The sequence below is a fragment of the Hirundo rustica genome, chromosome 2 (assembly GCF_015227805.2).
Source record: "Hirundo rustica isolate bHirRus1 chromosome 2, bHirRus1.pri.v3, whole genome shotgun sequence".
Taxonomy (NCBI): Eukaryota; Metazoa; Chordata; class Aves; order Passeriformes; family Hirundinidae; genus Hirundo; species Hirundo rustica.
This window is the reverse complement of record NC_053451.1, coordinates 44,774,361-44,909,922: the sequence shown is the minus strand read 5'-3', so window position 1 is coordinate 44,909,922 and position 135,562 is coordinate 44,774,361. Positions and strand designations below refer to the sequence as shown.

The window sequence follows — 135,562 nt, the reverse complement described above, 5'->3', positions numbered from 1 at the left end:
CATGGAACTTGCTTATGTTTAACTGTTTTCAGCTACTGGCAAAGAATGAAAACTTCTTCCTACAGGTAGTTCCAGCCTCTCCCCTCACCAGGATTTTATTCCTCTTTGATGTTGCAGACAGAGCCCTTCATCCAGCATTTGGCTAGTGAGATGGTCTTTCGGCCACTAGTGGTCAATTGAATTTTTCAAGCTCTGCTTTCCAGGCTAGGAAGCCTAATTTTCACAAGTAAAAAATGAAATTCTGTCTATTAGTGTCGAAGTGCAATTTATCAGCTGTCTTTATGTACGCATCAGACATGAATAACCCCAAAGAGGAAAGTTAAAGGGTTAAATATGAAGTGTAGAGTGGTCACCCAGCAGTTATTTTCCCTTCTGTATGGAACACTGTGTTATCTCTGCTGCTCAGAGATAGGCAGGAGTGACACAGTGAAGTGGGCCCAGGAAGCAAAATCAGCTGCATGTCCCTTTCTCCTGCAAGCTCAGCTGCCCTGTTTAAAGGAAGACTGCAAAGCACAGGACACCAAGCCAGAAAAGCACATTCTGAGTACCAAAAATCCTACTGATATTGTTGACTTGACTGAACATTTTCCTGTATGTCTGAGTTCATGTCCTATGGTGAGGAGTTGCAAACCATTGGCATTTGTTAGCCCAAGGTTTCTGAAGGTTACTGCTCTGGCTGGATTAACCTTTTCTAAAGATGACCTCCTGCCAAGACTAGATTCACACTGCAGGCAAGCTTTGGTGCTCACTGCCCTTCTTATGAAGTAAGTGTAGTACCTTTCTTTCATACTTTCCTCCAAAATGATTCCCTAGTCTTTCAGTGCTTTGTGCTCAGCGTTAATCCAATGGCTATGAAACCTCACTTCTCTTAGCAATGCCTTTGTGTTAACTTTGAGGAAGTCCTGTCACTGCCCAGAACCTCCCTTACCCCATCTGCAAAAGGGACCCATGACATTCCTCTGCCCTCTGTAGATGGGAAGATTTATGTTGCACAGAGATGCTTGCAGTCATGGGAAAGGATGTTGAACTATTAAAAATGGACTATGGTGTGATCGGGATACACAAAGCAATCACACGGAGACAAGAGATTTCGCAGGGCAGAGGGTTCCTCCGAGCGAGCCCAAGGCTGAGCCAAGCCCAGAGCTCCTCTGCCTGTTTATTTCTTACTTTTTATACATTTGTAGGTCTGGCTGTAGATTGGCTTTTGGAGTTTTCACCCCTCAGCCAAATGGCCAAACCAGCTGTCAGTTAAAATTGTTTTCAGGTTAGAAATATGCAAACAAAGGACAGAGAATGAAAAACAAAGGATTTTTTAATATTACATGTGTGGGAAAAGGTAGAAACTGCTCCTAATATTGTACAGTAGCTAAAAGGTCTGACTCCATTTTATGAACAATCGAAAGGCTTTAAAAAACTCAGAAAAACCAGGGTGACACTATGGTAATTAGTATAAACTTTCTTTTATATGCAAATGTACAATAACATTTCAAATTAAGCAAATGCAATTTCGCAAATTAAATATGATGGGCGAAATACAAGTCCTGCAGAAAACAGCCTATGAAAAAATACTTATTTCTAATCATAACACTGCTGATTCTGTATATCACTCCATCCCCTACTACAGCTCTAAAAATGTCTGCCATGTGTCTATAGCTTCACTAACTAGCTGAAGACATCTTGAACTGTGCCTTATCATTCCATGACAATTAACATAGTCGTCTTTCATATGAATTATGTGTCAACAAGTCCCTAAGACATAAGCCAAGGTAATTTTAGAGAGAAGGCCCAAACTGAGGAAGAATTTGAAAACCTACTATGAGCAATGGATGTTCAATGTAACAAAGAAAGCGCCAAAATGTGCCTGAGGGGGACAGTGCCACATGGCAACAAAGGAGCTGAAAGGCAAACTTGTGCTTCTCCAGGCTCCTTTTGTCCATCCTGAGAAGGAAAGTCAGTGTGTTACTGGTTATCTGTGTTGGCTGTTGCTTCATGCACCAGAAAACAGCAAGAAACTTCTCAAATTTTGAAAGACTGCATTTTGTGGGATCTGTCAAGAAGGGAGGTCTTGTTTTTGAGGAATCCCTATGTCTGGCATAAAATCCAAGCACAATGGTTTCATGAAACTGGGACAACTAACACAGGCAAAAGGAGCTTATGGACACATCTCAGGGGGTTACTGCTGAAAATATATTCCAAGTTCAAGAAAACTATTTTTCTAAAGTTTAATTGATTTTTCATTCTTAGCCTGTCTTTTAGATTCTATTAACACTGCCCCAGAATCTTTCAGTGGGAAATATCTTCTTATGGTTGGTTTCAGAAAGCAGTTGCAGATGGTCATCTGTTTTTGGAGGATCTCAGAAAGTGGACAATAAGGGCTTTGGAGTAGTCTTGGACAAGATGGCACTTGGGGACTGGCACCTCTGGGCTGTGGAGGTGACCCTGTCTAGCCTGCAGCAACCGAAATGGTGCCCAGCTGTTCATCTCCCCAGTCCTGTGCAGATGTTGACAACTCGTTGTCGGTGCTAGCGGTGAGGTCAAGCACTGAAAGTACAATGACTCTCAGTCCTTCACTTATTCTCTGACATGCTGGCACTTGAGGAGAACTACTCTGAACTGGTGTGGATGGAAGAGGATGCTTCCCGTCTGTGGAAGAAGACTTCAGCATCATCAAATTGCTGTTCCCAGCAGACAGCAATTTTGACAGAACACTAGAGGGAAAATGATTAACACAAAGAGAGAGCTGAAATGCTTTTGTATCTTGTTAGGGAGGTATTTTGGCTTTGGATTTAGATGGTAAAATATGTTTCTTTTGAAGCTGTGCTACATAGAGGAGATTGGAGATGATTTGTCCCAGAACAAACCAGCAGTAGATGCTGCAGAGATCTGACTGGTGTGCTGCAGCTACAGCCTGATGTTAAACTAGAACACCAAGAGAGGCTGAGGGATGCAAGGATGAATAATGCAAAGACCAAGAGTTGCAAAGACACCAAAAAGATGCAACGAGGAGAGATGTAAAGACAGAACAAGCAGACAAGTTGGATACTAGCACAGGAGGTTTGGAGGTTATGTTGTGGCTACTGCCCAGAAAAGAAGCTATTTCTTTCAGCTTTATTGAGGAGAAAATTAAAAAAAAAAAAAAAATCAAATGAGGGAAGAAGTAGGATGTTGTACCATTTTATCATTTTCATACCTAAATCTCATTTAACACTATTGTGTTTACTGCACTGGCCTCAGGCATGTTGCAAAATAAATGTCTAAAACTGCTAGAGACAAAGCAAACAACATCATTTGGGCAATTAGCACAGGCTGTCCTGGCATTTGGCACTATTTTACTTAAACATCAACACCACAATCTTTTTGTTCATAGTCTGTACACAGGATGTCTGCTGTCAGGAAGATACTTTAAGATGGAACAAGTTATTGCTGTCTTAGAAAAAATAAGTGATGAACAGAAGAAAACTACAATCCACAACTGTTTTCTGAGAAAATAAATCTAGTCCCCTTTTTCTAAACTGTTGGTTTATTTCAACGTCTCAGAGTGGGTTTTTTTGTTGTTGTGTTTGTTTGTTTTGTTTGTTTTGTTTGTTTTGTTTGGTTGGTTGTTGTTTATTTGTTTTTGTTGGTTTTTTTTTAATACACTCTATAGTGACAATCCCCAAAAAAGTCCCTAAATTAATTTTTGCTTGCAGAAGCACATGGGGCCACACACAGCTGTTGTAAGATTTCTGTGCCTCCATCCTGCCCCAGCCTGAGTGGCAGCATGTTAGAACCAATTCAGCAACCCCCACTCAGAAAAGGTTACCCTGTGGTCAGAAGAGAGAGTCAGAATATTGCAAACAGGCAACTGAGTCTCCAGCCCTGCCATGATCAACATATTTTCAACTTAATAATCTATGAAGATTTTGCAAAAGATCCATCCTTTCAGAGACTTTATTATCAATACCACCTGCTTTGCCAAGAAGAAGAAGAAGAAAAAAAAATTAATTTGCTAGTAGTATTTGAGCTTCGATTTGTATGAGCTGGAAAAAACCAGATAATTTCAGGAAGAATCCATTTAGTGTGAAATGACTCAACATGGCAAAAATGTGCAAGATGCTGATTCTCTTTTTACAATCTGTCTGCATGTTCTGTGTGTGTTTGAAAATCCAGGTATTTTTAAGATCTTTCTAAAATTATAACGTCCCCCACTTCCCCTCAGATGCTTCCTTTAGGAAGTTTCAAAATGGGATACAACCATGAAGAAAGCATATATTGTGTGTTCACCAACACTGTCCCATTAGCACATGTTGAACAGGGTTAGCAGACATTGGTGAATTATCTTTAAGACTGAAAATATCTTTCCAGTTTGATCCAGAAATCTTAAAGGCATTCTCACATTTCTGCAGGACTGGGATCAAACTGAAAAATTATATGCCAAAAGAATAAAACTGCTTTTAAAATAGAGCCAAAAGATATGTTTCCACATGCTTGATTTCTCTTATTGTTTCTCATGCTTTTATGTGTATTCCCATTGCCAAGAAAATAAAGAGTTATTCTGAATTTCAGAAGAACCTACCTGCTGGAGACCTGAACAAACTTTCCTCTGCTGGGAAAAGTAATTATTCTCTCTAGTTCTGGTCCTCTTTGGATTTTCCATGTACACAAAGCATATCTGTTTTTCATCTTTTCACACCATGATACAATCATGAGTCTATCTGATATTTAAGGTTTTGTATGTCTATGGTCCCATATGGGCTGCTAGGCTCCTACTTTTCTCGGAAAATGGCAAGGAACAATAATAGCCTCTTTCCTGGGAATTTTGTGTGCTTTACTCCTGCTTCTCCAGCAAGCTGATCACATCTGCTATGACTTCTGAAGGGCTCACTCAGAAGCCCAAAAATAGTTGACAGTAAAGAGCAGTTCATCAAGTACAGAGACAGAGGATGACTGGACTGGGGAATGGCAAGTATCTTTCTAAAGGCCCGGCTACAATAGACAAAGCTGCTTCAGGGCACAAACATATGGAATTCTACCCCCCAGGTCCCGTGTCTTACTCCCACAGCCCATATTCCTGTGTGAAGGGAGGAACACGTCCCATCCACCGCCGGTTGTACTGCACATCTGGTCCATCCCATTCAAGCAGGCTCATCCAGTAGCCAGTGGGGAGACAGTGGTATTTCCAGGTAGTGGTTTACTCCTCAGTCCTCTGACTCCCCAGTGCATCACAAACTCTTTATTTCTTCTGTCTTTTTGTCTGGCAAGTTCTTTCCTAACCTAGGGCATATCAAGGGTTTCCCAGAGCTGGTCAGCCATGGGCTGGAAGCTCACCCAGCTCCCAATCAAGGGTATAGGACCTCAGTATCCTTTAGGAGAAATAGGAGCAATCCTTTTCTAAATTAATATTTGTCAAATAAATAATTCACTTTTCTGGCTCATTTGTTTGCTTGTTGTCATGCAGCGATTTCGGTTTCAGCACTTTGCCTTAGCAATGAGGCTCCACAGGCATCCTTCCTGTTTAAACGCTTCAAACTGCTTTTGTTAATCACTGTTTTGCAGAGGTCAGAGGTTTAAAAGACACTGATACCATGTAATATCCCCACCCAACATCAGCTGAATAGAGCTGCCAAGAGCAAGCCAGCTGGATGTGAAGGCCATGGTCACTGTAAGGACATTATGTGGTGGTACCTACAGAGCAGTAAGTGCTTTTCTCTGAGAAGCCTGTGTTGAGGGAAAAAGGGGCCAACTGCTGAATGATCAAGACAGCCCTTTTTAGTTCCCCCTGGAGTATCTGGGTTTGTAAACTTCTGCTCATGTGGAAAACATAATTCTTGCTCTTGAGGAGGTAATGAGGATAAATCACCAGGTGTCCTCCGACATTTCCCTTCCTCCAGCTTCAGAGGGCAACACCTTGCCCTGGGCATTAATTCTCCAGAGCTTTGCAGGAAGAAAACATTGCGTGCTGATTACCCAAAGAAGAACGAACTGTTGCTCCACTGTAAATTAACTTTGAGTTTTTCGGGGAATTTTTTTTTTGTCCTTGACTGATCTTCCCTTTAAGGCCTTTCCGATTTTGTGTTTTCAAACACAAAGAAATTTCCATGTTGACCATTTAGATGGGGCACTGTATTGCAGTGTTCTAGCAGTATTGTCTTTACTTCAGCAGTAAATCATCTAACTCCAGGATATGGGAAACTGTGGACGTGATTTCTGGTAAGACACAGTAGTATTCTTTTCTTGTTGACCTTAATTTCCCTTTCCTTCTAGTACAGCTGTGTGAAAATGTTTCTGATCTGAAGCCACCTTCTGAACTCCTGTTGCTGTCATCACTATAAAGGAGGCAGAAATCAACGAAGCAGAGAAAGTACTGTGAGCACGGCTATCAGCGGCCGCATTCTTCATTCCACCCATGCTTTTTGCAGGCTTGTCCCTCAAGCACAGAATGTTGCACCGTGCTCTTGCCAGGTATTCATGAAACAATGGTAGAAAGGGGTCTCCATCAAGAAAAAGCCTGCATGAATAAGGCAAATGATACATAGCTGACATGTGAATCATACTTCCTGGCTGCAGAGCTACAGATTTTCTGATGTGTGGCCAGGTCTGTGTCCATCTTCTCTGTAATTCCTGGTTCACCATAGACATCCTGTCTACATTTTCCTGTCTCCAGGGAAGACAGTGGTTCTCTTGGATTTGAGTGATTTCATGTGCTACTTGATTTAATGATTTCCCCTCTGAATTCTAGCTCACATGAATGTTAATTAGTTGCAAACTTTGTAAATATACTCTTAAAAGTATTTGATTGTAGTTAGCATAAAAGACATCAAGAATTTCGGGGAAATTTTCCGTATATAATCAACAAAAGAATGGTTTTATGGTTGTGGAACTAGAGAAGGGCTCAGACACGGGTTTAGGCTCCAGCTTTGCTGCTGGCTCCCTGTCCAACCTGAGCTGAGTAATTCACTGTCTTTCACTGCAGAATTACAGCTTTTTTCTTTCCTTTTCACTCTCTTGTTTTGTTCTGATTCCTCATATTAGAAAAGCCTCAACTTCATAATTCTCTTAATGTGCATTTGTAAAGCTTGAATGTGAGAGGACGCTGAGGTGCAGCTGTGTTACTCATAATCTCTTTGTCAGTCTTATGCTTCACTTGACAAGAAAGACAGTGCTGCTGAACACCCAGTTATACTCTGGTTTGATTTGGGATTTGGTTTATCTTTAGCTCTTCAACAAGAGTTGGCAGAAGCACGTAAGCAAGAAAAAGGAAAACTTTTTCTGAGGATGTCTGCCCCCCTTGTCTGCTGCAACAAAAAGATCATAGCTTCAAGGGGAAGTTGTGTTTGACCATTTGACAAACTACTATGATGAGATGAGAGGCTTGTTAGGAGGGGCATGGAGCAGTGGATGTTGGCTACCTAGACTTCAGTGGGGTTTTCAACACCGTCTGGGTCTGCAGACAGTGAGGTGGATTGAAAATTGCCTGAACTGCTCTGGCTGGACCCAGAGGATGGTGACCAGAGGAAGAAAATCTAGTTGGAGGCAAATAACTAGTGGTGTGACTGGTGGTGTAACCCAGAGGACAACAGCAGGGCGTATCTTAACATTTCCATGAATGATCTGGATGGTGGAGCAGAGTGTACTCTCAGGTTTGCAGATTACACCAAACTGGGAGAAGTGGCTGATAAACCACTGGTTTTTCTGCCATCTAGGGGAACTTTGACAGGCTGGAGAAATAGGGCAGCAAGAACCTCATGAGGTTCAACCAGAAGAAGTGCCAAGTACTGCACCTGGTAAGGGACAACCCCAGGTACCAACATACACTTGGGACCAGACAGCTGGGAAGCAGTTTGGGAGAAAAGACCTGGGAATGCTGGTAGACACCAGGTTGAACGTGAGCCAGCAGTGGGCCCTCTCAGCAGGGAAACCTGATGTTATCCTGGGCTGCCTTGGGTAGAGCACTGTCAGCAGGTCACAGGAGATGGTCCTTTCCCTCCACTCAGTCCTAGTGAGGCCACACCTGGAGTGCTGAGTCCAGTGCTGGGCGCCCCAGCACAAGAGAGACATGGAGCTACTGGAGAGAGTCCAGCAAGGGGCCACAAAGTCGATGAAGGGATGGAAGCATTTCTTCTGGGAGGGAAGTCTGAGAGAGCTGGGACTGCTCAGCCTGGAGAAGGCTCTGAGGGGTTTTCTCAATATATAGAAATACCATAAGGGGAAGTACAAAGCAGATGGAGTGAGAGTCTTCCCAGGGACAAAAGAGGTAACAGGCACAAACTGAGACACAGAAGATTTTCTCCGAACATTGGGAAACCCTTTTTTTACTGTGAGGGTGATTGAACACTGACGCAGGCTGCTGAGAGGGGTTATGAGATTTCCATCATGTGGAGATTTGCAACAGTCACCTGGGCATGGTTTTGGGCAATCAGCTCTGGGTGGCCTTGCTGGAGAAAGAGGATGAACCAGGTGGTTTACGGAGGTCATTTCAAACCTTTCTGTGATTCTGTGAAAAGCTGTGAAACAATTTCTGACAATGCTTGTATCATCTATCAGCAAAGACCCTATAAAAACAAAGCCAGACAATAGTAAGCAGATTTTTCTTTCAAAAACCAAAAATGTAGTCACGTGCAAGAAAGGGTTAGTGCAAGAATGACGACATGTTCTTATTTATGAACCTGAAGCTCTGGAGATGGAAGAAACTCTTGCACTTTGTCACTGCAGTGTTGTTCCCCACTCTACCATGGTACATGACTTCCAAACTTAAATCTCCTGGTTCATATACTTCTAAATCATTTCTTAAAAAACCATTTTACAGCACAAGTCACAAAGATTTTTTTGCCACTTTTTGTCTTAATCAATGCACTTTAAACCTGTGAAACCAATAATATCCTGGTGCTGAGGTTCCAGTGGTACACAGGGTGATGGGAGGCCAGTCTTGGGAACAATCAGTAGCTTTATAGCAACATTCAGTTGAATTCTGATTATTTGGGAGCAGGATGAGGACATGAGCAGTGCAGACTCCTGCTCCAGAAAGCTGAGGAATCAGGGCTGTATAGTGCAGAGGGGAGGCATGACAGTATGGTTTGGGATGGCAGAAAGTAGAGGAAATTATAGCAATGCTTTCGTGCTTCCAAACATTTTGAAAGGCCATCCAGAGAGATTCTGCCCCCAGTTTTATTATCAAAGAAATTTACCTGGCCGTTGGGTATTTGAGTTAAATGAGTGCTTCCCACTGACACTCCCGCTATCCCCTGCCAGGAGCTACTGACCTTTCCTAGTCCTATGAATTAAACTAAGTAAGAAATGAACTGAATTAGTCATGTAAAGCAGGATATATGATCTGTGATCTGAAGCAAAAGATCTGGGGTGGCTGGGCAAACTGGCCTCCACTTGCGTAACCATGTTGCCATCATTTCTGAGTGATGATAAGGTCCTTAATGCCTCACCGTGTTCTCTTCAGGTACAAATCTTTTTGACTATCTTGAACACCAGAAATATTTTGTAGTATATACACTGAGAATACTGGATGGGCAGGTGAAGGTATGTCAAAATTGAAAGTATTTTCAGAATTTTCCTTTGACATTTTGACATGAAACAAAGTGTGTTACTTAAGAACTTTATATTTAAATAACCATTAGAAATAATTTTAGAACATAACTGCAGTTAACTTTTGTATTTATATTTTTTTTAAATTGACTTTTAAAATTTTTTTTAGCATAATAACCAAGTTTAGTTTTCACTTGAGCTCAGAGATGCAGGTGGATACTGACTGCATATCCCCTTTCCAGGAGATAAATCTTCATGTCCTGAAAAGACTCTTGTTCTAACCAAAACCATCTAGAAATACTTGCACTTACTTTAACTTCAGTTTTTCCTAGTTATCTAAAAAGACCACACTGTACTTGCTTAAACAAAACATTGAAAAATGCAGTTGTCATCCATTCTATTCCTCCTGCAGCTGAACACTTTGTTGTTTTATAATAAATGGTGACATTAGTTCATATCATGTGATTAAAAAGGATTCATCACACATTAGAGCCCATAATCGCAGCCTATAGTCTCATTTTAACATTTCTCACTGGCATATCCTACTTGACCCTGCTTACTGCAGCACTTCTATTATGCTGTCTAAAAGGACAAGAGGACCGAACAGAAACAAAAATGCAGGGGTGAACATTGCTTTCACACTCACAGCTATGTGTTCATTACTGTTATAGCTCTCACTGAATAGAAGAAATCTGGAGTCTGGCCAATGCTGCACGATAGAAATCTCCATCTTCTAAAAAAAATGCCCTGATGTGTTTAAAATATAGTGACCAGCTAAACCAATGAGCAAGAACTTTCTTTCACAGAACTACAGGACAACACTGAAGACAACCTGATTTAACACAGTATCAGCTTCATGCTTTATGCACTATCACTGTTTAGTAGTGTTCATCTTTTTTTTCTTGGCACACCGGTAAAGCATGATGAGGATAAATATCAAAAGGTTGGAGGTTACTGATTAGATCTTTCTGTCTGGGTTTGTAATGCAGCATTGTAATGCAAAGGTAATGCAGCCTTGATGCACTGCTTAGGAAACAAATCAAGATATAATAAAGCAAAAATATACCTTGGTGGGTCAATTTTGTTACAGACATGTTGATATCATGCTGATAACAACATGAAAATAGTTTTCATGTCTTTATTGAGTGATATGAACAACTCAACCAGATTTTTCTTGGTTTAGCTCTTTCTTTTTGCTATCTTTCAAGAGATCTGCGTATCAAACCAAGGTGAAAATAAAAGGTAGCGAGGTGCTCTCTGAAGCTGAGAAAACACTTTAGCTAGAGCTGAACCACGGGCAGGTTTGTGCCAAGGGCTCCTGGAGAGGGCAGAGGGGCAGAAAGGCTGCTGCTGGTACTGCAGGGCAGGCAGCTCTCCCTGCTGTGGGACAGGGAAGGAGGGTTTCACCTCCAGCCCACAGGACTGGTGTCACAGCCTGTTTGCCTTGTGTTGCACCAAGAGCTTCCAGGTGGAAATACAGTGAAGAAGCCCAAGCTCAAAAGAGATCCCAGCCTGAGGTTTAACTTGGACGTTCCTGCTTCTCTGCTACTTTCCCTTAGTTGTCACTATTTGTCGTGTCCACACTGCTTTGCAATGGGCTCTGCCACCCACCTCTCCATGGTAAACCTGCTTGAAATGGGGCTGGCTTGGGCCACTGTGGGCACTGTTTTCCTGGTGCCTCAGGGCTGGGGATTTTGTCTTGATTTTTTTTTTATTTAGCGTATTTAGAATAGCCTTACAGCAGCAGGTCCAAATGAAAGGCTGAGAACATGATGTGGCACAGTGGTGGGGCAGCAAACATCCCCCAGACCTCATACTCTGCTTCTGGGCATCCATCTGCATCTTTCTGAGCTACACCTCTGGCTCAGTCAATTTAACTCATCTTCTGAACCAAATCTTCTCCAGCTTTGCTGAAATTCAGGTGCTCAGTGATGGCCAGTGTCTACCCAATGGCATTTCCCCTTCCTGAGGGAAAAAAAAAATCCCAATGAATCTGAATCACAGCATCTCAGTTTCTTCAATTTAAAACCCTACTCCAGAGCCTATTGCTCCTCTCTCAGTTGCTCATATTTTCTTCTGTGTTGAAGAGACAGTCTGTCCTAGTGGCCTCTTTTTCCTCTTGGAAAGTGACCTCGTGGCAAAAGCAAGGCAGACTCGGGCTTCCTCCAAATTTCTCATGGCCCTCAAAAAATGTTGTGTACAAACTCCCTTGCACAGAAAAATCCCATGAGACATTCCACAGTCAAAAGTTTTTACATCTCGCATGGAGGACATTGCTCAGGTTTCCAAATTTTAACAGACAAAACCTTCTCTGCTCATTTTGCAGAGACTTCTTATGCTGCCAGGGACTTTTTTTCACATTGTTTAACATATTTTTCATCATCTCTTCTAAAGTTCATTTTTCAGGACTGCCTTAATAGTGGATGTCTTTTAATCTTCCAGCTTGGCTGATGATATGCTGCCTTCGCATAGTTTTCTCTCTTTCATCTCAGTTCTCCTCCTACCTGGATCCAGTCCCTTTGGCTGGTCAGCTGCTGTCCCGTTTTGCTCACATCTGGGCCATGGAGCATTCATAGGGTATGTGAATAGGGTCTGGTGTGGGAATCAGGGTGCCTATTCCTGCACCTATCAGAGGTTCCCTTCCCATGGGAAAGGAACCTGCCCACCAAACCCAGATCCTTTTGCTGGCTACCACGGAGATCTGCTGTTTCTTTCACAATCCATCCCCCACTGGTGCTATTTTACCACTGAACTGGCATTTATTCAGCAAAAGAAATAGTTAAATAGTTAAATTATCATTTCCAGCACTTACAGAGAGGTACTTTCTGTGCTATCCAACCTCCTCATACTCTGCAGCAGCCAGGTGACTAAGGGGCATTTTGTTACTTTGGTTTTCTGGTTTTGATTTTGTTTGCTCACAGCCACACAGGAAAGCCACAGTGCAGCCAGCTCAGGAAACTCAAGCTCATAGGAGCTACCAACACAGAAATAATCCTCTAACAACCCTCCATGATAGTGGTACCAAACAAGTTATATTTCTTTAAAAAGGGGATTTCTCTGTTTCTGTGCAGCAGTGGGGGAAGATGTCGGAAAACTCTTTTAACTTTAGCACAAAAATATTTGATCCCTATATCCGTGGTTAATGCTTATTTTTGCACCATATTGTGTTTAGTACAAATGCCAGAGATTGATGTGGCTTTGCATCAACTCCCTACCTCTGTGACTAATAAGTCCTGTGCCAGTCAGAGCTTCCTTATTTACCTATATCAGTGATTAATATGTACTGGTGGATGACTTAGTTTTGAAAACAAGGACAGTGTGCCAAAGCAAAAAAATTATTAGAAAAGTGCAACATGAGCTGACCACATATTTGAGATACTTTTAAGGAGAAAAGATTCATTAGAAGATCTGGAACCATGAAAAGAAAATTTAGGGAATGGATGTTCCCAAAGAACCGCCAAAGACCTTCAAGAGACCCCTACTCGTATCCAAATAAGTCCACAGATATAATTAGCATATATGGATGTATTCTGGAAATGCAATGCATATGTAATAGAAATGTAGAGAATATGTATTGGTTCCACGGGTATAATCTGGTCTGTTAGGCTGCTGGGTGTGCACGTTAGGTGGAGTGATCCCCATGCACCCAGCGGTCTCCAAGGGGACTTGGTCTCTCAACACCTCTCCTTCCATGCTGAGGGATTCAGTGATGAAATCATTGCTGCTTGTTTCAGTCCTCCTCCGCACCAGGTACCCACACACCCTGTGGCTGGCTGCAGGCCTCCTGCAGTGCTCTGTGGCTTTGCTTCATTTCTCTCTTGTCTGTCAAGTTAGAAAGAAAAACGTGCAGTGTAAAATTCCCACCCTCTCCGACTGCTGTTTAATCGTATATTTTTGTTTGAATTTATCTGGTTAACACTGCCTTTGTCTTGCCCTGCTTTGTTGTAGTACATTGATGTGCCTGGAAACCAGCAGCACTGAAAATAAAGTTCAGAAAAGTAACAGAGTTGAAATTAGATAATTATTGTCCCCATTTTTCTTAAATGAAGTTGATATTTTTTCTTAAAATCTTTTGCTTGCTAACAGCGCTATGCAATTATTGTATCTCATTTCGCTTTAATATGAAACTCTCTGGGACCTGCATTGTCCGTGTTCCTGAGTTTTCAGAGAGTTAACAAAAATGTGGTTACACCAAGCTTTCATTGTGTGTGGTGTCAGGGATGCGCTGTGGGCTTTGTCGGGCGCTGGCCGCGCTCGCGCCCACGTGACCGTCTCAGACACCTCACACAAAGGCAGAAAAAGGCCACTGGTGTCTTGTCAGCAATGCCAAATTTGTCAAAAAAAAAAAAAAAAAAAAAAAAAAAAAAAAGAAAGAGGAAAAAACTTCAAACTATTGTTGTCTGTTGGAAGAGCATATATTTTACTAAAAGCTCTGAAATATCATTTGTCTTTTAACACTTTTTTGCCCCAGTAAGAAACATGCAATTCCTGCACTGTGGTCTGCCTTCCCTCATGCATCACCAGCTAATTTGGCTGGCACTGCCACTGAGATTCTTTTACAGCACTCGGAACACCGAACAACTAAAAATTAGGATGAAAGTTTCTGCAAATGATGGGGTAGCATTATGTAAGCCACCTGCCCGCTGACATTCATTGTTTCTTCTGTGAAAGTGACAGACAAACTTCTAACTCAAGACATATGGAAGTCAAGCCTGGCAGAGACTACAGCAGTATAGAGTGTTAATGTTCCCTTTTACAGGGAAAAAACCTGATTTAATTCTTACTGTAACTGAGAAACAGAATCACTATAATATTCCTGCAGATCTAAGCACAAAGCTCATGGAAGCCATTGTCGCTGCTCTCCTTTCCTGCAGCCACCACCGGGTCAGGACTTCTCAGCAGCAGGTGATGCAGCTTAAAAAGGCTGAAAAACAGGCAGCATTTTTGCATTTAAGAAATACTGCTTGGCATTGGGGAAAAATATAATTACTACAAACTAAGCAAAATGCTTAGTTTGAAAATAGGATCTTTCGTTAAAAGAAAAAAGTTGATTTGTCTCAGGTGTGTTATACATACTCAGAATTCAGTAACAATTGTGATTCCAGTGGGAGAAACTGCTTAGAATCATAGAATCATGGAATAGTTTGGTTACTCAGAGCCCCACTTAACCTGACCATGAATCTTTTCAGCAATGGGCTATCCACCACCTCTGTGGCTAACCTATTCCAGTGTTTCACCACCTTCATTGTAAAAAATGTCTTTCTTATATCTAGTCTGAATCTACTCTCTCTTAAATTAAAAACATTACCCTTGGCCTATCACTACAGGCCCTGCTAAAATTTTTTTTCCCCATCTTTCTAATAAGCCCCCTTACAGTCTCTTTAAGAGCCTTCGCTTTTCCAGGCTGAACATCATCAGCTCTCTGAGTCTTTCCTCAAAGGAGAAGTGGTCCAGCCTTGAGCATCTTTGTAGTTCTCCTCTGGGCTTGTTTCAACAGGTCCATGCCTTTCCTAAGCTAAGGACCCCAGAGATGGATGCAAACCCAGTTGCTCGTGGGCTGAGAATGATGCATGAAAAGATTGGTTTTCTGTGCCTGATCTCCCTGCTATACCTAAGAAAGGTTTCTCTCAATAGTTGAAATACTGTCTTGATGAAAACTTTGGGTTTTCTTGAATTGAACCCCATTACCAGGTACCTTGCTGGACATGCTGGGTGAAGTCCTCCCTTTGACCCTGGCAATTCTTCACCTTTCTTAACCACACAGAGAGAAATGACAGGACCTTTTATAGAGTGTAAACCAGGACTTGCTATAGTCATGGTCTCAGTTTCCAGAGCCAGTAAAGCTGTTTCAAAGGCCTTCACTCCTGTGTTGGTTATCATCCTGAAACAGGAAATTTGGATCTATTGATTCCTCTAGCAACAATTCAGCAGCGACTGTCATGAACTAGAAATGATAAATTCTCATCTTCAAAACCTTTTCAAAGAAAAAGTAACCCCAGCCCTTAAAGGTTTCCTAGAACTCTCCCTGGTACCTGCGTTTTCTGCAAGATACAGTTTGGGAAGTTGAATGCTGATTCTGCTGTGGAAGTTGAGAATCACTCAAAAACAGGTTGCAGCAGAGCTTCCAGAGCTGCATTCAAATGAGTCAGCTCATGCCATTATTCCCTGTCCCTCCCATGCACTCCTAGGGTCTGCCAGGATCACCAGAGTTAGGGGAGCTGGCAGGGTTCTGCCAGAGGCATGAAGATCACAAGTTCTCAGGCATGACTGGTGCAGCTGCTTTACCCCTTGAGACTGGGACACTTCCAGCAGGACATGGGAATTATTCTGTTCGTGAGAAGCAACAGGAGCAGCCAAACACTAGAGCAAACACTGAATGGGCTGGTGTTTCCAAGGACAGGCACATCTGGCAGCAGCACCTCAGCCTGCAGGCTCCTCCACCAGGCCAAGTGCAGCCCCCATTAGTGGCAGTGAGGACAACAGCACCGAGAAATCTTCTTCCTCCTGATAATTTTCACCTCAGAAGACGACAGCAGCGAGACACAAGTCCCCCTTAACTCAAGAACCTCCTTCCTTATGCTGGTAACAACTGTGCCTTTGGGAAGGCAGAGCACAAAACTCATAGATGGTGGTGTTTCCCCAAGGCTCTTTTTGCTCACCTGCTTCTCCCTGCCCTGCAGAAATCTGTCCCAGGATGCTGCTGAAGGAGTAGAAGGAGTAGAAGGAGGCAAAATACTTGCAACAAACAAACAAACAAACAAGACGTGTCACTTTCTTGCATTTAAAAAAAAAAAAATCTCTATAGTATTTCTGTGATGGTGCAAATTCTGATGCAAAAATACATCCACCCTTACACAGGAGACTTAGCAGTGTTCCTCCTCTCCCATCCCAATGGATTTCTGCACAGTAACAAAATACTGTGAAGGAGGCATTGTTCTTCTAGTTGATTTTTATTTATTTTGCTCAACAGTTTGTTCTAACATCCCTTGCTATTCACTTCCTCCCTACTGAGCTCAACAAGTACAAATTGTTCAGCCTTGCACCCAGAAAATCCTTTTCACACCTTTGCAGTGCTCAGGTCCTTAGTAAGTTCAATAACTGCGGCACTAAATCTGGTCCCTTGTTACAACTGACTGCAGAGCCACCAAGGAATTTCAGAAGCACAGAATATTCTGAGTTGGAAGGGATCCATAAGGATCATCGAGTCCAGTGAAAGGCCCATACAGAAACCAAACACATGACCTCAGCATTAGCACCATTCTCTAACCAACGGAGCTAATCCCTGGTATTTTACAGGATTCTCTCGTTCTGGCAACACATGGAGACTTAACTCACCATTGGACTGTGGTTCTAGAGATGTGAGGAGTTGCCTTGAACCTCCTCCCCCCTTACTTTGCGGGACTCTCCAGCTGAAACTCAAAAAGAAACCATTGCAGCTTGACGAGACACCAATGGCAGAGATGAGAATGTTCTCCCTTGAGGGTGAGGACACTTTTTAAAAATACACCAAAACACATGTAGGACACCACCTCTGGGGATGAGGTGGAATTGTACTAGAAGAAACACTTTCTGCCTGAAGGTCCTCAGAGATGACTGCTTCAGCAGGAGCTGCCCAAGATACAGGAACATGTATATGAGCAAGTCTATCCATTGCTAAAGGTGCCTGGGCTCCTACCCTCCAACCAACCTGAACTGCACGGACACACTGGTAGAGAATTCGAAGGACTTTTCAGTTCTGTCAGCTGACATTAGGGCTAAAGACTGCTCTTCCTCCTGTTCTCTTTCAAACTTGTCTTTTCTTATTTATTATGTTTTACAGCTTGCACCTTGAATTCCTGTTGGTTACTGATACAGCCAAAAATCATCAGAGGGGAAAATAAAGAAACAAAAAAAGCTTTATTTCTTAAGTTAACAGAAATCAGGTTGTAAAGGTTCCTGTATTTATTCTTTTTATTACCACAATAGAATTGTTACATACTAATGTGGATGTCACATATAGGGCTGGAGAAAAGACAAACAAAATATTTCACGATGTAATGAGGAGGGAAGATTTTTGGAATTAGTTTTTTAGAGGTTCCAAGGCTTATGATTTTGCAACGATGGTGAGTCCCTTTCTTTGTCTTAGTGACACAGCTCTATCCTGAAATGAAAAGCTCTCTCTTCACTTCCAAGTAGGGTATTAAAAAAAACCATTAAAGGCTAGAAATTCAAATACTACACATAATGCCTTGTAAAATGCATGCTGAAAGCAGAAATAACCTTCATGACAAGAAGTAATCTTCACGACTTAGCTAATATACTAAGAAATGAAGTAATTTTTCGTATTTTAAACCGGTAAAGCACTTATAGTGTTTTTGCACAAATGAAATGTCAGTGGTTCAAATTACACACATGACAAGGGTGTTCCCATTCCTTTGCCTAAAAGGACACAGAGGTTTCATGTCTTATGAACCAGAATTTCAGTATAAAAACAAAATAGAGTAGGCACTCACAAGTACCTAAGCACATCGTACATCACACAACAAATGCTTTGAACACTTCCCTCTTCTGTGACTGTGAACCAGGAACAATTATTTCAATCAATACAAACCAACAAATACATACATAAAGGAAGAAGATGCTAATAACCCTAACTCTCCTTGTACTGGGCAGAAGACCCATCCTTGAGGAGTTCTTCAGAGAGAAACCATAGCGGCCTGCTCCTGCTTGGGGGAAGACCTAGCCACCAAAACATTTACTCTTTTTTAAATATACAAACTGAAACGCAGGAACATGCATAACTCAAAGAAGGAGCAAGTTTAGCATTAAGTTTCGTTCTTTCCAGACCTCTCAAGTCCAAACTACTGCCTCTCCTGCTTGGCATCCATGGGCTTTGCCTTCCAAAGCTTTCACCTCCTGCACGGCTGTAGGCACCCAGTGACAGAGGGACTCGTGTCTTCAGTATCTGCACTTCTGTCAAACTCTCAGTAATTTGGGCCAAGGCAGGCAATATACAGTAAAGATTTAAACCTGGGGAACAGTTCAGCTCTCACGTCAGGAAGGAAAACAGCAACTTTGCTGCTGCACTGACATTGCCCCCTGGCCCAAGGCAAGGTGGCAGCCAGAAATGGCCCTCACGACGTGCCACACGCCACCGCTCCAGGAAGTGCTACATTTCAGAGAAAGCAAAACTCAGATCATGTTCATGTCTCATTTGTCACCCTGGTTTTTCTGAGTTTTTTAAAGCCTTTTGATTGTTCATAAAATGGAGTCAGACCTTTTAGCTACTGCACAATATTAGGTGCAGTTCCTACCTTTTTCCTACATATATAACATAAACAGATCCTTTGTTTTTCATTCTCTGTCCTTTGTTTGCATATTTCTAACCTGAAAACAATTGTAACTGACAGCTGGTTTGGCCATTGGGCTGGGAGGTGAAAACTCCAGAAACCAATCCACAGCCAGACCCACAAATGTATAAAAAGTAAGAAATAAACAGGCAGAGGGGCTCTGGGCTTGGCTCAGCCTTGGGCTCGCTCGGAGGAACGCCTCTGCCCTGCAAAAATCTCTCGTCTCCGTGTGATTGCTTTGCGTATCCCGATCACACTCATTCATACTCACATTGCTGGAATTTGAAAAAGTAGTTGAGCAAGAAATCTAAGTTGAGTTTGATCTATTAACTTTCTTTTTCTATTTGTTTTTTGTGAACATCTGCAGAAATTGCTCTGCTCAGAAGTGTTTCCAGGACTGGCACTGACACTTGTTTGCCCGCGTAAAACCATGCTTCATGAGGGGAGCAGCCGTCTGGGCACTCATGCCGTAGCTCTTCCTAGCTATGACAAACAAGAGGGCTACTTTATGGCTCCTTGCCAGTAGCCACCTCTCACATCCTTCTGCCAGCAACAGAGGAAATGGCTGGTGGTGTCCTTGAAGGATTTTTCCAAGAACTCTGTTATCTTCAGAGATTTTCTTCTTTTCATTTCACAAACCAAGCAAAACAAAACAAAACCAACCACAAATAAAAGTTGCGGAGTGGGGGGGAAAACGCACTGGAGATAGAAAAACACATAATGAAACAACCAGCAGAAGTTCTGCAATACTTCACCAGTACCTGGGACACAATACAGAGTTAACTGCATCCTTCCCTACCCAAATTATGCACTTGAGAATGTGTCATGCATGACTGCTGTATCAGCAGCTTTTTTCCATAAAGATAACCAGCTCTTGGGTGAGGAATCAGTTTTCCAGATATATGTATTTGGAAACACCACCACACCAATTTCCTGAAAACAAAACTCACCAGACTGAACCCTTTTAAATACGTACCTCTTTTCCACGTTCACCACACATACAGGAACTGCTGGCTGAAAAGCTTTGGGCTGGGCTATGCGGGAAGTTGTAACAGGCGTCAGAAGCTCAGAAGGCCTCATCAGAGAGTCCATATTAAACCTGCACCTTTTAAACTCTGCTAGCTGTTCAAAGTGGACACAGTTGAGCTTTTCTGCCCTGTTCCCCTGCGTCACAGACACAAACACCAGCCTGAGTTTCAGAGCACGTGCCCCATCACAGCTGGTCCCAGGCGCTGTGGCTTGTGCGCTGAGGCTTTTGGGTTTCAGCGCTTCAAACTCAAAAGCTGCCAGAGGGAAGATTTATTTCTCACCTGAGAAATGGGAAATTGCCACCCATAACCGAGCCCCTGGGGACAGCAGGCCACACTCACAACCCTCACGAGACACACATTAGGTTTAGCTCTAACCCTACGCAAAAGGTAGCTCAAATGTCAATGTTTCCAAAACATCATTAACCTTTGGCATTATAATCAGAGACTCGTTTCACTTATGATGGCCAAACACCCTCTTTTACATCTCAGTAACCTGAACTCCCACTCCCCACTTACTCTGCAACATACTCAGTCCTGCACATAACGTGTATTATATAATGCACAACATGGGTGCAATGAACTGAAGAGTGGATGTTTTAAAAAAAATGGAAATTAAAATATTTAACTGCCGTTCTGAACCGTAACAGACAAAATGGGAAAGTGGAACAGAAAAAAGCCCTCCTATATAATAAAAAAGGCCAGCAAAAATGGGTATGGGAAGAGCTCCTACCACTACTCATCTCACACACCGCCTCCTTGTGAGACTGCAAGGTTTATGGACCACCTCTCCTGTTTTCTCCACCTATATATACAGTCTCTCATGGGAGAGTCATAGATACTAAGGGAACAAGTTTTGCTGCACTGTAGAGTCCCCCTGTGAGCACTTTAAAGGCAATTAGTATTGTATACAGTGAAATTATTTCACAACCACAGTCTTTTGTTCAATAAAAATCAACTGTTGCAATTTATGCTTAGTTCCCCAATTAAAAAAGCTGCATTATTCTCATTCACCGAACACAGTCACAGATAAAAAAGATGACTAACAAAATACATTTATTTTCTCAAAATTGCACGAGTTTTTCACTTTTTCTCACACTGAACTATATTTTCTATGTAATTTTCTTACCGCTGCTGTTTAGCTTTCTTAGTGTCTTAAGGCCACTACTTCACCTGGGAATTGCTCAAAACTTGATCTGACAGCAAGGAGATGAAGAACACGTGTTGGCACGACCGGAGAAGTTAAGACAACCCCAACAGAACTGGCATGCAGGGCTGTGTGTGGACAGAGTTGTGTAGTCCCCACTACACCACTCTGTCCTCTGACCTAATCTCTAATCTCTGACCTGAGATTGTATTTCTCAGGTAATTTCTGCCAGAGCTCACAGGGATGCCCTCAACAGCCAGGGTGCCACTACACACCCTCTTAATGTGGAAAGTGAAGGCAGGCTTCTTAGACACATCACTACCTGAAAGCTGTGTGCCTGTGCAGAGCAGAGCATATTTTGTCCTGCACAGCATATAATTCCTTGACATCAACCTTAATTCTACTCCAGCTGCTGACAGTTCTGCCAAAGGGAAAAAAAGCAAAACGATTTACCCTGAACTCCTAATTATCATAAAATTGCATATCTTTATTTTTTCAGAACTAAGGTATTTTATTGCATTTCGCATCACCATTCAAATTTAGGAATAAAATGCATACATTGAACCATGATGCAGACTTGACTGCAATATCTCTGCAGTTTACAACGTTCAATCTGAACACATGAACCACTCGAAAAACATTATTGCTGATGATGGAATAGCTCCATCTTCTGGAATAAGTTATTTTCTTGACAACCATCTTTGTATTTCCAACATGGATCTATATGTAAAAATGTCTGCTTCTTGGATATTTTTACTGATGGCAGATGAATCTTGGGTAGAAAACTGAAAGAATTTACAACAATATTGTGGTTTCTGATAAAATTTAAGAAGCATTATTTCCTTCTGGTGCTGAAAATGCCTACAGATTGTTCAACATGCCATAATAAAGACTGACCTTACTACTTAAGAAACAGTTGTAATCCGATTTTGAGAACAAGAATTTAAAACTCTTGAACTCTTGCTTCAGACAAAACACTCAATACATATATTTAACTTTCAGTTTCACATTAAAGGTTTGCAGTTTTACAAAAGTGTGTTTGTGATGAAACACTCTTATAATCAGGGAGGAATTGAAGCATCTGCTGAAGTCCCCAAAGTCTGAACTATAGAGAAGGGGCTGCAAGTGATCCTTAGTGCTATTTATCGAAACACTTAAAAGTTATGTTTAAACAAAATATCTAAAATTTCATTTTTCACAGGTAATTAGCAATGATCCCCATATATAAATTTAACTTATGGTGAAGTTGGGTGTTTAAAAAAGCTGGAGAGACCAGAACAAAACAACACTGCAATTCCTGATTTCATCCCTTCTATGTATAATGGGCATATTCTATAGCTGCTGTTTGAAAAAAACAAGTGTCAATCAACTAAGTTTTTAAATATTCACTTGCAAAGGCAAAGGTGCATTGAAGCTGTTGGTGATCTACTCACTGGTGCTGTGTTGTATTTCTTGACTTCACAGGAAGGGTAATGCCACCAAAAAGAAATGAAAAATTAAACATGTACATTTCCATCTCCATTTGAAATAGTGGTATATCTAAAATCAATACATACTCACAGACACACCAGAACAGCAGAAATTTCAATAAACTTGTTTAACAAAACAAAGCAACTGAAGCTTTATTTATCTATATAGAAAGATGCATCCTTATGTGCATTCTTTAAAGCTAAGGAAAATGAAAAAGCCATGCAGCCCTTGCAAGAAATAAATCCTCAGGTGGTAGTATATATACATAGAAAACTTCTCCTTTAGTAGATGATTCCTCTCAACAGATAATTAATGCCATTTAGGAGAGACTTAAGCTTACGAGTACTTTATAGTAGAATATTCTACTACATTTTTTTTCAGTACAAAACCATTGCTTGAACCACCATATTGTTTGCATCAGTTAAATAAGAGCAAGTAACAAAACTTGAGCAGTTAAACACGTATCTGGAAATCAGACTACTTAAGTAAAGTAAGCACAAGGAAAGGATTTAGAGCAAATGAAAGGATTTTTCTTCAAGAAAAATTATCTTTCAACTCGTTGCAACTTCACATCTCATATGGCTTTTGAATGGAGGCATTAGTTAAAAGAATATTCCCACCCATAGTCAAGTATTGACTGTATTTAAATACAGCAATGCAAGGACAAACAGAAGTTAAAAATTTAGCATACCATATTACTTCACGTAATATGGCCTAGAACCCCTTTCCATAAGGCTACAAAGGACAAATTTACATTAATATGAGGTACTGGCATTAATGATTGCAAAAGTAAAGATGAAAAAAGGATTTTACAGCATTGTCATCAGACATCTCTTTTTTTTCATTTTCTTTTTTTTTCCTTTTTTCTGTTTTAGTGGTTTTTTTGGTTTTTTTTTTTTGAGAGGCTTTTGGTTTTAATTTTCTTTTTTACAAAATACGTGTCTTGATGACCACATGCTCTAAGCTTATATTCCTTTATTTTTACATATATATTTTATTTGTAGGGGCAATTGAGAGAGAGTCACAAATAACAAAAGGACACTAATGTTTTAATAAGGGCAACAAAAAATGTTTTCACCAGAATAGATTCACATTACAGTACACCAATATCGACAGCATTCTCTTTTGTCTATTTTTGGTACATAAGATGGAATCTCTCTACATAACCTTATAAGGCTTCAGTAACTAAAAAGTAAAAAACCTATTAGTTTACAATTCATTTAAAAATTCTGAAAGACACAGCAAGTTCTAAACTTTAGTAGTGCTACCCATACACAAGCATCCGGTTTAAGAAGCCATTAAAAGAGCCTCCTCCAAAGGAGCTTCCAACAGCAGAGTTGTGCAACATGGATGTATCTTACTACAAGGGGAAAAAAAATTACACATGGCACATTCTCATTCATATTTCGCAATGTAAAAAGTTACAAACATACCTAATCAAATAAATAATAAAAAAAAAAGAATCTGAAATGTGTTTGTTATGTATCCTAAAACCACTATGCAGAATAATGGAGACTTTCACTCACGAACTATTTACACGGTAATACCCGGGTGAGGGTACACACTGCTACAAAACTCATAAAACGAAGGGTAAACTCGAAATGTTTTCCATAGTAAAGGTCTAGCAGCATGACTATATCTAATGCTGTTCGTCGCCTCGACAGTTTTTGGGAGTTTGTTTTAATCTATGTCTTCATCCAGTTCATAATTGTCTTTATCGTAAATGTCTTTTACTAAAAGCACCCGTACGAGCATGTTTTCCAAGGTGTTGCGGTCCAGTGAAGTGGCAGTGTACCAGATGGGGCTCTCGGCGGACACGGAGCACTCCGGCTGCAGGTAGAACATGTCTGTCCTCTGATTCAGATTCTGGGGGCTGCAAGGAGGGAAACATGAGGGGTTAGAAACACAGCCTCACAGCACGAAACAGAACTCGCACTAACAAAATTCTAACTTGTACCTAGGCAAGCTATCAAAAAAAACCCCAAACCAACCAAACTGAAAAGAATAATGTGGAGAAATGCGGTCTTGTTGATAGAAGGAGCCGTGCCAGGTCTGGCCCAAACCCAGCCAGACCCAGATCCTCAAGAGTCTCAAATACCTGGGACTCAGCAAGCAGGCAAGAGACCACAGACTCCTCAAAAACCTGCAGATCCTGGTCTTGCTAAACCAGAAAGTACTTTCCATGATTTGCAAAGAGGCCCAACACTAATTGTAACACCAATTACATCAGTAATTGCTCACACAATTGTTGGCTGACGTGGCTCCCTCCGAATGTAGAGCCTCGAGTTCCCTTGAAAAGTCAAGGATGGTAGTTCTGAGATGCACAAAAATGTAAGCAGCTAAAATCCCTCCTCCTCCTATTTCATTTAAAAGGTTGCTTGTTATAAATCTTAATCCCTTAACTCCTTACCCACTGTATTAAGGAGTTAGATGCAGCTCAGAAACATCCTCTAAGACACTAGAGAAGACTCCTTTCAGGAAATTCTAGCAGTTCATCCATTAGGAAAGTCTTAGGAGAGAATTTTCAATTCTGGATGAGCAAGCAATCACTCAAGCTCCCCCCTTCATAAATACTGCAAACTTCAGGAGCCAACTCTATTTCATGTTTCTTCAGTAAAAAAGGAGAATTTTTACCAGCTCACCTTCCCAAATTGGTTGATAAGATTTCAGATGTTGCTCTTCACCTGCTGGGGTGATTGTTGGATTGTTTTGCTCTCATGTAAATCAGATTAAGAGTCAGATAAGAAGCAAAATATGGCTGTTTAAAATAGTCTAATAATTTAAGTATTTTAACTTCCTCCCTACTTTCTTGAGACAACAGCATTTTTATAGGAACAAGCAATCACAGAATCAATTAGGTTGGAAAAGACCTCTGGGATCATCAAGTCTGATCTGTGGCCCAACACTGCCATGTCAGCCAGACCACGGCACTGAGTGCCAAGTCCAGTCTTTCCTTAAACACCCCCAGGGATGGTTACTCCACCACCTCTGTGGGCAGCTCACTCCAATGTCTAATCATCCTTCCTGTGGAGAAATTCCTCCTAAGGCCCAATCTAAACTCCCCATGTGCATTTTGAGATCATAATGAGACAATAATACAGTGTTTCATAGCTGTGAATGAAAGCATACTGAAATTTCAGCTACAGCTGTCTGCTGGTTGCCAAGTATATTTCAAACAGCTGGTATTACCTATTACCTAATTTTACAATAGTTTTTACAGTGTTAAGTATTCCATTAAAATTGTTTCAACAAAATTAGAAGTAGAATCGGGAGGAACTGCCTGCTGCTTCAGTTAACAACGGCGACCAACATCTGCAGGACAGCATGGCTTGAAACCACATCCTAACTGATGCTCCAAATGGGTTTAAGAGCATTCTTTTCCCCAAAGCAGAGATGTTCCTCCTAAAGAAAAAAAAAATTACGTGGTCTCTCCCCCAATAACTGTGTAACTCAGTCCAAAAATCCAACGGCGACTTTTTAATGACAAATCCTTTGCAAATCATGGAAGTAGAGAAAGTGAAGGCAAAATCCCCCTGCAACAACCAGGATCAACTGAGCTTATGAGAAACAGGTGGTTGCATTAACAGGCCATGAGCTACTCTTTACTAGTTTCTCTCTGTAACACCACATGCTCGTGCTTCTGCTGTGTGTGAGCTCTTTCTTCACCTTTAGCACTACGATGCTGCTTCCTACACGTTGAGTCTCATGCTTAATTTATTGTGTTGTCTAGACAAGGTGATTTTATTTCTTTGGTATCACTTGCCCACATTTCCCTTAGCGTTACACAAAGTCTACATTAAAATCAGTCACATGAATGGCTTTTACAATTAAAGAAAAGTACTTGCCCAGGAATCTTGTTTTCAAGCTTCCAAAACACTTAGCTAGTAAATTAATTTTCTTAAGAGCTGCCTAAGCTTTTTTTTTAATGTAATAATTTCTGCTTCCTTCCTTCCTGCGCAATGAGTTGTGGAGATTGGAAGGAAATGAGATATTTCTAAATACTGGGTTACCGCCAGTAGCAGTTTTCCTACTACAAAGTATTTTAAACGTGCTTCCACACTGGGCTCCTCAAAAGCATCTAATTTCAGGTGCCTGATAACTTACAATGAAGCAAACCCGCTGTCTTAATCCAATTCTTAGTGAAGAGATGGGGACCTCACAAGCATAACCCTCAGTAGCAAAACTCACCAGATCCCTTGCTGGCAATTCTCTGCAGGGATACTTTGTATTCCCAGGTAAGAAAACTGAAATGTATTATCATTCCCAGATGGAGCCCTTGACAATTAACACTGAAGTACTCCACTGCTCCCACACTTTATGCACATCTTGTCCAGATACAGAACTGAACATTTCAATACTTTCATTCAGGTATTTTCCAGAAGATTTCAATCCATTCCCTTTGCTTGAGCACATTTCATGTTGCATCAGAACAGCTCCTTTCTGGACCTGGTTTACTCTAGACCCTGTCTGTATTACCATGGATCACACTTACCTTTTGGACAGATAGCACTCAAACATTTTCACAGGGCATCTAGCCGGATCAGATGTGTTTTCAATTTGTTCAAATACTGGCACATCATCCTCATGTTTTCTTTTTCCAGTAGCAATTTTATCTTTAAGAAGAAAATCGACAACATCTAAGCTATAACTTGAAGTTATTTTACATCTTTCAGTAAAATTCCCCATAAGCAGCCCACCAAGTACCACAGGGCGATCACCACAACTGAGCAAATCTGCAAACTGGAAATGCCACCCACAGCCACAGCAATGTCACAGCACTTCACTTGGAGACCAGTGGGCTCAGATGAACTCAGAGACCCTGCAGTCCCCATGGGCCACACACTCCAGTTAGAGTTCTGGGAGCTGAGAGCTGCTAGACTTTGTATGCAAAGGCAGAGCTCTTTCTCCTGGCCAGCTGCCCAGATGTCCCCCCTCAGTGCCTTGTGGATGCTCCTGCAATACTTATCCTGAACTGCCATAGTACCTTCATTATCAGCTCTGCACAGGGAAGACACTTGGTATCGAAGACAAGCTTTGCTTTCCATTGTTAGAGGATTTTTCTTCCACTGTCTAAAAACAGTGCCAAAAGAAAGTCTTAAGTGCTGCTCCACTGTTTTCAGGCCAAAATATTTAGTGTTGAAGTAGAACAGGGTATTCAAAAGAGCAACAGGTGAATGCGATCCTAGCTGCTTAATCCTCCAAAGGTAATCTTCTTCAACTCGAGAGAATATTGATCCTTGGAAAAAAAAAAATGGTAGAGAAAATGCAATGGATTAACCCATGAATTGTCAAGGTGCAAAACCAAACCAAAACAAAACAATCAAGTTTTTTTACTGTGAAATGTAACAAAATGATCATGACAGACACATTTCTGTTTAGTTACAACAGCACTGCTGACATGCAGCTCTCTCATGCAATTTCACAGAAATTAATGTTCAGTGGAGTAACCTTAATTCCGTCATAAAAGGCACATTTCATTTTATTCTGCTCAGGTTAAGGCCTCCAAACATTGTACCTTCTTCTTATTACTAATGGGTATCTCACTTGGAAAGCACTGCATTACAGGATACAGGAAGGGCCCGATACAGAGGCTCTCTGGGTTGTACAGAGAGAAACCGATATTGAGAAGAGAAAGCAAAGGGTCTGGAAAGGACAAGTCCTCACTCAAAAGAGGATTGTGAGAAAGATGAAAGAACAGCTGATTCTGCAGTTCAGCAACAACATTGAGCTGCTGGGAAAAAATTTGCTTTCTCCATGAATTGATGATCCTTCTGAGCAGAAGACTCTCAGCAAAGAGTCCTCATAATCCAGGTGAGAAATTCTAAAATACATCACTTGTTAGCCCTATCTACATATAGTGCAGTGCCTGCCTGCCTGCTTCCATCTGGGAAAAAAAATGGGGTAAAAAATAAGTTCAGCTCAGGTAAAAACTACAGGTCAAAGAGCTTTTTAAAAATTTTCTCTCCTAAAGTCAATTTTAACGGTCAGTGGCAAAAACAACTCTTGTAGCATGGATTACCCAGAAACAAGACCAATAAAAACAGGTACAGTTTTAAATTCAATCTTAGAAGACAAGACATCTGTGTAATTCTTCATCAGCTTCTATTGCAATGCATAACACACACACACACACACACACATATATATATATATATATATATATGCATGCGTAAGAATACATAACTATTAAGAGATGAAAAACATAAACGACCAAAAAGAAAATTACCATCTGGAAGTATGCTTGGTTGCCAACTTCGAAGGATTTTATTTAATTCCTGTTCAAATGTCTGGTAGATTGGATCAATAAATATGTTGTCTTTTCGATTACTTCTATACAAATACTACAGAAAAGAGAGAGACACAGTATTTACAATTCCAGATTAGAACAACTCCTGTGCTATAGAGCTCTTTTTTTGGTAACTGTGAAAGCATTGTGCTGAAAAACAGTATCTAAAAATAAAGCTATGCCATTTTTCCAGTATCTAACAGGTAACAGTTACTTTCAATACAACTCTATGTTGGAAATCTCTAACTGGATATGAATCACAGTTTAATTAAAACGAACATTTTTCTCTAAGATCTGTGTGCAACACTGTAGCAGTGAACAGGGAGTCATTAAAAAAGCCTCAAACCACAAACAAAATTTACCTCTTCCTTCACCTAGGCCTTCAAAATAAAAGCCAGAACCAACCCACACTTAGCAAGAGCCTGCCCTTTTAAATGTGAACTCCAGACTGTGACAAAACCATCTTCAAGAGAAAAGCGTGGAACAAACCGGCACCCATGTATCTGCAGTGATAATACAGAGCAGTGCAAGGAGGAGAGAGGATGGTGCAAGGCACTGGCCTGCTCTGCAATCTAATTATCTTACCCCTCTTGACCTTACCGACAGAAATTCTTTCCAACCTTTACCAAGAATTAATGGCTGAGGACTACAATTTGACATTAGCCCCTCTGGAGACATTTCTAAGAAAGGGAGGATTGGCTCCTTGAATTTTCCACTTCAGCACTAACAATAGAAGTGACAGAGAAAAAATGCCTTTGCTTCTGGAAACAGCATCTATTTCTGTACCCACGCTTGAAATCACATTAAACACAACACTTATTTATAACAGGTGATCACGGTTCAGGACATCCCGGCTTCCTTATCTCTGCACTTCATTTTTTAATAAGGGAAAAGGAATGAATACACTTCCTACAGGTTTTCAAAAACATTTTCATTTAGATAACTATTTTATATGATAAGTTTAACTAATTACTCAAAGCACAATATTCCCCCACATGTGCTTGTTTCTACACAGACCAGTTTTGATTTTACAAAGCAATTCTAAGCCAGATAACAGAGCTTACTATAAGCCTCATGGCATTTGCCCCTCCATTCCCTGGCACATTTTCCCACCGTGTATTTTTCTCTGGTTTGCATTAAACACTCACACTGAATGCTGGCAGTGAAAGTGAAGACTGAAAACTGGTGCACAACCAATCCACACACAAGCCTGTGAGAACTCAACTAAAAATACTTTTTCTTCCTGGTTCACAGTCAGTGTTGACTAAACCCTGGCATCCCCAGCAGAAGTCTGAAGCTCTCTGGACCACCAGCACGGCAGAGTCTAGAGAAAGATGACCCTGGGGAGCAGGGCAGACTCCAACCTATCACCCAAACCTGCAAACCTTCATTCCCAAACCACAGTGCTGTACCAGCCTTTCAGGGGCAGGGTGAGCACCAGCCATTCCCACCCGAGGTGAGCAGGACTGCAACTGCAGTGCACGGGAAGGAGCTGGATGTGCCCCTGAATCCCGCAGAGGAGGAGAACAGGCTGAATCGCTGTCTGCAGCCATTCTGTTTGTCTGACCTTCAAACAACTGCCAAACTCTATCAGCCTGCCCAAACAATCCCATTACCAAACATACAAAAAACAAGAAAAAAAAAAAAAACAACCCCAAACCAAATCCCAATAATTCCAATCCCAAAGAATGAAAACCATGATGCAACAAAGGAGCACTGCAGGCTAACACCTTCCTCTAGATGAACCCTCTCCACTAGATGCCTGCCTGATCATGCAGCAGCCTTTATTTCTATGATATCCTTCGGGACCATTACTTCAGAATTATCAAACCATAACTGAACCACTTCTGTCTGAAAGCAGAACAATTTCACCTGCAAATGAACCTGAACTGAAACTGCACCATCTGACTCAGGGACCAGTTTCCTGGAACAGATTTTATAGTGCTTCCTTTAAGAAAAGGTCATTTTACAAAATTAAAAACAAACAAACAAGAAAACAACCAACTTAGGACTTGACAACTCCTGGGCTCAAACCACATTCTATCCATGAGGAAAACCTCCAAACTGAGCGTGTACTTAGCCACAAAAAGTGAGTGCAGTAATGCTGGTGGAAGGGGAATATACTTTCTTTCTTACCAGCCCACATTCTAATAGTTCCTACGTTCTCTTCCTTTAAAGAGAAACTTACTCTAAGACAGCAAAATATGAATGATCTTTGGCCTTGCTTTAAATGGCATAATTTAATCTCCTCTGAGCCCCTTCCAAGTTCAACAAAGCCAACACCTTCTATGCAGTAGCAGACAATTTATTCTCTTTCAGGGTTGAGGTTGTCAGATGCAAAGGACTAAGCAAATTCTAAAAGGCCATGGAGTTTTATTGTACACTGGGACAACTACATTGCATTTAGTGCACCGCTAGCTTGCTTAAACATGTTTCTTCAGAGGGGTGGTACACCCCCAAATATTTGCCAGTAGCACACAGATGATGGCTGCAGCCCTTGGCAGCTCATGTTTCTGTCCCCCACTTTCTGTCTGCCTTTGTGAAATGGAAACCCATCAGAACACAGCACATCTTCCTACAGCCTGGCCAACAAATCAGGGCTGTTCACATTGCCTGAATTAAATACTGGACACTGAGTCTAAGCAGTGAAATTACAGTAACATAACCACATGTTGCTCCACTAACTCCAGCATGTGTCTGTGTCTTAGGCCTCATGATAACTGTGGTTCTGAAGAGCTGAAAAAACAGTATTTTATACATAACTAGCTTACATGACTGACAAAATAGACTACGTCAAAGGTACAAAGAGAAAGATAAAAACAGTATTATTAGAGTTCCATTTTTACAAAAACATACTTCCCTCTGTGTACTGTTGATCTGTTTAACAGGAATATTTTCAATTCAACAGAAAGGTACAGAGAGACAGTGTATCATGCAAGTGCAGAAGCAGAAAGCTAGCTCAATTTGCAACACGCCTTGTAGCAATATTGACTAAAAAAACCACTGACTAAAATCAATGTTTGCTTCTCAACTTTCAACAGTGAGGCAAAGGCAGCAACTAACTCTTTATTTTTGCATACTCGCAACACAGGAAAATTACTATTTTACTATTTAAAAATATTTCAATTCAAAAATCTATTAATTGATACACATCCTCTGCCTCAAGTATGGAACAGTTTAAGTAAAACTGGAAACCCTGTGAGGAGCTTTCTTCCCACACCATACACACTTTTTTTTGTCATTTAACTTGAGTAAAATTTTCTGTGCTCTCAGCTCTGAACACTGTTTATTTTACCTATGTTTTGCCTTGTGTAGCAAAAATTAAGGCAGCTCTCCCTGCTTAAAAGATGAGCTGTGGAACAGCTTCTCTGACTAGCTAGTGATAGGTTATTGCCTTCATATATATTACATCTAACCTGACTCCTTCCTATCTTAACTGGGCATAAAGCAGTCAATATAGCAGAATTTCCTGCGCTCTATATTGCCTGTCCAGTCTGCAGTACTCAGTAAATTACACCCTCCCCAAAAGACATTTAATTTAGGTTGCTTCCTCTGTGTGCTAAGGAACCAAATTAGTAAAACGCTTAGAGATCATGCCTTGATCCATTCTGTTTTTACATTGGACATCTTCAGCAAACAAAATGGAGCACAGCATTTGAAAAGACTACGTAGTTGTTGATTGGGTTAATTATTTGCTTTAACCCAGCAAGAAGCTCAGAAGTATTACAATATACCAATTTGTGTTTGAGTTTTCAGGATGGGTCTGCAGACTCATTTCCTACACAGACAGCTTTCTACAATGTGACTACACAGCAGCCTGATCACAGCCATGTACTAAGGGTAGCTCCTAGCCAGTAAATCCATGTTATCTCCACTCTTCCACTGAAATGGGTTACAGTCAAATCAGCAGCTCCATTTCCCATCTCTACATCCTCTACTAACCTCCTGAATTCCAAGACACAGATAATAGATGCTGTCAGGTGCATAGTTCTCTCCATTAGGCCTTCGAATTTCATTGACAAAATGTGTCAACCCATAGTTTAACTCAGCTGAAGTATGTGATAATAGATCTTCCTTTAATTTCACAGACTTTACTGTAAAACAGAGAAGAAATGCTACATTATACAACAGAATTGTCACGCAGTGAAGGTGGGATGGGGTATTTTTTGACTGGAAACCGAGAAACTGTTGAAGTCTTCTCCATTAACCAATGAATGAGACTAAAATGTAAGAGACTAAGCAGTTAGAATGTTAGGTCTGCATTAAAACAATCAAGGCACCCACAGTAAAGTCCAGTTAACCAAATGCAGTAGCACCTGCTAACAAATACACTGTCATGCGCAGCTCAGGATAACGCAGAGGCAACCCAAGATGCTGAAGTGAAGCCAGCGGTGTAGAGGGGCACCTTCAGGGAAAAGGGCAGTTTCCAAAGATCCAAGAGAACAACAGAAAGGTGCTGAGATGCATGTGGGAGCTGAAGAGCAGCCGGAGTAGCAGCAATTCCCCTTTGCCCTCACAGAGCAAATGTGTACGGAGAGGAGAGCTGCAGAAAGAGCATGGCTCCTGGGGATTGAAGGCCACCATGTGCCAGAGTTCCACAGCCAGGAATGCCAGCCTCAGAGGAAGATCTTAAAGGACAAAGACTAGGAGGATGTCCCTCCCTTGACATTTGGAAGCCAAGAAATGGTGTGAACTCTAAAGCGAGTTAGAATATGAGGAAAAATAGGATTCAAACAAATAATCAAAATGGTCACAGAAAATCAGAATAGCCAAGAAGGTGCTGTCCTAGCTTTCACGAGAAGTGTGAGACCCAGCATTCTGAACCAAACGGAAAAAAATAGAAAAAAAGATTTTGGCAACCCCGTGGCAAAATAATCTCAGTCATGCTGGGAACATTAAGGACAGGAGAAAAATTCTATCAAAAATTACAGCTGAGAATCACACAAGTACAGCAATTTTCCCTGCCGGGTCAGATTCTGGATGCCGGATTTTTGGCAATACTTACTTGATTTCAGTTCCTCCAGCTCTGGAAGCTCCTCGTCTAGACAGCGAGACTTTACCCAGTGCTTCCACGCGTTCACCCCGTAGGCGTATTTGAACGGGAAGCTGCACTCGGAGTTCTCCGAGCTGTCGTCGTGCGACTGGTACTCCGATACGGCTTTCCTCTTCACGCCCTGCCACGGCAACACACGGCTTAATGCCACCAGCGGGGACACAGAACCTGGCACAGCCAGCTGCAGGCCACAGAGCACACAGAACCTCGCAGAAGATGTGACAAATCTGTTGTCACAGGCTCGACTTGCGGGCTCAAAGGAGCCCACCAATGGAAAAGCCAGCCCTGGTTCCAGATTAAAGCGTGCCCAGCAGCGGAAATGTGGATAACATCCAGCGGATAACAGCAAAAGCTCAGACTCCAGATTTGATGCTAGAAAGACCCATTTATTATTGGAAAGCTTTAGTAGTAGCTGGCTGCTTCTTTTAAAGCCGCAGCATCTACCGCAGTTATTGGAAAAAGAACATTTCAGCTTTGCGCCAGGGGTAGGAAACTATTTCTTGGTAGTGTCCTGCTAAATAAAAGACTATGCTTAATTTGTATCCAATGTCTGAACTATGACCGACTAAAAATAAAACCTGGGAAGTTACAAGCAATTAAAATGTTTTTTAAACTCTTTTATAAGGAAATGCTACGGCTCTCATTATAAACCACGGTGATGCCAATGTTTTCCATCTTACTATCAAATTAAACTAAGACACATTTGTTCAGAGTAGAAGGTAAAAATAGCATTGCTAAGAACACAGTAGGTATATATACAGTGGCACATTTCATCAACAGTTCTGCCACTGTGAAGCAAAAACAGGACCAGAATTTACAAATCACATTCCTATCAAATCCAACAGTCCTCTGCAACAGACCTACTGCTGAAATAATTTTATTATTTGAAATTTATCAATTTATGTAATAAAGATAGGATATTAGGTATGAGTAGACAGTAACATGCTGTAAATCAGTATGAGAACTAGAAAAAAAAAAACAACAAAAAACAAACCAGGTATTTTTTCCTACCATAAATTATAAATTTTGTGCTTTCCTTGATATTTTTAATAGCATGAAAAAATTACCTTCTTTTTGGATCGAGGCCTAGGCTGCTCCTCATATTCTTCACCAAAAACAGGAGGTAACAAAAACTCGTTTTCTGTATCAAGCTCCTCAGTTGCTGAAAATACATAAGCAGAAGCTTATTTCTAAATGTCTTTCAAATAATGCTGCTTTGCAAAAAAACCCAATTAACTACACTGGTGTGCCTTAACATAAGGTGTCCACAAGGCACACAAATAAACACTGGATTTTGGTAAGAGGAAAGAAACCTCTCTTTATATTCAAACTAAGGCAAAGCTGTCAAATAGTAAGACAAAGCTGTCAAATAGTTTATTTGTAAGTAAGTTTCAGAGGACCAATGCTCAACATTTCAAGTATCATCTTAAGTTGCTAAGGCATAATTCCTTACTGTAGACTCTTACATAATGTTTTCTGCCCAGGCTGTCTTTGGTATTAAAAATCATCAGATACGGTGAGAATGAGCAGCTATGGCTGGAAAAAATAGAAATTAACGTAGTACATGCAGCTTTGTTCACGTATTTAGATTATTTCTATTCAGGTTTTGTTATTTCTTATAGCACATTACACTTGGCTAAAAACATTAAGATCAGAAGGCAAACTCCTTCAGCGAAACTGGTTTTAGTCTGTATTTATGCAAGTGGTGGAGGTCCAGCTCATGATGGATAAGTTTGGTAAGCAGATGTATGGCAGTACATCAAAATACTGTTTATTTAACACTTCAGGGGTATTATTGAGGATTCTATTTCAGGCAACATTGAGGAATGAGACATCCGAATGGATTCAATGTTGCAAGCCCCACCTTTATTTATTTTATGGAAGATGGTTCATCCCTCCTTTAGCCATCAAAGAATGTTTTCACTCAAAACTGAATGCTCTTCCGATAACCTGATTTCACCGCCTTATTTCCCACAACAGCTTTCCAGCTGGTGCAGATGAAATAGCACTTACATGCAGAGATTTCAGAACTCTGCACCAGACTCCAAAGCAGTCCTTCTCCTGATACCACAAAGAATCTTATCTCAGAAGCACTTCAGTGTAATCAAGGCCTCTTGCAGACTGCTGCTACCTACTACTCCAACTTGCTTACTTCTTTTCTTCTATGGTTTTTCTAACTCATGGACTCAGCTTCTCTTATAAAGAGGGTTAAAAAGTGTGCACCTGACTAGCAAATGTCCCAAGATTGATGTCAGGCTAACCCCTAGGCTTTGTCTTTAAATTAGGCATACAGCAAACTGGGCATCTACTGCAGGTATCTACCACACAGCACAAAGAAGCCTGTCAGCCCCTACAGAACCTGCCCAGGTGAGGTATGAGAGTCATGTGTCCAAGAGAAGTTATGGAACACGGACAGTAACTACGGCCAGCAGCTCTCTTGGGTTTTGGATTCACTGGGGTACGGTGTAAGGGAACAGACACAGTTCCCTGCATTCTGTAGAGTGGTAGAAACTGGACTATACAGCATCAAGAGTTCCTTTCAAGAAAGGTCTCAAAGCAGCGACTTTTTCCTGTGAATTCAAATAACGCTACCGTTTCAAATGCAGACACGGACATTACCAAGATATTGAAAGGTAACACAAGGGCTGTGCAGCATGCCAGCTTGCAAATTTCTAACAAACCTGAGTGGGAAGTTGACCCTTTGGCAATTTCTTCTCTAAACCATGAAAATACCTGCTGATTGAAGAATTCATTCATTGCTGTCCATGACAAATACCATCTGAGTACTTGAGCCTTCAAAACAACTTTCCTAAATGCATGTTCAAAACAACTGCTGCAGCCAAGTTCTTTGCAAATGGTTAACTTCCCTTTTTCTTTGCATTGTTTCAATTACTGTATTTAGAAAGATGGAAGAACTAATTCAGAAGTCCCCCAGCTTACAAAGGCATGGCAAAGTTTTACCTAACCATCAGTCAGGTGCATCCTGCAATCAAATAAAGCTCCTCTGAAAGGATGACTAAACAAGCTACAACGGCTGCCCACAGTGTGACAGTATCTATTAAAATCACAGAAGAATTACCTCTTGGAAAGTCTATTTCAATATCAAGGTCTGGCTCATATGGAACATCAGGCAAGCTTGTCCGTGAGTCTGAATTTAGGGGATTTGAGTCAACCATCACACCTGTTTAAAAGAAAAGGAAAAAATCTCATTATTTTAACCAAGACATGGATTAGCCAAATGGTGCAGATCTCTAACTTTAGAATCTGAGTTGTTCTAAAACTGATTGTTCTGCTCATTACCATCCTGTGTTTTCTTGTTCTTGGGAGCTGAGATTTACTTCTCCAGCCTGATTTCACTTAAACACAAAAGATACTTACTAGCCCATTGTTCTTCTCCATGAAGGTGAGTCAGCAAAGCACACAAATAGAAAACCAAATACGGGTGAACCTGGATGATATCAACCAATCCCAGAACTCAAACAAACTTGACAAACCTAACTATTTTCCCACCTGATCGTGTCGCGACAGAACAGACTTTCAAGTCTACTTTTCTAGGATCTGTTTCTCAAATAAGGCATGCAGGAAAGGAGAAACAAAGCTTGAATTCTCTCCAATTTCTGGCAAACACTGATTGCTCCAAATTCAGTCCTCTGTAAGCAAGCAAGCTGTGACCCCATACATCTGCTCATTTAGCTAGCTGTACTTCACAAAAGAGAGCAAGAAACTGAAAATGACAACCTTGCAGTGCTACTAGAAATGTGCAATTTTAGAAGAATGGCAATAGGGTGGAATACAGTAAGCCTCCTGGGCAGCTACACTGGCCTCTATATAATGAGGCACAAAGTGTAAGTTTATGTAATTTGTCAACAACTTTCAGATCTCTGTTGGAAGAGCTTGGTAAAAAACGTCAAAATTTCATGTGAGTGAAGGCGAATTTTCCTGGAAAGACACAGAAGAGACTTGAGGATTTGGGCAAGCAGAGCCAGGAAAGAAGAGCAAAGAGACATGGGCACTGAGAAACTAAAACTACTTTAAGGTCAACCAAGTACCACACAGCCACTTGCTTACTCCCCTCACGCCTGGTGGAGAAGAGACTCGGACCTCAAAGCACAATGCAACCTAATATAAGACCTCAATGACAGCACTGTTGTATTCAAACTTTCCCTAAAATAAAAAAAAACAAACTCAATCCTTCTTTTCACACACATCCCCCAGCACTCCAAACTCATCAGGAAACTCACTGGTTGCATCAGAGGCTTCAGCTTTTCCAACATGCTCAGGTACCACCCCTGACAAGTTCAGTAGCTCAGCTTCCAGAGGATCTGAGGGCACTTTTCCCCTCAGCTCTTCAATTGCTGCCAGGATTTTCTCAGTGCTATCCAGAGTAGTGGGCAAAAAAACTGGAACTGGCACCTGTGCAGACAGGGAGGCAGAGATAATTAGAAAAGAAAAAATGCCACAACAACGCAACCAACAACCAAAAGCAATTTCTGTTCTCTTCTTCTGAATGACAGAGTTGATACAGATTAGAAACAAGTCACTTTAATGTGAGCTAACAAAAAATGCTGACAGGTTAAAGACCCAATATGAAGAAGCTATGAACAGAAGGGAAAGCAGGAAAGGACATAGGAAAAAAAAAAAAAAAAAAAGACAAAATATGCCTGGTCAAAGAAAGAACAGAAGGGTCTTTGGAACATCCAACCTGTCTGATTATAACCTCAGATTAACAACAATTTCTCCTGACTAACAGTTTGGACAAATCAGCATCTTGTTTCTTCCTGCTGTTTATCCCCCACTCTGCCATCCTTTCCCAACACAACCTTTTCAGCTTCTTTATTACAAAAACAAATCTCGCTGTTAAAGGCTTATTCAGCATATTCAGCAAAAGCAGAGCTATCACTCAGAACTGTTCCTAAAAAGCTCAGCAGCACAAGATTTTCACACTGGAAGCAGGCAGACAGGTCCTAAAGAAGACCTCGGCAATCAAGTGCCGCTGTTGGATTCTAATGCTTTTTCAATAAACAGTCCTGCAGCACCCTGTAACCCTTTAGATGGACCAGAAGGAGAACAACCAGCAACACAAGGTGGTCCCACACATGCATGCCAATCTTAAAATGAATGGATGCCAATCTTAAAATGAAGCTGAAGTCTCACTTACAGGAACAGGAACCATGGTAGGAACAGGAACATTTTGACTATACATGTTCATAGGCACCGGAACGTAGACTGGTACAGGAATAGGCACTGGGACATACTCTTTTTTCAACTCATCTTCTATTAAAAGAAAAAGGAAAAAGGCAAATACTGCCAGGTATTTAAATATATTTTACACCTGCCATTTAGTGGGCGAAAAAAAATCAGAATGTTTGCAATATGTAAGACAGTAATAGGAAAAAGCTGCAACGAAGAAATCAGTTTTATTACGGTTCAGGAATTACCTGTCTGACAAGATTTTGTCTGCATATGAGGTTTACAGTAGGTGGCTTTTGTCATTGTCAAAGGCTTGCAGAGAACTGCCTTGTTCTTCATTTCTCTGTTGGGTGTTGGAGAAGGTGGTGGAGCCGAGCCCTGCAGACAAGCAAATAAGAGAAGGTGCTCTTGCACCAACACTGATTCCAACACAAAGTTCTTGACTCAATGTATCAGCTGATACTTTTCATCAATGAGATAATGAACAGATAGCTCACAGAGCACAACACAACAGCACCAACTACTATTTTATAACTGCAAACTGTTCTACGTTCTAGTACTGAGCTGCCACTGCCAGGATCATCAGCAGTTGTACTTTACTCAGGGCTAGCACTTCTGGCTCATTTTCCTTTTTTATTTTTTTTTTAATTGAAGCTACTTTGAACATTTTATGTTCAAGTGAAAGCATCATTTAAGCCATTTTATAACAAATAAAATAATTTTAGCTGTCAAAAGAGTTCATCATGAGCAGCAGAAACAAAAACTTTAGGCTCAAGATTGAACCTTCTTGAATTATGCCATAGTTCAAAGATCACTTAAAAAAAAAAAGCACTTCTGAATGAAAATTCTCTAAATGCTTTTTTAGTAGCTAAAGCATGAACTTCGTGCTCCCTCTGCTGGCTCTAAAACAGTGACAACAGATGCCAGGGAACATCCCAGAATGTTCAAACCGCGTCCTTAAAGTCAAGAGGTAAAAAACTCCTCTTGTTCCAGACATGGTTTTTGTACCCTAGAACCTCTTTGAGAACCTGATTTGAGAAACAAACTCTCAGTTCTATTTGGTCCTATGTAAGAAGACTAGCCCCATATGTCCTTTTAGATATGGAAGGAAAGCCCAGTCCCAAGAACAGCTCTACCAGGTGTACACTCCCTAAAATGCACAAAAAATACGGTGTCACACATAGCTTTGACATGATCTTTATAAATTTCTGGACTGAATTACCGTCATTAAACATAAAATACTGAAAATTTTTAACATGACAGTTTAGCTTGCCTGATGTTTCTAGTTACCTAAGCAATTTTCTGTGTTTTTCATAAACATGTTTATATTGTCATCAAAAACTTCCACTTAGATTTAAGATTTGTCTTTAATCCCTATCTGCATTTAAAAGGCAAGCCTCTCAGACCTTCCACGTGACAAAAAAAAAACCAAAACAAAACTAAGTTTCTGTGGTAGTTTGACACTGGGGAAGTGATTTCTTCAGGAAGTTAAACCAATTAGTGACTGGTTTTGAAAGTAATAGCTACTAGAGCCAATAGAGGAATTATACATCCCTGTCATGCAGCAGCCTGGCTACGGAGACCTCAGCCACAGCTCCTGAGCCTCCCCCACGGCTTCACACTTGCACAGCCGCGCTGCCAGAGCCGCTGCCCGGCACAGCTCATGTAACCACCGCGGGCTCTGCGCAAGAGAGTGACTTTATTCCTCGCACAAACGAGCTCCCAATGCCCTAACCCTTCTCTTGAGAGAGAGGAAAAGGACAGAGCAAACTGTCAGAGGAAGCACGGCATGAGATGCAAGTCAGGGAAGAGAGAGAGTTAAGTCCCAAGTAAGGCAAAGGAGTGAAGAATTGCCTCGTTTTGCTGAACTTCTCTTATAAAACCATTAAAAAATAGACTAACTTTCCTTGTAACAGATAAATGCTGTTAGGGGGATGCAGAAATCTAGTTACAGTTGTAGACTGATATAACTGAGAGTTAATAGAAAACTTTGAGCAGAGGAAGACAGAAAGTGATGTAAAACCCTTTGCTCCCAAAGAAAAGGAAAGCCTCTGTTCCTTAAAATGATTTTTAGAAATAGAAAAGGAGAACCTTTATTTTATACTAAAAAAGGCATCCTTAAACAGGAACCTAAAATAAACAAAGATAACCCATTATGCAGTGTTAGAAAAGCTGCTAATAAGAAGGACTTCACAAAAGGAGGTTTCCCAGGTGGCTGTTTTTGTGAGAGTTAAGACCCATAAAAGAACTGTTCTATGTTGTCAGTGGAGAAACTCCATAGAAGTCCTCTCCTAAAAAACTGATTTTTAAATAGTGAAACTGTCTGAAATCACAGGTTTTGTCTCTTTATGTTATCAGTGGGAAAGTGAACATCTGTGAGGGAGGAGGAAAAGTGTTTTTAAAGTTTCATTTTAATTCCCATTTTCTTCTTTTAATGTGTGTTAATAAAATCTTCATACCTTTAAGACTTAAACTTGCTTTTGCTTCTCTCACAAATAAAAACGAGTAAACACTCAAACCACTGCACTAAATTTGGCAAACAGAATTCAGCAAATATGAAACCAATACAGTTTCAAACAAAATACACTAAGCTAACTGAAAACAATATTAATAGTAGTATTTCTGACAAGCTGAGAAAAACTGAAACTGAGAATGAAGGCTGCTACTCCACTGATGATCCTCACCCTTCCAGACAGTGATTCTGCAAAAGGCTATGCTTCCCTACTCTGTAGCCAAGTCAATCAGACCTTGAGCACCTAGAGAATTCAACTCTTGGGAAGGGTAAAAAAACTGAGGAAAAACTGTGAAATTCTCTTCCCTTTCTATATTCAATAAATACACCTAATCAGTCTAAACACGTGAATAAGACCCACGGCTTGTTAATTAACTTTTAAGCGACATTTATATGCACTATAGATGTAAAACACATGGTTGATGATTTGGTTTCCCAGAAGACACTGAAAGGAAAGTATGCATATTTGAAATTTTTATTTCACCTACAGATCTGAAAGAGACTAAGAAAATAAATTTATCTTAGGATCATCCAAAGACACAATTTTTGGTTTTTAATAGCAGCCCTCTAATTCACCAGGATCTCACATTTTAAGTACATCTAATTATGTTTTAGAGAGAAAGAGACAGAGTTAGATATGTGAGTGTGTTAAAGATATGTACTTACTGTTATTTTTGTCCGGGGGGTTTGACAGCCCTGATCTAAAAGCACAAGGAAACACTTTTAGAATTTTTTTTCTCTTTTTCAAAAGCGAAGCAAATTTCAGTAAGCAACTCAAGAAAATACCAATATAGCATTAAATCACGAGAACTCATTAGTACCATATTGCAGGTGAGAACCGCACACAAGACTTTTCCTTCATTGACACCTCCCTACTGATCTCCCTCAATACTCCAGTACTGAGCCTTACACAAAGGCAAACGACAAATCAATGCTTTAGCCAGATGTGAATACAGCCTCTTTCAGAAAAGTAAACACCAAAACACTCAGGTATGAAAATGGCTATACTAAGAAGCTGAGCTGCCATACTCGCGTTAATTTAAAAGCCGGTTTATTTGAACTTTGCCTGACGTGCCATTTAAACCACACAAACGCGTATTCAGCGCCCACCCGCAAATTTACACAGCACCTATTGCCAACAGAAAGGAAAAAAAAAAAAGGCAATGGATTCCTCTTATCTAGATACTTTCATCATATTCTCGTTTCCATTTCACTTATTTCCTTTAATTCCATTCAAGGTATCCCTTTTCCTCATTCCTAGTGCATCCATTCTCTATGACCAAAAGGCATTTTGAGAAGTGTTTCCACTGAGCAAGTAACGACAAACTGGAGCACAACGCAGGAGGAAAACACTTTCTGCTCCCATGATGATACAGCACTAAAATTACACTGAACCCAGAACAGCTCGACGCTGCCTCCGATGAGAAAGCAGAAAAGGATAACGTCTAACGCGGTTTATCACGACAAATAAAAAATTCACGGAGCTTTCAATTTTTCATTTGAAGGAAGCATCTGGCTCGACGCTTCTCAGCCCTGAAGCAGCACATACCATAGTGCAGGTTCTCGGGTCCTTTCTGGGTGGCCAGGTTGGGCTCGTTCTGTTGACAGTAGAAGCGGAGCAGGCAGTGCTGATCGCAGAAATGCTTCATCTCGCCGCGCCACTGCACCTTCTCTTTCAGGGCTCCTTGAGATTTACAACAGTCACACCGCACAGCCTTAATGCAAAGGGAGAGTTGCACATTTTTAAGCAGGCCTTGGGAAAAAAATTCTTTCTACGTTTTAAAAAGCTACGTTTTTAAGAGTACTTAGGATTCAGTACCACTACACAGTTAAGTCTCGCTCATGTACAATAGTTAAGCTGCCGTCTTTTTCAATTGTTTGCTGAGGGATAGCTTCCAGAATAAATCTGCTTTGTTTTAATAATTTGTCACTATTAAAAAAAAAAAAACCAAACCAAAACAAAAAAAACAGGCTCACTTCTAAACAGTCATCAAAACAAGAATTTTGTGCATCAATTTTAATAAATTTCATTGAAGCATTCTGCAAAACAACAGCAGAAAATGACAGACTTCTCAGTATTACTGAACGGAGGACAATACAAGTCATTTTTTCTCCAAACTTTGGCAGGTTTTTTGTTTTAAAAATGAATCAGAAGTTTTAAAAAGTTCTAAAAAGTCACCAAAATAATCACTTCTCTAGGTATCAAATCAGCATATTTTTTATATTTCCATTATTTTAGTAGTTTGGCAACAATTTTAGATCCCAATTCTTTAGTTCATCCAAGTTTCTCTATGATTTATAAACAACAATTTCTCTTAACGAAAGAGGACTCCCCCAAAATTTAGTTAGCACGTAACTTGGAAACTCAAACATTTAGGTAATGTATCTTCCATGAACCTGCATGTTATTTTCACAAGTCATTACTAAGACAATGTTTTTCTCCAAAATACATTCTACTGCATTTTATCTGCCATGCTATAAATTATTATCTGAACAGCGGCAGCTCAAATTTCTCATCTGCAACTAAGCAAATAATTGTTTGCACTACAGCTCGCCTTGATATTGTTAACAACCTCCATCCTAAAGCATATCTTTAAAATGAAAAACTTTAAAGATGCTCAGGAATCCAAAGTAAGTCAACCTAATAATATAGCCAGGAGAGGAAGAGGGAAGTTGTAATATATGCAACATAAAACATTAGTACATAAAATCATACACAACATTGCAGTTATGCACAAGGCTCTGATGGCTTAAAAAAAACCAAAACGAAACAGAACAAAGTCCAACTGTAGTTTTCGTGACTCCAAAAAAGTATGACCAGGCCAATTAATTCAAATTTTAAAAATAATTAAATGTTTAGTTTCTTCCCTGCATTTTAACAGTGCGGCACCATTCTCTGGCAGTGAAAGAACTTAAGCTCTCACTTTTAGTTTTCAAGTATTTAAAGATGATACATAGAAAGTGTTGTTTCTAACAGTATAACCAGCTTGAAATTGGGAGCAATTAAAGCTGCAGCTTCAACATCACCTCACAATGAGCACCAGGTGGCCCTGGAAGAGCAGGTAGCAGCAGCAGTGCTTATGTACCTGCAGGGGATACAAGGTCAGAGACCTTACAGCACCCCATTATCCCCATCCTCCCTCAATTTTTATTTGTCACTTGGACTTTCCACTGATGCTGATCCACAGTTCCTCTGGCAGATCACCTCAGCGGGACAAAAGAGCAAGTAAGTTGTATTCTTAGAAGGGAGTGGGGAACAAGATAAAATGTAGAGTGTTGCCAAAATAGTGTAGATTTAAGCAGTTCAGGAAAGCTGTGAATTCACACCTTTAAGGCAAATGCAACTTCCAAAGCCACCAAAAGACCGAAATACCAGAGGGGAAAAAAAAATTCACTCTAAATTTAAATCTCAAACCCACCTAACACTGATTAAGAATGGCAGCTGACTCACGTACAGAAAAGCCCATCTATTCTGACCTGCTGCACACTGCTTGACTATCAAAGCACCACTTTCTGCTCATTTTTCTCTCCTTCAAAGAAAGAAAAAGGGGTCAAATCTTGTCAAATCCAGCAACTACAGCCTTCCTACAGCAGTGCCTGTTGTGATAGGACAAGGAGAAATGGTTTTAAATTGGAGGGTCAATTTAGATTAGATATAAGAAAGGTCAACTTAGATTAGATGGAAGAAAAGTTTTGTAGAATGAGGGTGAAACACTGGAACATGTTGCTCAGAGAGGTTATAGATAGGGAAATTTTAAGGTCAGGCTGGATGGGACTCCAAGCAACCTGATCTCATTGAAGAAGTCCCTGCCCATTGCAGAGGTGTTGGGACTAAACAGCCTTTTAAAGGTCCCTTCCAACCCAACCTATGCTGTGATTCTCTCATTTCTGCATTCTCAATCCTCTCCTGGTTTCCTTTCTCATTTAGGCTTTTGAGTAACTATATTGTTGTCTCTCCTGGGCTTCTACTAAATTATTTAGGTTAAAAAAAGAAAACTGTTTTGCCTCTGCATGGAAATTACCATTCCTCAGGAAACCTGGGATTCTTTTATAATGACGCTTCACTTCTCATCTCTACATTTACTACACTTTAATTCTACTATTTCCATAATTCTGCTTCCAGTCAGTGTTATGCACCACTCCATGTACTGAAGTTTCCTGCTAACTGCTTGCTCACCCACTTCCCTGACGATCAAATTTATTGAAAGTGAAAACGAATTAATGATTTTCGTGACATTTTATGATCCTTCCTCCCTTCTTTCCTTCCTTCCTTCTCGTTTCCATTTCTTTTCACCTGGGATACTGGCACTAAATGTTAACTGACTCTCCAAAATACCTGCTTCAGGTCTGCTTATCTCCGTGTTCCAAAATGCCCACCTCTGCTTGCTGCGCTTGCACTGCACAAGTCCTTCGCCACTCACGACTGCTTTTCGGTACATTTCTTTTCCCACTACTTCAACATGTTCAAATGGCCATGGTGATAAGTGTAAGCCACTAATGTTTGCCCCAAATTTGGGTTAAAGAATAAAATTTTCGTATGTGGGGCTTTTATTTACATTTTTAATCCCTCCATCAACTAGTTCCAAATGTTCTCCAACGGTTTGGGCTACTATTAACTTGACCTAACCTTAGCTGTCTATTCCAGCTTCTACTGCAGTAAATAGAAAGCAAAAGATGTTCCCAGAGAGTGACGGATTCTAAGAGAAAGGAGATCAACTGTTCTGAAAGAGTACTTACTGGAGTTTGAGACGTCTAACTAGGGAACGGCTGAATTCCGACAAGAGAAATTCCACAAGGCTGTCTTGCTGTCTTTACCATTTTGATTAATGCTGGCTCCACTTTCACGTTTTACCACTGCTGACAATCATTGCTGAGCTCACTAGCCACAATCATTTTTCTTTGCCTTGGACTGTAGCTCCCTACCTCCTACTTACCCTGTGCTGCAGATACCTGACCTCCACTGAATACAGAATCATCACTGCACATGCTGAGTCTAATCAATTCTCCACTGCAGCCTCGCACGACCCGCGCGCGCTTCAGCGGCAGCACTGCCATCAAGGCTGCTCAGGGCGTATTTAAAGAAACAGACTTCCGGGCTGTTCTCAGAACTGGATACTCTTCTTCAAGGTTAACTTCAATGCTCTAATATAACACCAAATGTTTGAAACTGTCATCAAACATCAGGCTACTAAATGATTTATATTGACATTTCCAGGCATTTTCTGGATTAACATCCAAACCACTGCAAGCAAGTTTACAGGAGGAGCTCTAAAAACTTAGGGAGCTAACCTCAAGAGACCCAAAATTTTGCCTCTTGTCTCAGAGGTGCACAGAACCCATACAGTACAAATTTCCTCAGACCTTGGCACCAACTATTACTGCAGCTGTTGCCCAACAGATAATCAGGACTAAAAGTATTCTTTTACATTTCACTGCCTCATATTCGGTTTAAAGGACTCTTATCTAGGTAAATCTAATGTTAATACTTCTAGATAAGCTGTTGTGCTTCTACCATTGCTAACTTCTTTTGGCTTTCTGAGAAGAGAATTTTGGCATTCAGGGCAGTGCTCCCATAATACCTGATACTTTTAAAAGGTTACAATGTTTTCCAGATAACACTACATGAGAAAGATGTGTCCATAAAAAAAAGTAGACAAAGAAGATGGAGACAAACACTTGTTTAATGAACACAATGACGGTGTTAAAACATTACTAGGTTATTACTACTTATTTCTCTTCATGTATACATTCACTGAAACTCCAAAGTAACACTGAACATTGCATAAATGAGACAAAGCTCATACATATGTAACTATTCTTTTAAGAAGCTAACAGACAAAACAGCTAATGAAGTACAAATTCAGAGAACGGTCCTTATCTATTCTGCCTTCCTATCTTTTGATCATTGTCTATTTTGGCTAGATAAGAATACAAGCTAAGAACGCACTACCAAATCCAAGGTATCTGGAGTGACCTCCATAAAGTGGGAGAAAGTACCAGTAAGGATGTAAAGAAATAAAGAGAATTTTAGCAACAGACACGATTTCCCAAAACCTATTATATGTCTTTCCCATGTAATAAATCTCAAGCTTTTTAAACCGAAACTCAGTTGTATTAAGGCTTTAAGAAACACTTGAAAAAAAAATTACAATCAACAGTTCTTCATAACGGAACCCTAGTTCCACTAGCAAGTGTAAGATTCAAAAAGTAGAACTATCTAACACTTCAGTATCATCAAAAGTATCAAAAGTCACTAATCACCAGCAAATCTGTTTAAATTGCCTTTTTATGACATCAGATCTAAAATCCCCATATCACAGTACCAAAAGCATTTAAGCAGACATCATGGGCCAGCTATGACCTTATCCCATGAATCAGAATAATCTGAAGTCTGAGTTTTCAAGTGGTTCTCAAAGCTGACTCATAGAACAAGCCTCCACAGAAGCTACAGTTCATGGAAGTACTTTGGTATGCACACCTCCAGACTATATGCTTTGCTGAATCACCAAAAGATTTCTAAAGCACAGCAAAGATTTAAGTTTTCTATCAGAAGGCACTTTTTTCACAGGATAAATTTTATCTCACAACCCAAGTTTTAAGGCACACAGACAGATTAAGTATTATTGTATGAAGTTAACAGTTAAGAACTCTGCAGCCAAGGTTTGTCACCTTGTTTTCATATGAGACAAAAGAAACACATTGTGGTCTTCAGTAGTTTTTTGGGGTTTTTTAGGAATGACTAACAGAACCCTACACACATTATTCAGAATAAAGAATTTACAGTGTTTGGCTGTAACATTTCCGGAATCAGGCATTCCAAAATATCAGATATTTCTTCATATTCAGTTCTTTTATGGTAGGTAGATCGTCTTGAATTACAGGACCTGTATCTAGCCCTCTAAATTTCAAGTTTTTTACTGCCTTCCAGGCTGTGTGCAGAGTTTTGGTACGGTGATGAATTTTGTACTGTCTTTTCTGCAACTGCATGCACAGTGTAGTTCTTGTTTTGAAATTATCAGTGTAGCTTTCCAGCACGTTCAAACCAGAGATCAAATATTCTATCCATGGCACTAATCGCAGGTTAAACCCAGTCCAATTTCAACTCTTCCTTTCAAAAAATGTAAACAAAAAACCTCTTATTGTGAAGTCTTTGCTGGTTGTGCTTCACAAGGCAGTTAAGCTTCCAGAGAATTAGAAATAGATGCCATCTGTTTGATTTAAACTTTTATTAGAAATCCATTTGGTCTTGCTTTTTCCTTTGGCATCCTTTCCACTGGGAAATACTGAACAATCAAAGCCTCTGCAGTTCAAACTGTGGGAGAAGGGAAAAGGCAAAAAAGGAGGCAAAAACAGGAACAAGAAAAACTATGCTAATCTCAGTAAACTTGAAGTATCCAGCTGCTACTAACAGGGTTTTCAACATTCTAAGTACACATTTAAGAAGTTTTGACAAGAAAAATGTGGTATTAACTGAGAAAAAATTGGAATTCTAAAGTAACAAATATACATAGTAATTTTTTGTTTTTCTGTAACTCAGGACTTCCTTGCCAAATGAATTAATAAAATCAGATGACAGAAATGCTGCTCTAAGATCTACGAAAACTCAAATGATAAAATTAATACATTTGCTTATTCGACAGCAAATGCTCTGCTGAAGTAAGCCATATTTCCTGCACAGTCCTTGAGATATCCTCACATGTGCGTTTTTGGTTTTTTTAACTGTGGAGCTCTCGTCAAAAATTCTGAGTTACTTGCCTTGTAGTACCAGTCCTGAAATTTTTTACAGCACTCTTCACTGCAGAAATCTCTCACTACACCATCAAGTTCCTTAGTTGCTCCCTTTTTGCACAGCTGTGAGCAGTAATTACAAGTAACACATCTCAGTCCTAACCGTCTTGCAAAGTCTTGTTTATATAGCAGCTTGCAGCCTGGAAACAGATTTTAAACATTAGGAAAAAAGTAATTTTTACAAAGAGATTATCACAGTTAAGAGTTAAATATTGAAAATTAAGTGAATACAACAACAGCTAACAACTGGGGCTTCAGACAAATTGAGGTTGCACAGTATAAGGCTATTATTTCAAGACATTTTTACCCAAATATCTTCCCTACACAACTCTATGGCTTCCTGTGATGCCTACCTCTTTTTAAAAACCCTATGCTGAATCTTTGTTTATCAAATCCCTGCATAAACAGTCAGGAAAATAAAACATAATTTTCTTTTAATATAGACCCATGCAAAAGCATTGACTTGGAGTTACATTGCTCAGCTACACCTCCTCAAAATGCTAGTGATCCAGACAACACTATCTACTACAGAAATACCTATCTTCATGGATCAACTTAATTTTATTACTACCTTTATTTATATTAATAAAACAAACCACTTAAGATAATTTATTCATATTTAGGAACACTAATATGTATGATGACTTAAGAACTGAGAGATTTCTTTAAAAATGTAACTGTAAAGCAAGCAATGGTCAGTGGTGAGAATTATGCAATGACAGGAAATTACACATGAAATTTATGAAGAGTTCATATGTAATTAACATTATAATTTTTTTCACACTGGGGTGGAAGTGTTAGTTGTTTTGGTTGGTTCTGTGTTGTGTTGGTTTGGTTTTCGGTGGGTTGTGGGTTTTTTTGTTTGTTTGTTTGTTTTTCATTTTCTTTTGTGGTAAGGGTTTTTTGGTTTTTTTTTTTCATTTACTATGCAGTCATAATTTCAAGGTTGCCGTAACGACAGCTATATTCTTCCATGATCTGATCCTCCCTGAAGCAAGCTAGCAAATACATTCTAATATATTAAATGCATTAAAAGATGAATACTGTAGCTATTATATAGGCTATTTTCAGAATATATTGTATTTAAATGACCTCAAATCCTGTGCCTATTCAGCTGAAGCCTAAATCATATACTGGATACCTCTGTAACTGTCCTAATTTTATGGGAGAGAATAGAATGAGAAGATGAAGTAACTGTCTATATTGAACACTGGAGGGACAAGATTACATTTACAAAGGCCTTTAATCTAAGGTATTGCACCTGTTTTTATGATCTACCAAATATCACAGCACCACCAAAGACTAAAATACAAATCTTCTAAGCATCCACTCTGCTAGGACACAGATATAATCTAACAGATATTACTTCTTCTGTACTTCTGATAAGTTATGAAACTCAGTATGTAACATATATGCTGTACTTCCTCTGCCATACAGAATATAAAAATACTATAATGTACTCAGTAATTTCAATTATGTGACTTCAGCTGTTGTTTATTAGGGTAGAATTCGTATGTGTGAAACTGAGATACTATTTTTAAATCACTAAAAGCACAAGAATGCAAATGGAAGATGCAGCAGACGATCTTCCACAAACAAAAGGTTATTGAGGAACTTTAACTTGCAATGCAACAAGCTTTGCTAACAAATTAAATCTGCGAGTAATGTCAAAACAAGACATTTATAGAATATTGTACAAATTCGACACTGTAGGTTTAAAGTGGTTTTTTTGGGGTGGTTTTTTTTTTGTTTGTTTGGTTGGGGTTTTTTTCTCTTTTAAGTTCTTTAACAACAGAATAAAGAAAATTACTTGCACAGATGGAAAGTGCCATACCCAGCAACCATCCTTACAGTGCAACTGATTTGGACTTTACATTGTTTTGAAGGAAACAACAATCCTAAAGATAGCAGCGTGTGCAAGCTAATAGTTAAAAATACCAATTAAAAGCAAAATTTCTTGCCAGTATTTTTTCCTGCTGGCTGCATCTCATTATTGCATGGAGCATCATCTTCTTTCCTCTTCTTTAAAATTACAGAGATATCTTAGCAGCACAATGTATCCTCCTCTTCAGTGATCTCTTAGAAAAGCCACCCAATGCTGCATAACCCTTTCAAAACTATAGATGAGTAGTATTCCTCTACTACCAACCAGGCAACCTATGTCCACCTGGCTAAAGAGTTTACAAAAAGGAATGGACAAACCTGACATTTTTTTTGGCTGCTGAACTACAGGAAGTGAAGTTGAAGACAATGCTGCTGTTTTCTTTAAAAAAGTTATCAGGTAAAAAATTTTCCAGTCTACAGTCAAACATCTCCCACATTTCTGTGACTCATGAAAAATAACCATCGGTGAACAATAAGTAAGGGGCAAAAAAAAAAAAAGTCCAAAATTCCAGCCCTTAAGATCTAAATGCCTGGAACATATAGGGTTTTTTATAGCTCACTGACTGCAGGGCTTCTTGCTGAAGGAGGTCTCTACAGAAGATGAAAACCCCATTTTTATAAAACTTTAGACGCTGACAGTAGATTGTTACAACCCTGAAGACTGCTAAAGTAGAATATTTACAAAGCCTTTCTTTTGCAATATCATGAGCAAAACCCTACAGATTTGTCTGAAACTCTTTATGTGTTAGTAATAGGTGACTTAATCTACAGGGCCAGAGAAAATCTGGTTTAGCTTCAAGACCTTGTGATTTCAAACAAAGAGAAACCAAAATGCCTGCAACCCAGGATATCCATTCTTATTACAATGCTTTGGTTAAGACTTTCTTTGCATGGGAAAAGGTATTTGCCTTTGGCAAAACACAACTTGGTCTTCTCTTGCACAAGAGAAATCCTGAATCAGTGTAACAGCAACACCCATGCTGGCTATGTAGATGTGACCATGAAGTGGGCTTTGATTTACAGCACATTGTGGATGAGTAATACCAAAAGCACTGAATGTCTTTTCTCATATCAACACTAAAATCTTGAGGGGTTGTTCAGCTTAACTCCCCTGGGGGCTTGGGGTTCATGAGTATAAAGCACTGCCTAAACCAGACAGCTGACAGTTCCAACATTTCGAATGAAAAGTCTGAGAAAAATCTAAGCTCCTCAAGATTTCTACAATATCTGATGCACAAATGTGATCAGATGGAAACCTCCAGTGCTTTAAAGTGCCTCTGAGGAAAAACAGCTCTTACTTAGAAAGAAATTATAAGCACAGGTTATTTGGCTCAAGCTACATCAGTCATTAATTATGGTCTTTATGAAAGTTCTAACACCATCCCACAAGCTGGCTGTCTCAGAAAGACCACTAAGGACCATTTTCAGAAGTATCTCAAAATCTGAAGCAAACAAAAACAAGTAGATGAGTATCTGCTAACTTAACATAATGTATCCTTAATTATGCTACTAGTGTTCTGGCTTTCAAGCAAAACCTAACACAAAACCTATCTCTTAAGAGCCCTGAATTTTGATTCCCCGCATAAAGGGTACTGAGAAGAAAACTATCTGAACAACATAGAAGAGATGACTGCTGACTAAACAACACCCAGGCAGCTCCTCAAAACCTTTACCTCAGGGAAGTTTCCTTTCTCTTTACAGATCCAAGAACTGCCAGGTTCAGCCCCGCAGAGATGCCCACGGCAGAAAACCTGCTTCACTTGGCTGACTGCAGACTCAGTGCAAGTAAGCTACTAAGAACATGATCTTATTCTTCCAGCAGCATCTACCTGAATTACAGGAAGTTCAGTACATTTCTACATCAAGTAGCTGTGTAAAAAGGAATGCTGAACCAGAAATAATCCTGAGGCCTCAACACCAGTCCCTTTTTACCATAAGGACTAATATTTTTTATAGAAAGTAGTTGTTCCATCCTATAAGAGTTGGGTTTTTTTACCTCTGAAAGGCCGTCCTTACTAAACTACCTCTGTCTTTCAAGCAACATGCGAGACGTGCTGTTCTCTCATCTTGTAATAACTTCAGCTTAACCTGTTCTAGAGAAGAATAACAACAGGCCAGTAGCATCACAAGCTATGTCTTGGAAGCTTTTTGGAGCTATGCTCCTTCCAGATCTTTCTGCTCTATCTCCCTCTGTACTGATTCACATGCAAAACTTCTTCTATACCCACAATGCTATCACCTGCTGTCTCTGGATTCACAAGAGACATTATTATTTTTAGGAAAACAGATGGAATGTATCTAAATTCTAGGTCCTGCTTGGATTACTGTTAAAGCAGACCCCACCCTCTTCTGCAAAAAGAGAAGTTGTGTATACCCCTTCCTTTCTTGTCTTCACCTTAAGAACCTTTTATTATTATTCAATCCAACTTTCATACAACCTCAGTTTATCCTGCTATTTCCTGATATTAGGTATTATTTCCTTCCATTCTCCTCCCTCCTACTCCAATCCAGTTACTCACGTTTTGCTTATTCTTAAATCTTTTCATGTTGATAATTCTTTCATGTTAATAAGAACACCTTGGTACCAACTAAAGCTTCAAATGAAAGCAACAAGGAAACCGACATTTCAGGTTAGAATTTATCTCGAGAGGGACACTGCCAAAAGAAGTGGTCATGAGCAAAACCAAACTAGGCACCATAGCAAGATCACATTATTTCAACATGGCAGGCCTCTGTTGAGAGCTGTAGAAAGGGACCGAACAGCTCTGTGAAGCACAAACCCAGAAGTGTGTAAAAGGGTGAATTCTTACTGTCTTCAAAAATTTCTGTATGCTAGCCGAAATTCTGCACACTTCATTTTTAAAAGCAGTATCGGTGCCTCTAAAAAGGGTAGTTGCTAATGTAAACTATTAAAAAAAGCTGTGTTAAAACAGTTCCTGTAGCTCTCCCTTTAAAAATAATGAGACCAAACATCAGGAGCTAAGAGATTCACGCAATCCCCTTGGTCTAGGGGAACACAGCCGGGCCAGTTCACCAACTCTTCCCTGGCCCATCCACCACAGAAGCCCAGCAACTCCAGTCTTAGCAACACTTCATATCACACATCAGTTTTTACATAATTTTTTTGCTGTTTCTGATAACAGCAGGAATTACTATAAATATCAGGTTGTATCTTCATTGATTGTGAAACACTGGCATGTAAGCACCTATGTAAAGCTTAACACATCTGTGTTTAGGCTATCTCAGTATCTGTAATATTTTCATATAAATCTAAAAATTAATCAACTACTCATTTATAGTACACTTCACCAAACAATCCACTGTGCAGAACCGGTCAGGAAAATCCCACTCTAAGATCTACAATGCTTTAACTGAATAAACACCTTTCCTAGAGGAAGGTACAATTACTTAATTTCCTAAATTTATTTTTCCACTTGTCAGCTCAACAGTATTTTAAGAGATTATCTCTACCTAGTTGAAACATCACAGCTTTTTCAGAGAAAACTCAATGTCTGCACTGAGTTTAATCTGCAGAAATCATAATTCCCAGAAATTTATTAGCAGGCTATCTGGGTGACAGCTGCCTTTTATCTGCATTATCCATGAAAAGAATTCCCAACCATCTGATAACTGAGTTACTCCAACAGCTTAATGATCTTCTCCTTCCTAGATGAAGACTACCCGATATGAATCAGTGTTATTAAAATTTCCATTATAAAAATATTAAGCCTATATTGTTTAAGTCACTGCATTTAGTTCTACTGAAAAGATGAATGAAGTCTACAAATAAAATAAAATTATGGTGATACTCATCATAAAACAGTTTCATTGCTGGATTGCCAAAAACTGATTTGCTCTCCCAGACTCTCAGAAGGAATATATATTGACCAAAAAACCCAAAAAACCCCCACCCACTCCCAAAATACCCCAAATCCAGTAACTAGAAGATTTCCTCAGGATTAAAAACTTGTACAGCCTATCCTCAACTGTCACTCATGCAACCATACATACATAAAAATCCACAAGCTACTTCTTACTTTAGCATACATAATAAATATGTATTATTTAATTTAGATACAGATATTTTGGAATGCAGCATTCTAATGGCAGAACATCAGGACAGCCTGAGCACCAGCGGAACAGATTAAACTCTTTCATCTACTCTGTTCAGCTTGTTCATCCTCCACATAGCATCCAATTTTTGGACTAAACCAAGAAAAGCATCCTATACTCCAAGAAAGAATTAATAACCATCTTTAGCACAAAATCTATGTCAGTTCTAATCACACCTTATTGTAATGGAGGTTTCAGGTACTTCCTGCACATGTTTTTAAGTGTCTCAAGAGAAACATATAAAAAAACAGTGCTGGAATAAAACCGCACAGAAATACTAACCCAAGAGACTTTAATGTGGGTGCTGGGGTTTGTGTGTAAATATATATGTAAATGTATGTGTGAAAAAAAACCCTTTTCTTGGTTTGCAATATGTAACCAAAAGTGTGTATTCTATCTGCCATCTGTTGAAACCAGTTGGGGAGGCGTTTTTCTGTATCTCTTGTATAACCCATTCCTCATAACCCCAGGGGAGAGGGCAGGCGCCTTCTATTTATGGGCCAGCTGTTAAACCCAGGTGTGGCAGTGTTCTTATCTCTTCCACACCCATCCTCCCTCGGGGGATATCTGCTGTTAATGGGCCATTAAGGCTCAACCACGACTAATACAATTACATCATCCCACTGTGAGATGCTCCACCCAGTGGGAGGAGCCAAGCATTCCTACCTGGATAAAACCTGCAATTCAGAGCACCAGTGCAGCCTGTTTTCACTGGATCCCAGAGGAACACCAGACCCATCTCACCACCACTAAACCCCTTCTACAGGATCATCTCTTCATCTCTACTCCAACAGAACCACATCTGTTACTCCAGGAGGACTTATTTTGGACTGCTTCCAACACCCTGACTAACAGGGTGTCAGGTCTTATTCCGATTCTGTCGGTGTTTCTAGGATTGTTTGTTTGCTTGCTTGTTTTTTGTACTACTACATTTGTATTTTTAATATTCCTAGTAAAGAACTGTTATTCTTATTTCCATATCTTTGCCTGAAAGCTCCCTTAATTGCAAAATTTTAGTAATTTGGAGGGAAGGGGTTTACATTCTCCATTCCAAAGGAAGCTCCAGCTTTCCCTGGCAGACACCTGTCTTTCTAAACCAAGACAAAAACCCTCAGGTATGAAGAATGGGAGCAATGATGACATCTTCAGTACTCCAGCTGGGCAGCTGTAAGCAGTGAAGAGGTATTTGTGGCTGATCTTATATACGCTTTCCCATCAGTTTGCACGAAGATGAATGAGTGAGTACACCTGCAGAAATCTCAACACGTGTTTAACTTCTGATTTTATCTAGCAGCCTTTTATAATCACTCCCATGAAAATTCCCCACACTTTCCCTTGAAAGTTCAATTTCTTCCAAAAATGCCAGCAGCTTTTGCGACTGAGTATCTCTGGCTATTCCTTCTCAAACTATGATACATTGTCTTCTGCTGAAGAATAACTGCATGCTCAAAAAAATAATTTGTTTTGGTGAGGTTCCTTGAACAATCTGCAATATCAAAACCTGGATGGCCTCCATATCCAACAAGTATTTAATACTTATACTGGTTTTGTTATTTCACTAAAAGTTGGACATATATCTGGAAAAATGCTTTGAAATTAAGGACAAACCAGAGATGTTTAAGTGCTTAGAAAAGGGGGAAGAAAAATTGACCATGTCTGATGATGGAACTTCTATTTGTTAACCACCAAAAGTCCTGGTCCTGTCCTTCCCACATCAGATCTAAGCACTATTAATTCCTGGATTGCACTATTTCTAGAGCCATTGATAACAATTGAAGGTTTTCCTTAAAAATAAATGGTTTAGGGTTTCTTCAGAATTTCTGTCCATACAATTGGTTATTTACAACAGGAACATATACAGCTCTTTGTCATATACATCACAAAGTCGACCTCAGCTACAGCTGGCAGGTACGCACCGTTCTTACTCAAGTCACAATCTACTTAATGATGCTTTTGACTATCCTCCCTCTACTAGTGTCAGATTATCACAGTAAGGTGATGAACTTTGTCTTTACGGTAACATTTTGCACATTCACCCTCATAAACACAGTATTTGCTCTTGATCTGGCAGCCCAACATCTGCAAACTCAAGACCTACACTAAGACACCTGTCAACAGATTCCCTCACTTAGTATCTATATTTACACTGGAGAGACTTGATTTCTTTTCTTCCTCAGATTTTCCAACAGGAAATAAAAGTCCTCACTTACTTCAAGCCTCCTCATACTGAAGTAGTAATGGCATAGCTGGCATTATGAATCCAACTCGTTTCATTGCAACAGCCACCCGGCATTAAAATGAGGGAGTCATAAATATGCACAGTAATAGAAGCATACACTTTAATCTCCAGAAAAGTATCTTGCTCTTGTTTCAATGCATTCTGTGGAATTGTTTCGTTCACAGAAAGAACTTCTAGCTAGAGGTTGTTGAGCAATGCAACGATACAATGTAAGGCTGGGCCTTAATTTGCCGTTTTTCACTCTCCAGCTATCCAGCTAATCTGCAGTCCAGAACACCAGACCCCCTTCTTCAGAAATGAAAGATTGCGTAGTCCTGAGCTGTAAGGGAATGGCATGGAGGGAAGACTGCCTTCAGTCCTGCATTCCAACCTTCTCCAGCTTAACAGGATCCTGCTACAAGTAAACTCTCATATCTACTAATTAATCTGCCTGAAAGCCGAGATCTTCCACTGATCTTATCAAATTACATTGGAAGTGTTGTTGTTATAAATGAAGAAAAAATATTCACCATATTTGTGAATGACAGGTCATCCAAACTTGTAGTTAAGCTTCTAAGATCATGATTAAATACCAGTATCAAAGGAGAGCTCACCAGAAGTGGAAAGGATAGGTCCTCGTTAAAAATCTATTTTTATTTCTCTTCAAAACCATTATTTCTACTTCTATTAAAACCATGCTTTAATGCAACTTAAAAGAATCCTAGGCCCATAGAGTTCCCTTTCAGTTTGTTTTCTTTTTCAAAACTCAAGTAATTAGTCAACCAAATTGTAGCGACAATAATCAACACACAGCAACAGGCACCATTCAAGTTATTGCTTAAGTAACCAATCTAAACCAACCAGAACTTCTATTGTTGTACTTAATTTAGAAAATGCTAATCAAAGAGAAAACTTGGTGTTCATCAGTGCAGTCAATGTTGTATATGCACTACTGCATACATTTTAAAAAAAGAAGGTATAATTTTTTTTGTGCATATATGCAATGTGCATACATATGTGTATTTATATACCCACACACTGAAAAGTGTTAACCTTAACCTGGACTAAGTGGTGAAAAGCTCTAGAGGCAGCTCAGATAAATTTAAAAGTACCTGCACTAATAATAACAGGTACAATCACTTCAATAACAGTAATGAAGAGACTTCTTGTTTAGCCTCAAGTCGAACAGAATGAGTTGTTACCTTAACTTTTAACATTATATATAAACAAAATAAGTCAACTGCAGTAGAACAACGACCACAGAAAAAAAAAAACAAACAAATACATACATACCTTCACTGCAAAAGGGTCTTTTGATACCAGAGAAATTCACCGTTTCATGGAGCGTTTTCTCTTCCTGACAGTATTCACAGTATGTAACTATGCAGTGCAGCTTCTTATAATCATCAGAACATGCTCTGCTGCAGAACTGATACACTTTGCTCTAAATGCAAAGTTGCAAAGCATTGTGAATAAGGTTAATGGATAAAATCTTAAGGTCTAACTAGTGCAACTTGAAATAACAGTTGCCATTAAGACAACTTACAAAGTAAACTGAAGTGCAAACACATAATTAGAAAATGACTTCTAATGCTAAAACTTCACAAATCCCAATGAAGCTGACAGTGCTACAAATACTCAATTTCACATGAAAACACTGAACAGAAAATATGCCACTCAATCTCAGCATATCCTCTTTAGATACTTCTCTCAGTTCATAAAAAAGTGTAATAATTGTCTATCATATCTACAATAACTGGAGATGAAAGAAGATTTCAGACCTACAGCTCATCTGAGAAAATATATTTTTTTAAATTCCATAGATACTATTTATGACTAAAAACTTCTGCTTTTATCCATACTGAAATTAAATTATATTCTACAGAACCAGGTAGATTTTGACTGAACTTTTAAAGAGAAATATCAATACCTTATAGCTAGAAAAAACTGTATTAAAGTCCTAAGTTTAAACTTTTAAACACATAATCATTTAAGAATAACACCATCCCCCCTTACCTCCCATTCCAGTACTTCTGGTTTTGAACAGAAAGAACTTTTGCAATAATTACATTTCAACTGAATATCACTAGGAGAGATGAACTGACCATTTGTTGAAGACTGAACACTGAGAGTCTGAAAAACATAAATATATATACATACATCACTAAAAAAACAAAGTTACTTTTAAAACATGGGGGGTTTCAATTAAGCTTACAGTGTTTGTCAGTTTAGGAGATTATTTACCCTCAAGAGCATTTCTGACAAAAGCACAGAAGGTTGGTTCTTTACCTTAATTTCTCCTCCCTTTTCATCTCAGGTTTTCCAATTTTGACTCTTTACCCTTATATCCACCACAATTACTTTAAGTCATAATTTTTTACCTTACCTTTCTTATGTCTTTTACTTAAGGGTAAACACAATTTTTTTGTAAAAATGAACAAAATGTATCCCCAAACTGAACCCTTTTATTAATTACAAAACATATATTTTCGGATAAATATAATTCACAGCTTGACAGAGATATAAAGACCAACAAACAAATATTTTCAAAGGCAAGCCTCACCAAGGAAGATTATCAACACCTTATGTAAGCATACCACCTGAAAATACAACTATCAAAGTAAAAGGCTTTCAGCGAGAAACCTCATCTACTCAGATTAAGAAAAAACTTGCTAACAGTCCTAAGTAGTCCCAATCCGATGGCAGGAAGATGCAATTATTCACACAGCCAGCCCCTAAACAATCCAGGGGTTTAAAACTGAGAAAAATACTATAGATTGCACATGTAGGTATGAGAAATTAGTTCTGTAACTGAGTCATTTCTTTAATGCATTTCTGAGGCAATCAGTAGGTAAGAGAACTCAATTATATGTGCCAACAGAATAAAGTGGTTTTCTACATTCCCTGATTAAGCAAGAACTATCGGTGTATTACAGATGTGATGTTCAAGACAAAAATCTGAATCAGTAGTAACCACAGACACTTGAGGAATCCAGGACAAACTTCTTACATCCTCTTCTCAAAAAACTTTCCCACATTATTTGCAAATGTGGGGAAAATTTACAAAACAAATACATTTAAAGACAAATTCTCTTCAGACAGATTTGTTACTACCTCTCCAATGTGTAACAGTGAAAATCCAGAACATTTCTGTTACAGGACACTTTTCTTCAGACTCTCAGGTTAATAAGGGCTCACCTACACTAAAAATACATATAAAAACTATGTTGAGACTTATTGCTGATATAAACCCTGATCTTTGTGGGTTGGCACTGCTGAGTGCTAGCTGGCAGTGCAAACAGTATCATTTTATGCAGCTGCATTAATTCTGTATCAAGAGTTTGCACACATTAAGTAGTCATGCATATTTCCCAGTCACAGGAACGACCTGAGAACCAAATGCCCAGCCGCAGAAAGATGACACCTCAATGGCCCACTAACTTATAACTTATATATATAAATTCTACAACAACTTTTTTCTGATGCCTGCACACAGTATTATCATATTTCTCCAGTGATATCCAGCAAATGTCCCTGTGGCTGAGCAAGGTTTGCTTCACTTTGGCTGCTCTAAATAGCTGAAGACTTGCACAAACATGAGGGCCACAAAGGCATTTTTAACTGCAAGGTACAACCTGTGCACTTCTGCCTTTGCAGGTGTCTTCACAGAGCAAACACCACGCTTGACACGTGCTGCTGTGTGGCTTACAGAAGCCCTAGAAGCTCTCACTGAAAACGAAAAGTAGTCAAGAATACCCAGCACCTCCAGTTCAGGAGATGTAAAGAACTAGCACATGCGGCAACTTGTACAGAAACACTGAAGACAGAGGAAGGAATGAAGATGAACTATACTAAGTGGTCATCAAATAAAAAGCAACTCTTATCTTTCACGTCTGTAGCTACCTTTAAATATGGGACTTGAACACCCTACTGTGAGGGCTATAAGTTAGAAGTAAAACATAGCTTTTTGTTGTTTTCTGAAGTATGCCAAAGTTACCTTCTTTTATTTCTCTCCATTCCTGTTTACTGGGGTAGAAATCCAGACTCACAAAGTCTAAGGGGCTGGTAATTGAAAAATAACAAAAAGCTAGAGAAGTGAGAAAAGCAAAGTTTGAGACTATTTAAAATTTGAACTTGTTTAAAAAGGAAATTTACACATAACTATAGATTAAACAAATCTAAGCTATTAAGCATTATTGCTTAAAAAAAAATCAAGCCACAAGCAATGTTTTTTATCATGAGCTCCTCTGGTTAATTAAATGTTTTTCTAGAAACATCTGTAAAGAACTGAATTCATATTACTGAAAGTTCTAAACCAAGCAGAAGATGGTTTTTAAATCAAGTTAATCACAACATTATTTTGTATGCCTCTTTAAAGTTTCAATTATACTGCTTACAATTAAGGACTGCTTCTGCATAATATTTTGAGCCAAGATAACATGCTTGTAGTATTTTCACCATCGTGCTCTGCTTCTGACTTAAAAGGTACCTAAAGTACCTTTAGGAATTACTTGGGAGCATAATTATACACAAATAATAATAAAAGAAAAAAAAAATCATTAAAATCTTTGACCATTCACCCTGAACACAGTTTTATCTATGCTATGTTGTATCAAAGACATCTTTGAAGTCATGTACCTGTTTGTTTCTCTGAGAGCCTTAAATAACAAGAGCATGGGAAGCGTAAGCAAAGCAAAAAAAAACCACTGTAAAGCCCTTTTCAGCCTTCAATGCAACCAGCCCAAACTGTTTTAAGTCAGCAGTTTAATAACGAGCACTAGGCATGCACAGCCCAGGATGTCCTGAGAAGACCACCACAGCAGCACAGTTTCTGGCCTGCCCCTGCCATGGCAAGCTATGTGACAGAGTAACCGGCTACCCTTGCTCACAGCAATGTGGAATCAAATTGTGCAAACATTTCCCTACTTAAGTGTACATGTAGAAGAGCTAGTAGGCAGCCAGAGTAAGGTTAGTAGTTTTTTTCCAGCTCAGAAAAAAACCCCCGCCTTTGAAAAAATCAAGCCGTTCTTATTGTGCACGAAAGAACCTAAAGAGGAATCTTCTACATGCTCTCATTCTCTAGGAGTGTTCCACAAGCAAAATCAAGGGTACTAAATTTAAATAGGAAAGGAAACAAACATTTCCTTTGCACTCATGCATACACAGACCTTCCAGCCTGGGCGTGGAAGCCTCAAATATTTTTATCATTTTCAAATTTAGAAGAGTATTTGTCTGTGTGTACATGTGTGTACAAGAAAGAGACGTAATATATATAGCTAAGAACACTTCCAGGCACCATCACAATGGTGAAAGAGAACAGCATCAGTGAGTAACCAGAGAGAGTATCTTGCTAAAAACCACTGTACTTTTAATTCTTACCCATACTGGTCCTACAGTTCTCCAGATAAATCCATAAACTGGAAGCAAAACCCAAACCAATTAAAGCTTTGGCACAAATTTTTGCACAGACTTGTATTTTGCCAGATAGCCAGTACTGTCAGACACTAACACAGCTGCTGATTTTGAGAAGACACTTGTATTGCAGCCTCCACATTCACAATAAATAATCAGCAGTTTATTTTTCCCTTAACAGCAAGATCTCCAACTGACCCACTGAAAGTACCAGTATCAATACTGATTTAAAACACTACACCTTGGAAACAGTTCTGTCTTCAACTCTGCAATAACATCCTCCAAGACACAGTGTGGAAGACAAGACTTGGTCCCACTCTTCTACCACCAGCTACCAAACAAAAACTACATAAAGCAGGCTGTTCTCTCTCTTACAAGATCAAATGCTCTTACAGGCTGGCTGCTCAAAAGAGAATGTAGATACGGACATAAACTGTACAACAGGGAGCTCAGCTCAATCTTTCCAATATTTCACTACTTAAAAGAACAATGAGCTAGAAACAAAAGGTTATTTGGAAGACACAATTACAATCAATCCTGAAGTTCTGTAAAACAAACTTCGCCATTTGTAAACCAAAAGGACTAATACCCCTTGCAGAAAGGGGTCCCAAAAGGACTCCCTTGCAGAAGGGAGGAAACACAGGCCTGAAATAGCAATTATTCTGTTCTGAGAAGGATAAACCTTAAAGAAAAAAGTCTAGGATGAACAGGCACAGCAGGAAAAAGAGATGAATATGAAGCCAGAAAATTAAAACGAGCTATCTTCATTAGTAAACACTGAAAAATATGGAGCACCATAGTAAATCGGTGACTTTTTCAACCTTACATGTCACTTAGGTACAAGAGAAGCCTCAAGGAAACACTTAACAGTCCAGTGCTCACATTGTGGTATACCATCCTTTCCACCTAAATACTAAATGAACAAAGACTAAAACTAAATACAAAGAAGCTGTTCTCATATGTTCACCTCTAGCCTTATGGTGAATACATTTGATTCTTCTACACAGTGACTATACAAAAGCTATCAAAAGTTAAAATCCAACAGTGCTGGTTGAGCAAACTAACTGGAAGCAAGTGCCAACCTACCCATTCTTGGTCTTTACTGAGAGCTCAGAGACTGCAAGGCCGCTTCAGTTAAACTGCACTACAACTGACAAGAGATCTACGTGCAGCACTGAGACTGCAACAGAAGCATGAGCACAAGGACTCAGTTAAGACCACAAACCCACAACCAGCGTTAAATGATCTGGCAGTTCTATTCAAAAATGTCGCATAATGTTGACTTATGTGCAAATCCAAGAAGGCCAAGGTTGAATTCATCGTTCCCTGGCCATATGCGTTCCGAGAGCTCTTGGGGATGCAATTATCGTAAAAATCACGTACAATAAAATAAATGTTAAATGAGTTTGCAAGAAGTATTACAGGTCTGTCATTACATACTAACAATACGCAGGTATTCTGTTAATCTGTTCCACTGACAGACACCTACTACATTGGTTGTGATGGAAACACAGAACATGGCTGCATGACAGAGGTCCTACCCAGGGTATCTTAAAGAAGCAATTAAAAGACTAATTTGCTATCCAGTTGGCAGAAAACAGCAACGTTCAATGACAAATGGGAAAACCCTGTGTGGGTGTAACTCTTCAACAACACATGAGGAAGCAATTATCAATTATCAAAAGTAAATCTGGGAAAATTTTTTTTACATATAAAAATTTAAACATTCTTTAAAAATATACTTTGATCACCAAGAGATTAATAGCTATAACACATTTCACTAATGCTTCAACCTTAATTCATACTGAAAATATGACACTTTCAACAAGCAGAGCGGCCTCATCCAGAGTGCATGTCATTAGCCTTGCAACCCCCCAGTTTCTGGCCACAATTTAAACAGCTAGTTTTGTCCATAAATGAAACAGCTGAGGCTCTAACCCTTCATTTCAGAAGGAATCACTTTCCTCCATGGCAGACCTCTGTTAGTTCTACATTCGACATGAAAATTTTGTTATTGTGTTTAGTACAAAAGAGGCTAAATACGTTGATCTTCAATGCAAAACAGCAAGGCTCACATCCATGAAGAGGCTAAGGTGGTAAAAATAAGGTGAGGAGCAATACAGCTTTGTGCTTTCTAACAGTGTAAAGCAGAAATTGGTTGTTATTATCCCATTTCTTAAGTTTGGGACAGCAGCTAATGCTATTATGAAACAGCACTTTGATCAAAGAAATTGTTAGAAGCCAGCAGCACCGCTACATAAATTTTAACTCTCAAGCATGTATATACAAGCAAGTTAGTTTAATATACACAAACACAGGCACACAAATACTTAGGGAGGAAAAGATTTAACACAACAGCTAACCTGAAATTTAGCTACACAACTGGAATTGCAAAAGTTGTACAGTTTTCCATCAGGCATTGTGGCTTGATATTGAGGTAAAGAGTTTCGCTTACAAAAGTGGCAAATAATTTCCATACCTAAAAGAAAAATGTAGTTTACAAACATAATAAACAGAAAATTACAGGATAAAAAGGAGTATTATAGGTGAGCCCTTTAGAGTTTTTAATGTAGAGAACTAAGATTAGTCTGTTTTCCGGTCAGCTTCGCCAAGTCACACAAAACAAAAGAAATTACAGAAGTTCAGATAAATACTTTCACTAAACATCAGTACTAAATATGAAAAAATCTTCTTCCATAAAATTCACTGGAGCATTTTCAACTTCAAGTTGAGATCTGCTTTGCACACTGAAGAACACACCTTTTCAGTTATTTACCAGATGAAAAAAATTACCTAGAGAATATCTATATGCAATATAACTACCTCCCTTCTTATCCATCTCCTGCTGGGAAAAAAAAAAAAAAAATCCAGGGTGGGATTTATATCAGAATTCAGAGAATATTAATTCATATGCAAAAAACCTGCACTATCATGCTGTGACACACTGGAGCACATTATGCTTCAGCATTTCCTTCACAGGAAGCCTTAAGACAGTTGAAAATTCTTTCCAATGTCACAAAAAAAGGCCAGTGGATTTGGAAAGGAGAGGAAAATTAATCCTCATGAGTCCATCTACAGGTGGGTGTGTGTTTTGTTTTTTGGTTTTTTTTTAATATAGTTAAAAGCTACAAAGTCACATCTCCATAGACTAACTGCAAAACAACGCACCCACCCCCAGTGTTCAAACTTTTAAAAAAGTCTACTCTTAGCAGTGATGAAAACCCATCATCCTTTTCACTTACTTTGTGATTTTGCATATTTTGATTTGTGTGTGTTCAAGCATACAGTTGAGCAGCATGGCTCCATATATCCATTAGGTCCTATGCACTGAGTCATGTCAAAAAACCTGCACTGAGCTCTGCAGCCAGTACAAGATGTTAATTGGCCACATTTCTAAAACGTAAAACAAAGCAAAACAATGAGTTAGTTAAAACTATGCTTGGCTTGTGGCTTAAATTATGGTCTAAAAGAAAAGTTTTATTTCTGTCATCTGCTCCCACATCAGATCCTTCCTACATTAACTCCTGATCTTCCTCTCAAGAACATTCAGCACTATGGTTGGATCTTCTACTCCTAGGAAAAAGCCAGCTAAAACAAACCTTCTCTGTAACGACACACACACATACACACACACCCTTCAAAAACCTCAAACCAAACATCTCAATTCCATCCCAAACCCCACTGTCTGCAAACTGAACTGGCATAAGAGTATGCAACAAGTTGTGCTGAGTTGAAGAATTTGAAAGAACTCTATTCCTCTCTCCTTGCTGATGGGACAATAGTTGTAAGGAAAGGAACGGGAATCTGGCATGGCTAAAATGATTCACAGAATGGGTAAGCTTAGAAAAGTCCCTTGGTCCAACATCCCTGTTCAATCAGGGTCTTCCTAGAGCACATTGCACAGGATTACATCCCAGATGGTTCTGGAATATCTCCAGTGAGGGAGACTCTGTAACTTCTCTGGGCAAGCTGTTCCGTTGTGCAGTCACCTGCACAGCAATGAAGTTATGAATATGGAGAATTAAAAAACTTTGGGGGGGGGGGAATGTATCCCCAATCCTCCAGGCAGGAGGAACACACTGCAGAGTTTCTATGCTGAACTGTGACTCCATGAACCTGGTAACAGACTCGATTTTGACACCTCTTGACACTGCAGACAGTCCATCAACAGTTTTTCCACAGAATGGAACACATGTTCTATAAAAAGCACAGAAAAAGCTACACAGAGCAGAAATACCAATGACACAGTCAACATCCAAAATCAATAATTCTGATGTGCTACATACATTACATATGCCAGTGTCAGGCAAGTACCTCAAGCACGATAAAACAAGTTTCAGAAAAAAATACCTAGACACCTTCTCTGCCCATAGAAGTACTATCATGGTCTTGACAGTACAGAGAAAATTCGTCACCAAAAATGATGGCGTCCTACCAGACAGACTCTCGCATTATTAAGTATTAGAAGATCATCACTTAGGCACTTGAGATATCTTCCTTTCTAAAGAAAATAATTTTGGCACTCTCTCTCCCTCTTTCCCTACTCCCAAGGATGGAAAGGGGAAGGAAGTTGTTTCACTTAGTTCAGAGTTGAGAGAGGCTTCAGAGGATATCTTTGCTCTTCCTATTTTTCAATACCCAAACTTAAAAACTAGTTAATTCGGTCTTACAGACAGCTAGAGATGAAAATTATGGGTTTATAATGTCATCTTTCCTATATGAAGAGCGTCCACATAAAAACATTCCACATGCCTGTGAATCAAATCCGATGTAGCACTTTGCAGAGACCAGCAAAATTTCCACAAAACTTCAGAATTTCCACATGCTGTTTTGATGAAACCTTTGCTGGGGATTTCCTCCAAAAAGGAGTACCTGTCAAGATACCAAACTCCTACCCAGAGAAGGTATAAAATAGGACTCTAGGATATTTCCTTCCTATTTTAATTTTTTTCCATTTACCTTTAAACATGTTATTCATTATCTTATCAACATCATTATCTTCCTAATGAGTCACAATATTGACAAAATTCACACTTAGTACCAAGACCAAAATGTAGCAGTTACATTGTTCTGTGAGTTGGAGCTATTCTGCTGCTATACATTCATCTCCTCTGGCAGGCTAAAAAACAAAAGCAGGACGTCCAGAAAACTCTGAGTTATATTACTATTAATACAGGAGGCTACAATTTACAAAGCACTTGATTTCTTGGCATGTGCTTAATGGATAACATAAAAAAAAAAATCTGCTTCCACAAATAGCCTTGGTAGCTCCAGAATAAACCAAAACGTTAATCTAGAAGCATTGACGCAAGTATGCTGGCAAACAACTTTACTAAGAGCACTCAGCAATATAATCAGCAAACAACGTTCAGGGAAACGATACTTTGACAAGTTCCATATCTAAAAGAGAAATCCAACAGAGGCTACAGTGACTTCAAGAAACAGCAAGACAAAAGTATAAGTTTTAGTAAGTGAATTTATAGTAAACGGATCAGAGCATAATCAGAAAAAAATTCATTGCATCAGCAAAACACATGTTTTGACAAAAATTCCTTGAAAGCAGAAATAACTTTTGCTAACCAGCATCTCAAATACCTCACCATTTAGGTGATGAGGTATTCCAAGATTTCAAGAAAGGATCATGCACACAAAGAACAGCATGTCAATCACTTCTGAATTTCATACACCTTCAAATACTGGAGTTGTTTACTGATTTACCCCATCTCTTTCAGATTTAACAGCAAGAAAAAAATTTATTCCTATCTAGTAATAATTAGCAAACCTAGATCTAATTTAACAAGACTACAAAGAATAAGAATTTCCAACAACATGCCAACTATGCAGAAGATTCTGTGGGTAGGAGCAAAACTGTAATAACAAAGCTCCCATTATATTCTTGTAATAACAACTAAAAAGAATGTAAGAGTATTTCTGCATTATTAGAAATTTAAACATATTGTTACACAAGTGAAGAAGACAGGGCATGGTAGGAAAAAAGAAAATTAGAAGGCCCAAACCTTCTTTAAATATGTTGCTCCTAAAATGTTGTAATCATCATCTCCCTCAAGCTAAACATTTTTCTTGCATTTTTATTACTATTTCCAGCATTCTCTAAATGTCCAAGTTCAAATATCAAAGTCATTCAAAAAAACCCTCAAGGAGTACCATGCTCCTGTTCCAAAAAGGCTAATGAGTACCCTATAGTATTCAATCAGCGTTATACATGTGTCTCAAACATTTATTTATTTAACTCTAGCTCAACAACTTCCTCCATTGACACCATCAACAGAGAGCCTCACTGTATCTCTAATGTTTTGCATACCCATAATGCAAACAAAGAATTTTTTCTGTTCGTAAGCGTGAAATTTCCAGATGAGACTATCAAGTTTCTCAGCTAACTTAAATTTCTACTCTCAAACTCTTCCCCCACACAATCCCTTCCATCTCTAAGAATCTGCAGTATTAACTTCATTCTCCAGAAAAACTAACATTTGAGAATCCTTTCTCTCTAAGTACACTTCAAGCTGCCATAAACAAACAGAAGATCCACTAAAATTAAGGAGAGCTACAGTAATACAGAGGGTCAAAGAGCACCCTTCTGAGGTAAGGATTACTGGCCTGGAAACAAGATAGCTTAGGAGAATAAGGACAGAACCAAAAATGGTATTATGTAGGGCACTATGGATCAACTGGTCAGTGTATTTTCTAATATTAACAACTACACCAAATCACATGAATATCAACGGAAATCTGAAAATAAACAGGAGCCAGCCCTTCATGTTGTAAACACCAGGCCAGCAGAACCTGGAAAAACTGCATGCATCCACAAAGAGATTGGACAAACACTAATTAAAGAGATTTGCCAGTAATAGCATACAGGAACATTGTGTCAAGTTCAAGGGATGCCCTGACCTGTAGAGAGTCAGAAGCTAAGAGAATGCTCAGAGGAAAATATCCTAAGCTCCTGCCCTGGTCTTACTCTTCCATGGATACCCACTTACATCACTGCAGGAGTTTCAATCCCTGATGAGAACCGTGACAGCTATCTCAGGTTCTTACTACAGTACATATTTAATTTAGTATTTTAACCATCCTCAAGGAAAAGTGGGTGTTTAGAAAAGAAATTAAGGAAAACGTAAAGCTGTGTCAACGTTGTTGATATTTCACGGCAGAACACAAAAAGACCTTCACTGGCAGAGGCAAACCAGAACAATATATCAAAATCTTCACTAGTGACTAAGTAGAAGGAACACAAAATGCAAAACTTCCTAAGTCTTTGTTTTAAAAAATCACTGCTTCCTTCTTTGTTTCAGAATCACAGAATCATATGGATTGGAGACCTCTTGAGGTCAAGTGCAGCCTCCTGCGCAAAGCAGGTCCAGGCATGTCTGCTAAGGATCTTGTCCAGCCAAATCTGAGCATCTCCAAGGACAAGTACTCCATAACCCCTCAGGAGGCTGTCACCATCCTTAAAGGAGAGAAAAAAAAACCAAAACACACACAAAAAAATCAGCCAACCAACCAAAACACAACCAAAAAAAACCCCCAAAAAACCCCAAACACCTTTTTCTTTATCTAAATAAGTTTCCCCTCGTTTTCAAGTTGTCCCTTGCCTCTTTTCCTTCCACTGTGTAACTCTTCTTAAGAGCTCAAGTATGTCTTCTTTTGTCTCCTCCCACCAGCTAACTCATTCCCCTTCATGCTTCTCAGGGTTGAACAAAACAACCTCTCCTGAGCCTTTCCTACTGTATCAGGTACTCCAGCCATCTAAGCAAACTGAGCAAACTCCACTGGACTTCCATCAGTATGACAACGCCTTTCATTCTGTCAAAACCAAAACTGGCCATTGTACTCCAGATGCAGTCTCAAGAGCAGAAGGATGGGGGGTGGTGTGGGGCACAAAAATCACCCCTCCTGTCCTGCTGGCTGTACTCTTTCTAATGTAGCAACAGGTTACCCATACAAGCTGGAGAGGCCGCACCCTTGGAGATACTCAAAAACTGAAATGGATCTGGGCCTGGAGGGATCTTGCCCAAGGTGACCCTGTTTGAGCTGGGGGTGCACAAGATGACCTCCAGAGGTGAGGCACTTTATGAGACAACCCAGGGGCCAGCTGGCAATCTTTGCTGCAAAGGCACACTCCTAACCCCAGTTCAGCTTCTCCACTGGGACACCTCTATAATTTATTTTCTCTTAAAATACTGCATCCAAATCATATCTTCCCCAAGAAAAACAACTGTAAACTCTTCCTCAAAAGCACTTGCCCAAGTCCTAAGAGCAAAAGTTGAAGCAATCGCTTTCATGGGCCTTGAACACCAACTGATGTATGTAAGTCTACATTTCATCAGCTGAACTCTGCAAACAGCTAGATCGATAACTCGTCCAGTACTTTTCCTTGGCATCTCCAACTGCCAGTGTTCTGTCTCTTTGCTTCTTTTGTTCCGACTCTCAAGATACTTGTTTTCCTGTCTCTAAGAAAAGCTGAGCTGAAAACACCTGCCTCATAAAGCAAGTTACTTCTAAATTAACTGAATGTTTCAGCTGTTTCTGTTCTGCCTTTTCTCTCTTCCCCTCAACCCCACCCAGGTAATTAATCCAGGTACACCAGTGTATGGATGTGGTTATATCCACTGTAACTATGACAGCTAGTCATGCCACCTCCTTGCTTCCTCTTTCCAAGAAGCTCTTGTGCTCCCACATAAACACTTCACTGCCCTATATAGTTTCCTTCAGAACTACAAAGCCATTTTAACATTTCTGATAGACCCATCTAATTTCATCTTTTAAAACATCTACATGATAGTATTCTGAACAGTTATGATGAACTAAAGACTCAGGTAACATAGTTTTTACTGAAGAGCAGCAAATTCTACAGCTGGAAGACAGACATTTGAAGAAGAAATGGCAAAATAAATGGTTCCAGAAAGCAGGAGTAAATAAACAGTAAAAGAAAAGGTAGAACAGGATAGTTTCTAGGACTCAATTTACATCAGAGATGCAAGAAACTTGGGGTCATAAATACCAAGAGGTCTCTAAAACCTCCCCATATCACTAAGCAAGAAGAAAGAGGAAATTATTATACCTTGGTTAATTAAGATTTCTGTCTTTTTAACCATGTTAAATGGGACAAAAACCATCTAGCTATGTCCATTTGTAGAAGTGTGCATCGTATGAGACACCAGTATTATCAGAGATTACTTAATACCAAATTGAGTATCACCCAAACTAAACAGAAGGTGGTTACCGTATGAGGAAGAAAGTCCACTACTAAACCAGTTTGATATAGCTGAAACTACAGAATTTCTCTGACTAGAATTAAAAAAAAAAAAAAAATAAATCAGTACTTTTCACATTTCAATGTAAGCAGGCTGCTCCTCTAGCAATTACTGACTTTGTCAAGAGTTTTGAAACTTGGAAATGAGAGTTTATAGAACAGTAACAACAGCAGGAAGTGGCAGATTGTGTAGTTCATTGTACTATCAAGACAAAAAGGAAGACAGGAAGGACACCATCTTAATAACAAAGAAGTACAGAAAAAAACCCAGACACTGCATGGGACAAGGCACAAGACAAAGTCAAAAATCCTAGATGCCTCCACTGAAGTGCTAAGTGACAGGACATTCTGTCACAGCATTTGGTGATATTTAGACCAGTAGATAACAATACATTTTATGATGCTAAGTACAAACTCTATGTAAGCAATTAACTGTTAGCTGCATATTATTGTATACAGTGAAGGCTCTTAAACCCCTGCACAAGATAAAATAGACAAATGAGTTTTTAAGAGTTTCACAAAAGCAGTTCCTTGTCAAGGAGCACAAACTGAACAAGGAAGCACAACTGCTTAGGGTGGTTTTTTCTACGGCTTCTAAGTGAATAGTTTAGGCGCATGGCATAGCCTTGTTAATTTTGAAGCACGTTCAGCAGCAAGTTTTCATCTAATCAAGAAGTAACCAAGTGCACTTTTATTCAGCATTGAAAATTTTTTTCATTAGATAAAGTCACTGCAAGCATTTTCTCCAACTAGAAAAACTCATTAGGCTTGCATTCTTTCAGTATGACTTCAGTCCAGAGCTATCAAAAAGCCCATGAAGAAATAGCCAGAGCTCCTTTCCCACCCCTTCCCCTTCCACCTCTTTTTTGGCAGCAGATGAAGACCACTTTAAGAAGCCCCCAAAGCAAGCAAATCCCAGGTCACATTCTAAGAAGAATTTCAGTTACAGAAGCAAATTAAAAAAGTAAAGAAACATTATTAACTAGCAAGGCATTAAATACTTTCTTGGTAGAATCAAGAGCACCATGGACTGATCAGGCAAGGAATCAGAATATTTTTAAAAGCAGACACACATGCTGCTCTAGCTTAGTAAAAGCTCAAAATTAAAAGGTGTGGTTGGTTGCGCAAGCTAAGTCATAAAGTCACAGGATATTCCACTTGCTTCTTAAAACAAGGTTGGCAAGCTTGTACCAAAATCCAGCAAACCAAAACACAAACATGGGAAGTACTTTGAAAAGGAAGTTAACTAACTTTGTGGACACAGAAAACACGCAATAGTAGCAGAAACAAAAATACTGAAACAACCTAGGTATGTGCTGCATGTGGTTAACATCTTTATGGCAGGCACATCTGAGGTCACTTCAATTCACTGCACAGAGATTTTTCAAATGAATCACTCAAGTAATTTTTAAATGCTTACATTTTCATTTTAACTATACAAAATATGTTTAAAGAAATAAAGTATTTCAGTATTTGTACAATAACAGACAATTTTAGTCAGCTCCTGTTCAGATATAATTTCCTTCTCTTCTAGTGTGGTGGAGTTTTCTTTACCTGATTTTTTTTTTGTTTGTTTGTTTTGCTTAGGGTCATTCTTTAAGTTCCTCTTAACCCAATGTACGTGAAGAGTTTGAACATCAGTGCAACAGTTGGAGTGTATAATCTAGCAGTAATTGTCACCTTCAGGTGTTAAAAAATTTAAGCACTTCCAATAAGAGTTTTGTTTCTCGCATTTCATCTAAATTGTCACACATTTTAGTTTTGGAAAAATTATTTTATCACTGTTATTTTATCTTTTTTAAAAAAGCTTGACTTGCACTTAGCTGTCTTCACAAATGGCTGCTGTGTCATAGAGAAATTAACTTGCTCTTGCATATAAATACAGTGAGCATGAGTTGCGTTATGCCTATTTATTTTTAATTATTTCAGAAATAATTATTTATATTTCATAGCTTTCTAATACTAAAAGACATCTAAGCTTGGCAATCACTTTAAGTTTTAGGAAAGAAAGAACAATGACCTCACAGAAAATCAAGACACATAATGCAGTATTAAAGATTATGTATGTCTCATTTTTAAAGCAGGTTCTGAAATTGGTACACAGGAAGCAAAGTGCATCCATCACCTTGAAAGGTGATTTACAACATTTGTGATAAAACCTACTCTCCATCCCAGGAATAACACTGTTTCTTAGTCCCAGGAACAGTCTAAAGTGGAGGAAAGACACACTTTGCAGCAGATGGATTACTTGCAGTAATCCAATTACAAGTCATTCTGAGAGCCACTGTAATTTTTATTACCCACAAGTTTAATCTTTTCATTCCAAGAAAATAAGAAAAAAAAGTCCATGATGACTTATTGAAAAATTGTGTTCAAAACAGTGTAATATTTATTTTCTTTAAATGTGATTAAGTCTGTAGATAGGTACAAGTAATAAGAAGTTTTCATTTATTACTACTACAAATGTATGGCAATATTAATAGGTGTATGACATTTACAATATAAACTCCTTAATACAAAGCTCATACCAATAAGACCTATTTATTTTACAACTGTTTGTAAGAAAACATTTGCTAAAACTCTTAGGTGACACACAATAATGAGTTGTACAACATAATGCTGGAATCAAATGATATTAACTTTTTCTGCATTATTTCTTTCATTAAGTTTATTTCAGTATGCAATAATGACTCTCCCAAAATCTCTCCATCGGCAGTTCTCCTTTAAAGCAAGATCTAGTAACTTTCAAGTAAACACTGTTACAACAGAACAAAACAACCCATAATTTATGAAATGTGGCCCAGTGGGTTGTCAGTGACATTTTCCAGTCTAAACTCCTTTTCTAAAAACACCCAACCCAAACCAAAAAAACCTCCTTGAACATACTCAGCTCAAAAAACCTAAATAAACCTCAAATCTAAATATTATATCAACTAAATATTCTCAAGCATTTATGTCCTGAGCAACTTTGGATACCTACAGCATACACTAGAATAACTTCTACTTTTCTAGTTTGACATTCATATACTCATAGAATCACAAAGTGGTCTGGGTTGGAAGATCATCTAGTTCAAATCCCCTCTGCCATGGTCAGAGACACATTAGATGGGACCAGGCTACTCAGGGCCCCATTCAACCCGGTCTTGAATACTTCCAAGAATAGAGCATTCACAACTTCCCTGGGCAACCTGTTCTAGTGCCTCGCTGCTCTGTACAATAAAGCTTTTTTCCCCTAACATCTAATCTAAACCTACTCTATTTATATCTAAACCCATTTCCCCTTGTCCCATCACTACATGTTCTTTTAAATAGTTTTGTCCTATCATTTTTCTAGAGTTCCCTTCAGTTACTGGAAGCTCATAATTAGGTCACCCTGAAGCCTTTTCTTTTCCAGACTGAGCAACCCCAACTTGCTTAGTTCTTCCTCAATAGAGGTTCTCCCTCCCTGTGATCATCTCAAGTGTCCGTCCTCTGTACTAACTCTAACAGGTTCATCCATGTCTCTCCTGTGCCGGGAGCCCAGGGCTGGCTGCAGCACTGCAGGTGGGGTCTCAGCAGAACAGAGCAGAGCAGAGGGGCAGAATCCCCTCCCTGGCCCTGCTGCCCACCATTGGATGCAGCCCAGGACACGTTTGGCTCTCTGGGCTGTGAGTGCACACTGACAGCTCGTGTCCAGCCTCTCACCCACCAGCACCCCCAAGTTCTTCCCACAGGGCTGCTCTCCATCTGCTCATCCACAGCCTGTGCTGATGCTGGGGCACGCCCCAAGCCTGGTGCAGCACCTTGCACTTGGTCTCTGTCCTTTATCTGGACTTCTGTGAAGCCTCTGACATGGCTGAGATGCACGCACGTGGGGCTTATCCAGTCCCTTTGGATGGCATTCCATTCTTCAGGTGTGTCGCTGCACCCTCGGCTTGGTGTCATCTGCAAACTTGCTCCGGATACACCTGGTGCCTTTGTCTGTTAATTAATGAAGACCTGAAATAACACCTGTCCATATAATGACCCCCTGAGGGACACCACTTGTCATCAATGTTTATCAGGACTCTGAATCATTGACCATTACCCTCAGGATGCAACCATCCAACCAATTCCTAATCCACCCGAGAGCCCACCTGTTGAATCCATCACTTTCCAATTTGGAGAGAAGAACACTGTGGGGGACCATGTCAAAGGCTTTACAAAGTCCAGATAAACAACATCTATTATAGACCTTCCCTTACCCACTGGTGTAGTTACTCCATAACACAAAGCCACTTGGTTGGTCACACAGGATTTTCCCTTAAGAGCTTCTCTTAATAATACCCCAAACTCCTCACACTCCGTGAATATCTGAAACCTACCAGTTAAGAATTATGCTTAATCACCCTTCCAAAACAGATGCACATGAGCACTCAAATTAAGCTTCTCACAGCCTATTATAGTTGCACAGTACCACATATTTTGATAAAGGAATTAAGAACTTGCTTGCATAAAATCTGCTCTCAGAAGTGAATGAACCAAAACAACCTGCCTCAATTTTAAAGGTTCTCACAATAATGCACCAACTTGACACTACTTGTGAAGATTCTTGGTACTGCAAACTGTTCCTCCGCCCCAAATAAAACCAGAACATACAAAACTTGCTACCCATATTCTTCTCACCCTCAAACACATATCTAAACAGAAATACAACAATATGTGAACACACAGAGTAAATTCTGTCATTAAAGTACATATTTTATCATTCAACTTTAAAATTCCATGTTCATTTCGTAATTCCACGTGCAGTGTAAGTTTTAGTGGTTGTGTGGGAATGTCTCATTTCAAAGTTAATCTCCTGCACTTTTGTTTCTTCAAGAGACATATTCAACGTTTCTTCAAGTCTTTCCATGGCTTCTGGTCATGCCTACATTTTTAGTAGCTTGAAAACCTATCCTGTTCTTTTTGGTACAGCTGTGGCAAAAAAATAATGCTCATGTTACGTTCCCAGTTAGGCTGTTTACATACGCACGTTTCCAGCTTTGCTCTTCACACAAAGGAACAGCCATCCCCAAAAGCATCAGAGATCAGCATCCAGTGAGAAAACACAAGCACACATGATGTACATTAAAGAACTTAATAACACATCACTGCAATGCCTCTTCTCTTGCACCACTGGTTTCTTAAAAATGGGAAGAGATGAAGAATGAGCCCCGAGCGATGTTCAGCACTGGGGCCACTCACACATTCAAGTGTGCATCTCAAAACCAGAAACATAAATTTCTTGCTAGTAAAACAGCACTGTCAGAACACTACCCCTATAAACTCAGAGCATAACAAGCAAAAGAACCCTAAAAATAAAACCCCCCAAATTCCCATATTCTATATCTTCCCTTGAAATATTTAATATTTCAGAGCTACCCTATTATACTATAAATACTGTGATTAACATTTAAACCTTCTAGCCAGCATTAGCAACAGTTCAGAGCTAAGCTGGCTCTGCAAAATGTAAAATACATCAGCATCAGGTTTCTTGATTTGGAATTATTTTTAAACACAATTACTACTATCTTAACAGTCTTAAAAATAAATTAAAAACAAATTAGGTAAATAAAATGAAAACAAAATTTAACACATGGAAGGATGAAAGTAACAATTTTTTTGAATCCTGTGCTGTACAATGGTGATGAGATAGAATGCAAGTACACAGCTAAACTGTCACCAGTTAGAGCCTTCTCACACCAATGTCTCACAGCAAACTGTATGTTCTGCGTGTTTTTTAATGTTTCAACTGCATACAAGTGAGCTTTATATAAAAAACACTGTAACTTAAGGACCAGTAAAGCCTGTGTGGTGTGCTTGTCAGATACAACCAACAGAAAAAAAATACAAATTATTAACAAAATTTAACTTCAATTATACTTTCATTAGTAACAAAAAGGTATTGATTGCTATTACAGTATCAAAAAGAGACAGTAGTAAAAGGTCCATTGCAGATAATTTTTTCTCACTGGCATTAATTTCACTTTTAGAAGTCTTTGTTACTTATGTGTTCTTAGGAGTAAACCCATGCTATTAGTAACAGGAGAAACTTAGGAACTATTAATGTTTATCTAACTTTAATTTATAGGTAAAAAAGTCATTACCTGCTTGTATTCACCAAGGCAGTTCTGACAGCAGAATCTTTTCTGCTGACCATCAATAGTAAGGACATTGTTTCCAGCTCCTTTACTGGGCAAATACTCCCCACAATGTTCGCAGCAATTCATTATTAAACCATTTGCCATCCTGTATCTATTGAAGCAATGGTCACTGCACAGCTTGTGAGTCATATTTTTAAAGCTAACTTCGTGACGAATCTAAAAAATAAAAATAAAAAAGGATTCTGTCACTAGACAAGCAAAAAGCTGCCAGAAACTAGTACACCAACCAGAAGTCTTACATTCAAATAGTATATCACTATCTAAAAACCTGAAACGACCATGAAGAGAAAGGGATGTCTCCCAAGTTCTAGAAAAACACTCTTATACTCACCTGCCCTTTATTCTGGAAGGAAAGATCAGAGGGAAGGATGTGGTAATTGCATATGAGAGCAGAATGCCAATTTATGCAATTTTATAAAATGGTCAATTTACAGGTGAAGAAGCTGGCATATGAAGATTGGCCAGACAGTATGCTGTGTAAAGCAGTTGCCTGAACTATGCTGAGCTCAGTAATCAAGAAGGCATAAAGAATAAATACATACATTCATGAGAATTTAAAATTACATGTATTCTACAGATCTCTAAAACCATCTGCATTACCTTTAAAAACTATCCAATTAAAAATAATAGGTAATACAGTGGATCTTGATATTTTTTCATCGGCAATTCTTTTATGTGAGAGATCTGGGTTATAATTCCAAGATTCTATCCCTAATAGAACACATTATCATCAAAAGGCACTTCACGTTTCTGAAACAAGTATCAACCTCTTGGAACACCTCCATCTTTTACCTGCTCTTTGTGAATATCAAGCATGCATATTTTAATATCTCAAAATACTGCAGATTCTACATTTTCTCCTTTTCAGTTCTCTAATTTCAGAATGTAAGGAATTATTATGTCATTGAGAAAGACAAAAAACAGTCAACCAGACCTCAGTTAGTTTACCACAGATTGTGCATCTTGATTTATTCAAGGCTCCTTTTGAGGGATTCTGTTTATCTTCATAGAAGGATAAACATGATGTACTACAAAACTCCTGGAAAGACTCACTTGAATCTACTTGAGCAACAATGGTACCTTTCATTGTTGTTATATCTCTGAAATTTAAAAAAAAAAAAAAAGAAAAGCTTATGTATAAATATGTATATAAACAAGAATACTTCACATGTTATAAGATCCATTCTTCCTCCCAAGGCAAAAGCTTTTTGAGTTACAGTTGTTACTCACAGGATAAGTATTAAGTTTGATGATATTTTTACAACAACTTTAAGTAAGTCTTTACCATGTAAACCCCTATTTTTTTCTTTAGATTTGAGGGGTTTTCTCCCATTAAATTATTCTAGAACTAAGCAGTACTAATGCACCATTAGATGTAGTTATAGCAAACTCAATTTTACACAAAAAACTAACACAGCAAATTTGAACTAGCTATTTCATAATGACTTTTCCTTTTACACAAAAGCTATATATAAGTTTCATATGAAAAATTCAGATTTATAGTAAAAAGCTTGTTTGAAGCTACTTCCACCATTTCTAGTATCAATATCAGGACAGGATTAGAGGAAGAGAGAAAGTTGTTTTCTTATTTCTCAAACTTATAAACAACTAAAAAGCTTAGAACTCTACCATAAGTGTGCCTAGAAATTCTATCACTCAAAATTTACAAGTTAATTCCATCATTCCTTTAAAAAGTTCCAAAGCATCTGAGCAGTTAATGCAGTCACCCATGGAACTGGGCCAATTTAACACCTTAAACCAGAACACTAACCATCAATCAAAGTAATTTGAAATTGAATAAACCTTGTTCTAACCAAACACACTTACACTGTCCAAAATTAATACACACCATTTATTAGAAGAAGCAAGGAGAAGAAATAAAAGCCTCCTCCTCTGCCTTCTAAGCACAAAAACTCAGAAAAATTTCAAACCTATTACTGACATACAGGAAATGCTATTGGGCAGAATATATAAAAAAACCTGATTGGGCACATCTGGATCACCAGTTGGGAAACACACGCCTCACACCTATAAGCTCTAAAACTAAGATGGGTAAAAAACACTGGAAAAACAGGGGAAATGCATGTTCCCCTCGACACAGTTCTTTGAAAATAAACTTGTACAGCCCCAGTACAAACACTTGCAAGCTTGCCTTCTTCCATCAAGGGGAAGTCAGCTGAGTTTGGCTCACCCTTTGGAGAACTGCTAAGATTTGTCAGGGAGTGCTATCATTCCTGTTCTGCAAAACAAAGGCAGAGCTGCTGCCTTGAGGAGCTTGCTATTTATGCAGTTACAGAAGAGTTCAGAGGAATGCAAGAAAAGGGATTTATAATAAAATGCCTAAGAATTTTTAGTTTTCCTTTTGGGATATACAGAGGAACAGTGCCACAAAGGAACAATTTAGTGCATTTACTATCTTCTGTTCAACTGTGATTGAGTAAAAATATCACAGTGGTGGAAAAGCAAAGACTAACAGCACCTCGGAAACTGTCAAAGGCGACTTCACAAACACCCTCTTTAACCTCAAAAGCTAGAAATAAGTTGTTTTCTTCATAATTTAAAAATAAAGTCTTTTCAATTAGGGCAGTTTTGTACGTAGCCTCTTGCAATATGCAGATTAAGTATCTCTAAAGTGGCAAAGGAGCATGCATTTAGCCATGATTTCAGTCAGGAAAGATTTGTCTAAACTTCATCTTTATAGATCATGCAGCTACCTGAAAATGCTAATCACCAGATTATGTCTAAAAAAAAAAATAGTGTATAAACACGTAAGAGGCCAACAGAAGGAGGAAAGAGTGCTTTTAATTAGCCCTGTAGAGGGAAGGGTTCAGAGAATTTGAGCTTTTACACCAATTTTTTAAAAACTAGAATATGTTATACTTTCTAGGTTTTCAGGGTACCAAAGTATGAATTTGTAGGATATCCATGTTTTCTATAGCTTATTTTTACTGACTGCCAAGGAAAAAAAGGATCAATAGCTTGCATCTAAATACTAGCCAAAAGTTTTTTTTCACTAGTTTAAATCTGTGATTGAGCAAAGACCACGCTCTCGGGAGCATACAAAGGCAGTCTCTACTGCAAACCTTCCTTAGTTCAGCAAAAATCCATCCTTTACCCAGTGTCACTGCAGCATGTACAGACTGAGGCTATGAAAAGGTGCAAAAAGCTCAGTAAACAGTACACTGAAAGAAAAAGATAGCAAAGCCAGTCTGTATGTGTAACACTACAAGAACACAATTACAGAAGACTTCTCTTTGGCAACTTCAAGTTTGGCAAATCATAAAAAACTGCAAGTCAAATCTAACCAGTAATTTAGAATAAGCCACTTATAGCTATGATTTTTCTTCCCTCTGTACTGCCCATTTAAGGCATCTTCAGCTACAAAACTGCCAGTTGCCCCACTTACGGAAAAAACCTAAGGTTATTCCCATCTCTGTATGGCCAAGAGTGGAAGAACTCCCAAGTTTCTTCCAGCTTCTTGCAAGAATGACTTTCTCCTCCTTTCAAAGCCTCATGATTTTACATCCTCATCTACCAAAATGACACAACACAAGGTCCACTTCTTCATAAGGGACTTCATATACGAAGTGCATCTTGTCACAAGATATGCCACAACTTGGACACCTTGTCTTTAAAAACAAAAAGTTATTTTTAATGTACTGGCTTTCAAGAAAACAATATCCCCTACTCTGAATTCAAAAGCTAGTATTATTTTGTTAGACACAGTGAATTCAACATTTCCAAACACCAAAGCAACACTATAAAAAGCACTTTGATTTGATATCATTAATAGAGAAACTCTCATGCATGCAGTAAGAATCTCAAGTAGTACCAGATTTAGGTGCTAGAGTAAAACAAAATACAAAACTCACTTTCTGCACATGACACAAAGTTTCTTTGGAGTGGGTTTGTGTGAAAATGATGAGAGGCAGGTAGTGGAACAGAAAAGGTGAGCAGATCCTTTCCGCTGATACGCAGTCTGTCCCTTTTGTAAAGGCTTTTTGCAGTTTGCACACGTGACTTTCACCTGCTTAGAAGGCTGTTGCTGGGCAGAAGGCTGGAAAATTTGCTTAGGAAGTGATGCTACAGGTGACAAGGAATCCACACCTGGTTGCTTCTGATTCCTAGGAAAGGAAGCTGACTGGGATATCCAAGAATCTTCAAGACAAAAAACCCAAACATAAAAGTAAATCAAGAGACAGATACGTATGTACAGAATAGCATTCACAGACGTACGATCATAAAATCATTTTTCTGGGGAAATGATCACAGAAGAAAGATATTTTAAACTCAGATTTAAAAATTCCTGTTTGATGGTACCACTCTCCATTGCTACAAAGCTTCAGAACATGAACAAATTTCTTGATAGTGCCATCCTACATCTAGTGACAGGTTTTGCAGACCTCAATTCACTTGCACTGAGTTTGCAAGCTGGCAATCTTATCTTCAGACAAACAAAACTGCAATTAAAAAAAAAAAAAGAGACCAACAGACAACAAGGAATTGCTAAACCAATGTTTGAGACAAGATCTGCAAATTTAGATCTGAAATTTCCATTAGCTATTTTGTTCTAAAGCTTTAATAATCATCATGTGTCCAGTCTCGCTGATAAACACTAGAACTGGCTCCTAGTCCAGCCTGCAGCCAGAGAACTATAGTGTATAGCAGCGAACTTGCAAAGTCACAAGAGGTATGTCTTCCTCAGTAGAAATCAATGAACCTAGAAAATAGTACTTTGTTAAGTTACACAGATCCATGTCCCCACGTTTCAGAATCCACTAGTTTTCCATCTGTATTTTTGGGAAATTAACTACCATGGTAACAAAGTCATCTTTGCCCTTTTGTAGCATAACCTGATACATGAATAACTCATATAACAGGAACGTAAGCAAGCCATTTTTTCTGAAAGAAATACATCTGTAAAGATCATATGTTAAATTACATGCTCCATATCTTGGTCTGGAGCAGAAGATACACGTCTGGGGGGGGGAAAGAAATCACCCAACAAAAGGTCATTTCTAGGCTTATTTCTGGAATTTAAGCTTGCATTTAAAGCATTTAAAGCTTTCATTCAAAGAATTTAGAAATGTTTACCTTCAGAAGGCTGCCACTAGTAATACATTAATTAAGCATGAATTAAAACTGAATAGAACTAATTTTGCATTATAAAAAACATTTGCACACATTTTCAATAGTGTGCCACTTATACCAAATACTGTGACAGCACTCGGGACTTACCTAGCCTTGAATGTCTTACTGCAGAGATTCAGAGTATTTCTGGAGTGTTATTACAACTAATACCCAAATACAAGGAAGATAATTTTGAATTCTGTGACTTCAGATAACAAAAACAACCTACAGACATGAGCAACCACCCATACCTTATTCTTAAGGGACATTATTTTGGTCCATAATCGTTCATTAAATAGAAGGAACCCTTTCCTCCTATTTTCTGCATTCATTTCTTTCCCCAAAGGATTTTATTAACAACATATTCTGATGCATAGCTTTAAAATCCATTTAGGGACAAAGTTTGAAGAACACTTGGTAGTGCAAGAAGTAACACATACATTCCTTAGCAGGTGAAAGATAATTTTCTGGTGTGGCTTTTTAGCTGTCAAGGATAACCTACTACTCAAGACAAGCTAGAAATTTACCTGTTGTAGTGCTTGAAAGTGAACAGAAGACCTGGAACAAAGAGGTGAAGGAAAAAGGACACAAAACAAAATACATTTTTCTTTAAAGCATTGAAGATGTTTACCTCTGCAGGCATGAATATCCTTACTGACAAACTAAGAAGCTACTAGAGTGCTTAGAATTAAAATTAAGTGCCCTCTTTAAACTTTTCCTTACTTCAGATATACCAATATCCTGGTAACACCTTAACACCTCAAAACATTTTGAGATACTCCTCTTTTCTCTTGGATTTCAAGTGAAAGCACATTGCCTCTCTTATCAGGAATGCACAGCATGTGCAATAGAGCTACATCTGCTTGCAATTCCAGTAGCACTCAACTGCCACTCAAGAAAACTTGAGTTTGTTCATCCATTTGGGTGTGAAACTTCCAGCACAACTAATACCTAATTAAGGTAGGTAATAATATCTCATTAAGGTTATTTCAATTATTCCTTATTTTCTTAAGGCCTCAAATAGCCTCCCTCGATATTCAGTTGCATTTCTTCTGCCACAAACACACCAGAAGAACATCTAAAGATCATGACTTTTTTTAACTTCTTCCATATCCCAGCTTCATAGATACCCATTTTTATATTATGCCTTTTCTTCACATCTCGCTTCTCAGCCATGACACCTCCTTTGCTTTAAGCTCTCTACAAACGATCTGTAAAATCCAGTTTTCATGTCCTTGAACTGAGGTATATCACACTTCCTTAGTTAATTCATGGTGAGTTTTTGTACCTCATTACCCAATGTCTTCATCCTTCAGGTTCCTACCTGCAATTCTGTAATGACCAAGTTTACAGACTATACAGTTTTATGCTCAACTACTTCTTACTGTTACAGCTTTTCAGCTTGCTCACCTTATTTCTTCCTCATTCCTGCTCCAAAGTGCTATAAAATTACCCTTCCCTGTCATTTATACTATTTATTTGCAGAGTCATATTGCAAAAATTAAAATCTTTTTTAAAAAGTTGAAAAAAATGTGTCAGTACATCTTGGGGCAGAGGCGGGGAAGAAGACAATACTGAAGTTTTACAGAGGTAGGCAGCTCTTGAAACATATTGAACTACATATGTTTGCATCAATAACCTGGTTCAGATCGGGGCAATTGTTAACGGCATCCTCAATTTACTAGGTGTTGGCTCTTTCTCCAGAACACCTCTGAAGCACAAAAACTAGATTCCACTGAGAGAAAAAAAAACCTAAGTACCACTCCAAAGCACATCTACATGGACTTTAGCTACCTGGACCTCTCCCAGGACCTTTGATATGCTTCCCTACAATGTTCTTGCTGCTGAATTGGATACATATATTTGGTGGATAAAGGATTGGCTGGATGACTGCATCCCAAGAATTCCAGCTCATGGCTCAATGTCCAAGTGGAAACCAGTAACAAGCTGTGTCCCTTAAGGTTCTGTACTGGCACTGATATTATTCAGTATTTTTTTCAACGAGACAGAGTGAGATTAAGCAGATTCTCAGCAAGTTCACTGGCAACACCAAGCTGAGTGGTGCAATTGATAAGCCCTAGGGGATAGTATGCCATCCAGAGGGACCCTGACCTGGATGAATGAGGCCAGGAAACCAAGTGCAAGGTCACTCAGGGCAATCCTCAGTATCAATACAAATTGGGGGCTGAATAGATTGAGGGCAGCCCTGTGGAGAAGAAGGGCTGTGGGGGACTGGTAGATGGAAAATTGGACGTGAGTCAGCAACCTATGCTTACAGACCAAACAGTCACTTTTATCCTGGTGTATGGTGCTCTCTGCTGAGACCCCACCTGGAATACTGCATCTACCTCTGAGGTCCACTGTACAAGACAGAAATGGGCCTGTTAAAGCAGGCACAGAAGAGGGTTACAAAAAGTGACAGAAGGCTTGAACACCTCTCCTGTGAAGAAAAGCAAAGAGAGTTGGGAGTTGCTCTGAAGAAGAGAAGGCTGGGAAGACCATATTGCAGTCTTTCAACATATAAAGGGATGTTACAGAAAAATACGCAGTGAGATTTGTTAAGACCTGTAGTAACAGGACAAGAAGCAGTACCTTTAAATTCAAAGAGGATAGGTTTACACTGGACATGAGGCATAATTCTTTTACAATGAAAGTGGCAAGACAGAGGAACAGGTTACCCAGGAGAAGCTATGGATGCCCCATCTGTGAATGTTCCAGGTCAGGCTGAATGGGGCTTTGAGCAACCTCATCCAGTGGAAGATTGTCCCTGCCATGGCAGGGTGGTTGGATGAGGTGATCTTTACATGTCCTTTCCAATCCAAAGCATTCTGTCATAGGCACTCCAATGCTTACTGGGGACATAACTCTAAATTAATGTGTTGGACAGAAGTTTCTCTGTTATGCATCTAATGCTTCATACAGAGAAGAGATACCTACTCCAGGAGAATGGACTAACACTGATCCAGAAGAAATCTTCCAAACCACATATATTATCACAGAATCATTTAGGTTGAAAAAGAAGCTTAAGATCATCAAATGCAACCATTCACCCAGTACTCCCACTAAACCATATCCCTGAGTACCATATATACATCCCTTCTACATCTTCCAGGGTTGGAGACCACTTTCTTGGGCAGCCTGTTCCAATACTTAATAATCCTTTTGGTGAAGACATGTTTCCTAATGTATTATGCCATTGAGCATATTTTATTCAAGTCACAGATAAGGTAGTGATGGGCATAAAGGGAATCAAGATCTTTCATACATATTAAGCTAGAAGACTAAGCAGTGCCTCTGGCAAAAATACTTTAATCAAAAATTCTATAACCCATTTATTTCACAGTTTATTTTCAGCCTTTAAGGAAACATTGAAAATTGCAACTTACCCGGATTATGATGGGTCACAGATTCTCCATTTTGAAATACATCTCCAGCCACATTCATTCTACCAGGATTGAAAGGTCCTACACCAGTCTTGGTCTGTGAAGTCAAAGATGGGGTGTATGTTTGCAAATTAACACCAAAATTATCTGACTGCAGTCCGTTAGATACATCTCCCAAGCTGGCATTCTGCAGTGACGTTACATGTGTAATCATTAGGTTCATGTCACGCCCGTCAGCATCATTTTCTAAATGACCATCACTGACAGAGATCATAGCACCTCTTTCTAAAGTAGTAACATTAGCAATCTGAATTTCAGAGTCTGGTTCTGTGGTTATACCACTATTACCTATTCCTGAATTTACCTTACTTCTTGAAAAACTGGAAGGTGAGAATTCCATCTCGTTGGTTCTGTTCTTACACTCTGGAAGTCTTCGTTCATTAAAACTGGAAGCATTCTTCTCTTGTCCTTGATTTGTTTCAATGTCCTCTTCATCATCAATAATAATAGTTTCACTTATACTCCCCTTTCGAGAATTTAAGTCTTTCGGAGAAGGAAGCATTTTGCAATCGCTTCCTTTAAGTTCATCATTTTTAGATGATGTAAATGCAGTGTTCCTTTGGTCTGCCACCAGCGACGCAGAATTTTGTGGAGGTTGTATAGGTTCGATAAAAACCACATCATCATCATCTTCTATAGGCAAGTTTTGGAATTTATTAGGTCTGGAAACTAAAGAACTCGGTGGCCCTCCAAATGTATTTCCTACATTTGCAAGACCTGCTGCCATGGTGCTGTTCCCTAGCAGACTAGGAGTATGTTCAGACAAGTCTAATCCTCCCAGAGGACTTGCGTCCATTCCAGATCTGCCGTTTGAAGAAAAACATAAAGCAAGAAAAAAAACACATCCAACTTCAGAGTAAGACCCAACTTTTCAGTAACAGTTCTTAAAAATAACTACAGAACTAACAGTACCAGCTTTTAATTTATTTTCTTCCTGAGATAACATGAAAGAAAATTAAGTTTTTCTATGTTCTTCCTTGAATGTCTTAACATCCATTTACTTTCTAATTCTAAACTAGCAAAAAAGCATACAATCACTACACATCACAATGTTTTATCAATACATACACACAGAGGAAACTGAATTTTCAGTGCTATTTATTACATGATCCTGATCTCTGCCCCTTTCCCACCCAACATATTCAAGCAATGATCTTCCAACACTGCTTTTATTAGACTGCAAAGCAAGATCAAGATTTAGGCACGCAGAAAGAAAAACTGAATTCCTATTAAATTTTGGCCCTATTAGGAATGTTAATGACTTTGAAATTCAACTGATTTTCCCCCAACCCCACACTGCCAAAGCTCCTTAGGTAGCCACAAGATGACTGGAACAAAGAAGTAAGGGATATATAGGAAACCCTTGGACATGACATAGAATAGATACATGGAATAGATACATCACTGAGCAGCAAAAAGTGGACAGCAACTTCTTATTTGTAGCCACTACAGACTGGCAGCTCATTTGAAGTCCTGACTTACTACCTCATGCTCCTGCAACTTTCAGTGATTTTTTCTTATTTCTTTTAAGAGCAAGCAGCGTTTATTCAGGCTACTTCCCAACAGCTACTTTGCCTGGGGAGATCTGTTTGCTTTTAGTAATTGTTCAGTTTGGAGAATCTGTTCTTTGTAACTGTCAATTCAACCGTGAATTAAAAATTATAAAAGTCGACCTGGATATAATCAAAGCTAAAAGACCTAAGATGGCTCTAAAAAACATCCGTACTAAAGATCAGTAAGTTAAACCAATCTTGATATAATACTACAAGAAAAATACAGACCTAATTATAATTTGGGTATGTCTTGGAGTATACGCTCATGTGTGACATCACTGAGTTTGTGTGGAATGTTAAAATTAGCTATCTGTGCTTTTTTATAAAATTTTCATACATGAAGGTAAATACAGCAAGTAGAAATATCCTGCTCATCTATACTTACCCATCCAGAAATCCACTGCAATCTGTTTACCTTAATAAGTTGCTCCAAGTACTTTTATTTCCTTTCCTGTGGGGAAACTGCTCTGGTACCAACTTGTTGCCTTTCACAAAAGTACTGTAGTCTGAAACAGGGTTAAAACAAACATTAGCTACCGAAAACTACTTCCTCATCTCAAGCATAATCTGCCATCTATGTTTCTTAAACAGACTTTATTCTAAATTTACAATTTAAGTTCAAACCTGACTTTCAGCACTATGGTCATACAGTAAGAGAGAACGTGAGTGTATTCAATCCCTGCTGTGAATAAAGCAGCAACAAGTATTGTTTGAGATCTTCTACTCTGTCACATCACATTTTCAGAAGGCTTTATAGAGGGGGAAAAATATGGCTTGTTTGGTAAGAAACAGACATTCATAACTGCAATTGAGTAATCAAACAATAGAATTAAGAAGTATATCTGTAATAGAATATTAAGGAAATAAATGATTCAAGTAAACTGAGCAATTGAGGAAAATAATCTTAGCAGCTACCTTTCCTTCTTTTTGTTATCAGGTCAACCTCCTTGCTGCCTGTAGCAGAATACACTGTTCTACAATTAAAAGGGAAACTACAGGGCAAAAATCAGGCCTACAATGCAATATAAACCTTACGCTGCTAATATTCTTCCACTTGTATACATGAACTGCAGTGATACTTAGCACAGATTCAGGCATCCATAGCCTGTATTAACACATGTGATCACTCACAAGAGACTGAAAATGTTCAAAGTTCAAGCATCTATTTATTCTTCAGGTTTTATAACAGCCATTAGGTTTTCCAGACTTGGCAGCATTTTTAAGAGAGAACATCAACTTGTGTAGTTATCTACTGTCTGAGGATAGCCCTTAAAATCCCCAGACAGTAAAGACGCCCAGAGGAGGAAAGCGCAAATATTCTTCTACACATTTACACTATGCAAGCCCTGCTGTCCATTAGCTGAGCAGGAGCAGGGAGAGCAGGACAAGGACCAAACAGTAAAGCTGTGAACCAGATCAATCCTAGAGGAGAGGCAACCACCTTTTAACTCCTTCCTATGTCAGTCTTACAGTCAAATGCCATTATGTAATAGCATTTGAACCACAATAAAGATAATATTGAATTGGAATGAAAGGTTTCTTATCAAAAAAAAAAAAAAAAAAAAAAAAAAAAAAAAAAAAAAAAATTAAAAAAATTTATCAATGTAGTTGGCTTGTACCTCCCTGGAAATCAGTCAGTTACACTGGAGATTAATCCAATATTCTCTTTTACTTTTTCCTCTAGGGCTGAAAAGGTTAGATTTTTCTGCATCCCAGAATTTGCTGAAAATAATTAATTCCATTTTTAAAGTTTCACAGATCTATTCTATGTATTTTCTTTCTCTACAAGGAAAAAGCATCATAAGCACATAAAGCTTTTAATGAAGTTTTAAATATACTTGAACAGCTGTGAGCAGAAAAAAAATGAGACTATGCCAAGACTACACCCAAGACCTGACTCAAAACATTTATGACTCCTATTTTCACAAATTCTTAGTAGAAAGACACACTTGGGAGATATTACAGTACATGCGCACAACATGTAGCAAAGTTAAGACTCAAACCACCTATCTTTTTGTCTATATCTATTTACTTTTTCCACAAAGCCCTTGGGTTTTAATAAACTGTACCATTAAATATTAAAAATAAGAAAATTTGTGTTTAACTATTCGTGCAAAGTCATAAGCATAACCTACATATATTTCCCTAATAGCTAATAGCTCTCAACAACAAAATTACCCATGAAATGTGGAAAATGAGGTGGCTTGTCTTCTAAAAGTAGGAGCAGCCAGGAGAAACAAAAGCCATGTAGGCAATGTCACAATCAGTATTTCTAAATGAAAAATTACCAAAAAAAGTGACTTAGCAAAAAAAATAGGTTTAGAATGGAAAACTCATGCCTCAAAACTGGCAACAGCAGAAGATGCTTTACAATAGAAATACAATTAGTAGAAACCCATGAGATCAATTAGACTGATCACTGGATGAACTGCTGAGATTTGGGGGGAAAAAATAAACTGAAACAGAAAAAACCCCAAATGACTAACACAACAAACACCAACCCAACAACAACAAACCCAAATAATAACAAACAAACAAAAAAAACCCCTCTAACAAAAAAATCCCACCCAACAACAACAACAAAAAACCAACCCACAAACTAGTGAGACCTAGTTTGCAGAAAATGCAATGTTCAATACTGCTGAAGAACAAGCTCAAGGCTTTGTGGTGGTACACAGCTACCAAAATCCCAGCTGGATGGAAAGAGAAGCAGCACCGATACTCAACAGCCCTTCTTGATCCAGGCCTTGTGTCTCCCTCTTAATTTAAACTACATCACTCACCTATTAAAAAGTCTTCACACTGAAATAAACTACGATCCCATTGCTTTGCTCAAGGCTTAATTCCTGGAAGAAGTAAGAAACAAAATGGAGGCACTTCTTTAGAAAGATGACAACTACTACAGCTCTTAAGATAGCAAAGTAATACTCGTAGGGTCAACTCCGCTGATGAATGATAAGAGAGTTAAATTTATCATGAATTGCAGAAACCCAGGTGAAGTATATAACTACCTCCAAAAAAAAAAAAAAATCAACTCTGCTTTAACAAAAGCAGAAACTGGAATTTAGATGCCTTTATCAAGTGCCATTAATAACACGTTGAATGAAGGTGACAGAAGATCAAAGTCACAGTTACGTACACTTGGAGCAAACCACAAAAATCAAAAGGAGACAGTGAAATCTGGCTAAAACTACAGTTCCACCAAAACGGGGCATTGGAAACAGACATCCAAAGCAGGAGCAGCATGTACATATGCTTCCATATAAAGGTCATGAGCCCGAAAAACCTGAAAGACTACTTTGGAGATAATGCATAACTGAGACATCTTCAAATGTGAACAGATAAACAAAATTTAGGAGACAGTATCCTAAGCCACAAATATAGGAACAAAAAGAAAGGGGTTCATTTGCCTCAGCAAAGGAATACTACTTTCTGCTAGAAAAACACAGTAACATAACTAAATTATTTACCTCAAGACGTACTGGGCTACATATAAATTCCACATCCCAAGCAGAAGAAACAGCCCATTAATGGTACACTATCAATCACTTCCACTCAACAGTGACACCACAGGTGAGATAATGGGAATGAGACTGCAACGTAAAGACTGAAGATTTTTAACTACTGTTGTACAGACTAGGGGGGAAAAGCAGAATCAGCCCACCACTGAATGATGGGAAAAACTTTTACAACACAGGCAACTTCAACCACCTAGAGAACTCTCTGGAGAAAAAGCAAATCCTAGCCTAACTCTGAGCCACGCACCACAGTTCAAGATGGAATTATCCAGACAGCAAGCCGGAAAAGCATATTTAAATTCCCAGGGGAATAAAAAAATAAAAATACAAAAAACCTCATTACTTCAGCATCTGGCTTCAGAAAGAACCACCTTGGTGCGGGGAAAATAAATGGAGCGCCGAGAACACAAAGCTTGAAAGCATGAAGGCCATTGAAAAAACTCACTGTATTATGCATACAACCAGCCCAAAATGACTCCAAAACCCCCAGAAAGACTACTATCAGGAAAACTCTGACCTATAAAGGTGCTGGAATTGTACTGGGGGGATGTTTTATACACATTTCATATACCTTTTGATTAGAAACAGACTAGTAACCTATGTCACAGCAACAGTTCGTCTAAAACCCCAACTCTTGTCAATTTTACAATCGGTAAAGTTTTCCTGAAGTAAAAGAGTATCCAAGAAGCCTGAACCAGAAAACACAGAATAAATTCTTTGCACTGATGTTCAGCAAGGAAAAGATCAGGGAAGATCACATCTAAGCTCTCTTTCTATGGGTCAGGTCAGGGGAAAAATGTTGCATCAAAGTGCTAACACAAGAGCATTTTAGAACAAATCACTAGGGCCATGTGGCAGTCACTTAAGATTTCTAAAGGCAGTCAGCAATTTTTTATTTCAGTATCTGCAACCAATTACTTAAGCAGAAAGGAAGAACAATTACTCAGACTACAATCCTATCTCTATCACTAAGTAAATTCATGGAAACTACAGCTGAATAAATATACAAAAAAAAAAAAATGTAAGGGAGGGGAGTAACACCAATTTTGCAATGAAAAGGTAATGTCTCTCAGAACTATTGCTGAAATCTTTTGAAGGGTTCACATATTTTTGACCAACCCTGACTAAACTGGTATATCCCACAAAAGTCATCCAAAAGGCATTCAAACACTGTACTCGGTGAAGAGTGCTGTGGAAATTATCTATAACAAAGATTTTGAGAAGAGGTTCTCTGGGGGATTTGTAATTATTTGAAAAGTATCATGTGTTGTTTGCTGTTATCACATTAAAGACAAGTCACCATAGGGGCTCCAAAATAAAATGACAGAGATCAACATATGTCAGAGAAAGAGATAGTGACTTCCAAAATGAGTGCTTCCTAATCATACAAACTTAATCACAGCAGCTGAAAACAAACTGATTGTAAAGCAGTGTGGTAGGCAAAATCACTAGTGATAAATGGAAAGTAATGAATGGCGGGAAAGAATACATATAATTTAAAGAATACACACAGTAAGATCAGAGTTGCAACTCTCTCACTTTTCCAAATCAAAGCTACTCAATCATCAACCTCTTCCTCCAAAGAGGAAAAAAAATAAAAGAATCAAACAAAACAGAGCACATTTGTTACTACAAAAAAACCATACTTCACCACCACCTTGCTTATCACAAGATGTTCAGATCACTCACTTTTCAGAGAAAGGGAAAAAGAGATGAGTTACATGAACAATTTACACTTATGGAAAACACTTCTCACTGAAAGTAAAACAACTCAAGGAAGAGACTAAATCTGAAAGAATAAAAAACATACATAGATGATTAGAGTTGCCCAGTGTCTTACAAGAACAAAAAGGTGACAAAATAAAAAATTAAGAAGCTTTAATAATCTACTGCACATGAAAACATTGTCCTCTTAATTGGGAGAGTCACTGCTGTAGAAGGCTACAGAGATTAGAAATGCAATCAGTTCAAAGAGGGATTGGGCAAACAAGAAATAAACGCATTGATAACAAACACATTGATGACTTTTCCCTACGAAATTCCTTGCTGGCTAGCTGAAAACCAGAATACACCTGCAAAAAAATCAGGCTGTAACTGAAAAGCTTCTATTCCTAGACATCCCTGTTGCAAGCAAGTTATCCAATTGTCTATCTGCATAGTACAGCAATTACTCTAACCTAGGAGAGTAATAATAATCTTCTTAGATACAAAAGAAATATTACTAGCCTCAGGGAAGCTCTACCCATTTACCCAAAAAAGTCTAAATTTCAGCCTATGGCTCTCGAGCTGACTTCAGCTGAGGAACGGGTGCCAACACTTCGGTAAAAGGTTGGAGATTATCTGAACATGTCCTGATGTTCTGTGAGGCTATTCAGTTCTACTGATCACTTCCTGACCCTGACATTCATTTGACCATAATATCACTTAATTCCTTAATTTAGCTACTTTCTAAAGTCCCTACCCTTTTTACAGAAAATCACTTGTTATCACTTGACTTTCCTTATGTCTGATGATCACAAGGTCAGTAAAGACTATCTACAAAGCAGCTATCGAGAAGCTCTCCAGCTTAATGTCTTGCTACAGCTTAGGAACACCCAATCCCTACACAACCAGATGCAACCCACATACCACAGCTTTCTTGGAGTATGAACTATCAACCCAGTAGCTGGCTGAATGTATGCCACAGTACACCCCAAAAACAAAGTCAACCACTCCAATTAAAATAACCTAAAAGTAGCACTTTATTACTGCAAGCGAAGCAAACTAGTAACCCAACTATACCCACATATAGAAGTGAAAAATGCTAGAAAAACACAAGTAGCCCAACATTTTAAAGGGTTGTAATTCAAGACAAACCTGCATGGTACTACTGCAGTCTCAATTTGGGCATAGTGAATGATCTACAATGTGTATGGAGAGACACCTACCTTTGTGAATAGAACTCCAAGCTGGAGACAAAGCAGTTGCAGGGCCCTTCTGAGTCAACAGATTTAGAAAACTCTTACCACCGGCAACCACATAAACTGTCTTGGTTTGTGGTTTTTTTCCTCCCTTCCTGAGGTATATTCAGTTCATCAGCCTCAGCTTTTTATGTTCAGATATGCCTTGGATACATGGTAGCTCTGATTTACTGTTAACTTCTACATCTCTAGCTCTAACTCTTCCAAAGGTCTGCCTAGTTACCAGGTCCACAGGCTCAATGTTATGCTATCATGTGGCACAGCTCTTTCTGCAACCACACACATAAGCAGACAAAAGAGACTCTCCTGCTGGAATCCTTTCCAGCCAGATCAGTTCCCCAGATGAAAAAACTCCATGCAAGAACACTTCAGCTCTGCCTGAACATATCAAGGTTGGTGCCACAGCTCTGAACTTCAGCACAGAGATCATTTCAGCAGCCAGGATAGCCATGCCAAGCTGATGGCCACAGATGGAAATGCTCTACCCTGACAGCAGCTACCACATAAAACACTCCAACAGGCACGTGCCCACTTGACAACACCGCAAGCAGTGAGAGGCTGAATATTAAAATGGGTCAGACTGAATTTTACAACGTGTATATATCCACTGGTCACACTGGGTAGCGTATCTGAAGCAAGCCAGCCTCAGATATTACATTAATGTCCCAATGACTCAACTATTTCATCTGCCAGTTTCACACACAAATCATGCTAATGAGTTCAACAGGAATACTTGCATATTTTGGGTTAACCTCAAGTGCAAGTATTCACAACACAAAAGCAAAACAAGGGTCTTAAATTACTATACATGCTAATTAAAGGGTCTGAATAATATTTAACACAAACCCATCAATGTGTAAAAGCTTTCAGGAACAGGATACTAAGCTTAGGTTCACAAACCTAATTTATGTGTTTATCTGAATACCATCATTACAAAAGCCTGGTATATCTCATGACTTCAGTTTTGAGACGCTGCTTCAGAATTTTCCAGTAGGTTTGGAGCTGCTTCAAATTTAATTCTTTCCTCTGATTTTGAAAGAAGTTGTATGGCTTGAAGAAATTTGCTTACTAAAAGCATTATGTAAGACTCAAAATGTGTTTGCCACATAGATTTCAGATAATTCAACAAAAAAGCATATGAAAAGACCTGTAATCCAGCAGAGACAGCAACTAAGAACAGTAAAAGACCAAGATCTACTTAGTGAAATGTTTTGAATCAAGCCAGTAAATTTTGGTTTTATTCACAAGAATAACTATTTACATACAGCTAAAGCTCACCAAAACCATGCAAACTTTGGTATCTTCTCAGCATCTTAACTGAACTGCAGCCACCACTGTTACATGTGAATGCTGACATCTGTTTTCCAACTGATGCTTCCAGGAATATTTGAATAATTTTATTTAACACTGCCTCCTCCTTGAGTCTTCCTACTCAATGAATGCGAGGAAATTCTTCCTTGCATGCACAAACAGAATCAAAATACAGAGTCAACCTCAAACTTAATTATATGAAGGGGTACCCAAAACAGGCACCAGTAATTCTCAAGACTGACTACTCATCAAAGAATGAGCAGCACTTGGCATAGGAATTCATGGCAAATCAAAATCATAATGTTGACCAACACTGTTTTAGGACAACCATACTGACATGCCTCTCCTCCTTATTCACACACTTTCTGTGTATTACAAGGGTGTTTAATCTTGGAAAGACACTGATCAGCAAGTACACAGCACCACTTCTAGCCTTAAAAGCTACTGCGGTGTAATGCGTAATGCGGTGGACAGTAAATTTTATCTACTACTCAAGCAGCAAGATGTTTAAGGATGTCCTTTATTATAAATGGAATAGAAAGGTAAAACAAGAAAGAGAAACAAAGAACCTGCAATAAATGCTTATCTATTACTTATATTGAAATGCATATCTATTTCCAGAAAACAGGCAACACTAGACCATGGCGACAGACTTGAAAGACAGCTAAGTGGAAAGTGAATGCAGAAACAGTAGAGACACACTATGCTAAAGATATGAAAACAGGAAAAGGACATGTAAAATCCTGAAAAATAAACAGAAAGTGGCATTAATACAACATGAAAAGAGGCCAAGTTGTCATTTTATGGATCTTAACTTTAAAAAATGCAACATTTAATAGGAAAAGCAAATACTGAATGGCTAGATCAGAAACAGACCCAGGAACAGTAAAATTTATTTAGATGTCAGGCCTGGGCAATAGAACACAGGCCGTTGGCGTCAGTGGGTCACAGCACACATTTCAAAAACATGCCTTACTCTTGCTCCACAGGGAGCAATGAAGATTAACAGAGAATTCAAATCTACAAAGTATCTAGCTTTTGCTGGCATTAAAAAAAAAGAAAAAAAAGAAAACTGGTATACACAAATAGCATACAATCTTTCAAATTTGCCAAGTTACAAGAAATTGTCAAATTACAAGCCAATCATCATATAGAAACCAAGCCAATGTGAAAAAGCAACTAGAGACAGGGAAGATCCGAAATCTCAAGAGCAAGAACTTTCCAGTTTTTGATTATCTTAGCTATTCACAATTGTTTCCCCTGTTACTACTTATGCCTATTACCTGCCATTCTACTGACAGGTATCCTGGAAAAGAAATTGGCTTTTTCTTCTCTGTATTCTCACATTAATTAGCTGAAGACAGCAGTAACCTGTCACTTCAGCCTTCGCTTTAGACTGAACACACCCCTCTTTCTCAGGTTTTCCTTCTTTGTTATGTGTTCAAATGCTCTGGTCTTACAACGGGCTTACTCCAGAATATCTGTCTCTTCATTAAGACAGAGTCTAACCAAAACCAGTCTAAACACTGCAGAGGTGTTCTCCCATTTCAGACAGTGTGGAACAATCACTTCCCTTGAACTGCTGGCAACCACCTTGCTTGTTTCAGTCCAGTATGCTATTTACATTCATCCTGCTAGGGTGCACTATTCATGTTCTACATGCTCTTCACCAGCCAAAGCTGTCTTCTATCCTATTAGGGTCCAGATTCCCAAACATTATGGAAATGAAGACACTTTTTAACTAATAATACAGTCTTCAAACATTATTCTTCATTAGTGCCTCTTCTTAATCGGTTGGGACTTTTTGATTTTTATTTTAAACTAGCATTCAGTCTACACTTACATATGTACAGCCAATGACTCTGCATGGGTAACTAGTACCCACCATGCCAAATGGCACACCACTTCTCAGTGCCCGATTGCACAAATCCTTTTGACTAATGCTTCTAAAATAGTTTATTTTTGTATATTCTTAGAAAGAACTGTCATGCCAAAGTCTCTAAATGAACAAGTTCGCAGACAGACCATTTTCTCTGCCTTTAGCATAACTAACATCAGCTAATAGCCTCAACCAGATTTTTCATCCCTGAGAAATAATCAAGTATTGCCTAACAACCTAGTATTTGGGACCTGGCATGGACAAGCTTTTTCAACACAATTTACTTGCAGTGATTAGTATTCAATGCATCAAATAATTCAGAACAAAGGAAACTCAATTTAAAAGAGTAAGTTAATATTATGCTACATGTAGGACAGAAACTCATGTAGACTAAGACCAAGTAAACACAGAATGAAGTTACAGCATAACAAAGGAAAGAAAAGCTTATCACCACAAACAAAATGAAACAGAAAAGGAAGTGGAAGAAAAAAAGAAAAAAACAGCCACGAAATAGTTCAAGTTCTATATGAGGTAAGGTTGACGGGAAATGGGATCCAAGGCAAGAATAGATCTGGTCAGCAAGGCAAGTATGATAGGTTTTCACAGCTGCACTGGCTGGCTGGCTGCAAGTTACATTATGCAATCAAGACTCCAGGTTATCCAACTGTTTTTAAATGTAAAAGGTAGTCTTATTTTTAAATAAGATGCATACTGTATTTGTTAAGGCCACAGTTCCACAACTACAAACCACATCCAGACCCGAACTGGACCACTACGGTTTTGAATTCCTAATCCTTTCCCCTTTCTCCCTAGCTTATAAGGATTCTAACAGCCAGTCCATCATGGGAGCTGAGATGGTAGAAAGCTGAAACACAAAAATACAAGAGCTATACTCTATACCTACATAGCTCCTCATCCCCAAATTTCATTGTGATGATTCATGGACCTAAATTGACTCCCAAAATTAAAAACATAAAACAGCCAAAAAAGCCAGAAAAGGCTGATGTTGGTACAAACAGGAAAGGACAATGACAAACCTAAGTTAGTCTGATTTAAATGGTCATACAGCCCTTAGATACATTATTATATACATTAAGTTAAAACCCATGGAAAATATATAAGGTAGTATTAGTTTTAAACCAATATTTTGTCTTTTGAATCCATGTGTGCAACTGGAAGTATATTCTAAGCCTTAAATTTAAAAAAAAAAAAAAAATCTATTAACTTTCCTAGCAGGGAGCTTTTCAAACCCCCTATAAACTTTTGCCTAAAAAGAAGAAAGTGATGCCTCTATAAGCTATTCCAGCTCCTAGTTACCGTACCTGCTGAAAAGCTACACACTGTTCCCTGTTTGATTTTGTACTGCTTAGGCAATAACTGACATTCAGAAATTCAGCCTTTAACACTGGGGATGGAAAGGGAGATGGAGGAAGCACATTCTATTACCTAAGATGTTTTTGAGTGCACAGTCTCTCCTAGATCAGGATTAAGTCACACCCTAATCCACTCTCTTTTAATTGAGGAATAGACAGAGTTTCTGAAATCTGTTAACAGAAAACAGGTTCTCTACTCCTTCTTAAGTAATTCTTGTGTATCTTCTCCAAACTTTATAGTTCTTTTAAATTACTAAAAAAAAGCCAAATTTAGTTCAGGTCATTACTGTACTATAGACAATATTAATCAGACCATCTCAGTATTTGTGTTTATTAATTCTTTGGATAGAAATATAAATAATGATGGTCAAACACAGTGATGATGGCAAATATCCAAGTTTTGCTTCTGGTAAAAAACAACATCTTAGTTCTGCTCTCCATTTTCCTTCATTTCTAATTTGTGATTTTTTTTTTTTTTTTTTTAATTACTTGGATTACAAAGGACTGCTTACCTGGTCTCTCTAGATACTACTTGGCTTCCTTAATGAAGCATCACCCACAAACACCTATCTAGAACGAAACATCATTTCCTGAATGAACATTTTTTTCAAAAAACATAACCACCCTTACAAGCAAAACTACTACTACTACTAATTACTATTATAATAAACAAAATCCCAAACATGCACACGTGCAAATACTAGTTATAAATTCCAAAGATGTCTGGTAAATTCTGCCAGCTTAATAAGAATTCTTAAACATTTATAGATTGGTATATTAACAATCAATTGTTGCGCAAACAAAATGGTGGCATTATTTCAGGTATAACAGAACACTAGGTCTTCTTCCCCTTTACACACACACACACACAAAAGAAAGAAAGACACCAATACCACACCCACAGATCACAACTGTTATCACAAACTCCCAGGAGCCAAAGCTGTAGACCACATCATGCTAGCCACTGTGCACAGAGTACAACTGTTCAAAGAGCAAACAATCTAAACACAAGGGGCAGCAGATGGAGAGAGACAAAAATGAGAATACAAGGAAACAGCACCACCATAAACAATGGTTACAATTACTTCTCGTTCTAAGGATGGTGTGTTTGAGTCCCAGGGTGACAGGAAAGGTAGTGGTTTGGGTTTGTTTTCAGTAGGCTTTATTTTCTAAAGCCAGCTTCTTTTGCATTAACAGGTTGCAACTGGCTTGCTTGCAAGGGTGTGCACATGCAGAACTTCTCCAAACATGAGGAGCATCACAGGAGAATGAACAAATTTGTTTAACTGCCCATGACGTTACTTCCTAAACAGTACTTACAATCTCATTAACAACAAAAAACAGATAGTGCCCTTCACAGTTAAATCTCAACATCAGATTAAAGGTAAGTAAAATCTGTTGGTTTTACCAGCGTAAAATGCAAAATGCAAAAAGACCAGACAATCAGGATTCTGAACCCATATAAACAGAGCAGGATCATTCTTACATCTGTTAAGAGAAAATGTCAGCACACAATACAGAGATCAAATGCATGGTATGAAATGTACCCATGCGATTTATTAACACAACTAAATTACAAACACTTAATTGCTGATTAACAGTTCAGACACCACCTACTATGCAGGAGCAATCTACAGTCTTTGTTAGACGAGTGTGTGCTGTGTCTAAAACCAGGGCTAGGTTATGGGCTTGAATCAAAGATCCCATGACACCGCTATCTACAAGCAACAGCACAGAGAGTTTTCCTTTGCAACACTAGCCTCAGCTAAAGGTCAGACATCCACAAAGAGAAGTCAAAGGCACATACAGGTTTAGCTAGTTTAGAGGGCAGCAAGTCTGGAAGAGAGAGAGAGAGATTTGAAGGTCATCCATACAGGCATGACAGCTGAGTTTATGAATGAGATGAACAAAACGACTTTTAGAGAAATTTGATCTAGTACTCAGAGTAAATACCAAGCTGGAAAGATCTTACACAGACCTAAGAAAAAGGAACTCCAAAAAGAAGTAACGTTTTCACCAAGGTTACTTTTAAGGAGAGGGGAAAACGAAAAGCAAAAGAGAAAGCATAGTTGCACTATAACTTAACTCAAATTGATTAACTTTTTTAATATTCAGTATGGTTGCATTGCGCAGAAGAGCCTAAAGAAAGGTAAAATGCCAATACACTTCCAACCAAAGCCTGCAGGAGAAAAACAAAGACATCCACGTTTCTTGGACTGACTGTGAGCTGTAAGCAGCCCTCAATTAGTAAAATTTAGCACAACCCATACAATCCTATGTGCATGATTTTCTACCTTCTTCAATGCCATCTTTCAAAGCAAAAGATTAGAGGAAACTAAATATAGAAACCAACACAAACTCTTCCATAATGCCACTGATCTCTCCTAATGATCTGGCCCAGCCAAAGTTACATCAGTAACTCAGGTTCAATTATCTAAGCAGCAGTATCTAAGCTGGCCATCAGTGCCCAACTGGCAGCGTGCGCCGAGCACACATGGCTATTTTGTACAAACTATTCCACGGAAAAATGGTGGAACTGAGATGACATCCTGGTTAGCATGTGCTGGGGGTAAAACTGATGAGCAGGGACTGTGCCTGTAAGATTATTCTCTAACAGCTGATGGTGAGAAAGGACCAAAGAAAGAAGCCACAGACAGTAAAGCTAATCTCAAAAAATTTAGGAAACATGGACAAAAATTAAGCACTTAAGCATGAGAATAAATTTACTAAGTACAAATGCCCTCTGAATCAAGAGCAATTTGAGAAATATGTTGGTGGCACTCTTATCACTGGAAACTGTAACTTGAGCACAAAAGTTAATAATCTCTGCAGATTTTACTTACATTGGACTAATAAAACCTGCATTATAACCATTGACCGAAATAATTTTGTTCTGACAGGAAACTGAAGCAAGAAAACAGCTTTCATCATTAACATATCCAGTCCATGAGATACTTCCGGTGGAGGCACAAGAAAGCCTCTGTGGACCCCGTCCATAAAGGACAGTCACTGATCTCATCTATTGCAAATGTTGATGTTCTTATACACACATACATGTAATCAAACTCTTTGTGTGTGTGTGTCCTATTGAACTCTAGTGGCACTGAGTTTCACAGAATGCATATAAAATTGATAACTTCTGGAAGTTCATGGAGAAGAAAACCCTTAAACTGTTAAAATCATTTAAGTATAAATAAGTGGCATTGAAATCAGAATCATTTAAGTTAGAAAACATTTTAGGATCAAGTCCAACCATTAAACTGGCATCACCATGTTCACCAAAAAACAATGTCCCTAAGTTTCTCACCTACACAACTTTTAATTACTTCCAGGGATGACAATTCCACCGCTTTCCTGGAAGCATGTTTCTATGCTTGACAACTCTTCCAGCGAAAAATTTTCCCAAATATCCAATCTAAACCTCCTCTGGTGCAACTTGAGACCATCTTGTCCCTGTCACTTGTTGCCTGGGAGAAGAGGTCGACCCCCACCTGGCTGCACCCTCCTTTCAGGCACTTACAGAGAGCAGTGAGGTCCCCCCTGAGCCTCCTTTTCTCCAGGCTGAACACCCCCAGCTCCCTCAGCTGCTCCTCACAGCACTTGTGCTCCAGACCCTTCCCCAGCTCCGCTGCCCTTCTCTGGACACGCTGCAGCCCCTCAATGTCTTTCTTGCAGTGAGGGGCCCAGAACTGAACACAGGATTTGAGGTGTGGCCTCAGCAGTGCCCAGGGCAGGGGGAGGGTCACTGCCCTGCTCCTGCTGGCCACACCACGGCTGACCCAGGCCAGGATGCCATCGGCCTTCTTGGCCACCTGGGCACACACTGGATTGTATTCAATCAAGCCAACCACAGCAGCAAAAAATGCTGTTTAACCATCTGAGTAGGGGGTATGGGATAGAGATTCACATGCAGCAAAGACACAAAGCTTGTTTGTGCATTAGAAACCACAGAAACACCTGAGAACAGTCACACCATGAATCAGCACTTCTCTCCCAAAATAGGTGGCAGGATGAGCAGTCCCGATGAAGGCTGTGGTGCACCAATACACACAGCACAGGCAGCAAACGGGAGGAGCTGGAATCCACTGCGCAGCTGAAAAACTACGATGTAAAACTCAATACAATGAAAGTCCTAACTGAAGAGGCCATAACATGCAACTGTATTCCAAGTCTCACACTTCTGCCTTCTACCAAAAATTTCTCTTAGAAGCACAGAACACTATCTGACAAACTTGCAAATTTTGGTCCAAAATGAAAAATATACATAGTAGCATCTAAATTGAGTAAATCATTCATACATCAAGTCGGCATCTACTGCCAGCAGCACATAGGGCAAGCTATAAATATGGAATACAAGCTAAGCTTCATCTGAACTCTAATGTGTAAGCAACCCAGTTAGCCACAAAGAACATTCAACTACTAAGATTAAATAAATGAAACAAAGCTAAGAAGAATTTGAAAAGAGCTGTGGAGTTAAACACAATTTCAGTGGACACAAAACTCCACTGCAACATAGGGGGCTTTTAAGGTCCTCTTAATGCAACTATAACCTCAAACTTCTCAGATGGGACACAAGTAGCCTTTTGAACTCTTGTGAACTCAAATTTCAATCCCTTTCCATAAAACAGCTGAGTTCATTGTTAATTGTGATGTAAAAAATAAATAGTTCTCCATGAACAGTGAGTTCCCCATTAGCAGCAATTCTTGGTACACGTTCTTAACAGAACTCCCCATAACGCTTTTGTTGCAGGGTATATCAATTGAGTGCAAATTCAAACAATGTGACTGAACTTGAGTAATTCTGTACCTAGTCCTCAAAACCAAAATGAAAACTTCTTAAACAATACAAGACGATTCATGACGCTGCAGGACCATAAAAACCAAAACCTAAACAACCCCAGCAAAAATCTGAAAGACATTGTACCAGCTTTATACCAAATCCCTCTGTATACTTGAACAAGCTCTACAAAAGACAAAGAAACTTGCTTTCACTTTTTCACTGCCACTTTGACATTCTTGCTGATGCAAATCCCTCTTGGCATGTTATTACAGGGCAAGCAACAGAAGAATGCAATCATATATTTGAGGTCTAAGAGGATTAATAACAATAATATAAAGCAAATTTAGTAGATAATAAAGTGAGTTTATTGCTCTAATTAAGACAGCCTTCTATTAAAACAGGTTACTTAGTTTAACCGCCTAATAACGTGGCTGGTGAGTTTGGTTCCTAGAGTTGACCTTGCAGCACTAAGCACCAAATACATTCCTTCCCAGAACAGCACGGTCCTATCACATGCGATAAGAAGGCTGTGCCACCATCATCACAGCTGGAGGAGGACAATGTGCCACCCACCAGAATGCTTTTGTGCAAGACGTTTACAGAATCTTAGCTATACAGCTGTTCTTGGCAGTATTCTCATCTTATCATAAGCAGCCACACAAAGCTGAAATAATTTTTGTCAAACCAGCTCCAGTACACGAGTCCCCTCCTTCCAAAGCATTATTTGCCTTGATTGCTTCTAGAATTAACTTTGACATGAAGGATCATCAAAAAAAAGAGAACAGCTGTTAGACTGGAATGCATAATGAATCAGAAGTAAAATTAAATGGTAGCCTTGCATCCAAGATATGGTAAGTTAAATAATTACTATTAAAAATTTTAAACTGCTGTAGCAAGTCAAGGGTTGGAACAGACCACTTTATTAATGACAACACGCCATGCAAACTCTTACAAGTCTTTGATGTGGTTCGTAATTTTAGATGCTCAGAATAAATCCAGATCTGATGCCCTCATCCTAAGCAGTGAGGTTTTGCAGTGAATCGCTCATTCTTTGTATACATAAGCCACCAAAAAGTGACTAAGTTGCAAGCCTTGCGAATCTGGAAAATCTACCACGTAAAACGGCAAGGGAGAGAAATAAACGGGAAGAAAAAAAAATTCAAGAGACGAGCGGTGGGGAAGACTGCAACACCTGAATCCGTGCTGTACCCAAGCGAAGGACCCAGAACGCAAGGCAGGCGCTGCCTTTTTGTTTTGTTCTCGAGCTGCACGTTCCCAGCGGAGCCGCCGCGCTGCCCGCCGGCGCCTCTGGCGGCACGGCCCGCGCACCGCGCCCGGGCCCAGCGCGGCAGCTCCCGGGCCTCTCCCGGGCGCTCGCAGCCTCACTTCGCCGCGCTACTTGGCGATTCCGGGATCCCCCATGCAGCTAAAAAACAGCCCCAATATTAACAAGGGCAGAAACCAGAGTCAAGTTACATTCCAGCCCTCCCCATAGGGATTGGCAACAAGCCTCTCCATAGCCAACCTAACACCCAACGGAGATCAAAATCTGCTCTCAAAATCCCACGCAGACTAAACACCAAAAATGCTCGCTTTTGAGAACCTGTGGGTTTCGCCGGTGTCCTCCAGCTTTTCGGGGAAGGGGGAAAGCGGATGGCTCAGAAGCCCAGCCAAGGAACCCAACGAAACCACCCAAACAAATCTGTGGGCGTAGAGAACCAGCCTGAATGCACAAAGAGATGATGGAGTGCGCCCCTCCATCGCAAACTGCTGCGTGATTTTAAACCTCCCATGCCTCTTCTAAGCTTCGAGATGACCCGCGGGACACGCGATTCGAGCAATGAGGGGAGAAAAAAAAATTCAAGATGGCCGAAGGTGTCTTGTCAGGGATTTTCATGCACGCTCCAGAACTCTAGAGGGCACCCGAAATATGCCCTCCTCCTCCTCCCTCCCGAGCCGGGTAACGTGAGCAGCAGCAGCCCGTCGTCTGCCTGCCGGAGTTGGTATTGCAGGAGCGATGCCTGCAGCAGCAGCGCCCACCCCGAGGAGGAGCCGCCTCACAGCCATTACTGGGGCTTCGCCCCAGGGCAGCAGCTGCTGGACCCAGGAATTTCCCCACCCAGCCCTTGAGGGACCTCATTCCACCCCTGCTCCCGGAGAATACGGGGTGGGGGGAATGGCTCGGGCCCGCTGTAAGCAGGTCTAGCGAAGGCAGAAACAGATACACAAATAGCACTCACAATGGAGCTCCCTCTCCTTGTTGGTCGCTGCCAAGGCTGCACCAAACTGGGCTGGCGCCTAAGGGAAAGACACGGGGTTAACAGGGGGCAGCGAGGATCAGGCAGCGCCCCCAAGGAGCGTTTCCATCGCCTGGCCAGGGCAGGTACTGCCTGCATCACTCACCACTTCCCTTTAATCCCAATCTTTCAAATAAATAAATAAATAAACAAAGAAATAAATTCGCTGCCCTCCCCGGGGGCGGTGGGGTACTCCTCACGGCACACCCACGCCGCTTGTCCCCGCTGAAGGAAGGAGGGACAAGGAGCCCTCCCGGGCGCCGCCGCACCGGGGGCTTCTGCCGCGAGTGCGGGGGACAGAGGCAGCGGTGGCACACACGGCGGGGAGCAGCGAGTGTTACCTGCGAACCTGCCCTATCAGCCCTAAACAGGCGCTCGGGGGGCCGCGGGGCCCTCAGCGGCAGCGGCCCGGCGCCGGGAGAGCGCCCGCGCTTCCCGCCCGGCAGTTGCCCCTGGTCTCGGGTTTGCCCCCCTGCAGTCGGCCAGCAGCACTACCGCCTCCTGTCCGCCATTAGAAGGACCCAGCCGAACAATACGGGAGGGGAGCAGCGGCGGCGGCAGAAGCCGCGGAGCGCCGGGCAGGGAAGGGGAGAGAAGGGGAGGGAGGCACCCGCGGGGGGGAGGCGAGGGCGGTGGGTGGGGGAGGCACCGGGGCAGAACAACAGCCGAGGGCCCGGCGGCGAAGGGAAGGGAGAGAGTTAAAATAGGAGGCGCTAGAGCAGACCCGGCCCTTCCCCCAAATGCCCCTGCCCCCCCCTTCGGGGCTGCCCCCGGGCGCCCCCCATTTACCCCCACCGCCCCCCTCCGCGGCGCGATGGTTACGCGCCGGACTGCCCCCGGTGTCGCCCGCACCCCCGCTGCCAGAGGTGGCGGCGCGGCAGCGGCACCGCGGGGTACTTCGCCCGGGTAGCTGGGAGGCACGGTGGCTGCTCTCCCATCCCCGCCCTGGGGGCAGCTGAGCGCCGCCAGCCCCCCGCCAGCCCGCCCCGGTGAGGCGCAGCGCCCCGCGCCCCCGCCTTACCCGGTTCCCCACAGCCTGCGGGCACGGACCCCCCCGCGGGGGACGCACGCACTCTGCGCTACTCCTCCGGCGCCTCAACTCTAACTCGGTCCAGTCCCGGGCGAAGCGCAGCTGCTGGCGAAGGGGAGGAGGAACCGGGCGAAGGGGAGGAGGAACCGGGCCAAGGGAGCTCGGGGAGATCCGCCTCCCTGCCCCGGCATTGGCTTTCCCAGAGGGCGGGCTCTGGCGCTGGGCTATCCGAGTGGGTGCGCCGCCCATCCATCAGAGCCGCCCGCAGCCGGTTGACCCTATAAACTGCCAATCTTCCTCCTGGCCATGCTTGAGGTTCTTCCCACTTTGATCCATCAGGTTTGATGGAACCCGGATCGCTGCCCACCGACCGGCTCGTTACCCGTGCCCGAGGGTTGCGCTGGCGCTCCCCGCGCCGCTTTTAGACAGCGGCAAGTTGCAGAAGTTCTCGGTGCCGCCGAGCCGGCTGCGCCCCGCCGGCCGCGGACAGGGTGCGCTGGCCGTCCCGGCCGTGCGCTCGGTCCCTGCGGGCGCCGCCGCTCCGACCGTGGGGCGCGGGTTCGTCTCTCCCGCTCCGTCGCCCGCCGCCGAGCCATTAGGGGCTGGCAGTGCTTCTACGAGGGGTCCCACTCCGCTCCTTCCCTCCCCAGTGCTTTGAACCTGGGGCCATTCCCATGATGGCCAGAGCATGGGTAATGGGTGCCTTCCCAGAGGGAAAAGAGAGTTCACGTCTCCTAGGGAGGGCGTCTGGCCCGCATCCCCGCAGCCTGCCCCGCCGAGCAGCGCCTCCTCAGCCGAGGACGCCTTGCTGCCCCCGCCCGCCGAGGGGGAGGGCGCCATATCAGCCGCCGACATGGCTCCTGGAGGAGCTGGTGGTGGTGGTAGTGGTGGTGGTGGCAGTGGTGGTGGCGTCCTCCATTTTGTCGGAAGCCGCTGCGGGGAGCTTGGTACCAATTCGAACCAACGTGAGGCGCAGCGGGGCGTCCATTTGAAGATCCTCCGTCCGGCTTCCCCGCGGGAAAAAGAGCGGGGTACCCCGCGGGGTGGGGACAAGTGCTCCGGCCAGGCGCCGGGAGCCAACTCTCCGCCCGCCCTTCGCCAAAATGGAGGATGCGCTCTTCCCTTGCGCGGCTCCTTCCCCCGCGCTGGCCATGGCACCAGCGCCCGCTCCTTCGAGGACCAGGGGAGCGCAGCCGCCGCTCTGGCGCGCTGGTCCCGCTCTGCCCCAGCCACCCATCCTACTGTGCCCAGAAGAGGGAGAGAGAGAGCGCGGTACCCGCGCTGCCTCCTCTAGGCGGGATCAATCCGTGTCAAGCACGCGGAGCAGCTTCCCCCGGGCACAGAGAGCCTCTTGGCGTGCGCAAGGTTTCAGCGGCTGGCGCCATTTCCAGTCGGGAGCTGGAGCCTCCCGCGGGATCAGCCTGAGGGACAGCCTTCCTCACGGCGGCGCAGGGGTCATTGAAGGGATGTCTGCTCTCTCCACCACCTTTGATGTGTTTGGCTAATAATTTTCATGTGTGGGAGGGACGAGAAATTTTCTATCATCCATTGTCACAACAAGGCATCTAATTTCTTTTTAATGATAGCGCTCGGAGACACAGGGTCCAGTCAACAACTCAAGCCAAAAGCTTATCCGGCGCTGTTACGGTGTGTTGTTGAGTGGAATTAATGTGGGTTTGGTTTTGTTGGTTTTTAGGGCTTTTTTTTTTTTCAAGACATACTGCTCATCAGATGAAGCTTGGAAGGGCTACTTGGTCTGGAAGGACCGAATTCCCTCAGGGCTGGCAGCAGCCTGCTCATGCCTGCAAAAAAATATGTGAGCCGATGGCAACACAGCTTTAATATAACCACTGTCAAGGAGGAAAGTGCCATGTGAACATGGAGATGCATCATCACCCATTTTGAAGGTCTCGAAGTTCCCCTATAAGTTTAAATATATTTGATCTGTGGTATCACACTCATTATGTAACCAGAAAGCTGTTGAAATTTCAACATTGAATCCCATTCACTCCATCAAGTCAGCTGGCCCCTGTACAACTTCATCATTAGCCTGAAATATCTTCTAGGTTGGTGAAACTCAAAGCCATTTTAACTTGTCCTCCATATTACATATTTACCAACATTCCTAGTCGTATGTCTCAGGAAGTTGCCTTTTGTTCTACAGCAGTGCTTATCCATAAGCATTTAAGTTCTCAGGGAGTTCAGAAAGAAATTCAAGAGGACTTAAGCGCTGGCAATGGATGGTAGAAAACAAGTGTTTTTCTAATCAAGAACACATTAAGAGAAACCTATCACTCTTAGTAGTCATTAAAAAACGTAACTGGAGAATACTTTTTATCTTGCTGCTGCCCTAGCAAGAGACATTACCTAACAGTGTTATCTAGGACTATTATGTAGCAATAGAACATTTTCATTGATGTTTTGGATTATGCAGCTCAAACAAAATTTAATGGTTTTGCTTGCACTTTTGGAACAGTATGAAATGTGTTTATATATTAAAGTTTATAGCTCCAGAACTGTTGCCTCCTATAGACATGTAACCATAGTTTTAAAGTCATATGTTGAAATAAAGCCAAAAATAAATAAATACACCGCGATTTTTCCTTTGTTTTTTCAACTGACATCAGAAAAAAGGACAAAAACTTCAGGCACCCACATAAATTCCTTTCCCTCTTCCTCTAGAACCATGTATAATTCAGATTACTTTTAAGAATAATTCATATAGAGTAATTCTTTTTTATGGTTTGAAAGAGTTAGCATTAGCTCAAATGCTAAGCACCAAAATCTCTTCATGAACACCAGAGAACAGAAGCATATATATTTATAGGCTCCACACCCCTGCTTTCATGGACAGGCCTGATGTGAGTAACCTTACTAGAAAATGTCAAATATCTACTGGGAGTAGATAAATTCAACAAGGCTGAGCCAACAGTTTGTTCATCAACTTACAAAAAGAGTGACATCCTTCTCTCTGTCATGGAGGAATATTTTCTCAAAAAGCAGTCGACTGTATTTGAACTGAGAGGGAGTAATCTGATGTATTCTGTAAAGTTTATGTTTGAGCAGAAATCTTAAAAGCACTTAGTAAGCCAACCTTCAAGTGATGCCTATTGTATTGTAGGAACAGAATGAACATAGTTTAAAGCTGCCTCCTGCTGCCAGCATTATTTATCTGTAGTAAAGAGTAGTGGCATTTGTTCTAGACTTAGAGCAACTTTTCTTTATTCCCCTACCATTTTTTCTCAGTATTTCTCTTTCTTTTCTGTCCTTAATCTCACTTCTTTATCTACTTATCCTCAGTCCTTCTTGGCCATCACAAAGGAGAAGATGTGAATGAACTGTATGGGATGATGTCACTGCATGATGGAATTCTGGTCGACTAGTGTTTGCTCAACACAACTTCAAGAAATAGTAGTGTATGGAAAAGAAAAACAAAAAATCGAACAAAAGAAAGCAGAATCTTAAAACACCTATGATAAGTAACAACTTCATCATTTTTGTTTTATTATCTAAGGCTTCTGTCAGTGTTCTGATTTTTGAGTTTCATCAAGCATAGCAGTTACTCTTTGTAGAATAAAGCTCTTAATGAAAAGACACTTACGAAAAAACTCTTGACTAGGAGGGCGGTGAGGCTCTGGAACAGGTTGCCCAGGGAAGCTGTGGATGCCCCACCTCCGGCCATGTTCAAGGCCAGGTTCAATGGGGCTTTGAGCAACCTGGACTAGTGGAAGGTGCCCATGCTACAGGGGTTGGAACCAGGTGGTCTTCAAGGTCCCCTTCCAACCTATGATTCCATGATACCATATCTGTGTGTTTGTACTCTGCATAACAGAACCCATAGAATTTTTTTTAAATTACAAAAAAAAAAAAAAAAAAAAGCTTTGTACAAAACATTACCTGTTGTTTTCATTATGGTTGTTGAACTACAGATACATTTTGTAAGATTTATAAATAAATAAGTATGTATCTCTAAGCAGATTGCATTCAGCTGTTTAAGTTGCAGATTATTTAATGAAAAGAGATCTATTAAAGGTTAAATAAGGAGACAATATATCCTATCCTATAAGATTATCATTCATTGCATAATATAATATGCCTTCAAATGACCTTTATGTCACATCCCATATTTAAGTTTTGGAACAGTAAATAACAACTTATGTTTTGATCTGGGCAACTTCCCCACAGAAGACATTCCCCTACTGAAAGAATAGGAATGTAATACCTACCAATTATTCTTCTGAAATAATTTTAAGAGGGTTTACAATAATCAACACAATCTTTGCTTGCAAAACAATTTTTATTCATTTTTAAACATTTGAGGATTTTAGTTAGATAAATCTCTTGTCTTAATGGAGAAATGGTATTACAAAACAGAAGATAGGATCTTAAAACTGAAAGAGATTTCCTAGGTTACGGAGTCCACTACCTTGCTATTAGAGGAAACTGTGTCATATAATCCCTTGCAGAAACTTTTCAAGCCCCATCTTAATGGTAGCCTGATACGTTTACCCCCTACTTCTGTTGCAAATCTGTCCCAGAACTTCATTGTTTTGGTGGTTAGAAAACTCCTTCTAATTTTCAGACTAAATTTATTCAAGAATCCATTTGTTTTTGTGCCAATATTCATCCTTTGGCTCAAATAGCTCTTCTCCCTCCCTGGTGTTTAGCCCTGATATATTTATAGACAGCCGTCATATTCCCTTTCAGCCTTCCTTCTGCTAGACTAAGTACAGATTTTTTAGTGTCTTCTTGCTCAACAGATCTCCAGTTCATTGGTCATTCTACTAGGATTTATTGCTACCTATCCCAGTCTGAGCTCATCTGTCTGAATGTGAGTTCAAATTCCGATAATAATCCATTTTAGGCTAAATTTCTACATTGTATAGTAGATCAATATTTCCATTAAATACTACGGTCTTGGGTGTGTAGTTGCCTTTTTGCATAAGTACGTTAGGTAACCACCATCTATTCTACTGGTACCTATGTTCTTTTCTGCCACTCAGTTACTGGGAAAGTTCTCCATTAACAGCAAATTTTTTTTTGTTAGCCTCCAAGTGCATGACCTTGCATTTTGTATTATAGCAATTTGTTTTGTTTCCATTAGTTCAATCATCAAGGTCATTCATTGTTTTTTCCATATGACATCCCACTGCAGCTCTGTTGATGATGCTGCCTAGTTTTGTGAAACCAGCCACTGCAATAAATTTATTTTCTCTTCTTTGCCAAACAGTAAGATCAATCCCAGGAAAAATTCCTAAAGAAATCTACTCGAAGACACTATTCATTTTGGTACTCTCCTGTTTGATACTACCTGCTGCAATTTCTTTCATTTTGCTCTGGAAAATGAAGGAAATTATCTCTGTGATTCTCAATGTGTAGCAAAACTCTTCTGCTGCTCAGTCCCTCTTTCCCCAAAAGCACTCTATTTAATGATTCTTTTAATGAACTGTCTTAGCACCTGCCCCTTTAAAAAAGAGCAAATAATTTTCGTTTCAAACTTCTGAGCTCCTCCATTCAGTTGACTTGATTAACTAGGTCATAGTTTACCAAAATTTGCCTTATGAAATCAAGGAGTTTAGATACAGACCAGCTTTTGTCTTCTTTCCATACAATCTACACAACATCAACTTTCAGGATCATTTTCTACAACCAGTTTTTCTATACTGTCCTGTCCTCAAACTGTAAGTCCAAGTCTAAAATAGCATGATTTCATGTTGGTTTAGTGACATTTTGCTGAGGAAAGCTGTCAGCTATGACATTCAGCTATTTTTGGGGCCCTGCCACCATTAATAACGTTTGTTCTCCAACCTACTAAATCAATTAAGTAAAAAAAAAAAAAGGCGAATAGCTTTTTGCCACCTTAGTGAGTGGAAGTGGCTTATGTGTCAGCCAGGTACCAAAGCCCCCACAAAGATAGCACAGAAGAGTGTGCAGCCTGAAGGAGGAGAGAATGACTCCATTCCAGCAGGAGGAAGTTGTTGCATGAACTTAGCTTCTCATCTTACCATAACCTATCTTTGGAGCAGCATCTGTGTATGTATTCCTATATATGAAGAAAATTCCCTATTCTTTCTAAACCCTATTTCTTTTTAGATTTTCCCTTGTGGATCTCAAAAACTATTTGATCACAAGTATTAATCAAGTACTGGATTTGGTAAGTTGAATCTTTTCTAGTTTCCTAAACAAGATTTTTCGACTTAAGAGGTTGAAAATCTCCGGTGGTGTTGTCCTAGGGTGCATAACAACAGCGCTGAATGAAAAAAGTCTGTGTACTTTCACCCTTGTTTCTTTCCATTAAATCTGGCTTATGATACTCCTTTTTTTATCCTGGTATTTCTCATACTGAGGAACTTGAGTAAGATCAGGCTCCATGGTTTCACCACAGACAAGTTGCTGCATGATGAAGCTGCTGCCAAAAGTAGCAGTCCTGTCCTCTTCTCAGTGACTAGCTATAAATTTATGTCACCTTTCTGTGGTGACATGAGCATTCTTGCAGCTAAAAATTGGCTGATTTTCAGTTGGACCAACACGTTGATCTTTCTGCATGTGCAATCAGATGAGTGATAGTGCCTGATAAGGGGGTGCAGTGGGAAGCACAAGGGAATAATGTATTTCCCATTTTTGAACCAGCACTATTAGCTTGCAAATTGAAGTTGTGAAATTGAAGTGGTACTACATATATAAAAAGGAATGAGTAGGTTTTGGCTGACCTGGCATCGGCTTTATCTCAGTAAGATCCACAATATAGTTTTTAATTGGTTACTAGCATTGTTTAGAGCTGTCTGAGAGAAAAAAACAAACTTGAAAAAGACAAAATTGTCAAGTGAATTTTATTTCATAATGCTTAAATTTGGTCAGTTTTAAAAACATTCTTTAATAAATTTCTTGTAATAAATTTAATTTAAAAATCAAATTATTAGAAATCATAATAAGATTCTCTTACTGCAAATCACTGTAATGATAGTTTGACAATATTTTGACATGTGCTTCATAGACAAAAACTGGAAAAACCAGTAATTTTTGGATGAGCATTTTCATTTTAAAAGTAAAGCCATTTTTCTTCAGTTTCATTTAGTGTGTGATCCTGTTCTAGCAATGAACAAAGTTCCTTTTTTAGGCAACTTGTCCTTTCCTGTTGGATGAGGACTGTGCCATAGTCAACAGAACCATCAGGTTGGATTAATGCACTGCTTTTTTATATTCTAAAAGGCCATTTGGAAAACTTAGAACGGCCAGGGTATTTACTAGAGCACCTTTCCACAATGGCTTTGTTAAACTGTGAGGTGGATGTATGGGTATTCTAAACAGCAGAGCCCCTTCCTTGCCACAAGACTCAGAATATGTCCTGCACAGAGCCTTGCAAATGGGAAGACTCCAGCCCTGCTTCCCACAAAGAGATTTCGTGATGACACTCAGAAGACTCCTGACTGACCCGACCATTTCTTCCTTTAAAAAGACTACAGACTTGGGCATTGACTTGTGATCCAAAACCCAAAATTCTTACTCTTTAAACGTCTGTCATCATGGTGCAGCCTCTTTTTCACATAAGCAGTTTCTTCATCCTTGTTTGTATTAACAGCACTTTATCCTCAATTTCAGACCCCTCACTAGTGCACCGTCACTCCCAGAGCTGAATCTGTTGTGGTCTTTTTATTTTTGTGATCTTTCAAGGGTTTGTCATTTCCTTTGAGCTTTCTAGTGTCTCTTAAGGTACCTTCCCTCCAATCTCTTGCTCTTACTCTATTTCTTTCACAAAATTTCTTTTCTTCTAGTTCTGAAGCATTCTTGCTGATCATAAATAAGTGAATATGCATTATATATATATAAAAGTAATTGAAGCAATAAAACTTTGCAAAGTCTCATGCCTACAGGTTAGGAAGTGCAACATTCCCTACATCCCCATGCAACTTCAGTTCTAAAAGGCCAAGTGAAAATCACAACGAATTTGTGACATGGCTTTTAAGAGCTGTCTTTTATACTTTCTGCTCTCTGGAGCTGTTGTCTCCTATCCTTGTGTCCCACTGCCTGTGTTCAGCTCAACAGGAAGCTGCTTGTCCCACTTTGTCAGCTTATGGTGATTCAGACTCAAAAATCCCCACCCTGTGATCCCACCTTCGAGCTGCATTGGTATAAATTCAGATTGGAGTTGTTCTTCACTGAGAGGGTGGTCAAGCACTGGAACAAGCTCTCCAGGGAAGTCCTCATGGCTGCAAGCCTGTAGGTGTTCAAGAAGGGTTTGAACAATACTCTCCAGTTGTGGGCATGATATTTCTGAGTCTAAGAGATTTTAGCCTGCTAACAGCTGCTAATTTTCCCGAGGGAAAAATTCTCAAGAAAGCTTCTTCTCAAAACAATCTTAGCAAACAACTATCCTTTCTCAAAACAATCTTTCTCCGGGTGGTGTTTTGCTGTTTCTCTAGTTTCACCAATGGGATTAGGGAGGTGTCGATCCTATTTACTAATAATGTTAATCATGTTAATCTGTATCAGAACACCTTATAAAAGGTAGTAAGAATTAGACAATAAAGCTTTTCTATGCTCTTTACCTCCAAAAATATTTAGTCTTTTGTCCTTCTTTTGTGTCCCACAGCAACATCCGGTATATGATTTAACTTTTAAGTTGTCCTGTGTGCAGTCAGGAGTTGAACTTTATGATCCTCATGGGTCCCTTCCAACTCAGGATATTCTATGATTCCACGGTTCCTTTGACATTTATCGCTAGCACATGACAGCCTCACAAACACTAATGCATTTATCCCCATGTTATACACAGAGAGCATACAATTAGTGTCAAAAATATGTGTTATTTGGCTGCCTGTTTTGGATGGCTACATTTGTCAAGGATATAGCATTTATTTCTATACTTTATTTGGCAATCACATCTGACATCAAGTTTGTTTGCAGTTGAGAAGTTTTCACAGCATGAGGCTGGGTGCCCAGAAAGTGAAAAATACCTATTTCTCATTGCCTGTCCCAAAACTGAATTAAATGAGATTCGGCCTCACACAGGATACATTGAAACAAGACAAGGAGATAATCCAGTTGTTCAGGAGATAGTCTTCTGTCCAAAGAACACACTTTTTCTTCATGAAACCAGGTGCCCCAGTCACTGTGCTGTGTAGCTTTTGTACTAGAAAAGGTAAATACAACCAGCAGGCTACGTCACGTCTTCTTCTTACTCTGAACACTAGATACCATGTGTACTGAGATAAATAAGGAATGGCCTGTGGTTCAAACAGAATGTGATCTCTCTCAGAAAAAAGACTGTATCTTCCAGGAGTTTGAATTAAGTTTTCACAAGTAACCAGAATTTGAGTGCTCTCTATTTTTTGAACGCTTTAATGTCTGTATTCTTAAAATTTCCCAAGTTACTTCTAGGATTCAACTAATCCAGAAGAACAACCATCAAAAATTCTGACTTGTTAAAGGAAATTTATATCCCTGGGGCTCATCCAAGAAGTTCAAAACTCACAAGTTTATGGAACAAATTCTGGTGACATTAGCCAATAGCAAATGAAAGCAGGAGAAAAATATAATCTGTGAATTCTTTGTAGCTTGATCATTTGGGAGAGACAAACTAAAATGTTGTCTCTTTACCAGCTAACTCAGGAATCCTGGATCCTGAGCTGCCTTCAAAAGGACCACACATTCCCTTTTCTTCCACACCACTACCTGCCCTGCCACCTATGTCTCAGTCTTCCATTTTCTCATGTCTTAACTTCCAGTTTGAAGATGCACATTCTGGCCCATTTGAAGCTTATATCTTAGTCCCCTATTCCTTTGAAATGTTTGAAGCTCCCATTCTTTCCTTATCTCAGTAATCATTCAGTCCCTTTCAGCATATCTTCTCACATTTATGTATTCCAGCACTGTTTCCTGTTCTCAGTTCTTGGCATTGTAGCAAGCTGTTCAGGAATAATGACAGAGTTTGGACCTCAGACTGGAACATATCAGTATGTATGTAATCAAGAATTTCTCAATCACAAACTAACTTGTGCAAATAGAATTTTCAAACTTACAGGAACATAAAACATAAAAGTAGTCAACCCAAAGGTTTTGTTTAGCCCAAGATCCCATCTCTCACAGTGGCCAGTGGTGGACATCTAGAGAACAGCAGAAGACAGCAGTACAGTGATACCTCCCAAATATTCTCTCAGCCTCCATCTTACCACTTTTGCAAATATAGTATATAGAAATCAGGAGGGAGAGAGGTGGGAAATAACAGGTTGCATATATTGCCATGGATCATAGTTGTTAAATACATTGGTTTCAAGGTTTCTTTAGGAACAAACAGGGCATTTTTGTGGATTTCAATGAGCTCTGCCCCATGGTTTTTTGTTAACATTATGTCGTATTTTAAAGATTTGGGATTTCAAGATGCTTAACCTTGACCACATTATCAAAACAACCCACCCAGCCCAAAGTCACTGTTCTGCTGGAGAACAGTTGATCCATTGAGCTAAGTGGCTTGTTTTTCTACTCAATTAGATACCAATTAATTGCTAGACAAGGAATAATAGAATCATAGAATAATGGAATATCCTGAGTTGGAAGGGACCCACAAGAATCATCTAGTCCAACTCCTGGCCATTGTGGAAAATGGACTGGCTGGTTATATTTGAGAGATGCTGTGAGACAGTGGACGATTGATGAGGCTGATTGAGCAAAACCACAAGCTAGGCCACTTGCTCCTCCTGCACCTGGGCTTGAGCAAGTACAGAATATTGCCTGGGCTGAAGCAGAGGCCCCACGGCCCGACGTTGTCTCAGCGAAGCGCAGCAGAGCACCCACCTCTGTGCCAGCCCTCAGCCTCGCTGTCCCCTCACTGTGCACAAGCAGCCCTGCTGTGGATCTGCTCCTCGCTGTCCCCTCACTGTGCACAAGCAGCCCTGGTGTGGATCTGCTCCTCGCTGTCCCCTCACTGTGCACAAGCAGCCCTGCTGTGGATCTGCTCCTCGCTGTCCCCTCACTGTGCACAAGCAGCCCTGCTGTGGATCTGCTCCTCGCTGTCCCCTCACTGTGCACAAGTAGCCCTGGTGTGGATCTGTTCCTCGCTGTCCCTCACTGTGCACAAGCAGCCCTGCTGTGGATCTGCTCCTCGCTGTCCCCTCACTGTGCACAAGCAGCCCTGCTGTGGATCTGCTCCTCGCTGTCCCTCACTGTGCACAAGCAGCCCTGCTGTGGATCTGCTCCTCGCTGTCCCCTCACTGTGCACAAGCAGCCCTGGTGTGGATCTGCTCCTCGCTGTCCCTCACTGTGCACAAGCAGCCCTGCTGTGGATCTGTTCCTCGCTGTCCCTCACTGTGCACAAGCAGCCCTGGTGTGGATCTGCTCCTCGCTGTCCCTCACTGTGCACAAGCAGCCCTGCTGTGGATCTGTTCCTCTCAGGAGACGATGATGGGAGTAAGGACCTGGCGAAGGCCCGATGGCCACCGCCGCTGCCTCAGCCGTGGGGAGGAGCACACTGAGGTACCACAGGACTGTGCTTTTTTAGCCACAAGATAGGCAGCTTGGTTTGATGAAGGTAACCAAAGGCTTACCTCAAATGAGGTAAACCTCATTAACCCCTTGTTTATATATTAAAAACCACCCAGACCAATATGAAAATGAGAAAACTGATGTTCTCCCAACCGGCATCTATGATGGCAGCAACAGGCAGCCAATGATTTTTAACTACAGTCATTCATCCATTTGTCCAAGAAGTATAAATTGATATTTGAAATCCTCCACTGTGGAAGGACAAGAATACAACTCCATTCTACAGAAAAGTCAATGGGCTTGCTCCTCTCCTCTCCCCAAAGCAGGGACAACACTGTGGGTAAGATTTGCATCTCTGGCTGTATTGGAACTTACCTGGGAACACTTGTACACAGAGCTATGCACTTATATTTTGTAAGTTTAGTTATCAGCAATCTAACAAGAATCTATGACCTATAATTTCAGTAAACTACACTATTCATGAAGCTGTGATTGTGAAAGTTCTTATTCAACATGACCAGACTTAGAGTGTTGAATTAGTAAACTACATTATTCTTGAATCTGTGATTTGTGCATGTTTTTACTGAATACAACCAGATTTTAGTGCCTAATTGGTTATAAATCAGAAATTAAGCTCAGCTGCACCAAGCCTGTCTGATCTCTAAGGACTAGTTGGAATGCAAGGGGATTTATTGTCTGCCAAATTTCAGATACTTAGTGCAATAACTCTGCACAGGACAACCCCAAAATTCACATCATGTGCCCGGGAGCATTGTTCAAACAATTATTGAACTCTGTCAGGCTGGTGCTGTGACCACTTCCCTGGGGAGCCTGTTCCAGTACCCAAACACCCTCTGGGTGAAGAACCTTTTCCTAACCTAACCTAACCTAACCTAACCTAACCTAACCTAACCCCCTTCCCTGACACAGCTTCATACCATTCCCTTCATTTCTATCACTGTTCACCACAGAAAAGAGATTGGTACCGTGAGAAGGTCTCCCCTCAGTCTCAGGAGAGGTAGAACTTTGATGTAACACATAAAAGAGGAAGCTTAAAACCACGTAACCTACAGGAGAAAATTTAATCTGAACTTAAAATATAATTTCTGATAAATCCCTTTAGAACAATGCCAAATGCCACAGATTTTAACTCTGCAGTATAGAGATCTTTAATGTAAAGGAAGAGTGTCAACAGATAGATTTTACTGATTGAAAAAAACTGAGTATGAGACTCACTCTCTAATTACATTGGTAAAACAGAAGTAAAAGTGTGAAACAAATAAAACTGTGAACACACCTCTGAGGAAAGATCCTAGGCTAGAAACTGCTCTACAAAGACACTCTTCAGCACACACCACATAAAATGGTTGCAGATAATTAGCAGAAATCCCCATTATGAAAAGCTATTCATCAGGACATGACTAGGGAACCAGAAAGCAGAAATTAATGTAATCATGTATGTCATACAATCTGGGAATGGGAAGGAAATGAGTTTCAGAGTTTTCTTGCGCTATACATGATCGGCCACTGATAATAGCAGCAAAATTTATAATTGCATAATTTACAGAAACACTTGCTTTAACTTTTGTGGGGACCCAAACATGGGAGAAGTCACTTTCCACTGTATACAGGAGCAGCACATGTGATTCAATAAGTTAAAGATTCAATGCAGTTAAAGGTCTTCCTTGGTTTTCACTGTAAGCCACTTCATTAATGCTATTAATCTGTAGGCACGTCACTCTCGTAAAGTGATACAATCATTTAGTAAGAAAGTGCAAGGAATAAATAGACTTTTTAATATTTCTACATGCAAACTCATCAGCTGGGAAAAAATTTACCATCTTTAGAGTCCAGGTGCACTGTTGTGGCCAGTGCTAACTGGGTCACAGTGAAATATAATTCTTCAGCGCAGTCTTGTAGGCAAGAGGACCATTATAATAATCCTTAAATGTATAAAGAATAACATATTAAGAGGTTGTAGGGAAGTTATATTACAGCTGTACTTGGCAAAGTTGTGGACTAGTACTGAAGTGACCACTGACCATTTAGGGTAGTTGGTTTACTAATTGTAAACACCCAACTTTTGGATGTCATGAAGCCAATCTGTAGAGACAGACATCATTGTACTGAGAAGCTCAGGTGATTTTAACTTTGTACAAACCCTAACTTTACTTAACATTTCTCCCATGGGAAAACTTATGTTTGGTGGAACCAGAGCACCTTGCTCCTTGCCTAAATGTGGAGGTCAAATAGAATGGAAAAAAAAAAAAAAGAGACACAGGCTGCACTGGAACTACTTATCAAGCCTTGGTATGGATTCTTCATCACTACAAATGTTTTAATATTTTTTTTCCCCTAAAAGTTATACTATAACTCACAGGGGAAATAATTCTGAGAAAGTTTTTCATTCTATGTTGTTTAGGCACCCAAAGTGCCTAAATTGAAAAATTGCCTAAAGTGCGAAATTGCCTAAAGTGCAAACTTTCTATTCTAGAATCAATCAGCAGAGGAGAGACAACAGCCCTTCCTGGCCTTCTGCCAGTAAAGCCATCCTGGATATCCTTTTTTTCAATAATAGGGTAGTTTAGCTTGAATTAAGAAGACAAATGGAAAAATGTCCTATGTATTTTAAGTGTCCTGTGACACTTAAAATACATGTGGTCTAATCAGTTCTTCAGAGGAAAACTGATGAGTATCATGTTACTGTTTGTTTAGATGTGGTCATCAAAAGTAGATGGCACATGAAGGAACAGTAGAAAAATTCAGAACATAGAACTGTTAAAAAAGACTTATAGTCACTCTCTTGTTCTTCTTCTATAACAGAAAAAATAAGGGGTTTGTGTATTCCTCAGAATATGTATCTTTTTATTTCTTTGGAAATAAGTGAGATTGTGTCAAGAAATAACTGACTGTGCTACCAGTTTTTCTTCTGGTGGAAACAAATCAACACCCAGAGTTGTTGGGAAGCCCACTGACTAAACAGAGGTATTGTATTTTCCTCTAAGCAGCTTTGTGTAGCTGGTTTTGTTGTTTGTAGCAATTACTGATTTTGGAGAGCTTCTCAAGCATGATTAAATTCTAAATGAAAGATAGCAGGAAAAAACTTGTGTTTTATTTACAAAGAGCAGTTAATAACAGTTGACCAGTTATTTCTCCTGAATTGGGTTGCATTTCTTAATTCTAATTTTCCTCTAACAACAAACAGCAAGGGGCTTAATTTTCTTTACAGTTACCTCTACACAAGTTCAGATAGATATTTTAAATTAATAATTACATTGTTGTCAATATCTATATTTGCTAGAGAAAATAATCTGATTCAGACATTTTTGTGTGGTTTAATGGGTGCATTAAGAATTCACTGCAGTTCTGTATCAAGTCTGTCACTGCTGTGAATATCATAATCCCAGTAACCATATAAATCCAATGTGATGCTTTCAGAATTAAAATGAAACTATTATACTAGAACTAGAAGCAGAGCTGTTGGCAAGCTTTATTCCAAGATGAGTCTAGACAAAGTCAATGGATGCTGAAAGCAGAATTTTGAAATTAAAACACTTAATATCATATATATTAATAGCTGAAAATATTTCCACCTACTATTTCTCAACAAGCACTAGAACATGCAAACAAGCCGCTGCAAAACCCACAGGTTTTCATTATAAGTAAAGAAGACACTGAACTCAGGAAGACAGAACTGTCAAAGGATTTAACACGTCAGTCAAGTCTCCGCTGACAAAGCTAAAAAGAACCAAAGAAAGTTCTAATGCATGCAGAGGGCTGCCGTCAATTGGTCAAAACCAAGTGCCACTAACGAGTGGCAGGGAAACAATACAGGAGCATAAAGCAGATCTCAAGAGTACCAGTAAGTGCTCAAGAACAAAAGCCAGGAGCACGATTACAACTTAAATGCAAAGAGCAGCAAAGAATTACGGTGCTCATTTAAATGTATGGTGTGGATCTCCTGCCGAAAGAGACAAAGCTCTAGGATCAGCTCCTGACTCGTCAGGACTTGGTGTGATCAGCTACGGAGCTGTTAGCCCAGAAAGTCACTCGCAGAGCAATCTGACTGGAGGGCACAACAGGACGTGAGCCTTAACACATGGATGCTACTTGGACTTCTCAGCGGCACAAGTGAGCAGCAGCACCTCTCAGCTCCACAATGTTTTGCAGCTGAACGTGGTTTTAGAGGGAACAGAGTAAAGACTTTGAAGCCAAACAAAGTAGAAATTCTGCCGTGGATTTGTGGCAATATTTCCGCTTGAATATGAGGAAGAACTTTTTTACTGTGCAGGTGACCAGGCCGTGGAACAGATTGCCCAGAGCGGTTGTGGAGTCTCCCTCATTGCAGATATTCTAGAACAGTCCTGTGCTATGTGCTCTAGGATGACTCTGCTTGAGCACAGTGGTTGTCACCAAATGACCCACTGCGGTCCCTTTCAACCTTCCCTATTTTGTGATTCTGTGAATACCACTTAAAAGGTTAATTCCATAATAAAAAGCCGGTTTTAGACATTTTGACTATGTAGTATGATTTGCTGAAGTTTGTTTCTGGGAATTATAGTCATTGGAGCAGCTCCATTACCTACCACTGGGTCAGAACAGCTACATCCAAATGAAATGTTAAACAGTAGAGAAGAAGTGAGTTGGTCTCAGCAGACTAAAGTTTTCGGTTGTCATTACATTTTTGTAATTTCTAATGATCCTTTAATATCATAGTACATATTTGCATATAACTTGTCATCCTCCTCTAGAGACAAGAAAAGTAATATTTTAAAATATCTTAGGATGATATTGAATGCTTTTATATTTTTAGCTCTTACCTGTGTAGAACACAACCATGTTTACATCAATGAGAGGTTCTGAGAACTGGAAAACTGTCACCAGTTAAGGGTATAGAAAGCAATTTACTTCACCAGAGGAAACATCTACAAAGTTTAATTTTCATTGTTGGAGACAGCTCCTTTGTTGAGTGACAGCTGCATGCCGATGGGCCATTTTATCCACCACATGACAGAGTGTGCCTCAGCAGGGGTGCCAATGTGAGACTGGGTGGGAAGCTGGGAAGGGGGGACTTTGTAATTGAAAAAGAGATACCTGGAATGCCAAGTGTCCCATTACAGAAACAAATGTTTTCAAAGACTTGATGACAAAGAGGTAAAAAGTAATGACCAGCAGTGTAGTGGGGTTTCACAATTGTATCAGTGATGGCAATGAGATTATCAAGATACACAACTGAAGTTGCTCATCTCTTGTGTTTGGCACAAATGGAATCCTGTGGAAACAAAGACATGCAACATGAAATCAAAAGTGTTATAATGCTGGCTATGATGTTATTATATTGAGAAAAAGGACTTGCTTAAGTGAACAACTTACTCCATATTTATTTGCTTAAAATTACAGTTTAGAACGTACCAAAGATAGTGCGAAGTACTGGAACAGTTATTCCTGGCAAACTTACCAGTGTGAGTAGTAAAAATGACGGTCATTATAGAGGTAGTGTAGTATCTTCTGCAAATAGAAATTATAAAGTCGAGGAGAATGACATCAGCAATAAGTGTAAAAGAAACTGTCTGGCACCTTTGGGAATGGCTAATTACTCTGCAGCAGTCTGTGCAATTGAGTGATCAGAAGGGGTCAGCATGTGACAGCGTGCCATACCAGCTCAGACATCAGACAAATATTCTGGCACTTTTCAGATACTGATCAGAGAACGAATAATTAATTCCATTTCAACTACTGTGCTGTATCTTTAGATGTAAAAGGTCTAAAATAATCTTGAAGTATTCTATGCAATGAACTGTAAATTGTGAAAGTAATAAGGCCCACAAAGAAGAATTCCCTGAAGAGACAAAAAGTTACAATGGCTCAGTTCACATGTGAATAGTTCCAGCTGCTTTTTGAGGAAATGGTATCAAAGTGACACATCAGCCTCTTACCCTCCTGCCATGAATGGATTAGTGAAATGATTCATTCAGCCATTTGAGAAAGCAATCTGTGCTCCATTTCTGCATGGTATTAAGCTAGCTAGCTCAAGCTAGTTACCAACACAATAATCCTCTGTCTGTAGAAATACGCTCCGGCACTACCCTTTGTAGAACTTAATTTAAGACCTCACCAGGATGTCCTAATCCTTAATGTACAGAAGGATACTGAAAATAAATATTATGACTGAATAGTTACAGCTAAAAACATTAGAGCTTTCATGCTACAAAAAAAAAAAAAAAAAAAAAAAAAAAAAAAAAAAAAAAAAAAAAAAAAAAAATTTAGAAAAGATATTTTTGAAGCATTTGGAAAGGTGGAGTAATTAGGACAGAGAGAGATCCCATCCTCTGCATCACTAAGCTAAAATCTCAAAGGACTAATTAGGTTGTGAAGAAGACATGGAATGTTAAGGCTGAAAGATATCTCTCAAGGTCATGTAACCCACTGCTTTGGCCCAATGCAAAATGAATTCTATCTTTATCATTCCCAACCTGCTAATTAAAGCTTTAGTTAGCTTGGTTTTAAACAAGCTCTGCAGCTTCATGAGTTTTATTCCAACACTTCAACACCTTCAACATTCAAAAGTGTTCTCTAACATCCAATTTGAACATTTCTGGCTTTTTCAGAGCAAATATAAACAGACTATATTCCTAATTTCTTTCAGTCCTTACCTTCCACAACTCTAGTCATTCTTTTGGTTTTCTCTGGACTCTTGCTAGTTGATACATTACATTGTTCAGAGCCACAAACTGGACATGGCATTGCATTAGATGAGTCTTCAGAGCCATATGATGTGTGTCTATTTCCTGTGTCAACAAACTGTGTTAGTGTGCATCCACTCCACTATTGCTGGGGTGTTTGTAACACCACTGTATGTCAGCAATACGCCAGGAGTCTCATATCCTTCTTTGCAGAACAATTACCTGAGCACTTCATTGTTCTCCATTCTATATTTGATTATTTTTTGCCTGAAGGTAGGATCTTTTCCTTGTTGAATTTTACTTTTTTTTTTTTTTTCTCTTCAGATGATTTCTCTGAATTACATTTTTGAATACTAATCCTAACTAAACACAGCTAAAATCTCTCCCATTTTTGTGCAAATTTGAAATTTCTATTTAACTACTCAGATCCCTTTTGAAATAGGGAAGAATACCCTGCCCTTGCAGGACTCCAGTTAATATGCTGTCCAAACAGTCAATAAAAACTCTATCAGTATTATCTGGCATTACAGTAGGTTCATCCAGGTCATCTTTCTCCAGATTATTTATTAGGCTCTCACATACAGGAATATCAAACCAATTATTTAAGTCAGTATACAAAACATCAACCAGTTCTTCATCTGTAATACCAGTTAATCTGCCACAGAAAATAAGTGAACTAGCTCGCTATAATTTGTTTTATGCTAGCTATAAATTTTGTTCTCTCTGATTCTTACGAGTCATTTGTTCCGGCATTTTTACAGGAAAAGACTTATTGGTTTATAAATTTGTGATTTATCTTTCCCTATTTTAAATGTTTTCCCTTTTCTAATCTCTCAATACTTTTTAGAATTTGTCAAAGCTAGCTGCTAACTAATTCACCCATATCCTAGACAGACGTTTCTTAGGTTCAGACAGTTTGAAAGTTCACGGTTCAAAGTATTTCCTAGTCTGCTCATGCTTATTCTTGGCTGAATATTCCTTTAGCTATGGGTCTTGTGTTACCATCTGATTGCAACTGACCTCAATGGTAGAAGTTGATGCAAAAGAAAAAAAAGAAATGGCATTAAACTATCAGATCTGTTAATAACTTTCTTGTGTATTGCAGTGGGATAATTATTTTCTTAGCATGGTATTGCTAATGAATTTAAATATTTTTTGTGGGTCTTGGCCTCTTTGATTTTTGTACCTTCATATTTATGCTATATATTTTTATTTCTTCCTTGGTAATTTGACCTATTTTGCACTTTCTCTGTGTTTCCTTGTTGTTTAAGAACTCATGGTTTAACCAGGTTGGTCTCTTTGTACATTACTGTCTTTCCTACACAATGAAAATGTTCACATTTTTGTACATACATTACACAAGGAACTGGTATCTTGCCCCCAGTTTCTGCCTGCTTTTACTTCCCAAAAATCTGGAATTCCTGTTTTCAATTCCCCCCTTCCAAAGTGTTCTCCTAACTTCACATTTTCACCAGTCCTCAATTGGTTAAAAGTATCTTTTAGAAGATTCCTTCAAGGTGCTTTCTCCTGCTGCATCAAAATTTTTTCACAGACTGCGCAGTTTGTGTCCCACTGTGTTCTTTTCCCTACAAATAACAAGCCTAATTAATAATCTACATTATTATTAAATAGTTACTCTTAACCACTTGTCATGACCACAGTTAGTTACAACTTTTTGTTTGCTGGTCTGCGACAGGTTCCATTCATATTCCCTTTATTCATTGTCCAGAGATCTTCAGCATAAGATGTCCCTCTACCATCTGCAGCTCATAGCAAGGATAAGTCTTTGCTTATTTCATTATCTATATCATTTAACAACAGGTTTTACACCATTCTAGTTCCCTGGAAAATGTACTATCTGTTACTCCAATTTTATGATCATTTGAATCGTGTATTAGGATTTAAAGGTCTGTAGACACAGTTGTTTTTAAGCGGAGAAGTGAGAAAAGGGGGTGTTCATCTTCTAAACGTCAGGTGAAGACTGAAGATTCACAACTTATACTAAGCGTGAACTGTCAGGGGTTCTGTTTATTTTAAGATATCCTTGTCATTCTGTAAATTTTTATCCTGCAAAGACTCAGAGGATTCCCTAATCCTTCTAATGCTGTAGTGGAAGTCAGCAAGTTCTCAATTTAAAAGGCCTGTCTGACTAATCTCAGTGCACCCTCCATAAATTTGCGCAACATCATCTCCTAGCCCTTGAAGCAGTCTATGGACTCAGGTATATAATGGCAGGAGATGCCAGCTTTGCTGTGGGTTCTCTCCTGGAGCAGTGGTGGCAGGAGCTGCCTTCTCCACTATCCTGGCAAGAACATTATCATAGAACCACCGAATATCCTGAGCTGGAAGGGACACACAAGGACCACTGAAGTCTAACCGCGACAACAGGTCACGCCCAAGAATCACACGCGTGCCTGAGCACCGAGAGTCTCAGGGGATGACTCCACTCAGGAACAGTGAAGTGACTACAGGAATCCACATCTCCCTTGAGAGCAGAAGCAGGAGCAGGAAGAGGTATGCATAGATAGCTAAGCTATTCATGTGCCTTAGTCTGGAACAAACCATCTGTGAATTCTTTTGTTCACATCGTTCTTTCACTAAGTGGTTGTTTCCGCTCAGGGCTCACATTTCTTGTTTAGGCTTAGAGATTACACACCCTCAGTCACTCACACCTAATTTATGATTGCAGTATTTCCTTCAGAGACACATGACTGCAAATTCGCTTTTTAAGTTTTAAATGCAAGTTCGAGGTTTTTTTAAAGAACGTTTTTGCAGGAAGTATACAGCAGGCATTAGGATACAATATTATGTGCTTTAATCCTACCCTAGATAAAGTTAGTTCTCAATATCCCAGAAAAACTCTGAAATGCTTTATTCAGTTCAGGGAAAATTTCTATCATGTTGTTAGGCTAAGAATGAGATTCTAAGATAGACATTGAATAATCAACCGATTTTCAAATGTGACACATGATAGTTCCTAATGAACTTATTGGCAGCTTTTAATTACTGTTGCCAAAAATCAAACTATGCATTTAGAAAAAATAAATATGGATAGAAGATAATCAGTTAAATTTCCATTAGAAAACAAACAGTTTTTAAGGAGTGATAAGGCAAGTATACAATCAGTTCCCACACACCAAAAACTTGTTTTTCACCCTAAGATTACATAATGAACTTTCCAAATACCATACCCTATCATGAGAAAGAAAATTTACTTAAAACTGTCCCTATTTAAGTAATTTCCACAGTGCACAAGCTCAGAAGCATTCTGGTTTCTTTAGTCTTTCTTAGTCTTTATATGGTGAAGCTGGAATCGTTACTCAGGTGCTTTAATCCAAACCAAACCAAACCAAACCAAACCAAACCAAACCATGCAAATTAAATCCAATAGGTGATTTCTGAAGGTATGCTTCTTCTGCTTGATTGTCAATGGATGCAGAGAGCCCAGACCCAATTTCTAACCTTTAAAGACATTCTGCACAGAAGGAGGTGCAAGGCTTCCTGAACCTCTCTTTGGAGAGTTTGCAGGCTTTTGTGCATGTGACAGCAAAGAAAAAGTTGGTCACCTTGACCAATGCATTTCTGCACATGCTCCAGCTGTTCACCTCGTAGAGGCAATCTGATATTAGAATGTCAGGTTCCTCTCAGGGGTGTAATTTTTATCAAGGTAATTAATCTTTAGCTATCTTTGGACAATCTTGCTCTCTTCTCCCCAGTGTCCTTAGATAGTTGTGATCTATCTTTGGCATTAACACACCCTTGTGCTTCTGGTGGTACCTTGTTGTGATTCTCCACTTTAAGGACCAAAGTACTGGATCACAAACATTGAAGCCAGGTGAGGTGAAGTCCTGAGCTCACACAAACCTACTTGAAACTTCAAGTGTGTGTAAAAAATGTGAAAGTGAACCCTGTCCTAGAAGATTTTATGTTGGATCAGGTGTTATCAAGCTACTTTTTACTTCTTGCTGAGTCAAGCATACTTTGGCCTATAGATGAGTGTGAAAATATAGTATGAAAAATGATAACCATTATAAAAGAAGCTGTATCAAGTGCTTTGGTAGTGTGATGGAAATGCAGAGCTTTGTTCATGCTTGATCTATATTAAATCTGAACTGAAAGGTGATCCTCTATGCACAAATTTGGAACCAGGTCTGAGGCTTCTCCTGGTCAAGGGAAATACTCCAATGAATGACCAGTATGCTTATTGCACTCATTATGATTACATATAGTTTTACTTAATTACAGCCCTGTTTAGGTAAAACATCCCTTTCATTATTTTTCCCAGGACTTTTAAGGGCAGAAGATAAGATAGAAATAGATCCTTCTGAACTAGTGGATCTAGGTACTATGAGGTATTTGGCTATCACCCTATTGTGGCTATATAACTAGAATATTTTGTGTTGAAAGCAGTTTGAAACCATATGTCAGTGCTGCACAACATTAGGATTTTTTTCTCCATCATCTGGAATTCAGAACTAGTCTGCCCAACTTTTCGAGTCAAACAAATTCACTAAAATAAAAAAAATAGAGGGAATTTTGATGAAAGCTTAGTTGTTCTGACAACAGTTATACAACAGTATCAGTACAGGTTCTATAGGTAAGATTGACCCAATTAGATTGCATATTTAACTACAGTAAAACCCAGTGCAATCTAGTGAAATAATCACAATATTAGGAGATATGCCCCAGCTTCAGCTGAGTAAATGAAGATGCAATATTTTACCACTTAACAGTCAAGTAAGTAACCACAGTCACTTTTTACTTTACAGTTACTCCCAGTCAGTGTTTGGAAGGTGAGTAGAAATAGGTCTGTAATTGTGTAACTAAGAAGAAATGTGTTGTCTGGATCACCTGGTATTTGGGATACTGGGTACGTTTACCATGGTGTCTTTGTAGGTAGATAGGTTGTTTTGTGACCAGTTCCATACAGATCTTTAGACCTGCTGAACTGGGACAAATGCAAAGGCAGGACACACACTCCTATAAAATTATCAACAGCAGCTCTTGTCTCCAAGAAAAAACAGGCTGATGAATGTTCTTCCTTCATCATTATTTCACTGCGGCACAACTAGCTGACTGTGTAGTGATGATCTCCAAAACACTTTTTAATGAAATTCCTGTCATTCTACATCAAATAACTTTGCATATCAAGAAGAGCTCTGTAATCTTTGAAGGCATTTTTTTCACTGAGCCTTCATTCAAGCTTGATCTCTCTATGCTATTCACCCATTCATTTAAGCTACCCCAGAGAGCAAGTTTCTATTGCTTTCCACATGTTTAGAGAAAGAATAAGAGTTGTCTTTGATGGCCTTACTGCATTTCTTTGTATAATGTAAGCTTTTTCCACACTTCTACAATGTGCTCAGTTTTCCTCTCTGTACTATTTATTCCTCTGATCCTCAAACATATGTTGGAAGAAGGAGCAGATTCATACCAGAATGTGGAATATATATTTTTAATTCTTGATTAACCAAAACTTTTATCACATTCTCAAAATGATTTGCATCTGAGGATGCTGGGATAGGCTTCCCTGGAGTGATTCTGAAATATACAAAGAATGTTTTATAACAGTAAATACAGTGCTTCTCACAGGCAACTCTTCTCTAGGTTAAACATTCACACTGTCTGGATGGACTGCAGTCTGTGTTCACATATTTATATGTATTTTTCACCTATTTTGCACAGTATGGTCTTCTGAAAGTTCACTTGGCAAGAAATAGTTTTTGCTAAGTATAAGGCGTGAAATCTGGCAATAATGTTTTAAACTAAACCCAGAATTTTTCAGCCTACATTCTGGAAACTGCTGTCTTACTAAACAGTATCAATTTCTAGCCAGTATTATACGCCATGTCCACCACCAATTTTTCAGAGCAACATACTCACAGCTACTGAGATACCAGGTACCACAAGGCAACAAGGATGGGCAGGGATGACAACATCTCTGTTGAAGATATGCTGAATGTGACCTGGAAGAAAGAATAAATTGAAAAAGAACGAGTCAAATGACATTATTGTCTTTCAAATGTATTGCCCATTGGATGTGTCTTGTAAGAGTAAATACACCTGGGGGAATCCTGGTCAAGTGGCCATTAAGGTAAGTGATGCTCAGGCCTGTTGGTAGAAGGGATTCTGTCTTGGAAGACCTTTCTCAGCCCTGACATTTCCAGGCATGAACAGATGGATCAGTGTAGACTGAACCTCTTTACTATATATATCAAAAAGATCATATATTTCTGAGTATTTAAATGCTTTCTTCTTGAATACAGATCACTTACAGGATTGTGTAAATCAATCACGTAGTTGACAAGTTAAAACTGATTGTGTTGGAAGTTATTTATACCATGTGTAGCCTGAGACTCCTAACTTTTGTCCTAATATGGAAACAAGGTGGATCATTCAGACTCATGCACTCTTAAAAACCACTGAGACCTCCAGCACTGCATTCTTCCAGCATCACATATGGGGCTGTGCTCCATCCGTGACCATCTCCCAGAGGTGAAGATGTGCCCTCCGCAGAGGGCAAAGCCACAATGCACTGGCATGCTCTTTAAAAATAGCATCCAATTCCCATAGTTCTCCAAGGGGATGAAGCCACTGTTACTCCTAGGCCTCTATTTTGACAGTTTTATGGCCCTTGGGTGAGCTGGGCCTGCTCCTGTGGCAGGGAAGTGAGCTCAGGAAAACATCATCATTTTCCCAATGTTTTCATCAGAAAAACAGCACAGAACTGGAAAATGGCAGAACGAAACAAATCTGCCTGCACTCTCAGGAAGAACACAACATGCTGGCGTTGTAGAAGGGATCAATTATTCATTAGGTTCCTCACAGGTGACTTTATGTACTGCCTCTGCTAAGCCTCCAGTTATAGCGGAAAATGAAGTAATTAAGTGAGGAGTTTGACTATTGGTGCTAAGTAAGTATTTTAAAAGGCAACCTGTGGTAGAATATTCACTAAAAGATGAGAGATTTGGATAAGAGAGATGCAATACTATGTGAGGCTATAGGGATGTAGAAAAAATGAGAGAATTGCCATATACATAACAAAAAATATGTGTTTTTCACACATGAAAGGAATTTCCACTTCAACCTGGCCACTTACTACAAGTGCAGCTAGATCTCTTTCTGCTTGAGTAATGCAGCTCCTTCTCCCAGCTGGATCTGCTGCTCAGTCAAATACAGCCAATTTTTGTGTTGATTGAAGCACTTTTTCCTTTTAACACTGTTCATTCTTCTGGTTTTTTATGGGAACATTCACTGAAGTGAATGGTGTGGAGGATACCAGTGTAGAACCCATGCCAGAGATAATAGCTTCAGTCCTCAGTGTATTTTGGTATTTTGACCAGACATCTCCCCATCATCCAAGCACTCTGTCTCGGGCACCTCCCACAAAGAGCAGAAGCATGAAGCAGTGATGGTGATGTTGCCACGCTGTTGAATGAAGACTTTCATCCTGCCCATGCACTTGCTCTGCAGGGTGGCACATCCTGGTTCCTCACATTGCTCATGCATCTTCCTTCTTCTTTCCTTCCATGTAAGGGCAGATTATGTTGCATTTGGTTTTCTATCATCTGTGTCCTAAACTTGGCCTTATTTGTCTTGATGGGTGGGCTGGATGTCACCATTCTCCAGCTATTTTCCTTTTTGTTCCTATTATTGACCTGTATCTGTAGCTTCCTTATATTAGCCATATAACAGCGCAGCTTCGAAAAGCTGCTATTCTTCAGTGTAATAAAGTGATGGTTGTACTCACCAAATGCCAAATTGTGTGTCCTAATATCAAGTCTTTTTTCTCTTACTATAGCAGAAAATCTCCTTTGCATTATCTTCTCTTAATTTAAACATAATCTTCATAGTTCTTTTTCTATTCTTAATTGAAAACAGGAAATCTGTTTTCTAGTCAGTCAACTGGTTACCAAACCAAAGCTAATCAAAGGAAATCAGTTTAGTCCCTGAAACAATACACCTTGATGATTCAAAATTGATTAACAGCACTCTAGGTCTCAGCTTTTGATACTCAGTTTTGCAGCTGTCTGTATGGCAAATTTTACGTGTACTCAAATTCTTTCCAGTGCACAATTATTTACATTCCACTGCAATGCATGGTCCTTGAGTAAATGTGGCCATCAGCCAAGTTTAGGTGACCTAGTTCAGGACCAAATCATATAAAGATCCCACTTGGTTAAATAAGAAACCAAAAGTAAAAATACACACAAGGAGGGGATTATTTCTTAAGGTTTTTTTTGAGCCATGAGAAATACTGAGAAATAATACATTTTTTTACACAGAGAGCTCAGGCAAAAGTAATCAGGTTATTGAGATTATAAGCAAACTTCTCTCACCAAGCCTATTTTCTATACACAGGCTCAGAGATGGCTCAGAGATCCCTTCACACTTGGACCTTGGCTGTCACCTGGTTTTTCTGAGTTTTTAAAGCCTTTTGATTGTTCATAAAATGGAGTCAAACTTTTTAGCTACTGTACAATATTAGGAGCAGTTTTCACTTTTTCTCACACATATAACGTAAACAAATCCTTTGTTTTTCATTCTCTGTCCTTTGTTTGCATATTTCTAACCTGAAAACAATTGTAACTGACGGCTGGTCTGGCCAGTTAGCTGAGAAGTGGAAACTCCAGAAGCCAATCTTCAGCCAAACCCACAAATGTATAAAAAGTAAGAAATAAACAGGCAGAGGGGCTTTTGAGCCTTGGCTCTCTCGGAGGAACCCTCTGCCCTGCGAAATCTCTTGTCTCTCGTGTGATTGCTTTGCGTATCCCGATCACACTTGGCCAGTCTGTTCTCTCTTCCCATCAAACTGGCCTCTATTTTAGTGCTTTTCTGAAACCTCATGTGTCTTAGAAAGTGTGTGCACATGTCTGAGGATGCTGTCCTCATTGGGTTCTGCATTCATCACACTCAGCGTAATGTGTCATGACTGGGCTAGTTTGAGAATAAGTATCTCAAGTGTTCCGGTTGCAGTTCTCCACTGAGTATTCACCAAGTAAGTTCATCTGCAAAAAAGCTGAATTGGTGGCTTCTTGTGACCTTGTAGTTCCAGGTCTGATCATGTCCAGAGGAACTGGGCACAGAACTTAGGACATTCCAGGACCCTGGGTTCCAGGTGTTTCTGCATCATCACAGTTTTTTCAAATGTCGTGCCACTTCCTATATATACTAACAGAGGCATTCATCCCTAGCCTAGGTGGGCTCAGGCACGTGGGTCCCACTGTGCAAACACTGTAGGCTGCTGGGTTTGCTTGTGCTCTGCTTTGTACATTGTACGTGGTGTGAAATGTAACCTAAAGTTAATTCATGTTCGGTCTTGTGATATGTAATATAAAGTTAATTCGCGTTCGGTCTGAATTAAGCTTAATTAATTAATCTGTAAAATATAAAATGTATTTGGGGTTTAAAGGCTGAATTGTGAGAAGGGGACACGAGGGTTGAGAGACAGGGAGGGTCTCTGCCAGGAAGGCCTCAGGACAACTGTTCACTCAGTGAATGGAAGAGATGATTAGATTAACCGTGTCTCCCCCGGGGATGGACATGCTAATGACACAGCGATCAACATCAGATGGGCATCTTATCTGTTCCCGCCAGTTTTACCATTTCTAAACATCACTCCGGAGTAAGCAATCATGACATTGTTCTACCTCAAGCACCTATTCAACCTACCGGAGACATGGACATGAATACCTGATGAGGCAACAGAGAGACTGGAGCACTACGGTCACTCTCCACTCTCA

The 135,562-nt window shown here is 39.7% G+C and overlaps 1 protein-coding gene across 8 annotated transcripts; it reads right to left on the bottom strand.

Annotated features, from left to right (window-relative positions):
- Positions 1-23,518: 23,518 nt before the first annotated feature.
- Positions 23,519-107,825, bottom strand: ZMYM2 (zinc finger MYM-type containing 2). Of its 8 annotated transcripts, none has more exons than XM_040054520.2 (24): positions 107,650-107,774; positions 91,294-91,356; positions 88,896-89,016; positions 87,262-87,760; positions 86,901-86,994; positions 82,257-82,542; positions 79,319-79,484; positions 78,328-78,540; positions 59,551-59,667; positions 58,828-58,978; positions 49,287-49,459; positions 43,081-43,246; positions 42,198-42,232; positions 39,268-39,397; positions 38,988-39,103; positions 38,071-38,242; positions 36,909-37,010; positions 34,897-34,991; positions 33,782-33,950; positions 32,719-32,870; positions 28,717-28,831; positions 27,475-27,726; positions 26,983-27,103; positions 23,519-24,363 (listed from the first exon to the last, which is right to left on the bottom strand). In XM_040054520.2, the coding sequence occupies exons 4-24, from the start codon at positions 87,751-87,753 to the stop codon at positions 24,171-24,173; spliced, it is 3,510 nt and encodes a 1,169-aa protein (XP_039910454.1). In that variant the 5' UTR covers positions 87,754-87,760; positions 88,896-89,016; positions 91,294-91,356; positions 107,650-107,774; the 3' UTR covers positions 23,519-24,170. The 8 variants fall into 8 exon arrangements, with proteins under 8 accessions (XP_039910454.1, XP_039910447.1, XP_039910459.1 ...); XM_040054513.1 differs by adding an exon at positions 106,572-106,629 and having other exon boundaries at positions 86,901-87,760; positions 107,650-107,717; XM_040054525.2 differs by lacking the exon at positions 91,294-91,356 and adding an exon at positions 106,572-106,629 and having other exon boundaries at positions 86,901-87,760; positions 88,926-89,016; positions 107,650-107,825.
- Between the last annotated feature and the right edge of the window lie 27,737 nt (positions 107,826-135,562).

Excerpts from the sequence above, each read along its gene's own strand:
- ZMYM2 (XM_040054525.2), bottom strand. The coding sequence starts at position 87,753 with ATGGACGCAAGTCCTCTGGGAGGATTAGACTTGTCTGAACATACTCCT. Across the intron at positions 79,485-82,256 it reads CTTTGTGTCATGTGCAGAAA|AGATATAACAACAATGAAAG; the intron begins GTGAGTTTTGTA and ends TTTAAATTTCAG. Across the intron at positions 49,460-58,827 it reads AAGACCCTTTTGCAGTGAAG|GCTGCAAGCTGCTATATAAA; the intron begins GTATGTATGTAT and ends ATCTGTTTCCAG.